At 33.5% G+C, this 136,686-nt stretch overlaps 9 protein-coding genes and 3 long non-coding RNA genes across 23 annotated transcripts; 4 read left to right on the top strand and 8 right to left on the bottom strand.

The window, feature by feature from the left end:
* Positions 1 to 60,539: 60,539 nt before the first annotated feature.
* On the bottom strand, positions 60,540 to 63,825 carry LOC112295631 (F-box protein At4g00755). Of its 2 annotated transcripts, XM_024547475.3 has the most exons (5): positions 63,688 to 63,825; positions 62,241 to 62,708; positions 61,972 to 62,126; positions 61,692 to 61,810; positions 60,540 to 61,258 (listed from the first exon to the last, which is right to left on the bottom strand). In XM_024547475.3, exons 2-5 carry the CDS (start codon positions 62,647 to 62,649, stop codon positions 60,754 to 60,756), a joined length of 1,188 nt encoding a protein of 395 aa, XP_024403243.1. In that variant the 5' UTR covers positions 62,650 to 62,708; positions 63,688 to 63,825; the 3' UTR covers positions 60,540 to 60,753. The 2 variants fall into 2 exon arrangements, with proteins under 2 accessions (XP_024403243.1, XP_024403252.1); XM_024547484.3 differs by lacking the exon at positions 63,688 to 63,825 and having other exon boundaries at positions 61,972 to 62,106; positions 62,263 to 62,787.
* Positions 63,826 to 77,857: 14,032 nt separating this feature from the next.
* LOC112277016 (membrane steroid-binding protein 2) lies at positions 77,858 to 80,717 on the bottom strand. Of its 3 annotated transcripts, none has more exons than XM_024508956.3 (3): positions 80,289 to 80,717; positions 79,355 to 79,724; positions 77,858 to 78,514 (listed from the first exon to the last, which is right to left on the bottom strand). In XM_024508956.3, the coding sequence occupies exons 2-3, from the start codon at positions 79,645 to 79,647 to the stop codon at positions 78,292 to 78,294; spliced, it is 516 nt and encodes a 171-aa protein (XP_024364724.1). In that variant the 5' UTR covers positions 79,648 to 79,724; positions 80,289 to 80,717; the 3' UTR covers positions 77,858 to 78,291. The 3 variants fall into 3 exon arrangements, with proteins under 3 accessions (XP_024364724.1, XP_024364742.1, XP_024364733.1); XM_024508974.3 differs by having other exon boundaries at positions 80,461 to 80,638; XM_024508965.3 differs by having other exon boundaries at positions 80,273 to 80,586.
* A 379-nt stretch (positions 80,718 to 81,096) lies between these two features.
* LOC112277011 (peter Pan-like protein) lies at positions 81,097 to 84,448 on the top strand. Its single transcript, XM_024508941.3, has 7 exons — positions 81,097 to 81,249; positions 81,495 to 81,662; positions 81,968 to 82,198; positions 82,400 to 82,492; positions 82,630 to 82,817; positions 82,990 to 83,489; positions 83,737 to 84,448. Exons 1-7 carry the CDS (start codon positions 81,232 to 81,234, stop codon positions 84,084 to 84,086), a joined length of 1,548 nt encoding a protein of 515 aa, XP_024364709.1. The 5' UTR covers positions 81,097 to 81,231; the 3' UTR covers positions 84,087 to 84,448.
* Positions 84,449 to 88,504: 4,056 nt separating this feature from the next.
* LOC112278901 (uncharacterized) lies at positions 88,505 to 91,828 on the bottom strand. The gene is made up of 5 exons (XR_016501806.1): positions 91,692 to 91,828; positions 91,003 to 91,038; positions 90,494 to 90,577; positions 89,896 to 90,093; positions 88,505 to 89,077 (listed from the first exon to the last, which is right to left on the bottom strand). It is a non-coding gene; the product is annotated as an uncharacterized LOC112278901 (long non-coding RNA).
* Positions 91,829 to 92,435: 607 nt separating this feature from the next.
* LOC149989785 (uncharacterized) lies at positions 92,436 to 95,603 on the bottom strand. 2 transcript variants are annotated; one of them, XM_090248286.1, is made up of 2 exons: positions 95,142 to 95,603; positions 92,436 to 95,054 (listed from the first exon to the last, which is right to left on the bottom strand). In XM_090248286.1, the coding sequence occupies exons 1-2, from the start codon at positions 95,281 to 95,283 to the stop codon at positions 94,891 to 94,893; spliced, it is 306 nt and encodes a 101-aa protein (XP_090104412.1). In that variant the 5' UTR covers positions 95,284 to 95,603; the 3' UTR covers positions 92,436 to 94,890. The 2 variants fall into 2 exon arrangements, with proteins under 2 accessions (XP_090104412.1, XP_090104413.1); XM_090248287.1 differs by having other exon boundaries at positions 92,436 to 95,045.
* On the top strand, positions 92,890 to 99,607 carry LOC112278899 (transcription factor E2FA). 3 transcript variants are annotated; one of them, XM_024512787.2, is made up of 14 exons: positions 92,890 to 93,030; positions 94,554 to 94,731; positions 95,598 to 95,657; positions 95,824 to 95,909; positions 96,170 to 96,258; positions 96,416 to 96,470; positions 96,903 to 96,955; positions 97,077 to 97,127; positions 97,326 to 97,374; positions 97,534 to 97,599; positions 97,809 to 97,885; positions 98,171 to 98,417; positions 98,566 to 98,632; positions 98,821 to 99,607. In XM_024512787.2, exons 2-14 carry the CDS (start codon positions 94,554 to 94,556, stop codon positions 98,943 to 98,945), a joined length of 1,203 nt encoding a protein of 400 aa, XP_024368555.1. In that variant the 5' UTR covers positions 92,890 to 93,030; the 3' UTR covers positions 98,946 to 99,607. The 3 variants fall into 3 exon arrangements, with proteins under 3 accessions (XP_024368555.1, XP_024368556.1, XP_024368554.1); XM_024512788.2 differs by lacking the exon at positions 92,890 to 93,030 and adding an exon at positions 93,256 to 93,397; XM_024512786.2 differs by lacking the exon at positions 92,890 to 93,030 and adding an exon at positions 93,975 to 94,133.
* Positions 99,608 to 100,404: 797 nt separating this feature from the next.
* Positions 100,405 to 102,230, bottom strand: LOC112278900 (uncharacterized). Its single transcript, XM_024512790.3, has 3 exons — positions 101,744 to 102,230; positions 101,341 to 101,556; positions 100,405 to 101,137 (listed from the first exon to the last, which is right to left on the bottom strand). The coding sequence occupies exons 1-3, from the start codon at positions 101,845 to 101,847 to the stop codon at positions 101,131 to 101,133; spliced, it is 327 nt and encodes a 108-aa protein (XP_024368558.1). The 5' UTR covers positions 101,848 to 102,230; the 3' UTR covers positions 100,405 to 101,130.
* A 5,645-nt stretch (positions 102,231 to 107,875) lies between these two features.
* Positions 107,876 to 110,856, bottom strand: LOC112274558 (uncharacterized). The gene is made up of 2 exons (XR_002967467.3): positions 108,744 to 110,856; positions 107,876 to 108,587 (listed from the first exon to the last, which is right to left on the bottom strand). It is a non-coding gene; the product is annotated as an uncharacterized LOC112274558 (long non-coding RNA).
* Positions 110,857 to 111,125: 269 nt separating this feature from the next.
* Positions 111,126 to 113,581, top strand: LOC112274238 (putative mannan endo-1,4-beta-mannosidase 9). The gene is made up of 5 exons (XM_024503533.3): positions 111,126 to 111,798; positions 111,881 to 112,078; positions 112,256 to 112,378; positions 112,708 to 112,931; positions 113,027 to 113,581. Exons 1-5 carry the CDS (start codon positions 111,358 to 111,360, stop codon positions 113,382 to 113,384), a joined length of 1,344 nt encoding a protein of 447 aa, XP_024359301.1. The 5' UTR covers positions 111,126 to 111,357; the 3' UTR covers positions 113,385 to 113,581.
* On the bottom strand, positions 112,571 to 114,854 carry LOC141045068 (uncharacterized). 2 transcript variants are annotated; one of them, XR_012216990.2, is made up of 2 exons: positions 113,518 to 114,854; positions 112,571 to 113,395 (listed from the first exon to the last, which is right to left on the bottom strand). It is a non-coding gene; the product is annotated as an uncharacterized LOC141045068 (long non-coding RNA). The 2 variants fall into 2 exon arrangements; XR_016501805.1 differs by having other exon boundaries at positions 113,639 to 114,852.
* A 999-nt stretch (positions 114,855 to 115,853) lies between these two features.
* On the bottom strand, positions 115,854 to 119,541 carry LOC112276350 (uncharacterized). 3 transcript variants are annotated; one of them, XM_073529969.2, is made up of 2 exons: positions 117,431 to 119,541; positions 115,854 to 116,855 (listed from the first exon to the last, which is right to left on the bottom strand). In XM_073529969.2, exon 2 carries the CDS (start codon positions 116,810 to 116,812, stop codon positions 116,399 to 116,401), a length of 414 nt encoding a protein of 137 aa, XP_073386070.1. In that variant the 5' UTR covers positions 116,813 to 116,855; positions 117,431 to 119,541; the 3' UTR covers positions 115,854 to 116,398. The 3 variants fall into 3 exon arrangements, with proteins under 3 accessions (XP_073386070.1, XP_073386067.1, XP_073386063.1); XM_073529966.2 differs by having other exon boundaries at positions 115,854 to 116,935; positions 117,431 to 119,538; XM_073529962.2 differs by having other exon boundaries at positions 115,854 to 116,935; positions 117,171 to 119,537.
* Positions 119,542 to 119,844: 303 nt separating this feature from the next.
* On the top strand, positions 119,845 to 130,822 carry LOC112276324 (kinesin-like protein KIN-14I). 3 transcript variants are annotated; one of them, XM_024507541.3, is made up of 25 exons: positions 119,845 to 120,750; positions 121,184 to 121,273; positions 121,481 to 121,541; positions 121,861 to 122,052; positions 122,281 to 122,349; positions 122,508 to 122,677; positions 122,993 to 123,317; positions 123,457 to 123,556; positions 123,927 to 124,105; positions 124,677 to 124,792; positions 125,104 to 125,206; positions 125,411 to 125,563; positions 125,751 to 125,897; positions 126,021 to 126,233; positions 126,377 to 126,541; positions 126,754 to 126,951; positions 127,218 to 127,355; positions 127,606 to 127,800; positions 127,988 to 128,114; positions 128,262 to 128,464; positions 128,744 to 128,926; positions 129,116 to 129,214; positions 129,326 to 129,523; positions 129,827 to 130,098; positions 130,306 to 130,822. In XM_024507541.3, the coding sequence occupies exons 1-25, from the start codon at positions 120,605 to 120,607 to the stop codon at positions 130,475 to 130,477; spliced, it is 4,014 nt and encodes a 1,337-aa protein (XP_024363309.1). In that variant the 5' UTR covers positions 119,845 to 120,604; the 3' UTR covers positions 130,478 to 130,822. The 3 variants fall into 3 exon arrangements, with proteins under 3 accessions (XP_024363309.1, XP_024363319.1, XP_024363342.1); XM_024507551.3 differs by having other exon boundaries at positions 119,847 to 120,750; positions 121,861 to 121,989; XM_024507574.2 differs by lacking the exons at positions 119,845 to 120,750; positions 121,184 to 121,273; positions 121,481 to 121,541; positions 121,861 to 122,052 and having other exon boundaries at positions 122,482 to 122,677.
* The last annotated feature ends 5,864 nt before the right edge of the window (positions 130,823 to 136,686 follow it).

Here is a 136,686-nt window from a genome sequence, read left to right as displayed (position 1 = left end):
AAGTAAAAATTATAATTATAAAAGAAGACTTTATATTGATTTTTTTTTTCAATTATAATAGATGACATATTGTAGGAAACTTGCACATTACCTAATGAAGGTCTTATTCTGTCCTTAAAATCCTCTATTTATTTTATAGTAAATATTATTTTAGGACGTAAACATCAAAAGTCTTTACCTTGTTAGATTCAAGAGCCTCAACTTCTTTTTTAAATAAAGAATTTTCTTTAAAAAAATAACATATTTTTAATAAAATAAAATAAAAAATTTATTTATATAAAAATCATAGAAGGAAATTTATTATTCTCTAAAGATGTTATTCATGAAAAATTTCTTATAGAAATACTAATCAATGGTCATAGTAGCTTTGTGATATTTAATATCATTAGATCTCTTTTTAATCCAACCATTTTAGATTTATTGTGGTTAAAAAAGTATAATCCTTGAATAATTTAGATTTCTTGTAGTCTTGACTTTTTTTAAAAATATAACTAAGAGTGTAGTTAATCAAGTAAAAATTCATAAATTTAGTACAATCAAATCTATATTTATAGGTATAAGAACTTTCTTGTATGGTACAAAAAAAGATTACATTGTGTCATTTATGCCACATTTTTTTCTAATAGTGGAAAGACTTTAAATGACATTCTCAACCAATATCAATATTTTAAAGATGTATTTGAAAAAAAAAAGTAAATTCTCTTCCAAAATATTGTTCCTATGATTGTTCCTATGACCTTTAAGAAAGAACTTGACCATTATTTTGACCAATCTACAGTTTATTACAAAATGAGTTGGCTGAACTCAAAGAGTATATTGAAGAAAATCTAGCCAAGAACTTCATATGCTATTCCAAATCTTTAGTAGGAGCTCTAATTTTATTTGTGAAGAAAAAAAATGGATCAATGGAGATGTGTGTCGATTATCAATAATTCAACAAAATCACCATTAAGAACAAGTACTTGTTATCTTTGATATTTAGATTTTTTGATTAATTAAATCAAACTAAGATCTATACAAAAATAGATCTACAAGGGATATATAATTTGATATGCATCAAAGAAAGAGATGAATAAAAGATTGTATTTCAAACCAAGTACAGACATTTTGAATATAATTTCATATCTTTTGAATTTACAAATGCACCAACAGCTTTTCAATATTTAATAAATGATGTCTTTTGAGAGTTTTTAGATAATTTTGTTATCTTTTATCTATATGATATCTTAATTTATTCTAAAAACACAGAAGAATATGAAATTCATATTCATCATATATTATAATAACTAAGAGATGCAAGACTCTATGCTAAGATAGAAAAGTATATATTTTACACTATATAATTTAACTTCTAAAGATATAAAATTTCAAATAATGGACTTATGATGGATCTTAAAAAAGTTCAAACTATTATGAATTGAAAGATTTCAAAAACTATAAGAAATATCTAATATTTTTTGGGATTTGCCAACTACTATTAGATTTTTATCCAAGAATTTTTTCAAGTTGTAGCTCCACTTAAATATTTGATTTGTAAAGACAAACGTGAATGGAATCAAGATAAGAGAGCAACATTTGAAGTTTTGAAGAAAGCCTTTGTTTTTGAACTAAACTTGTATTGCATTGACTTTTCTAAGTTATTTTTTACAAAAAAAAATACATCAAACTTTGCTTTTAGTATTATATTGTCACAAATAAAAATAGATGATAAACTTTATTCAATAGCTTTTTATTCCAAATTTTTTTCAACAATCGAGATCAATTATAAGATTTAAAACAAAGAATTTATTATAATTATGGATTTATTTTAAAAATGGCGCCATTATTGAGTATTTTATATTAGTATGTATTTTAAATCGTTGCTAAGTCCATTGAAGCATGTCTTTGGTAAGATTCAAATTTAAGATCACTTATTGATCAACAAAACAACAAAGTTTGTGAGGTATACTTTCTAGACAATCTTATCTTGCAATAAAAGAAAGAAATGCTACTTTTTATTAACAATGGATAATTTTCTTGAAGTTTAAGCATCTTCATTTTTAGGCAATAAAAACAATACTAATTATTGATTCAACGTTTATTAAGAAAGTTCAATAAAATATGTCTTTTAAGCTTCTTATTTATAATATTAAGAAAAATCCTTCAAAGTCTTATGATACTTCCAAGTTTGAATTCAAGAACAATCTAATATATTTTGAATAACACTTATATATATCAGAAGGTGAAGCTCAATTGTGTATTTTTTAAGCTTGTCATGACTTTCTAACAACATGACATTTTAGAATTTTTGGTGGCCTCAAATATAAAAGGCACTTAAAGATTTTTTACAATCCTATGATATTTGCTCAAGATAAAAAATTCCTCGTCATAAACCTTACAAATTTCTTTATCTATTATGTATTTTAGAACAATTATAGATTTTTATTTCTATTGATTTTATTATGGATCTTTCAGTCTCAAGCTCTTATGATTCTATATTTGTTACAATAGATTGTTTCATCAAGATGGCATATTTTGAATTATATATAAAATCTATTACAAGTGAAGAAACAACTAAGTTTTTCCGTAATAACATCTATTGCTATCATTGATTGCTTAAGAATATTATATCGGATATAAGAACTCAATTTATATCAAGATTTTAGAGCATCCTTTTCAAGATTTTAAAGCTAGACATGAAACTATCATCAACTTTTTATCCTGAAACTAATGGACAAACACAATGTGTAAATTAAGTTTTTAAGTAATATTTGAGGTGTACCATCAACTACCAATAAGATGATTAGACAACTTTTTTTCCATTGATAGAATTTATTTATAATAATATGGTATATTTTTCTACACAAAAAACATCTTTTTTTGCTAAGTATGGTTATGATCTATAATTTGATATTTTTGACTTTTCAAAAGTTAATAATCCTATGGCAAAAGATTTGACAAATCATTTATCTAAGCTACATACAACAATAAAGGTGCAATTAAAAGAGGCTCAAGAATAACAAAAGAACAATGCGGAAATCTATTGCAAGCAACAACTTCATTTCTACTTTGGTGATAAAGTATGGTTACTTTGTTGTAATATTAAAACTATTTGCATTTGTAGCTAGTTAGATTATTGTAGACTTAGATCATTTCCTATTTGTAAAGAAGTCAATCTAATAATAAATTTATTGATTATATCTATTGGAGTCTATGAAAATCCATCCTCTATTTCATGTATCTCTTTTAGAGTTATACGAGATAGTGAATATCTCAAGAAGAAGATAAATATCACCACTTTCTATAGAAGTAGATAATAATCAAGAATTTGATGTAGATGAAGATGACATAATAGGAATGAAGACCTTCAAGAGTAACATATTTTTTTTTGAATAAATGGCAAAATACAACATATTTGGTATTACAATCTAAGATGAGAGTTTCAATATTTGGTGATTTTATTAAAAATAAGAATAATTTCTAATAGTATTATAAATATTTTGTTTGAAAGAAGTTATAAAGGTATCAAAAATGATTAAATAATAGGATGGTCATCTTACTTTGGAATGAAACATTACTAATGGCTAAAAAGACCTATCAATTACCTTCAAAGAAAATAAAGAATAAAATATGTTATTGTGATGTAACATAATTAATGAAGGAAAGAGAGAAAAAAATCATACTATAATAGATCTTATTTTAAAATATTATAGTAAATTATCTTAGTAATATAGATATTGATAAAAAAGATAATAAAATTAAAAGATGTTAATATTGCCTTTTTATAAAATAGGCATCTATTTACTTTGTAAGAACATAATTAAGGCAAAAAATAGATTAGAAAATTAAATAATATAGGCATGTATAGGAAGAAATTAAGAGTAGATTTTACAAAATTTACCACAAAAAGCCAAGAATTGATATTTGGAGAGGATAAGTTGAGAATCAAGGTCAAAATCATAGCTTGAGGTACAAAATCACATACCTAAAATGACTCTAGGATTCTTTGGTAGTTTCAAGACTGAAATTTGAAAGCAAACTTAAGAAAAGATTTTTAAGCATTGATTTTCGATAAATTGAATCAATATTGAATTTTTGAGCAATTTTCAAAGTTAGTGATATTCTTAATTGATTTAGATTTTAAAAAATAAAAATATATTTTCAAATTTGAGGATTTCTTGAATTTTGTCGTATGTATACATATGAATTTTAGATAATGTATTGGTGTGCTAGTTATAAATGTGTATAAATTTTTTAAAGTCAATCAAATGATTAGATCAAAGTTGTGTAAAGGTTTTTGCAGATTGACATCTCAAAAATTGGAATTTGAAGGTCAGTGATTATTTCTAAGATTTTTAGCATTTTTTCAATTGAATTGAAGTGAAATATTTTTTTATAGATACTAGATTCAATTTTCAACATTTTAGGTGAAATTTAGAAGTAATTCAATAGTTTAAAAAGGAGATATTGGCATTGGAATTTCAATATTTAGATTGGAGTAGGAGGCCACCTAACACCCAATTAGAATTATCTTATATTTTTTTCAATTGGTATGTGCAATTGATTTCATCTTTTTTGTACTTGTTTGTGACTAAGACATTAAGAAATGTGCAAATTTTGAGTTGATATCAAGAATTTGATTATTAGTTGTTGAGATTCTATTTGTTGTAGGATTTTTTAAGAGTTTTTTTAAGATTTAGGATTTTAATAGGATTTAGTTTTTGATTTGGTCTAGAATTTGCTTAAAATTTGGTTTAAAATTTTTTTAGAATTTTTGTAGGATTTAGGTTTTCATTGGAATTTCACTAAGATTTGACCTAAGATTTGGTCATGGTTTGATTAGAGTTTTAATTTGGATTTGACATAAGATTTGAATTGAGATTTAGTTAAGATTCAATTTGGATTTTAATTACAATTATATTAGGATTTTTATTTTAGTATTTCTTTAGGATTCTTTGAATTTTTTTAAAATTTATTTTGAATTGTTCAAAGTTCAATCAAGATTATTAAGGTCTACTTAAGATTATTTAAGATTCTATTAGACTTAATAGGATTATTCTTGCATTTCTACTTATCTTCCACAACTATGCACTTGGTATATTGTCATATTACGTAATATTTGTATAGGATTTGATTTAGGATTTAAGATCGATCTTACTTGAGAATGTACTAAGCACTTGGTTGCAGAAGATAGAAGGAAAATTATAACAACAAGATCCTAAATTTTTTAATAGAATCTTGAATAAATTCTAATTAAACCTTAATAATATTAATCAAGCTTTAATCCTATATCAAATACTAGACCAATCTTAAATTCTAAATTAAATCTTAGATAAATCCTAACTCCTAAACCAAATCTTAGGCAAATCTTAAATTTTAAACTAAATCCTAGATAAATCCTATATTAAATCCTAAAAAAATCCTAAAGCTTAAATAAAATCTTAATCAAAATCTAACCAATTTAAATCAATCCTAAGGTAGATTAGAACTCTAATATCTATTGTTTAAATTATTGATCTTGCTTAAAAATTTATACACCTTTCAAACTATTAGTTTAAAATAAGTATAAAAAATTTGAAGATAATTGTATTTACCAAATAGAAGGTAAATTCTAAAATCTGCTCAGATGTTAGTCATCCTCCTACTCCAATCTAAATATTAAACTTCCAATACTAATATCTCTCATTTGAACTATTTTTTTTCTCTCAAAATTTACTTAAACTATTGAAAATCAAGTCTAGTCTAAATATATAAAAAATTAATTCAATTCAATTAAAAAATTACTAAAAATCTTAAAAATACTCACTGACCTTCAAACTCTAATTTTTAAGTCTATAACCTACAAAAACTTTCACTTACTTTGATCTAATCATTTGATTGACCTTAAATTTATAACACACATTATGCACAATTATATCCACCAATCTACAAAATTGTACTCATAGATTTACTACAGAACTTCTAAAATTCTCCAAAATATCAATCCTATTTTATTTTATATAAATTCAAGTCATCTGAAATAACCTTGACTTTGTAAAGCTCTTATAAAGTCATTAGAAATCCAAATCATCAAAAAATAATACTTACAGAAATCTTATCAAGTTTTTTTTCCAATTTTATTCTCTAATCTACCAAAAAATCCCAAAATTACCATAGATGCATAGTTTTATGTCTGAAGATCTTATTTCAACACAGATTGACAATCAATCTTCTTTGAATATCAATTCTTAGCTTCTTAAGATAAATTTTTTTAAAGTCTACTCTTAATTTCTTCTTACATATGCTTATATTATTTTATTTTCTAATCTATTTTATTTTGCTTTTTTTATGGTCCTATAAAGTAAGTAGAAGCTTATTTTGTCAAAAGGTAGTTTTACTACATTTTTACTATTTAGTTTTACTATCTTTTTACTATTATCTTTATTTTAAGAGAATTTTCTATAATATTTTAAAATAAGATCTTTTATAATGTAATATTTTCTTGTTTCTTTTATTAATTAGTTACCTTACATCATAGCATCCATCTTCCCTAAACCTATACATCCTCTGACATGCACCAAGTTTTTTCATTACATTGATATAGAATATTTTTCATCTTAGTCAAATTCTTAAATTTCAATTTTTTCTTGTTCCATCTCAATGTCTTTTAATGGATTTTATTCTTCATTAAAATAAATACGTTCACTTTTTTTTTTAAATAATTTAATTTGCTTATCCACTATATATATCTTTAATTTTGTACCATCTAGTTCTTGTAACAAGTATGTTCCATTGTCATATATTTGTTTGACAACATAAGTTCCAAACCATCTCCTTGCAAATTTCTTTGCTATGCTATGTTGGATGTCTTAACTACTATCATAAATCAACATCCAATTACTATTTTAAATTAGTTTTAGATATAATTGATGTTTTTTTTCAAATCTCTCATTTTTTTTTCCTTGCTTCTTTCAACTTTCTTATAGCTAAATCAATGTCCTTGAATCATCTTTCAAGTTTTCAAATTTGTAATTCTAATAATTCTTTTCTTGTTAAACTATCTTCTTGAGGTAATATATTCCATGTTGGTACAACCTCTTCTATTGGCATCACCAATTTTTGTTCATACTTCAATTCCAATAGCATGTATCTTATAACTTTACTATGAATAGTATGATCCACCTATCATGGAAATGGTAATAACTTAGGCCAATCATACATCTTGCCTTTGCATGCTTTAACCAATGCTTTAATAATTGGAAAATATCTACGTTCATTCTTGTTATTCCCTTTTGGATTATATGCGATTGTTAATGTAAGTTTAGTGTCCATCCTTCCAAAAAACTCTTATGCTTCATTTGCATCTAATTCTCTTCTAACTGCGATGATTTTATCAAGACAACCATACTGGCAAATAATTTCTTCTAATATAAATTGACATACTCCTTTTGTAGTCTTTGTTCAAAGCACTCTTCTTTCTACTTGATTTGCCAAATCTTCTTGAGTAAGTAGCAAATATTCCTTTTTTTCCAAATTTTATTGACATTGCAATTAAATCAACTACATATTTATAGAAAATTACTAATAGATATGTTGGATGCAATCTATCTCAATGACAAATGTTTCAATATATTTGACAAGTCTCATAAGATCCTACAAAATCTACGATATGCTTATACATATTCTTCTACCAATACTTTTTCTTTTACCTTAGTAAATGTTGTTCAAATGCCTCGATGTCCGATCTACTAACTTTTATGAAATTCTTTAATGATATTTTGTTGACTGCCATAGTCACATACAATCTGTTGTAGCCCTACATTCTTTTGTTTTGGATGCTTCTATAAAAATCTATCTTAAAGAAAATATCCATAAGTCTTTTTTTAAATTCTTTTAAACTCATAATCTATCCAATCTTTTTGCCACTTTAATGTACTTAAGTACTTACCAAAAATACTTCAAATAGTGTAGTGAAATACAATATATATATTTTTTTACACATGAAGTTAAATAAAAGTTGGTGCCAACATTTTATTTATCATCAATCATATCTAAAATAAGACTTGACTATCTTAAAAATTGAAGACCTGAACCAAGACTGAACGGAACTAAACAAAATAAGATATGAATAAAAAAATTGAGCAAACAGAAATAAAATAAAATAAAACTAATTAAAAAGATGTAAAACCAAATTTTACTAAGAAAAAGGGTCCGAAGCCATACTTGACCAGATGTCCCAAAAGGCCTTGATTGGTCCTATTTATACCTTGTCATATTATCCTAAACTTTCTAGAATGTTCTTTAGTGATAGGCCCTACTTAGATAACCACCTTAAATTCTTTTTTTAGAAGGTTCTATGGTAGACTCAACCTAAATGACTATCCTAAGCTTTTTTTAGAAAGTTCTATAGTAAGCTCTATCTAAATAATTGTCCTAAACTCTTTCTAGAATGTTCCTCAATGGATCCTACTTGGTCTACTAACTTAACCTCAATTCTAGAAACTTCCATAATTTTAACTATCTATACAATTATCTTATCTATATCCTATTACAATTAATCCTTCTCTATTAATGTTAAATATCTTCATTTTACTCTCAATGGTATTTTCAAATTGTCTCTTGGTAATAAATGAGGTTTTGTATAGATTTTCACGTTGTATTGTAAATAGGATAACCTTTCTCAAGAATTTTGTACTAAAGTTGTAGACGTCCACTGCCATTGCAAAGATAGCAATGTTCCAAAATATTGTGTATTTCATATTCTTATTGGCCATCAACTACAACTAGTGATAGTCGTGGTTGGTGTGAATTGAAAAAGTACTTTGGCTCAATATGGAATTCCTTCAGTTGCAAAATAAAAAATACTGGATAGATTTGAATATATGGATGAAGCTTGAAGTGATATGTGACATCAAAAATCATTACAAAAATATAGAAAGGTCAAAGCTATCGAGGTGCTAGTTTACAGATTTGGGTTGATGTAGCAAGTTGCAAGTTGGCATTGGAAAGTAACACTTAATCATCCTCCCAGAAGGTCTTGTATTGTCAATAGTTATCTACATATTACTTCTATTAATTTTGTACAATAAAGAAGTAGTATCGTACCTCTTGTAAGATCATTGTAAGCCATTGTATAAATTTTTGTGTTGTTGAATTGTTGGTATTGATAGGACGATAGAGATTTGCTGGAGTAATTGGATGCTAACCAATATTAAGAAAAAATGGTGAATGATTGGTACTTGCTTGAATACTATCATTGTAAGTAAACTCCAAGGGCATCAAATATTCATCTCAATCATTATGATGAACCACTACAAATGTCTATAGCATATCTTTTAAGGTTTGATTTGTATGTTCTATTTGCCCATTTGTTTGGAGATAGAAGACTGTAGACCTAGCAAGACATAAGTCTAATAGCTTGAATAAGGCTTGTCAAAAACTTCCCGTGAAACGTGGATCTAGATTTGAAACAATGACACAAAGTAATCCATGGTGACAAAAGATGGTATCAAAGAAGACTCGTGCAAGAATAGTCGCATTAATATTCAATCACACCAGGGCCAAAAGAAGTTGCTTTGAAAGTTAATCCACAAAGACAACAATTGTAGTATGATTATGACGCATCTACGACAAACATGTAATAAGATCTATAATCACCTATTCTCAATATGCCATGAGTAGCAAAATTAGCTCCAATAGTCTAGGAGATGCTACATTACATACTTTATTATGTTGATATGACTCACAAGAGCATACAAAGGCTCAAACATCATATTCCAAACTTGCCCAAAATCATGTCCTTGAGATCCGTTCTAGAGTCTTCTCTTGTTCCAAATATCTAGATATTGGGATGTCATGTCTCTCTTGAAGTATACGCATTTGGAGTTTAGCATTGTTGAGTATATAAATTTACTTCTTGAAATAGAACAAGCCATCATTAAGAGTAGAATCATGATATTGTATATTATCCACTTTTAGTAAATCACTAATCATCTTAAAATAAGCATCTCAATGTATAGCTTCCTTTTATTTTGCCTCTTTGGTTAGATCTGAAATAACACTACTAATAGTAGCGACTTTTTCATTATCTCCCAATTTGTCCTTCTAGTCTGGTCTTTGCAATAAGTTGTCGGGCACAATATGTTGGTGCCCTTCTTTGTATTCAAGCTGGATATCAAAAAACTACAATTGTTCTTTCCAACAATGATGCCTTGATTTCATATTTTCCAGATGCAAATCATATAGCAAGGATCGATGGTGAGTCCAAACAACCACTAGCTTTTCCAATAGATAGTGTTGCCATACCTTTGTCGCATGTATAATCACTAATTGCTCTTAATCATATGCAGAATAATTGTGCTCTCTCCGTGTGAGCTTACGTTGTTGTGTTGTAATACTATTATATGGTGAAAGATGATAATATGGATCTTATTATAGAAGAGCCAAGTTTAAAAGGTAAAGTAAAAAAATATGGATAAAAGATAGGAAGGTAGTAAAACTTTTAATAGTAATACTACTTTTTAAAAAAAGTAACTTCTACTTACTTTGTAGGGCCATAAATAAGGCAAAAAAAATTATATTGGAAAAATGAATGATATAAGCATCTTTGGAAGGAAATTAAGAGGAAATTTTAGCAAAATTTACTTAGAAAAATTAGATATTGATACCTGGAGAGGGCTGGATATGAACCAGCATCAAAATCAGACCTTGAGGCACAATATTGAGTCTCGACGATGACTTTAGAACTCTTTGGCAAATCGGAGAATGGAATTTGATAGAAGATTGGATAAGGTTTCTATAAAAATTGGTTTTGGATGATTTGGATTTGTATTGACTTTGTAAGAGCTTTGCAAAGTCAAGGTTTGTTTTGGATGACTTGGGTTTTGTGAAATAATATAGGATTTACGTTTTGAACAATTTCTAGAGTTTTATAATAGATCTATGGATGAAATTTTGTAGATTAATGGTTATAGTTGTTTTTAATATGTATTATAAATTTGAGCTTGATCTAATGGTTGAATTGAGGATTATTGAGGTCTAAGTGGATCAAGGTCTCAGAAAGTAGAATTTTAGGTCCAATGAGAGTTTTTAAGATTTCTTACAATCTTCTAGTTGGATAAGAGTGAAATTTATGTGAAAAGATATTAGACTTTTTTTTCTATGTGTACGAGAATTTTGAGATCAATCGAACGATGAAAAGGAGAGATATTGGCTCTTGGAGATTGGCATTAAGGTTGGAGAAGGAGGTCAATACCCAAACACGTTTTTGAGATTATCGTCTATTTAGTAATTTCGATCCTTTTCAAATTTTTTGTACTTTTTTTCAACTTAGTTTTTAAGAAGTGTGAAAAGTTTTAGTTAAAATCAACGGTTCATTGATTAGTTATTGAGGTTTGAATTTGATATGGAAATTACTAGGATTTAGAGTTTGATTAGGATTTGATTTAGGATTTGGTTAGGATTTGGTTTAGGGTTTAGAGTTTGGTTAGGATTTGATTTAGGATTTAAGATTTGATTTAGGGTTTAATTAGGATTTGGTTTAGGATTTGATTAGGATTTGGTTTAGGATTTGTTTAGAATTTGATTTAGGATTTAGGGTTTGGTTTAGGATTTAGGGTTTAAGGTTTGGTTAGGATTTGGTTTAGGATTTGGTTGAAGTTTGGTTTAGGATTTTTTTAGGGTTTGATTTAGGATTTAGGATTTTATTAGGATTTATTTAGGATTTTAGATTTAGTTAGTTTTGGCCTAAAGTTTGAATGAAGTCTAATAGGATTTTAATGAAGATTGAATTGAGATGTATTTGAGATATATTTGTGATCATTCTTATATTTCTTTAAGATTTCTTATTGTTTCTTTGAAATTTCTTTGAGGTTTCTTTGAATTTGATTAAAGTTTACTTAGTATTATTATGATCTAATTAGAGTTTAGTTAGTATTCTATTATAGTTAGGATTTTGTTGCTATAATTTCCATTCTACCTTTGACAGCCAGGTGTCCGAAGCATTCTCAAGCAAGCCTTCACATATTATGACAACATGATTTATACACCATTGATTGAAGGTCCCTACCAAAGTCTTGTTGAAGGATTGCTTCAATAGCAAAGTTAAAAGTATTAATATTAAACATACAAAGAAGATTAGGATGATATGGTTGCAATATTAGAGTAGTAATGAGTGCTTCTTTTAACATATCAAAGGCATTTTGCTGCTCTAGTTTCCATTCAAATAAAGTATCTTTCTCCAATAGATTTATCAATGAGACAGTAATGTGAGCAAATTGTTGAATAAAATAGTGATAGTATCTAGCAAGGCTAAAAAATGAGCAAACTTCAGAAGCATTCGTCAGGGTTGGTCAATCTTCCACTACTTTTACCTTATCTTGATCTATATGCACTCCTTCGAAGGACACCACATGCTCCAAAAAGGTGACTTTCGACTTCCAAAGTTTATATTTTGATTGCTTGCAATAAAAGCAACTATCTTATAGCCAGTACAACACTTCTCATATGTGTTGCTCATGCTCTTTAAGGAATTTATTATAAATAAGGATATCATCAATGAATATGACTATATACTTGTCCAAAAGGTCTCAAAATAATCTATCAATCTTAAGGTTACTTCTTCTTACATCTCACTCAATACGTTTTTTGATCATCTGTAAGATATATATTTTTTTCTTTAATTGTCTTATATTTACTTCCAAGTTGGTCGGCAATTTCAATTGAAATGTAATTTTTTGTAGAACCATAATCTATAAGTACTCAATATAGTTGTCCTCTTAGTAGTCCCATTAGATGCACCAATCAACTCTTTTCTAGTTATTTGAGGCTATGCCATTTGTCTCTGAGAGATAGTAGCTATTTCGAATATTGATCTTAGGTACCTTTACTACGGAGCCTTATTTCCCTTCTCTGACTCATTATTGATTTGATGAATTTTAAAACTATAAATCCTTCTTGTCTTACTAGTGCTTGAATTTTGACGTTTTAGACAACCTCTAATCTAATCGCCTAGCTCTCGAGAATAGAAGTACAATCTCTTTTGTACCAATATTTGTCATTTTTGTGGTGTCAATGATCCTTGTAGAGCATCAATTTCCATTGGTATTGGTTGTTATGCCATAGTATTAGATAGTGACATAGCAATTTGCGCTATAGGTCAAGCTCTACAATTACTGAAATCTATAGCATCGACCCTCTCTACAATCCAAATTGCCTCTTCAAATGTTTGTGGATCCCTTAGCTCTACTTCTTGTTGGACCTTAAGTTTCAAACCTCATAAGAATCAATCCGTCATCTTTGCCTTTAAAACATTGTCAATTTGGAGACATAGGGACTTGAAATGGGAGACATAATCTTGTACCAACCTAGCTTGTGTAAGATTTGCCAATTGATTGTATGTTATCTTCTCCACATTGATGGGCCAAAATTGATTCTTAAACTTGGTTTCAAACTCCTCTTAGTTACAAAATCCACCTTGAGCTCCATAGCTTTGAATTTAATGTTGCCACCAAATGGCTGCTGTATCTCTTAAATAATTAATTATATATATATAATTCTTTCAATGATATTTGTCCCAAACAATTAGAGATATTATTGCATGTTGAAGAGCCATTGACATACATCTTCTTATCTTAAAGTCTCAAAGTAAGTACTAAGCTTACTCAATTTCAACCTGGTGGATGTCGACTCTCTTGACTTCAAGGCTTTTATTTGTCCTTACAAAGTAGCTATCTGACCTAAGAAGTATTCTATTTGAGCCTCTAGCTAGGATTGATCTACCATATCTTTTATAGAGTAATTTCTCTATTAAAATCTATTATTGTAATGCCTTTTTACCTCTCAATTGATTTTTTAAGAGTAGCTCGTGGTAGCCTCAATATAGTACCTGGTGTGACTACAATAATTGACTTTGGACTAAATGATGTCTATTGACATGCTACCAAAAGTAAATAGTCTAACACTTGTTGTTGTATTATGTGAAGTCTTGCTTGAGAATGCTTCAAGCACTTGGTTGTGGAAGGTAGAATGAAAATTACAATAACAAAATCCTAACTCTAATATAATACTAAAAAAATTGTAATTAAATCATAACAATGCCAAGCAAGCTTTAATCAATTCAAAGAAATCTTATAGAAATTACAAAAAAATAATAAGAAATCTTAAAGAAATATTAGAATGATCACAAATATATTTCAAATAAATCTCAATTCAATCTTAATTTGATCTTAGTTAAAATCCTATTGGACTTTAATCAAACTTTAGGCCAAAAACTAACTAAATCTTAAATTCTAAATAAATCCTAAATAAATCCTAAATAAATCTTAATTCATGAATTAATTCCTAACTAAATCTTAATCCTAAATCAAATCCTAATCCTAAATTAAATCTTAATCAAATCCTAAATCCTAAACCAAATCTTAATCAAATCCTAACAAAATCTTAAATTCTAAACCAAATCCTAAATCTTAAATCAAATCCTAACCAAATCTTAAATCGTAAATTAAACTCTAATTAAATCCTAAATCCTAAATCCTAAATCAAATCCTAATCGAATCTTAAATCCTAGACTAAATCCTAATCAAATCCTAAATCTTAAATCAAATCCTAACCAAATCCTAAATCTTAAATTAAACCTTAATCAAATCCTAATCCTAAATCAAATCCTAATCAAATCCTAAATCCTAAACCAAACCTTAACCAATTCCAAATAATTCCTACAACTGATTTAAACCTCAATAACTAATGAATGAACAATTTCTTTTAATTCAAAATTTACACACTTCTTAATAATTAAGTTGAAAATAAGTACAAAAAAATTTGATAAAGATTAGAATTACCAAATAGACAATAACCTCAAAAATGTGCTTGGATATTGGCTAGCTTTCTTCTTTGACCTTGATGCCAATCTTCCATAGCCAATATCTCTTCTTTTTATTGTTCAATTGATTTCGAAATTTTTATATATGTAGTAAAACAAGTCTACTATTCTTAGACATAAAATTCACTCCAATTTAACTAGTAGATTACAAGAAAACTTGAAAACCTTCATTGGATCTAAAATTCAACTTTTTGAGACCAAATTTTACATTCTACTTAAATCTCAATAATCCTCAATTCAACCATTAGATCAAGCTAAAATTTACAAAATATATTAAGTACAACTATAACCATTAATCTACAAAATTTCACTTATAGATCGGTTACAAAACTCTCAAAATCAGCCAAAATATCAATCCTATTTTATTTCTTAAAAATCCAAGTCATACAAAACAAACTTGACTTTATAGAGCTCTTACAAAGTTATTACAAATCCAAATCACACAAAAACAATGCTCATAGAAATTCTATCTAGTCTACTATCAAATCCTACTCTTTGATCTGCATAAGAATCCTTGAATCGTTGTTGGAGCTCGGTTTTGTACCTTAGGATCTGATTTCGATCCTGGTTCATAACTGGCCCTTTTTGGATATTAATATCTAGTATTTTTAGGTAATTTTTATTAGAATTTACTCTTAACTTCTTCATAAAGATTCTTATATTGTTTATTTTTCTAATCTACTTTATTTTTCTTTATTTATGGCCCTACAAAGTAAGTAGAAGTCACTTTTCTAAAAAGGCAATATTACTACTAAAAGTTTTATTACCTTCCTATCTTTTATCTATATTTTTTTATTTTATCTTTTAACTTGGCTCTTCTATAATAAGATCCATATTATCATCTTTCACCATATAATTGTATTATAATACGATATTGCTCTAATATTAATGAAACACGACTAGACTATCTCAAAAATTCAAGATCCTTCTAATCTACAATAGCATACAGTTTTATCACAAAATAAGGCAAAAAAAAACATAAATCAAGACTGAAAAAAACTAAATAAAAAATGACATGAAAGACAAAACTGAGCAAATAGAAATAGAACAGAATAAAATTGAATAAAAAGATGCAAAACCAAATTTTACTAAGAGAATGGATCCGAAGCTATATCTGATCAGATGCCTCAAAAGGTTCTGGCCAATCCTATTTATATCTTATTCTATCACCTAGGACTTTTTAGAATGTCCATAAGTGGTAGGCTTTACCTAGATAACTACCTTAAAATCCTTTACTAGAAGGTTCTATGATAGGCTCCACTTAGATAACTACCTTAAGCCTTTTTTAGAAGGTTCTATAGTGGATTCCATCAAAATAACCACCTAAAGTCTTTTTAGAATGTTCCACAATAGATCCTACTTGGTTCATTAATTCAACCTCAATTCTAAAAACTTCCATAATCTATCATGTTCAAATGTCTCTTACAAAACTAAGAGTTTATAGTTCTTCAAAGAAAACACTTCCTATCCTTGTTGGTATAACTTTGAAGTACCTTCTAACACGTTCTGCATCATTTCTAGATGGTTTAGAGTTAGATCCTATTACAATGGATATGTCATTAAACTAGAAAGTCTTTGATGCTACATTGTTTATGATGTTAGTATGAGCTTCAAGATCTGGTATTTGCTCTATCATGTTTGCAATAAAGTTTTGATACAGGGCCCAACTGAATTTGACACCAACAATCTGAAGGACGCTCTTCAACTTAGTTACATCAAAAGAGTCTATATCTTATTGCTTGTGTCTGCCTTAAAACAATCTTAAGAATAGATAAACTAGTATAACAATCAATATGTCTAACAAGAAATTAATAATATACGCCTTTATACAGTCTTATATTAAAGAAGCATGTACAAGATAATTTCATTGTCAGTTACAAAAGCTCAATGAGAATAAAAGAGAGACATTCATTATAAGATACTCTCAAGTCCTAGTCTGTCTTGGGAAGGATGTAGGTGTTATAGCATCACAATCTATTGGACAACCAACTACTTAAATAGCTCTTAATTCATTTTATAGTATTGGTACTACAACCATAGAAGTACTTGAGGAAATACCTAGATTAGAGTCTATCTTGAATTGTTCGTTCAAGCAATCAACATTGACTATATGTATTATAAAAAGTATAAGTCCTTCAAATTTTTTGTATCTTATTATTCCAAATATAATGTCATTGTATTATATAGAAAATGATCTAGACTCTTAATAATATGCAATAGCAAAAAAATATGATTTCTATATAATTTATATTAGTTACAATGAAGGTGTAGTATTTAGAATGATTATTGATATTAAGAAGATGAAAGCTTACAAAATAAGCTTGAAATTAATAAGAGATAGGATTTTTGACTCAATGTATGGAAATAATATCATATATGTATTTATTTCTCTAAAGTTTGAGTATACTATGAATATAGCAGTGTAACATGCAACAAAAAGCAGAGACATAGAAATGTACGTATACAATCTAGTCAAATCTATAATATTTCTTATACAAATTTATAGCATTAAAGGTATAAAATATGCAATTATCAACAACAATGAAGTAAAGATAAAAGGTTTCAATCCAATGAGTACATTGAGACTTAAATTTGTAGACACTAATTTCACTATTTCTAACTCAGCTATGGATGTTTTCAACTCTCTAGGAATAGAAGCTACAAGGAACGTATTGGTATGAGAATTATCTTATCTATATCCTGTTACAATATCTTCTTTATCATCATATTGTGCTTGTGATAATATATTTACAATTGCATTATTTTTTTCAAAATATGCTTGAATTCTAAATTTATAGACTTAATATATGCTATCTACTTTAACATTACAATATCTAGTATTGAACAAGTAGAAATTATACCTAATAGTAGTAGACAATTTGTTTCAACAATCATAGTTGTATCAATCAAGTATTTTTTTATATTTTTTATTACAATTATTATGCCTCATAATTCTCTCTTGACTCGTGCATAAGTCCTTTGATAAGAATTTAAAACCTTTGCTCCAAATCTAACCACATATCTATTTCTCTTTTCATCATCTTGTCCTATTGTCTATCCAATATCTATTGGACTAGCATCAACTATCAATATCATCAGCCTCTTTGAATCATAATTAATCTTTCTCAAAGTTGGTGGTGAAGAAAGAAGTTTCTTCAATCTTTTCATTGCCTTCCTTTGCATAATATTCCATTGAAATTTAAATCCCTTTTATTAATAGATAATATAATGGTTTGCTATATGTATTAAGTTTGGAATCCAAATGTGGTAAAAAAATGTATGATCCTAGAAACCTCTGAACCTTTGATGTATTTAAACATTCTTTTATTCTTTGAATTACATCTATTTTCTTTATTGATGGCTTGCATCTATATGGCCTACACATATGTCTTCATGTCAAAAATTCTTTTATTTCAAATATTGATTTTGCTTCTATTAAGATTAAATGAACTTCTTTTAACCTTGTCAAAATATTTTCACAATCATCAATATAATCAACCACAAATTTTCTATATCCCTTTGAATCTAATATTCTATTATTTTTTTCTTTTTATCCTTTAATTGGTATATTATAAATTCTTTAAATTATTTATTTATTATTTTATCATCACCCTCAAAATTGAAATCCAATAATACTTGCAATATATCTATGATATCACCAAAGTTACTTTCTTCAAACATCCTTAGTATGCATTCATCTTCATCAAACACTCCATATTTCTTGAATTTATAGTCTATATTTTAGAAATTTTTCTTTTCTATTTCTTAAAAATTATTTATATTTTAAATAAAATACATCCAGCTTATTATAATAAAATAATGGCTTCATTTCTTTTAATAAGTAGTAAGCCATCATCCCTTCTACCATTGCAACCTTGCTTTATAATGGCATGTGGTGAAAATCCCTTACATGTTTATCTCTACACTCTTCAGTAACTTTTGGCAAAGGTTGCTTTCTCAAACTCTTATGGTTCCTCTCATAATTAGTACATATTGTCAAAAATTTTACCATTCTTATTCCATCTTGACTCTTAATCCAAGTATATGTCAATCTATTATCTATAATCTTTGTTTCCATGCAAGTACCCATGATATAAGGTTGTTCTAAAATAATAAGATAAATAAACATATCTTTTTTAAAGAAGTTTTGCTCATCATTAACATCTCTTATTGTAACCTTTATATTTGTACATGCTCCATAAAATTTTCTTTGTGAATTATTTGCCACTGTTATATTACATGTTATTTTTTTTGAGAATGCACTAGGCATCTAGCTGTAGAAGGTGGGATTGTATTTTACAAGTATCCAAGAATCCTAATATGTTTCATCCTTATAAGAAGAATGTAATTTTAACTTTAATTCAAAAGTGCTTAAATCTAATATAAAGTACTCAAAAACACTCTTTTTAGTAATCTCAACCATACATAAACTCCATTTGTTTTATTACTTTTATAATTAGGCAATTTTAAATTTTCTTTGTAACCTTAATCATAAACAATAAGCTTTAGAGAGGTGTAAATCTTAATCTAACCATTCACTTGGAGCAAAAGTTTTTAAACAAATGTGACTATAAATCTTCTATATGCTAAAAATGAATTTACTTCAATTCAACCTATAAATTATGAGAAAATATCCAAAAACCACACTGATATTATTTGGCCACCAACTTGAAAGTTGATACAAATATTCTAGTAATGATTTTTTCCTCTCTAAGTATTAACTTCAACTCAAAATTGGTATATAGCTTAATCTTCAAGTCTTCCAATACTATGTAAGATTATACTTTAATCTAACTAATAGATCTTCAAATATCATAGAAATTCTATGCAATTTCAAACTATCAATTTCTAATACCTTCTTATATCAAAAGTCAGATATCTCTCAATTTTTACCATATATTTGTATTACATCACAATAATATTAAAAGTTTATTTAGCATCAGAGAATTTAAAGAAAATCTCTTTTTTATTATAAAACATGATCCTTTTGTAATGGTTTCAACTTACTTAAATTTTATTACATGACTTTAAGTTCAAGGACTAACCTCAAACTATTTGACTATTCAATGGAAATAACAAATATGACAATAAACTACGTTCATTGAATAATTATATCTTTATTAACTATCTATTCATTTTTTGGATTTAAAAAATAACAATTGACAATATAAATTTTACTTATTGATTATTGTTTTTTTTAATATACATAATAATCAAAATTTTAATATAAAATAAAGAGAAATATGTGATTTTGGAAAGTTATTGAATTATATATGGATTTTATATATAGATACTATACAAGCAAAGTTTTCATTAGAATACTTCTGCATGAATTTGTAATTATAGTGGATACAAGAAGCACTATTATCTATGTTCTTTGCTCTACTTGTACTCATTGTGGTCATTATGAGGCATGCTATGTGCCCTATTTATCAAATTATGTAATAAAGTTTTTACTTGTATGTTATAAAAAGTGTGTGAATCATTTAAAAGTTTTTATTATAATATATTAGAATGAAAGAAAAATAATTTTATAATTTTGAGATATGAACTAGATATGAGATAAGGTTGAATTTTATATTATTACATAGTCTTTCAAAGGTCTATATAAGTAATTGTCAAGGATATAAATCTCAAAGAAAGAAATCCTCAATACACTCTTGTATTATTCAAAAGAACTAAAAAATTACTCAAAGATGATGTAGTATTGAACTAAAATGACTATTGCCAAAAATAAAAAGATTAGAAAGACTTAAAACAAGACTAAAGCCTAAAAATGATAAGAGTGAAGAAGGCTTCACTTTTGCCTCCATATATACTCTTTATTAGAAGCTATGTAGTCATATCCTACATGATCTCCAAAATGTGTTGACTTTGTAAGATACATATCTTAACTTGTAAGGTAAGTTTTTTATATGTGCACTACATAGTTAGCTTGTTTGACAAGCTAACAACACTTAATTAACTTGTTGACTAAGTTTCTAACCTACCAATCAACTACAAATACATATAAAGTCAAATCACTGTCTATAAAGCTTTTAAGGAGCTTCTCTAGAAGGTATTATGAAATTAATCTACTTTTATTTATTTTTACCTACTTCTATTTAATCATATAAGTGTTTATTAGAATATGTATGTATATTTATAATAATAATACCATAGGTGGATTCTATTTGTACATGGCACAATATCTTCAATTTAAGCTCATATTAGATGATTGCTTGTAATTCACAAGACTGTGTAACAAAAATATGCAATTTCAAGATTCATCAATGCAAATATTAGAGATTGTATGGTAAGATAAGTTCTAACAAAAGAATATTTAAAAATAATTTTTAAAATTTCGGTGATACTAATTAGCTACAATCTCAAATTCTTATATTTGACTATGAAACTATAAAGACTGGAGATTTCTATCTCCAACACATTGATGGCATTATGAAACTAGAATGTGATTTACTTAGTATTATTGACTAGCTTGTAAAAAGCATAGCAATAGAAGATTCTTTTTTACTTTGTTATAGTGGTTTAAACGAGGATGGAGGCTCCATGATGTTGAGGGCAATTCCAACTCTTTTAACCATGGTATTTATAAAATTAGATCTAAATCACAAATAAGGCTATTTATTGTGGCTTGATTTTAATACTATAGGATGAAACATAAGACAATAGTAAAAATGGTTGCTACCATAAAAAATAAAAATAAAAATAAATTATACATACATTTATACAATATTTATTTTTAAGCTTGTTTATTATTTTTTATGTATTAAGTCTTAGGATATTGTTGCTTTTTATGATTTGGATGCAATAATTTCTACAACTTTAAATTATCTAAAATTTAGGTGCAAAAAATTAGCTTGAATGTGCCTATTAATACTTATAATAAAAGATTTGGTATAGATTTAAATAATAGGAAAACATATGCCTATCTTCTAAATAAAGAATTTAATGCTTTCAAAGATATCATAAGTAAATTTTTCTGTATGTTTAGTTCTTTCTACTACTTTTTATCACCTTAAAAGCTATTAGATAATTTTGTTGCTGTACTAGAATTCTTGATTTACCTTTCACCAATAAAATATTTTTGTACCTCTTGAAGTGTCAAATTTTTTTAAAAAAAAAAAAAAAAAATTAGACTCACCTTTGATATTGAAAGTATCATGTTTGATTCACTTAAATGCTGATTATGGATTTCAAATGGTGGTTGAGAATTTAGATTGTTTAACAACTTGGATCATTGCAAGTTGTAGCTGATGTTGATCCAAATTATCTTAATATTTATTATTCAAACACAAGAAGATAAATGTTAACTTTCTTATAAAGAACCAAATATTTTTTAAGGTACCTTGAAATATTACATGCTCAATGATTGTATAATTTATTAAATGTATGTTTTTTTTTTGTATTATAATAGAATACTTATATTTATAGCAAACAATATAAATCAATTTAGTTCTTTAACATGTGTTGTGCTTGTCTAGTTATGTAAAGAATATTTTATTTATCAACTTGTTAATAATTGCCATCTTGAGTTTGAAATTTTGTATTGATTGTATGAGTGTTAATGTTATAGTAATACAAAGGAGCTAAGTAAGCATTTTCTTCTTATCAACTTTTTATTTGTAGAAAATCAAAAGTGCCAAAAAACTATCTATTCAAAGTTAATCATTGAAATTAAAAGTTTATTATTTCTTTCTATCTTTTTTAGCCTCAAACAAATCTCATTTCTTTCATTTCATACCATCTTAAGCATCATATACATATTGCTAAATGTACATTTTTTTTCTTTTTTTTTTTTTTTTTTTTTTAGAGAAATTAATGTAATTTTTTAAGTACATTGTATCATCTATGTTATTACTTGCTGATACTTTTCTTTGCTTAAAAGACACAAAAGTGCCAAAGATATATTATTTGAAAATCTTCACAAATTAAGATACTACTACATTACTTGGAACTAATTTCTTTGAGTCTATTGCTTGATATATCATTTTTAAAACTACAAGGACAAAGATGTATACTTTGTTTGATACCTCATTATCTAGGATCATTTTTCATTAGGTGATTGTTAGATAGTAAGTACAAAGGTAATTTTAGTCTTACATGTATCTCTTTACATGGAATTTAGAGAGCGTGGCAAATAGTTTGTTTGTCATCCAATCATATGACATCAATGTCTTATCCTTATTTCAGCATGTTACTTATTATTGTCCAAGAATTATTGTGAAAAATATATTGATTACATATGATAGGTTCAATCATTGAGTTGGATTTTTCAAAACAAATTGTTCAAACTTATGGAGCATTTTGCCTACTGAACCTCTACTATCAACACCATCATCTCTATTAAATGAACATAGTTGTGTCAAATCATCAACACCTTTTCTAGAAGATATGTATATCTTATAATAAGGTTTCTTATCGTCCTTTTCACTTATTTGAATGTTATTGCTTGAGTATCTATATTACCATAGAATAATTAAAAAATAAGCATTTCATCTTTAGTCTGAATTATAACCTCATTAATTATTAATTTGATGAAATTTCCATAAGTATAGTGGCATATTATATGCTTGAAAAGAAAAATGATTGATGATATTGAAGTTGATTTTATTTCAAAATGCATCTTGATGGTTTATTAGAAATCTAGCTTTTAGAATATTTTGCTTCTTTTTATTTTTATTAATAGTGGCAAAAAAATAGCATCTTTTTACTTTTCAATGTAGCTCATTATTTTTTGTAATTTTATTGTTAATTTTATATTTCATGTTTTATTAAACTTCTCATTTTTTTCATAATTAAATAAGATTTTTATAGCATCAAACTTATTATTGAAATAGATGGAAATTTTTCTACCATTTCAAATTAAACTTTCTTGTTTTGATCAAACATTGGTTTTATGCTTGTTATTATCCCTTCACAAATTATAATACATTATATTTGTTATTTATTCAAGTTGCATACTATATGAACAGCTTGAGTGTTATGCTATCTGATTCACTTTCAAATTGACTTTTTTAGATTTGTTATTTTCATTCTATTAAAGAAATATCATAATAATTATGGTGCTAAATCTCCAAATGCTGACAATATAGAAATCTTATTCTTGCTATAATTTTTCATAAGATATCAAGTTCATATAGAGACTTAAATTTAATCAAAAGTATTCTGTAGATAAGCATAGAAGAAATTAAAGAAGATGCAAGCCATGTTGAAGTGTAATTTATCATATTTTCAGGATCTTTACAACTATTTTTATTATCATCTACAAAGGCTTCTTCTTCTCTACACATCTTCTTATATGAATTTTGCTTGTTACTATCTCTATTGGTGTATTTTTCATTAAGACAAATGTTGTAGCTTTGATAAGTATTCATAGCGTTACTAAAAGAGCATGCTGTTAAATTGCCAAAAATCTTTAATGCATACGACTAAAGAAGCTAGAAAGGTGTGTTAGTATCAAAATAGTAAAGAATTGGTTTATTTTCCTTAGAAATATACTGTAGTATATACTCTTCTTTCTTTCTTTTGAACTCTAAAGATACTATCATTGTTCAATGAATATATTTTCATCCAATTAATTACCTTGTAATGTTAATATATTTATAAGAATCATTTGTTTTATTATGTTATATTATAATAAGACATGGATATATTTTGACAAGGCTAAGGTAGATGCCATTATTGAAATATTATTAATGTTGCTTATAATTATTACAAGTTTAGTATTCTGATGTATCTTTGAATATAAATATAGAGACTAAGTTAAGTACAACAACTTGAATAAGAAAAAAACAAAACATTGATTGGTGACCAACAACTATAGTCACTTATAATTTTATATTACACCCATTTATTAGGTAGATGGTGCCACAATTTTTAATTTCTCAAAGCTCATCTATTTTGGATGAATGAAAGTATGTCTTAAAACACCATTAAATAACTCTGTAACTTATGAATTTGACCAATGATTTTATTGATACATACTATGTAACTCCATACATTCTCTTTTGAGATGCATTTATTCTTATGTGTACTTTTCATAAGTATATTTTATTATAGATAAATATGTACTATGTTTTATTAGAATGGTAGTTATCTAAGCTTTTTGATAAATATACAATATCATAGATATGTTTTTATGGTATTCAAAAATTGAGGATCTTATTTTAATAGAATTGCTCTCAAAAATTAGAATTATGAGAACAATTCATAAAAAAAAGGTGTTTATTAAAGCAATAACTTACTTGATTACAATGTAGATTATAGAATTTTATGACCTCAACTTCTACAATAATGCAATATTTATTTGTTGGTTCAAGTGCAACATAAGAATAGATGATGTTGAAATAGTAAAGAACATATTACATCTAGGTTATAGAATTGCAACTTGTGGTATATAGAGTGACTCAAAATACTATTTTAATGTTGACATATTTTAAAAAGAATGGTATATTACAAATGAATTATAATAAATGATGATACGAGGTTTATATAGAAAATAAAGTATTCTTTTACAACTATTAAATGAGCCTAGGTTGAAAAGAATCCATTAAGTAATTGTAGAGCTATGACCAATTCAATTTAAAATAGTATTAAAATATTTTTTTGAATATGGTATCCAATTACATATCAATACTTTATAGGACCTCTTTTAGCCTTAATAATTACTTCGAACTTCCTAGGCATATTTTTTTATTACATTTTGGTACAAAACTACTTTAATATTATTTCATTTCATAGCAATTCTTTTCCATAATTTCCAAACTCTCTTTGGTTTTATCTTTCAGGTGTTGAGTTTGCATTTGAGGTGCTCCCAAAGATATTCATTGGAATTATGATCAAGAGATTGAACAAGCCAATCCATTACTTTAATTCCATAATAATCAAACGACTTTCATGTTAGTTTTGAGTTATGCTTGGAGTCATTATCTTGCAAAAAAATCACCTCCTCTTTAGAAATACTAGATTCTTTAATGCTAAAGAGTATGTTTTTTTCAAGAATTTCTACAAGTTGCTTGGCATCCATCTTCTTTTCAACCTCTACAATCTTCCAACACTATTCCATTTCATACAATCTCATACTATTATATTTCTACATCCATGCTTAATTGTTTCTTGGATCTTTTTGTCAAGGGAGGACTCACCTTTTTGTTTCTTCATCAACTTTCTGCAATCTAATCCAAATTTATTGACTTTGTCTCATTTGACCAAATAACCCTCTTTCAATCTTCTATAGTCCATTCTTTATACTTTAGAGCAAAATCCAAGCATTGTTTTCAATGGGAGATAGATAATAGTGGTTTTTTCTTCTTCACCATGACTTTCATATTCCATTTGTTAAAAAAAAATCAAATAATTTGAATTGATACATAATTACAGATAATATTATTAAGATTTTTAGCAACTTCAACAATACTTTTAGTCTTTTTAGTGTTGATTTGGCAAATGATTGCTCTTTCATTTACTATAATGAGTTTCTTTGGTATGCCTAATTTAAGATTCTTCCTATTAAAATTGAGCTTTTTTGCTAGCCTAAAGATAGTAGCTTTATTGCAACCAAGTTCAGAAGTAATTTGGCCATTAGATTTTTGAAAATGAAGAAGAGAAGAGGTGATGTTGTCTTAGAGAGAGCAAAAAATGGATCTCATAGTTGTTCAAAGAATTATCAAAGACACAAAAATCTAACAAAGAAATATGTTAAGATTAAAGACAAAGAATGAGATTAATAGCAAAAGTAATTCCAAAGACTCCTATTTATATTATAATGAAGGTTATAGAAGTCTATGGTACTTTCTATGGAAGTTTTTAGAAGTCTAAAGAAGCTTCTAGATATCTAAAGAGGCTTTTAGAAGCCTATGGAACTTTCAAAAAGATTAGAGAAGATTCTATAAGTATCTAAAAGGTTCTAAAAATTTATAGAAGATTCTAAAAGGTCCTAAAATGTGGTATACAAGCCATGTATCATTATTCACTATAATTCATCTGTTATACACTATTCTTTCCAAAATATGTCAACATTGAAATAATTTTTTGAGTCACTATATATATATATATATATATATATATATATATACATACAAGTAAATTCCATACTATTATATAAATTCAAATTAAGGTAATAAAAAATAAAATATTTAATTAAAAAAATAAAAAATATATATATTATTTAACTTTATTCAAAATTAATAAATTTATCTATTTTTATTACATTAGTCTATAAAAATATGTAAAACAATTAAATAAATAATTATTGATATCACTTATTATTTTTTATCTAAATTATAAATATAAATATGTTGAATAAATAATATTATATAATGTATATGCATAAAAATCCATATAAATATTAATATATATATTAGTAATTTAATATTTTATATATGAGGAATGGTGATTGTTCCTTTCGATAGACATCCGCATTGACCTTTTGTTGTTCTTGAGCCTCTTTTAACTATGCCTTCATCGTTGCATGTAGCTCTAATAAATGAATTGCCAAATCTTTCGCAGCAGGATTATCAACTTTTGAAAAGTCAAAAGTATCAAGTCGTGGATGATAACCATAATTAGCAAAGAAAATAGTTTATTTTGTAGAAGAATGTACCGTGTTATTGTAAGCAAACTCTGCCAATGGCAAAAGAGTTGTCCAATCATCTTGTTGGTAGTTAATGGTACATCTTAAATATTGTTCCAAAACTTGAATAATACGCTCCGTTTGTCCATCAGTTTGAGGATGGAATGCCAAAGATAGTTTTATATCCACTTTTAGAATCTTAAAAAGACTTCACCAAAATCTTGATACAAATTGAGTTCTCCTATCTGATATAATATCCTTGGATAATCCATGATAGCGATAGATATTGTCAAGAAAGAATTTAGCTGTTTCTTCACTTGTGGTAGATTTTGTACATGGTACAAAATGTGCCATCTTGGTAAAACGATCTACTATCACGAATATAGAATCATAAGAACCTGAGATTGGAAGATCCGTAATGAAGTCAATGGAAACAAAAGACCATGGTTGTTCTGGAATGGGTAATGGCTGAAGAAGTCCAAAAGGTCGATGATGAGGAGTTTTTGATCTTGAGCAAATATCACATGATTGTACAAAATATTTGACTGCCTTCCACATTTGAGGCCACCAAAAATCTCTAGATATCAGCTCTAAAGTCTTATTATATCCAAAATGTCCTGCTACTGGAAGGTCGTGACGAGTTTGAAGAACACGTAAACGTGCTTCTTCTTCTGGAACATATAGGCGTCCTTTGAAATAGAATAGATTGTTCTTGAATTCAAATTTAGAGGGATCATGAGATTTAGAAGAATTATTCTTGATATCATGAACAAGGGGGTCTGAAGACATACTTAACTAGACTTGCTTAAAAAAAGTTAAATCAACAATCAATGTTGATTTTATTACTCGAAGATGAAATTACTCCGGCTTCAAGAAAATCGTTCTTTGTTGCTCAAAAGTTGCATCTCCTTCTTTTGGTGCAAGATAAGAACGTCTAGACAAGGCATCGGACAAACCTTATTATTTTCCTGGCCGATAAGTGATGATGAACTCGAATCTCGATAAAGACATTCTCCAATAAGCTTGACGACAATTTAATACGCATGCTGAGATAAAATATTTGAAGTTCTTGTGATCCGTATATACAGTGACTAGACTAAAAGTGCCTTCTAGATAATGATGCCATTCTTGAAAAGAATCCACAATTGCAAGAAGTTCTTTGTCGTGGATCTCATAATTGATTTCTACTGCTGAGAATTTTCTTGAATGAAAGGCTATTGGATGAAATTTGTCATCTGTTCCCATTTGTGATAAAACCGCACCCAGAGCAAAGTCTGATGCATCTGTTTCCATAAAAAATGTTTTAGAAAAATCAACACGATACAAGATTAATGTAGAAATAAACGTTGTCTTCAAAGATTCAAAAGCAACTTTCGCTTCTCGATTCCATTGGAGTTTGTCTTTACAAGTCAAATGTGTAAGTGGAGCTGTAACTCGAGAGAAGTCTTTGATGAAGATCTGATAGTAGTTGGCAAATCTCAAAAAATATTGGACATCTCTTACCGTTTTTAGAATCTTCCAATCTATAATAGTTTGAAATTTCTTAGGATCAATCATAAGTCCATCATTTGAAATGATGTAACCTAAGAAATTGACTTAAGTAGTATAGAATACACACTTTTCTATCTTGGCATAGAGTCCTATATCTCTTAATTTTTGTAACACGTGACGAACATGAAGTTCATGTTCTTCTGGATTCTTAGAATAGATCAAGATGTCGTCTAGATAACAGACCACAAAATCGTCCAAAAACTCTCAAAAAACATCATTCATTAGATGTTGAAAAGCTGCTGGTGCATTTATAAGTCCAAAAGGCATGATGTTGTATTCAAAATGTCCATACCTAGTTCGAAGCGCAGTCTTCCATTCATCTCCTTCTTTGATGCGTATTAGATTGTATGCTCCCCAAAGATCTATTTTTGTATAGATCTTAACTTAATTCAATTGATCAAGAAGTCCAGATATTAAAGGTAGTAGATACCTGTTCTTGATGGTAATCTTATTGAGTCCTTGATAATCAACACACATCCACAATGATCCATCTTTTTTCTTCACAAATAGAATTGGAGCTCTTGTCGGAGATTTAGAATGGCATATGAAATTCTTGGCTAGATTTTCTTTGATATACTCCTTGATTTCAGTCAATTCATTTTGTGATAAACTATAGATTGGTCCGAATGGCGGTTGTGCTCCTTTTTGAAGGTTAATTGAGTAATCATAGGGACGATGTTTCGGGAGTATATCTGCATTTTTTTTTTTGAATACATCTTGAAATTCTTGATATTAGCCTGGAATGCTACTTGAAGTCTTTTCACCAGTATGAACAAGTGTGGCAAAAATAACATATGGTGATTCTTTCATAGTTGCATGCAAGAAAGCTTTTACACCTATAAATATAAGTTTAATTGAATTGGACTTATGACTCTCTACTTGATTAACTATATTGTTAGCTATACTTTTAGAGAAAGTAAGAGTTCGAAAAATCCAATCTATTTGAAGGTTGTATTTTTCTAACCATGATAAACCTAAAATGACTGGATTAGAGGGAGATCTAATGATATTAAATACTACAAAGCTATTATGATCATTGATTATTACTTCTATAAGAAGGGTTTTGTGAGTAATATCTCCAAAAGACAATGGACGACCATTTATGACTTCTACATGAACATGTTTAGTTTTCTTTACTAAAGATATGTTATGTCTTTTAATAAATTCTTCATCTAAAAAACACGCTGAGCCTCCTGAATCTAACAAGGCAGAGACTTTGTAATGTTTAGGTCCTAAAATAATATTTAATGTAAAATAAGGAGAGGGCTTTGAGTAGAAAATAGGACCTTTACTAGATGTTGTGCAAGGTTCCAATCGCACGGTCACTATTGTAGCTAGACAAACTCATTTTCCAACATATTGTCTTCTTTCACAGCCATACTCCTCATTTTGTGATTGCGTCATTTCTTTGGATAATGTTGAGCAGTGTGCTTTGATTCTCCACAATATAAACATAATCCTTCTTGACGACGACGAGTCTTTTCTTGCTCAATCAGACTTTGAAATGTACTGAATCAATTTGCATATCCTTTACTTCCGAATGTATGCGTTGAAGAGGTGTTGGTGTTGCCATTGAATTATAGTAACGTTGAGGTCCACTTGTATGGTTCTCAGATCGAAATTCAAAAAGGCGATTGTCGTACTTCACAGCAAAGTCAATTGCTTGACTCAATGTTTGAGGATCAGGTAAGTTAAGCATTAATTTTTTTACCTCATATTATAATCCATAGAAAAATTGGCTAATAAGTGCAGCATCATCCCACTTGATATCAGTTATAAGTTGTCAAAATTGTGAAGCATACAACATTACTGATCGATTGCTTTGTTGTAAAATACGGATCTTATTGGTTGCAACACGAATTGCATCATGTTCTCCATACATGAATCGAAACTCTACCAAAAAAGCCTCTAGATTATCCAATATTGGATCTCGTCATTCAAGAAAAGATGAAAACTACGATAGTGCTGAACCTGAAAGAAGCATACCAATGAATCTAACTTGCGATCCTGGAGTTGGATAGCTTTGAGGTTGAAGTTCAATCACAAGTTACACTTTTTTGATAAATCCTCGAAACTTGGATCTGGTGCCATCAAACTTCTCGAGTAGGATAATTCTTGGTTCTCTAACACTGGAAGGGCGTTCCACCATAAGAGAAAGGATATGATTTGGTACAGATGTTGAAGCTGCTCCAACCATTTCTATATCTTTACTTCCTGCCAATCTTATTACTCCTTGTGGTGGTAAATTGAGTTGATGCATCGCAAGCATTAACTCCGTCAATTGCTCTTGCATTTGTGCCATTGCATTCTTCATTTCAACAAGTTTTGTCATGATAACACTTAAAAAAGAGAAGATGTCTAATATTGCTCAAGACAAATAAAAGAGAAGACTTAAGAACAAAGAAAATACTAAGGACAATATCAGTTTAGAAGAAGGTAATCCGTAACTTCTAATATGCTTATATCTTATCAAGAAAAAAGGATAATCTACTCTTAATCAAGATTAGACAAAGCGCTGATATTGTAGGTGTACTCTTGTCAATCTGTCAAGGACAAGAATTCGATGAAAAAACAATTCAGATAAGTGAGCCTTCACTCAAAGAAAGGTAATAAAATATAATTAAATAAGTATGTATATTAAGAAAGAAACTGGAATGGCTATTGCCAAAAGACAAGAAAAACTAGAGATCCTTGAAACTAGACTGGAAGCAAGAAAGGAGTTGACAAGAGTGAAGAAGGCTTCACTCTTGTCTCTATATATACTATCTAACTAGGGGCTACATGGCGACATTCTATAGGACCTCCAATATGTGTTGACTTTATAGGACATATGCTTTGACTTACAAGGCAAGTTTTTCTATGTATGGGCCACATAGTTAGCTTGATCTTCAAGCTAACAACATGTGTGGCACATGGCCAACTTGTTGACTACGTTTTCTAATCCAAAAAGTTAATTAAAGATACCTATGAAGTCAAAGGAGCGTCTATAAAGCTTCTAGGAAGCTACCATATTAAATACTATAGAATTAACTTACTTTTACCTACTTATATATATAATTACTAGCTTATATGAGTATGTCCGTGACAACAAGTTCCATTTTAGCTCCAAAAGTAGAGCTGCTTTTCATTGCCTTGATTGAGAGCTTCCAAGTTTCATGCCTAATAATCTCATAATGCTACTCTTAATATTTTGCAACAACAACATACACATCTTAATCTTTGATTGATCAAAAGTTGAGTTACTACTTGACTTAAGTTTTTTTTTTGATGAAAATAATAAGATATGCAACCAATTAGAGATGGTTTAAGTATTTTCTAATTTATCCTATTGATTCATCCCTTAGGTATTTCATATAAGAGATATATACAAAGATGTTTGCACCACTTATAATACTTAACATAAATTGTAATATACATTCAAATTCATCAGATGAAGATAAATAAATTGAAATAAATTTATATTATATTACTAAAAATATATATCTTATTATTACAACAACGCTTTTTATTTTCTCCATTATTTTAAATTCTAGGCCAATTTGTATAACAAACATACACATTTATTCCAATAGTTACCTATATGATTAGATAGAAGTAGGTAAAAATAGAATAATTTTATGATATCTTTTAAAGAGGCTTCTTAGAAGCTTCATAGATATGGATTTGATTTTACACATGTTTGTAGTTGATTGGTAGGTTAGAAACTTAGTCAACAAGTTAATCACATGTCACATATGTTGATAGCTTGGAAAACAAACTAACTATGTGGTGCATCTATAGGAAACTTGCCTTGTAAGTTAAAATATATATCTTACAAAGTCAACACATATTAGAGGTCTTATAGAACATCGCTATGTAATTTGTAATTAGATAGTATATATGGAGGCAAGAGTGAGACCTTCTTCATTCTTATCAACGGTTTTGTAATCCTTACTCTTATTTTAAGACTTTTTAGTCTTCTTGTCTTTGATAAGAGTCATTTTAGTTCAATATATTACCATGTTTGAGTGATTTATTAGTCTTTTTAAGGGACATAAGAGTATATTAAGATTTTTTTTTTTTTTTTTTTTTTGAGATTTATATCCTTGATAGTTTGATAAGAGTATTAATTCATTATTTTATTTTATTTTAGAAATGAGTGGATTATATCATTTCTATTGTTATATTTTGAAGGTTGTAGACTACTCATCTTTAAATAAATAGTTAAATTTTCTAACATTGGTTTTTTCTTTAAAAAAGTATATTACCTTTTTTTTAGAGATTTTCATTTAACAATAGAGGTTACAAATTATACTCCTTTATTTTGACTTATAGATTTACCGAGTTATTTGAAATGGAAGGAAAAATTATAGATCCTATACTTGATAGAAGTAAAAAAAATATTTGCAATTATTGAAGTTTTTCACAAGCTTGTTAATATTCTTGGGCTCGAAATTTTATGCATCACCAATGCCAACCACGGAAGTACTATTCCTACATATAAGGAAGAATTTTAGAGTCTAGGCCAAGAAGTTATGTAATTAAAGGAAGCAAATAGATTAGTCTCACAACCTAATTCAAGAAATTTTACTTCTACAAGCATAAAAGAAGCAAGAATTAATATCCTCAAGAAGTTAGATAGAATAAGATCAAAATTTTGAAGATTTTTTCAACAACTTAAGCTCTATTTAAGATTGCATCCTTTCCAATACTATAATGGATTTATTCAAGTTGGATTCATAGGTGTATTTCTATTGGGAAGCACTCTCTTTTGATTTCTACCTTTGTTGAAAAAAGATTTATGATTGTTCTATGACTTGAATTTATTTTTGAAAGTATTTATGGCTATATTTGGAAAAAATGATCAAAAAAAGATAGCAAAGACTAAGCTTATATTGCTACAACAAATATTACATTGAGCCACCATATATACTATTGAATTCCAAAATCTTACTTATAATATGGATTAAAATAACAAAGCCATTGTCAATTAGTTTTAATATGGATTAAAAGATAATATTAAAGATTAATTGTTTGTAATATCAAGAAAAAATTCACTAGAACAATTTATTGCTCAAGCTATTGTATGGAACAATCAACTCTTTAAAAGAAACTAAGAAAAAAGATTTGATTGGAGAAGTACAAGTTAAGCTAAAGCAATGTTGTGTTACATATATTCTTGCTTTAGAATGCACTAGGTAAGTAATTGTGAAAAGTAAATGACAATACAACAATAATTCTACTAAGTCTAATAAAGCCTTAAATAAACTTCAACTAATTTCTAATAATCTAATCAAACTTTAATCTATCAAAATAAATTTAAAAGAAATCACCCAAAAAATACAAAAAATCTTAAAAAGATACTATAAATAAAAATCTTAATGTAATATTAATTCAAATCTTAGTTAAATTTGAACCAAGTTTTAGATCAAATCTTAATTAAAATCTTAATTAAATCTTAACTAACTCTTAGATCGAATCCTAATGAAAACTTAATTGAATCTTAATAAAATCCTATGTCAAATCCTAATGAAATCCTAATAAAATCCTAAAACCTAAATCCTAAAAAAATCTTAGAAAAGTTTTAAACCAAATCCTAACCAAATCCTAAATCAAATTCTAATTAAATCCTAGATCTTATACAAACTCTTAATAAATCTTATAGCAAAATAGAACCTCAACAACTAATGATCAAACTCTTGATATTAACTCAAAATTTGCATACTTTTTAATATCTTAATTAAAAAAAATTACAAGAAAGATGAAGTTGATTGTACCTACCAATTGAGAGAAATGTAAGATAATCCAATTGGATTTTGGGCGGCCTCTTACTCCAACCTAAATGTTGAACTTCTAGTACAAATATCTCCTTATTGAACTATTAAATTGCTCTTAAATTTCACTTGAATCTTGAAAATTGAATCTAATATTTATAAAAAAAAAATTTGAAGATCTTAGAAATAATCACCGACCTTCAAACTCCAATTTATGAGACCTCAACTCACAAAAATCTTCACTTACTTTGATCAAATAATTTGATTGACCTAAAACTTTGCACATACATTTACAACTAGCACACCAATACATAATCCAAAATTCATTTTTACCTACATCATAGAATTCAAGAAGCCTTCAAATTTTTGAATGTATTTTTATTTCTTAAAAATTAAATCAACTAAAACATCACTAACTTTGAAAATCCTTCAAAAACTCAATATTGATTCAATTGATATAAAATCAATGCCCAAGAATATTTTCTTTATTTTGCTCTCAAATTCTACTCTATAATCTACCAAATAACCTTAGAGTCACCATAGATGCCCACTTTTGTGCCTTGAGATTTGATTTTGTTCCAAATTGACAACTGGTCCTCTCCGGTTATCAATTCTTGGCTTCTTGAAGTAAATTTTACTAAAATCTATTCTTAATTCTTTTTTATACATGCATATATTATTTAATTTTTAATATACTTTATTTTTTCTTATTTATGGTTCTAAAAAGTAATACAATCCTATTTTATAAAAAGACAATATTAACACCTTTTAATTTTATTATCTTTTTTACTATTATTTATATTTCTAAAATAAGTTGCTATAATATTTTGAAATGAGAACTTTTATAATATAATGCTTTCTTCTCTCTTTCATTAGCCATGTTATATTACAACAATAATACCTTCTAAGTATTTAGAAGCTTACTTATTCAAGCTAGAGTCTATGCAAATTAATATAATATATTTTAAATGTTAAAAAAAAAAAAAAAAAAAAAAAAAAATATATTTTTGTTAAAAAGGTTTGTGCCTATATTGTGAAGAAAGTTTGTACTTATATTGTGAAGAATCCAAGTACATTTCTTAAAATTATTTAAAGAAGAAATATAATTACAAAATAAAGAGCATAGTTGTCAAAGAAGATGATTTGTGAAAAAACCAGTTTCTTCATCTACAATAAAGATTGTATAATTGATATCTTATATAACTTCTAAAAAATTTCCTATTCTCTCTTCACATCCTTTAGATTTAAGAATTTAAGAATTAGATTTAAGAATTTTTTTCTATTTTATAGACAAAGACTTTGTCAAAAAATAAGATATATTCTTCGTTATGAAAACCAAACTTATACATGTAGAAATAATAGATGGTCATTTTTTATCTTTTGAAGATGTTATATATAAAATTACTCTTTTAGATATAAAAACTAGTATTCATAATGATTTAATAATCTTTGATGTGATTAGATTTTTTTAATTTAACTATTTTATGATTATTTTCACTAAAAAAGTATAACCTTCAAATAGACTAGATTTCTTATAACCTTGATTTTTTCCATAGTTTAATTCAAGATTTTGCTAAGCAAGTAGAAATCTATAAGATTAATACATCCAAACTATTAATAATACCTATAATATATCATTTCTAATAAAAGACTAATGATGGATCTAAAAAAAGTTCAAACTATCATAGATTCAAAGATTCCAAAAATAATTAGAAATATATAATATTTTTTAAGATATGCCAATTATTACAAGATTTTTATTAAGAACTTTTTTCAAGTTATGGCTCTTCTTACTTTTTTGACATGTAAAGACAAACTTGAGTGGAACAATGAAGCTAAAGTATCTTTTCAAGTCTTGAAGATAATATTAATTTTTAGACTAATTTTGAATTGTATTAATTTTTCTAAGACATTCTTTATAAAAATAGACACATCAAACTTTTCTATGGATGTCATTTCATCACAAATAGGAGCAATTAACAAGCTCTATCCAATAGATTTTCATTCTAAGAAATTTTTAATAGCTAAGATTACCTATGAGATCCATGTCAAAGAGCTTCTTGCAATTGTTGATTCATTTCAAGAATAGCATCATTATCTAAAAAGTACCTTGAATTTAGTCTATATATATATATATATATATATATATATATCACAAGAACGTCAAGTATTTCATGTTAATACATATTTTGAATTGTTGTCAAGTTTATTGGAGCATGCCTTTATCAAGATTTGATTTTAACATCATTATTGGATCCAAAAACTAATAAAGTTTATCAAATGTTCTTATCATATACCAAAAAAAAGAGATACATCTTTTAATCAATAAAAAAAATAATTCTCTTGAAGTTGAAGTATTTTCATCTTTAAATGATAAAATAAAAATTGATTATTGATTCAACCTTTTTCAAGTAAATTCAATCAATATCAAAGATAAAAACTTGATGAAAACAAATAAATGAATAAAAAAAATTCAAAAATATATAAAAAATTAGAAATAAAGAAGTATATATATATTAAAAAGAAATTAAAATGGCTATTGCCAAAAGACAAGAAAATTATTGACTTCTTGAAACTAGAATAAAAGCAAAAAAGTAATTGATAAGTATGAAGAAGCCTTCAGTCTTGTATCCATATATATTATCTACCTAAGAGCTACATGGTGACATTCTATAGGACCTCCAAAATTTGTTGACTTTGTAAAACTTGTGTCTTAACTTGTAAGGCAAGTTTTCTATATAGGTGCCACAAAATTAACTTGTTTTGTAAGCTATCAATATATGAGGGATGTAATTAACTTATTGATCAAATTTCTAACCTATCAATTAATTATAAATACATGTAAAATCAAAATAACATCTATGAAGCTTCCATAAAGCTTTTCTAAAAGATGTCATGAAATTAACCTATTTTTACATACTTCTACTTATTCATATTATCTACATAATAGTTATAATAAATATATATCCATGATATTATCTCCCCTTTCTAAGGACAAGTTCCACAATGAGCAATGATCACATATCAAATAATTCTAAGATATGATAAATTATATTTATTATATTGTCAAATTATATGTATTATCACTTGAAAACACTATTGTGATGTAACATGTCTAATGAATGAAAGAAAAAAGAAAACATTATATTATAAAAGATCTTACTTTAAAATATTATAAAAAAAAAATTAGAATAAATATAATAGTCAAAAGGTAGTAAAATTAAAAGATACTATTACTGCCTTTTTACAAAATAAGCTTCTATTTATTTTATAGGACCATAAAAAAAGAAAAACAAAGTAGATTAAAAAATAATATGATATAGGCATACGTAAGAGGGAGTTAAGAATAGATTTTAGAAAAATTTACCTCAAGAAGCCAAGAATTGATATCCAAAGAAGATTGGTTGTTAACTTGAGTTGAAATCAGATCCTCATGTACAAAATCATGCACCTATGATAACTTCGGGATTTTTTAGTAGATTAGATAATAATACTGGAAAAAAAACTTGATAAGATTTCTATAAGCATTAGTTTTTGGTGATTTGGATTTCTAATGACTTTATAAGAGCTTTACAAAATCAAGGTTGTTTCAGATGACTTGGATTTATGTAAAATAAAATAGGATTGATATTTTGGATAATTTCAAAAGTTTTGTAATAAATCTAGAAGTGTAATTTTGTAGATTGGTAGATATAGTTGTGCTCAAGTGTCTTATGAATTTAAGGTCAATCAAATAATTAAATCAAAGTAAGTGAAAGTTTTTGTAAGTTGTAGACTTAGATATTGGAGTTTGAAGGTCAGTGAGTATTTTTAAGATCTTTAGTAATTTTTTGATTGAATTGAATTAATTTTTTTTATATTGAGACTAGACTTCATTTTCAATAGTTTAAGAGAATTTTGAGAGAAATCAATAGTTCAAATGAGAGATATTGGCATTGGAAGTTCAATATTTAGATTGGAGTAGGAGGTCGACCAACATCCGAGCAGATTTTAGGTATTTTTATATGCATTGAAGTATGAATATTTTTTAGAGGATACTAATTGAATTATCAAGAAATAATTCTTAGAATGGATTAAACGACCTAATAAGAATTTTTAAGCTATAAAATTATTAAGAAAATTTGAAAGATAATTATTTTTATTATCAAAAATGAAAAAGTTAACATTTGAACCAAACAAGGTTGAATTATTTTTTTTAGCTATTGATAGAAAATTATAAGAAAATTTAGAGGTTCTTCTTGAAGATAAGAAAGAGAATAAAGGATTGACAATAAAGTCGAGGGCTATTGAAGATGCTATTTGATTGTTTGCTAAAAAAAAAAAAAAAAAAAAAAAAAAATAGAGTTAGTATTCAACGAGTGGTACAAGTACCAAAGACTATAATTTCTACTACATGATTGGGCCTATTGTCCAACCTCCATTAGCTACACTAAAAAAAGAAGATATTGGCCTTAAAGAGATTATATGTGAGATGAAAGATCTTCAAATCAAACTTACAAGGCTTGAGGAGAAGACTTCTACAATAAGTTTAAAGGTTATTTTTAAACAAAAATATATGCAAAGATGTATTTGGTGTGATAATAATTTGTATTCTTAAAAAGATTGTGGTGAATTTGATGAGATGGTGCAACGAGACATTATTTATTGAAAAGATAAAAAAGTTACATTGAAGGATACTAGTAACCTTTTCCAACTAACTTTGATAAAGGAGGTATGAAAGCATTGGTTAAGGATTATTTGGTAACACATGGGATTATAGCAATAGAAGCTATAAGTTATGGAATAAGAGTAGATCATGATAGTAAATAAATTTTTTTTGGAAATATTCAACCAATTGGACTTTGGTCTTCTATCATTTCTACAATGCAAAAAGAGAAGATGCAACAAAAAGCTTTTTTAAAAACTGCTACAATAATTTATGGTACTACAAGCTGAAAGGATCTTATAGAAGCTTTATTAGCATATACATATACTGCTTAAAGCCATCATAAAGCTTTAATAGAAGAAAAGAGGAGAAGAAATTTTAATGATACAAGAGAAGGAAATTCTTCTAAGATGAAAATTCAAGGAAATAAGGCTCGTCAAGGGACTTCACAAGAATTGCTCACAAAGGATACTTCAATAATATTGAAAGAAAAAGCAAAGGAAACAAAAGATAAAGGTAAATTGACAACTTATAAACTACTCTTTGATATTGAAGTGACAACCAATTTAAAGGAAGTACTTGAGGAACATGTACTTAATGCTAAGATTGAGTTTATATTGAAGGAAATTTTAGAAATTTCCAAGAAAGAATTCCATGATGTTATTACTAATAATATTAAACAAAAGATGCAATTAATGGAAGAAGTAAGATTGAATCATGTTATTGATGCATGCATATATGAAGGTGAAAAAAATATATTTGATAATTGTTAGAAATAATTAAGAAGTGAGAAAAAGAGTCATAATCAAAGAGTATATTTTTATGATCAAAGTAATAAAGATAAAGACGTTTCAAGTCATTATACTCAAAAGCATCAGACTAAAACAACTACAGAGGTATTAATAAAGGTTGGAGATATGGATGAGCTAGTTGTTGCTTTAATTGACTATGGTTAAGAGATAAATCTTATGTCTAAGCATCTTTATATGAAACAAAAGTGGCGAATTGGTATGGAACATGGACGGACTATACAAGTAGCTAATAATACACAAGGTGAGCTATATAGTGCTTGCCTAGATATAAAAATTTGAATTGGTGACATTGCAATAGAGCAAACTTTTTTTGTTCAAGATGCAACTTCTTATCATCTTATTTTGAAATAACTATATATTATTGTAACTCAGATGGAAACAAAGGTACTTGATGATGGTTTAGTTTATAGACAAATTTGTAATAAGGATAGAAGGAGGGCAATATAATTTTTAACTGTGCCTCTAAATCATGAGCAAAATTGAGATAAATTGAGAAAAAATCTATTATCAAGGATTGTTGAAGAATTTAAGGATTTTTTGGAGGTACCACTATAAAGCAAGATTATAAAGGTATAGAAAGAGATGTATTTTTACAAGATGTATGTGCCTTTGATGCAAGATTTATTAGTATTTTTAAAAATATAAATATTATGTATAAGAAGATTAAAGACTTAAAAATATATATATATACGCTATTGAAAAAGACTTGTGTGGATTAAAAATATTAGAAGATGATAAAAAAAATACTAATATTTATGAAGAAAATAAATTGAAATATCTTTTAAAATTGATTGCATCTATTGGAATAGGTAATGAAGATAAAATTATACAAATTCTTTTAAGAGAAGTTTATGATATGATTGAATCTTTTCAAGCACTATAAATTATAATTGAGAAAAAATATGAGACAATAGATAAGAAGGTAAAATCCATTGTTGGACCTTTGCTAGAAGATTCTAAAGAACGGATAGAGGAAGTTTCAAGGAAAAAGAGCTTAATCGATCTAAAGAATATTAGGCACAAGTTTACTAAAGAAACTTTTGAGGAATTGAAGATTGATTTTGATGGTTCCTTGTTGCCAAAGAAAATTATTTACTTCAAAGAGATGTTGGTGAAACAAGTTAGATCATTTGCCTTTGAATCTCACAAAATTAGATATGTGGATCCAAATATTGTAATGCCTATGGTTATTTTTACTATACCACATGTACTTTGGAATTTAAAACCAATTTCAATACCAAGGACATATTTACCAAGCTTTGTAGAATTATTGAAAGAAAAGATGAAGATGAAGATGAAGATTTTGGAGCCATCTTTTATACCATATTTTAATTGATGGTTTACAATACCTAAGAAAAAATGGATTATTACAATTTATTTAAGATATTTAGCTAGTAAATATCATAACTATTAATTTTATTCTTAAATAGGCTATAATTTTTCTAAATGATGTTTTTATTAAAGGATATAAAGAAGAAGACAAGAATAACACTTTAGATAAGAAGGGGTATTATAAGTATATTCCTAATCATATATAAGATTGTAAAAAAATATTGACTCAGCTTGAAGAAGCTCATCTTACATTATCAGATGTAAAATCTATATTTGAAGTAAAAGAGGTTGTAATTATTCGACATATATGTGGATTTTATAGAAAAAGACTAGATCCAACCAAAGTTGATGTAATTGATAGAATAAAAGAAGATTATAGTTCTTTAATACAGATTTGTAGGTTTTTAGGTGCATGTGTATTTTGTTGTATTTGGATTCCATACTATACTCACATAGCAGATCCATTGTATGAACTCTTATGTAAGGGCAATCAATTTAAATGGAGAGAAAAATATATTAAAGTAGTGCAAAGATTAAAGAAATTATTAATATCACCTCCAATGTTGAAAAAAATTGATTATAAGTACAATAGACTAGTAATTCTTATAGTAGATACTAGACCAATTATCATTGGATGGGCTGTAAGTCAAGCTCATTTATATAGACATAGATTTGCAATACAATTTGGAACTAAGGTTTTAAGTACTTCCCAATATTGTCATATTAAAAATGCTTATAATATGTAAAAATAAGTTAAAATATATTTTACATTCATAAGTCTTAATGTGTCTTAGAATGATTAATAAATTAATTTAAAGAGAGTACATATAAGAAACTTTATTTAAAATTTTATTTATTTTTATTATAGTGTTTAAATTATATAAGATTTAGATATTTAGTATAGAGCTTTAAGAAAAGGTGAAGCCTAAAGATAAAAATCTAAACTATTAGGAGGCTTATGGAGAGGAATAAAATCAAGGCATGGTCTGATGAAGACAAAAGGTAAAGATCTTCATTTCTATTAATCGAAGGCCATGCCTAATAGATATTTAGCAAGCTATTTGTAACCATAATAAGGATTTTGACAACTTCAAAAGAAGCATTTAAGAATAAAAAGTAAGAGTTGTAAGGTGTAGAATTTGAACTACAATTTGTATGCAAAGTTTAGAGGATTTGGAATTAAGGTGATGAAGTTATAATCGTTTGAAGTTAAAGTGACTTTTTAAGATATATTGTTGTTATTTTGAGGATACAAGGAGTTTTATGATAGATATTAGAGATTGGAAGAAGCGACTATAAAGGTGATTTTAAGATCTATATTTCTTATGAAAGAATTTTTACATTAAGAATTTGTATGAAGAAATTATAGAGCATCAAAGACAACATATGTAATTCAAAGGCAGTAACTAAGTGTCAAGGATAAGAACATGATAAAAATAAATAAACAAGTGAGACTTCTCTCAAAGAAAGATGACAAAATAGAAATAACTTCATATGTATATTAAGAAAGAAACTGGAATGGCTATTGCCAAAAGCCAAGAAAACTAAAGATCCTTGAAACTAGACTCAAAGTAAGAAAGGAGTTGACAAGAGTGAAGAAGGCTTCACTCTTGTCTCTATATATACTATCTTACTATGAGCTACGTGGCGACATTCTATAGGACCTCCAATATGTGTTGACTTTGTAGGACACATGCCTTGACTTACAAGGCAAGTTTTTCTATGTGTGGGCCACATAATTAGCTTGGTCTTCAAGCTAATAACATGTGTGGCACATGGCTAACTTGTTGACCACGTTTTTAATCCCAAAAAGTCAATTAAAGATACCTATAAAGTCAAAACAGCATCTATGAAGCTTCTAGAAAGCTTCCATACTAAATACTATAGAATTAACTTACTTTTATCTACTTTTATTTACTTCTATCTATTTATACATGTAATTACTGGCTTACATGTGTATGTCCGTGATATTACCCCCCCTTTTAGGAACGAGTTCCACGAGGAGCAGTCATTATATGTTGAAGAAATCTATGATGCAACAAATTATATTTGGTACATACTCTGATCTTTGTTTTCTTCGAAGATGAATCATAGGGCCTCTCAACCATCAGTAGTGTTTTATACTAAGGCGGGAAGACCACCCAGTTATTTGATCATTGTTGAGGCCTTCATAACTTCTTTCGAATAAAATATTTGGAACACCATTAAGAGTTGTTCCTACCTCTAGTAAAATCACCAAACATCGGGAGTCCCTTCCAAGGTCATAATACCAAACGCATTGTATCTCACCATCTACTCGAGGAAGAACATGTCGTTCTTGAAGATCTTCATCTTGATTGTATTTTCTTAAAGGTTGTGACAATCATAATGTCTTGTCTAGCAAGTCAACAAACAAAGGCTCTTGAGTCGAATCCACTGATTGTTGGTTATCCATCTCTTCAGCATCATAACTACAAAGAAAGTACAAATAATAATTGAAAATAGAATGTTATCTTACCTAGATCTTGTTTTTTTATAAAAAAAGTTTTCATCTTGATTTTGATAGATGTCGTCGATGAAAAGTCTCCACCACCTTTGCTACATTTACAAGATTCTTTACTAGCTCCCATGTCCATTCACTAATATCATATCCATGCCAATAGACAAAATATTCCAATTTATTTTGGCACCGCCTTGAATCTAAGACTTCTTCCACTTCAAACTCTTCATTATTGTTTACTTTTATAGGAGGAGGTAGAACTTGTCTTCTTCTTGATATATCCATTGTCTTGTATGGTTTAAGAAGAGACATGTGGAATACTGGATAGATTTTTATTGACTTCGGTAGGTGTAAATGATATGCAACCGGATTGATTTTTACAGAAATAGAAAATGGTCCAAGCCTTCGATAGTCCAACTTGTCACAAAGACAAGTGGTTTTGATATTACGACAAAGTAACCATACCTTATCACCTATGTAAAATGATGGTTGTTCCTTTCGATAGACATCCATATTCACCTTTTGTTGTTCTTGAGCTTCTTTTAACTATGCCTTCATCGTTGGATGTAGTTTTGACAAATGAATTGCCAAATCTTTTGCAGCACAATTATCAACTTTTGAAAAGTCAAAAGTATCAAGTCATGGATGATAACCATAATTGGCAAAGAAAGGTGTTTGTTTTGTGGAAGAATGTACCGTATTATTGTAAGCAAACTCTGCCAATGGTAAAAGAGTTGTGCAATCATCTTATTGGTAATTAATAGTACATCTTAAAAACTACTCCAAAACTTGAATAATACGCTCCGTTTGTCGATCAGTTTGAGGATGGAATATCAAAGATAGTTTTATATCCACGTTAAGAATCTTGAAAAAAGTCCGCCAAAATCTTGATACAAATTGAGTTTCCCTATCTGATATAATATCTTTGGGTAATTCATGATAGCGATAGATATTGTCAAGAAAGAGCTTAGTTGTTTCTTCACCTATGATAGATTTTGTACATGGTACAAAATATGCCATCTTGGTAAAATGATCTACTATCACGAACATAGAGTCTTAAGAACTTGAGATTCGAAGATCCATGATGAAATCTATAAAAATAGAAGACCATGGTTGTTATGAAATGGATAATGGCTGAAGAAGTTCATAAGGTCAATGACAAGGAGTTTTTGATTTCAAGCAAACATCACAAGATTGTACAAAATCTTTGACTGCTTTCCACATTTGTACCCACTAAAAGTCCCTGGATATCACTTCCGAAGTTTTATTGTACCCAAAATGTACTGCTGTTGGAAAGTCATGACAAGCTTGAAGAATACGTAATCGAGCTTCACCTTCTAGAACATATAGACGTGCGTCAAAATATAATAGATTCTTCTTGAATTCAATTTTAAAAGTATCATGAGACTTTGAAGGATTTTTCTTAATATCACGAATTACAAGATCAGAAGACATACTTGACTGAACTTGCTTAATGAAAGTTGAATCAATAGTTAGTGTTGATTTCATTGCTCAAAGACAAAGATGCTCTAGCTTCAAGAGAATTATTCATTGTTGATCAAAAGCAGCATCTCCTTCCTTTGGTACAAGGTAAGGTCGTTTAAAGAGTGCATCTGACAAACCTTGTTGTTTTCCTGGTCGAAAATTGATCTTGAATTCAAATCTTGATAAAGACATACTCCAACGGGCTTAGCGACGATTCAAAACATGTGTTGGCATAAAATATTCAAGGTTCTTATGATTTGTATACACTAAGATTGGGCTAGAAGCACCTTCTAGATAATAGTGCCATTCTTGAAACGAATCCATGATTGCAAGAAGTTCTTTGTCATGGATCTCGTAGTTGATCTCGACTATTGAAATTTTTCTGGAATGAAATGCTATTGGATGAAATTTATCATCTGTTCCCATTTATGACAATACAGCAAAGTCTGATGCATCTGTTTCCATAAAAAATGGCTTAGAAAAATCGACGCAATACAAGATTGGTACAAAAACAAAGGTTTTCTTCAAAGCTTCAAATGCTACTTTTGCTTCTTGATTCCATTGAAGTTTGTCTTTGCAAGTCAAACGTGTAAGTGGAGCTGCAACTTGAGAGAAGTCTTTGATAAAGATTCGATAGTAGTTGGCAAATCTCAAAAAGCATTGGACATCTCTTACCATTTTTGGAATCTTCCAATCCATAATAATTTGAACTTTTTTAAGATCCATCATAAGTCCATCATTTGAAATGATGTATCCTAAGAAGTTGACTTGAGTAGTAAGAAATACATACTTTTCTATCTTCACATAGAATCCCGCATCTCTTAGTTTTTGTAATAGTTGGCAAACATGAAATTCATGTTCTTCTGAGTTCTTAGAATAGATTAAGATGTCGTCTAGGTAATAGACAAAAAAATCATCTAAAAACTCCCGAAAGACATCATTCATTAGATGTTGGAATGCTACTAGTCATTTTTAAGTCCAAAAGGCATGACATTGTATTCAAAATATCCATACCTTGTTTGAAACGTTGTTGTATTAGGTGAAGTCTTACTTGAGAATGCACCGAGCATTTGGCTGTGGAAGGTAAAAGAAAATTGCAACAAAAGGTCTTAACAATCCAATAGGATTATAGAAAATTTATAATTAAACATTAAAAATCATAATCAAACATTAAATAAGCTCAATTAAATTTTATTGAAGTTATAAAAGAAACACAAGGAAATCCTAAAGAAATATAAAAGAATATTAAAGAAAACTTAGTCAAACCCTAACAAAAATCTAATAGTATCTTAAATTCTAACCAAATCCTAATCTTAATTCAACCTTAATCAAATCCTAGACAAACTCTAAATCCTAAATCAAATCCTAATAAAACCTTAATCGAATTTTAAACCTTAAATCAATCCCTAATCAAATCCTAAGACAAACCTTAAATCCTAATCCAAATCCTAATCCAAACTCTAATCCAAATCCTAAATCCTAAATCAAATCCTAAATAAAATCTTAAATCCTAAATCCTAAACCAAATCCTAAACCATACCCTAATTCTAACAAATCCTAAATCCTAAATCAAATTCTAATCAAATCCTAACCCTAAACCCTAATCAAATCCTAATCCAAATCAAACCCTAATTACAGATTTGAAAATTAAATAACTAAAGATTGAACCATTCATTCTAATTCAAAATTTGTACGCTTCTTGGAGTTTAAGTTAGAAACCAGCATACAAATTTTGAAGAAAATCGCACTTACCAATTAGTTGATGACCTCAAAATTCTGCTCAGATGTTGGCTAGTCTCTCCTTCTCCAATCTTGATATCAACTTCCAGTGCTGATATCTCTCTTTTCCATCAATTGATTGCTTCCAAATTTTACTTGCATATAGGAAATCAAGTCTTCTACTGATAAAACCAAAAATCTCTCCAATCCAACTAGCAGATTGCTAAATATCTAAAAAAACCTTACTGGTCTTCAAAACCCTAAATCCCAAGACCTTAGTCCACAAAAACCTTCATATGTATCGATCTAGCCATTTAATTCACCTCAAATCTCTTATACATATTCACAACAAGCACATCAATAAGTTTCTAAATTTTAATCTATAAAAATACTACAAAAGACACGAAATCCAAACATTTGTAAACCGGTTTTATTTCTCAAAGATCTGAATTCACAGAGAACATCATTCGCTTTGAAAATCCCTAAAAAACCCAATACTGGTCCGAAAGACAGGAAATCACCTCTCAAAAATCCCTCCACAAGTCTTCTCTCTAATTCAGCTCTCTGATCTTCCAAAAAACCCTTGAGTCGCCATGAGAGCATAGTTTTGTGCCTCAGGGTCTGATTTCGACCTAGGTTCATAACTGGTCCTCTTCGGGTATTAACTTTTGTCTTCTTGAGGTAATTTTTACTAATTTGCACTCTTAACTCCTTCCTACATATGCCTATATCCTTAATTTTTCTAATCTACCTTGTTTTGCCTTATTTATGGCCTTACAAAGTAAATAGAAGCATAATTTGTAAGTAGGCAGCATTAGCACCTTTAATTTTTCTACCCTTTGACTAATATCTATTTTTCCAAGATAATTTGCTACAATATTTTTGAAGTGAGATCCTCAAAACATGATATTTTCTTCACCCTTTCACTTGTTATCTATGTTATATCATGACAACGCAGTCTTCCATTCATCTCTTTCTTTGATGTGTACCAAATTGTATGCTCTCTATAGATCTATTTTTGTATAGATCGTAGCTTGATTCAACTGATTAAGAAGTCTAGATATTAAAGGTAGTGGGTACCTATTTTTTATAGTGATTTTTTTGAGTCCTTGATAATCAACACACATCCACAATGATCCATCTTTTTTCTTCACAAATAAAATTGGAGCTCCTACTGGAGATTTCGAATGGCGTATGAAATTCTTGGCCAAATTCTCTTCAATATACTCCTTGAGTTTAGTCAACTCATTTTGAGATAAATTATAGATTGGTCCAAATGGTAGTTGAGCTCCTTCTTCAAGGTGAATTGAGCAATCATAGGAACAATGTTCTTGAAGAGTAACCGCATTCTTTTTCTCAAATACATCTTAAAAATCTTGATATTGACTTGGAATGCCACTTGAAGTCTTTCCACCAGTAGAAACAGGTGTGGCATAAATGACACAAGGTGATCCTTCTTTTACAGCATGAAAGAAAGCACTTGCACCTACAAATATAGGTTTAATTATACTAAACTTATGACTTTCTACTTAAGTAACTACACTCTTAATTGTACTTTTAGAAAAATTAAGACTACAAGAAGTTCAATCTATTTTAGGATTATATTTTTTTAGCCATGATAAACCTAAAATGACTAGATTAGAAAGAGATCTAATGATATTAAATATTATAAAGCTACTATGATCATTTGTTGCTACTTCTATAGGAAGGGTTTCATGAGTAACATCTCCTGAAGACAACGGACGACCATCTATGACTTCTACATGAACAAGTTTAGTTTTCTTTACTAAAATTATACTATATCTTTTAGCAAATTTTTCATCTAAGAAATATGATGAGGTTCCTGAATCTAGCAAGGTAAAGGCTTTGAGATGTTTAGGTCCTAGAATAACATTTATTATAAAACATGGAGAGGATTCTGAGGAGAGGATAGGACCTTCACTAGGCGTTGTACAAGGTTCAAGCCGCACAGTCCTTATTATAGTTGGATAAATTTGTTTTTTGACATGCTATCTTCTTTGATCACCGTACTCCTCATTTTATTGTTGCGTCATTTCTTTGGACAATGTTGAGTAGTGTGCTTAGATTCTCCACAATATAAGCACAATCCTTCCTGACAATGACGAGTCTTTTCTTGCTCAGTAAGAGGTTTGAAATGTACTGCATCAATTTGCATATCCTCTACTTCCAAAAATATGTATTGAAGAGATGTTGGTGTTGCTATTGAATTATAGTAATGTTGATGTCCACTTGTATGATTCTCAGATTGGAATTCAAAAAAGCAATTGTCGCACTTCACAGCAAAGTCAATTGCTTGACTCAATGTTTGAGGATCAAATAAGTTGAGCATTAATTTTTTTACCTCATATTGTAATCCATAGAAAAATTGGCTAATAAGTGCAGCATCATCCCACTTGATATTAATTGCAAGTTGTTGAAATTGTGAAGCATACAATGTTACTTATCGATTACTTTGTCGTAAAATATGGATCTTATTGCTTGCAACATGAATTGTTTAATGTTTTTCATACATGGATCAAAACTCCACCAAAAAAGGCTCTAGATTATTCAATATTAGATCTCGTCGTTCAAAAAAAGATGAAAACCATGATAATGCTGAATCTGAAAGAAGCGTACCAATGAATCTAACTTGTGATCCTAGAGTTGGATAGCTTTGAGGTTGAAGTTCAATCACAAGTTACACTTTTTTGATAAATCCTCGAAACTTAGATCTAGTGCCATCAAACTTCTCGAGTAGGGCAATTCTTGGTTCTCTAACACTGGAAGGACATTCTACCTTAGAAGAAGGAACATGATTTGGTGCACATGTTGAAGCAGCTCCAATCATTTCTATATCTTCACTTCCTACCAATCTTGTTGCTCCTTATGGTGGTAAATTGAGTTAATGCATCACAAGTATTAACTCCCTCAATTGGTCTTGCATTTGTACCATTGCACTCTTCATTTTAGCAAGTTCTATCTTGATAACACTTAGAAAAGAAAAGATGTCTAATATTGCTGAAGACAAATAGAAGAGAGGACTTGAAAACAAAGAAAATACTAAGGATAATATCAGTTTAGAAGAGGGTAATCTGCAACTTCTAATATGCTTATGTCTTATCAAGAAAAAGGGGTAATCCACTCTTAATCAAGATTAGACAAAGCTCTGATATTGTAGGTGTACTCTTGTCAATTTATCAAGGATAAGAACATGATAAAAATAAATAAACAAGTGAAACTTCTCTCAAAGAAAGATAACAAAATAGAAATAACTTCATGTGTATATTAAGAAAGAAACTGGAATGGCTATTGCCAAAAGCCAAGAAAACTAAAGATCCTTGAAACTAGACTGGAAGCAAGAAAAGAGTTGACAAGAGTGAAGAAGGCTTCACTCTTGCCTCTATATATACTATCTTACTACGGGCTATGTGGGGACATTCTATAGGACCTCCAATATGTGTTGACTTTGTAGGATACATGCCTTGATTTACAAGGCAAGTTTTTCTATGTGTAGGCCACATAATTAGCTTGGTCTTCAAGTTGACAACATGTGTGGCACATGGCCAACTTATTGACCACGTTTCTAATTCCAAAAAGTCAATTGTAGATACCTATAAAATCAAAGCAACGTCTATGAAGCTTCTAGGAAGGTTTCATACCAAATACTATAGAATTAACTTACTTTTATTTATTTTTACTTACTTCTACCTATTTATACATGTAATTATTGGCTTACATGTCCATGTCTATGACAATGAGCCGTTTTATTGATAATAATGGTTAGAGCCATATCTTAGTTTTTAGATGAATTTTTGATTCAAAACTTCTAGAAGTCTATGTTATTAGGTTAAAAAGCTATATATTAAAATTTTATGGTATTTAAATACTTATTTTGTGCAATATGAAGAAATTTACACAAGAATGTATATAAGCAAGGATTTAAAGCTGACATTAGGATTTTGGCAATATCTCAAGATCTACGATGAATTTGTACTTGAAATTTGTTGTGGTAGTTATTAAAAGTACATCATTACTTTACATAAAATTTGGATTTGTTTAGATAGTCTGATTGTAAGGTATGAGCTATTGAAGTTCAAGAAAAATTCACCTTAAAGATATACAAGGTTTTTATAATATTTTTATCACATTTTTGGTAATCTTGAATACTTAGGGCTTATATTTGATATAATTATTCCTATAAGAACAATTTTATATATAAACTTGGTATTTTTTTTTAATCTTATGGCTTGATTGAGTAATGAGTGACAGCTAAGAGTGTAGTACTTTCTTAAGGCAAATTCTCTCTATTATAACAATATTCATATTCACATGTGAAGAAAAAACTATGAAAATCTGTTTTAGTTATGAAAGCTAAAAAAGATTATTTAATAGGAGCAATGGTGGTCATTAAAATAAATTTTTTGCCTTTACTTGGAATAATTACTAATGGTATAACATCAAATATTATAATGTTAAAATGGATTGCTTATATCAAGTTACTAAAATTGAGATTTAGGCATATTGCAAGAAAAGACAATTCGGTAGCAAATATGTTATCTTGAGCAATATATAATAGAAAAGAAGAGATGATTGGGAATATTCATGATGTAAGTACAAAATTTTATTTGGTTGTACAATTAAACAAGAAAGATAAGCTATTTCATAAAGAAAATTATGAGGAAGAGTTATTTGATATTTGACATTATTTAAGTACATTAATCAAGCATATTAATTGGTTGGTTGAAAAATTTAAACAAATGAAGAAAAAAGCATATAGGTTTTTATTATAAGGAGGATTTCTATAGAAGAGGCCAAAATCAAATATTAGAATGTTATGACGAGTAGTAGGTACTAAAAAAGATCAACAAAAAATATTTAAGGAATTTCATGATAGTCTATGGATGAAGCATAGACAAATTTGGGCTATTTTTGCTAAATTGAAAAAACAAAATTGGTGGAAGAATATATATTAAGATATAGCTTTATTTGTAGAATCTTGTATAACTTGTCAGATGTATTCAAATATACCACATCAAGATGGTTTACATCTAATATTTCTTTTGGCTATTCATTTCAAATGGATTGTGGATTTGGTTATTATGCTAATGGAAGTATAGCAAATAAAATATTTGGTTTTGGCTCGTAAAGATTTATCAAACCAAGTAGAAGGCAGGGCACTAAGAACAAAGTCTACAAAGGTAATTTGTAAGTTTTTACTTGATAATGTTGTTTGTGACTTTGGATGTGTGAGAAAGATTATTACAAATCATAGAAAATTGATTTCAAATGAATCTTGTGAATTTTTTTAAAGGATATGGGATTAAATTATTATTTGACTACTGCTTATAATCTAAAGAAAAATGCAAAGAGTGAATGGTCCAAACCAAGATTTTGAAAACCTTTAATCTACTAATGCAAAGAGTAAATGGTTCATGATAATACCACATATTCATTAAGGGAGTTGGATGGTACAAGGTTGAAGATACCTATTCCTAGGAAGCAAGTAAAGATTTTTAAAAGATGAGATAGAGAAATCAATGTGGAGGATCATATTGAAGATATCAATATTTTTGAAGCAGATATATGTTTAGAAGTGGATTGTGAAAATAATAATAAAGGATTTGATGCAAAAAATAAAGAAATGGTGTGATGCCAATTATGAAATATGATTCATTTGGTGCATGCCAAAGCATAGGCAAGTTAAAAACAGGTAGATATTGTGATGTAATATAATTGTATAATAAAAATATAATCAAAAATTAATATTTAATTAATATTTAATTATCTTAATTTAATAATAATTCAAGATATTTAAACATAATTTTTTGTAAAAGCCTTTTAGTTTATTTTTTGTCTTAATAATTAGTAGATTAAAGGTTGGTTAATAATTTTATCTTTTAGGTTGTACAGACTCTTCTATTACTTTAGAAAGACCATAAATTGATAAAATTAGATTAGAAGAGATGAATAATTAGCATGGTTGATATTAAGATTAAGTTGAAAGTAAGATTGGGCTAAAAAATCCCTATAATAGATTAGATTGATATCAGGGGATTGACCATTTGTGAAATAGGATCAAAATCACACCTCTAACCATTAAATGATGACCTAGGATAAAATAGGATTTCATTCAAAGATTGAAAATTAGAATTTGAAAGCTAGCTTAAAGCCTATTTCAAAGACATAAGGCTTGTTTTTTTAGAGTTTGTTTGGACTTAGCAATTATTGTTCAAAATCAAGGTTTATATTGGTAACTTGAAATTTATGTAATACAATTAGGGCTAGTACTCTTAGCTAGTTTCTAAAATTGATGTCACATCTATAGTTCAAAATTTGATAGTACTTGGTTAATTGAATGTGCTAAGTGTATGTAAAAATTTATAAAATTCTAACAATGCGGTTGGAAGATATCTCGGTTTTGGTATAAGAACATATCAAAAGTTGGCAGTTTGGAGTTGGATAGAGTTTCTATGTTATCTAAATATCTAGTAGTTGGATCAAGGTGAAATCTTGTATGGTATTATAGGACTTAAAGATCAAGCTATATATCAATTTTGAGTTGAAGTTAATAGTTGGAAAAAGAAAAATCACTATTGGAATGTTTGCATCAACTTTCAAGTTGGCATCCAAGTAACATTAGTGTGGTTTTGGGATATTTTTTCATAATCTATAAATTGAATGAAATGAATTTATTTTTATTACATAGAAGATTTATAGATGTATTTGTATGAAAAATTTTGCTCTAATTGGATGGTTAGATTAGGAGCTACAACTCATTAAAGCTTATTGATTAGGAGTAAAGTTTGCAAAGAAAATTCAAAATTATCTAATTATAAAAGTAACAAGGAAAATAGAATTTATGTATAGTTGAAATTAGTAAGAAGAGTATTTTTGAGCACTTTGTATTGAATTTAAGCACTTTTGAATTAAATTTCAAATTACATTTTTCTTATAAGAGTGAAACATATTAGGATTCTTGGGTACTTATAAAAAATAATTCCACCTTCTACAACCAAATGCTCGATGCATTTCCAAAGAAGACAACATATAATATGACAACATTAAAGAAACTCCAGCTACTAAAGACCTATCTTTCATTAATTTTTTTTGCAATCGGCAATTTTTGAATATGGTTGAAAAAAGTACACACAATTATTGACGTTTCTGAACTTCAATTTATCATTTTACTAGAAAAATCACAATAAAAAATTTATCTAATTATTAACATGTATACATAGAAAGTGTCGCTCTTACTATAATTTTACATAGTATACTTTTCAATCAAAAAAGCTATTGTGAATCCATAAATATCTATAGATATTTTATCAATATAAACTATACTATTGTTTTGATGTAACACAATTAATAGATAAAAATAGTGAAGAATTTATTATATTATATAAGATCCTACTTCAAATATTGTAGCATATTATCTTAGAAAATAGATAATAGTCCAAAAAAAACTAAATTTAAAGGTGTAAATGATACCTTTTACAAAGTAAGCTTCTATTTATTTTATAAGGCCATAAATAAAGCAAAAAAATATAGATTAGAAAAATAAAAAATATGCACAAGTGCAAGAAGAAGTTAAGAGTTGATTTTAGCAAAAATTAACTCAAAAAAGAAAAATTTGATATCCAAAGAGGACTAATTATTAACTTGGGTCGAAATCAAATCCCAAGACACAAAATTGAGCACTTATAGTAATTTCAGGGTTTTTTTGAAGATCAAAGAGTGGAAATTAAGAGTAGACTTGATAAGATTTCTTTGAGCATTAATTTTGAATGATTTGAGTATATAATGAATTTTTAAAGCTTTACAAAGTTATGGTTTTTTTTAATGAGTCTAGAATTTGTAAAATAAAAAAGATATTATGTTTTGAAAAACTTCATGAATTTGGTAGTAGATCTATAGTTTGTTAGGTTTTGGTTAGGATTTGATTTAAGATTAAGATTAGATTAGGATTTAGGATTTGATTTAGAATTTTATTAAGATTTAGGATAAGATTAGGATTTAGGATTTGATTTAGGATTTTGTTAAGATTTAGGATTAGATTAGAATTTAGGATTTGATTTAGGATTTAGAATTTAGGATTTGCTTACGATTTAGGATTTAGAATTTGCTTAGGATTTAGGATTTTTTTAAGATTTAGGATTTAGGATTTAGGATTTGCTTAGGATTTAAGATTTTTTTAGGATTTAGAATTTAGGATTTAGAATTTATTTAGGATTTGGAATTTGGCCTAGGATTTTATTGAAGTCTATTTGGATTTTAATTAGGATTAAATTAGGAATTGGTTGATATTTATTTAAGATATATTTGTGATTATTTTAATATTTCTTTAAAATTTCTTAAGAATTCTTTTAAGGTTTATTGTAAATTTTTTTTGAATTCTTTTAAGATTTCTTATTATTTATTTTTTAATTTCTTTGGAATTTCTTTTAAATTTGATTAAAGCTTATTTAGCATTGTTAAGGTTTAATTAGAGTGTATTTAGTGTTCTATTAGAGTTAAGATTTTTTTGTTGTAATTTCTATTCTACTTTTCACAACTAGGTGCTTTCTCAAGCAAGACTCCACGTAATATGACACCGTCTAAGTAGGGACGTCAAATACTAAAATGGGACAAAAATCAGATTATTGGGATCTTTGAGGATATTAATATGGTCTCTAATGAAGACTCTCCTATGCAAAATGCACCATTGAATCAATGGACTAATGCAAAAAAAATATAAATAAATAAAATAAAAATCTACTCAATTTTAGGTAAATTTAACTACCATCAAGAATCGTTGTTTAGACCTTCAAAAGCTTTGTCTACTTTCCAAAAATTAATAAGCAATAAAGATCTAATATATCCATATCAAAAATAAAGCTTGTTCTGATCAATGGTATACTTCCTACTCACTATACTACCTCATGTTTTAATTCAAAGATAATCCATTGCATCAAAGCTTAAAATAAGAAAATTTTATGAATAACTTTTTTATTCCCTCCATAATCAAATTGAGTCCAAAAAAATCATGAAAAAACTGAATTTTTATCCTTAGTAAGTAAATTGTCATGAAGAGCCATCAAAGCATTCTCCAAAAGACCTTTTTCTTACTGCTCAAATTGACAATCCATGACACATCCATGACACATCCATATCCTTTAGATTCAACAAGCAGAAGCATAAGCGTTGTCATGTAGTAACACAACTATAGTGAAAAATAAAAATATAGATGTTATTATAAGAGAGCCTAGTAGAAAGATGTATTAGAAAAATAAGAATAAAAAATAGAAAGGTAGTAAAAGATTTAGTTTTAATGCTATCATTTTGTAGAAGGGACTTCTACTTACTTTGTAGAGGCATAAATGAGCCAAGTCAAAGTAAATGAGGTAAGAAATTAATACAAGCATATTTTTAAAAAAATAATAATAATAGGATAAAACAAAACTTACCTCAAATTATTAAAAATTGATATTTAGAGAAGACCGATTGTCAGACTAGATTGAAATCAAATCTTGAGGCATTAATTTGCATCCATATAGCAATTTTAGGATTTTTTGGTAGATCAAACAGTAGGTTTTGAGAGCAAACTTAAGAAGATATTTTTAAGTATTGGTTTTATATCAATTGAATAAATATTGAATTTTTGAGGGATTTTCAAAATTAGTGATGTTTTCAATTGGTTTAAATTTTGAGAAATAAAAATATGTTTATAAATTTGAAGGTTTCTTGAATTCTATTGTGTGCATACAGGTAAATTTTGGACTGTGTGTTGGTGTATTGATTGTAATGTGTGTGCAAATTTTAAAATCAATTGAAAGATTAGATCAAAGTGTATGAAGATTTTTGTTGGTTGAGGTCTTAGAAATTGGAATTTGAGGGTCAATGAGTATTTCTAAGATCTTTAGGAATTTTTCAATTAGATTGAAGTGAATTTTTTTTATATAGATATTAGACTCAATTTTCAATGTTTAGTTGAAATTTGAAAGCAATTCAATGATTCAAGAAGGAGATATTGGTATTGAAAGTTCAACATTCAAGTTGGAATAAGAGACCATTCAATACATGATTGGATTATCTTACATTTCTTTTAATTAATAAGTGTGATCAATTTCATCTTTCTTATATTTGTATTTAACTAAGATATTAAGACGTATACAAATATTGAGTTGATATTAATGATTCAATTATTAATTGTTGAGGTTCTATTTTACTATAAGGTTTGATTTAGGATTTGTCTATGGTTTAGTTAGAACTTAAGATTTCATCTAGAATTTTGTTGGGATTAGGATTTACTTGGAATTTGGTTTAGAACTTAACTAGAGATTGATTAGGATTTGTTTAGGATTTTTTTAAGATTTAGGATTTTATTAGGATTTGTTCAGGATTTTTCTAAGATTTAGGATTTTATTAGGATTTGATCTTAAATTTAGTTAAGATTCAATTAAGGTATCAATTAAGGTTTGATCTAGGAATTGGTTATAATTCAATTAGGATTTTTATTTTTAGTATTTCTTTAGAATTATTTTTTCTTTAAAATTTTCTATTTATAATATTTCTTTAAGACTATTATTATTTCTTTAAAGGTTTAATTTTATATTTCTTAAAAATTTCTTGTTATTTTTTTTAGATTAAATCATTTCTTTGTGTTTCTTTTATAACTTTTTTTTTAATTTATTTTGAATTGGTCAAAGTTTGATTAGAATTATTGAGGTTTACTAAAAGTTTATTTAAGATTCTATTGGACTTGGTAGAATTATTATTGTATTTCAACTTACCTTTCACAATTAAGTGGTTGGTGCATTCTCAAGCAAGAACATATATAATAAGATAGCATAGAGCCACAATTGGACTAAATCTTAACAAAATTTGATCTATTTATATCTCCATTTTTATTTCTATCTCCACTAGGATTCACAAAAATATCCATTGCTACATTTTTTTAATTCTCCCACAATCAAAATGATCCCCAACACCACCAAAACTATCAAATCTCAAGTAAAATCATGACAAAATTCCATCATAATTTTATTCTATTATAGTACGACAACAATAATCTCTCTAAATTAATGTTCTTTTTTTAATAATTCTTACAACCTAGGATTGCCCAAGTTAGGAGGCTTCAAAAAATAACATGAAAAAAATACAAATATTGACTCTAGTCAATCCCAAAGTTTGAAAAAATCTCAATACAATTCTTACAATAAATTTGATTCCAAAAATTAAAATAAATTATAGAAAAATGCCTTAATATGGCATCAGAGCTAGTGCAACACAAGCTAATTAAGCTTTGCCAAAACAAAATCAGTGACTCTGAAAGCCAACAATTAAAGATGGAGACGATGATGGGCCTTGTTTTGGGACATAGAAATAAACGCATGATGCATTTAATAATCGACACAAAGGATCTAAAGCCATGAAAACAAATTCCTATATAGAATTGTCACATGGGTTCTAAGTTGGTGAGAACATGCCTATGGATGAATAAAACTCTTCCTTGAACTTTGTTGATATTTTGCCATCCATTCAATATTGATGGAGAATAAAGTTTGTCAAAATTTGAGAGGTTTTTTCCTATCTTCTTCTTTGTGTGGAGTACGAAGCTTTAATGTTGGATTTTGTTGTACAAATTTAAGGTGTTTTTCTTAACAAACTCCACATACGTTTGTTAGCTTTAAATAATTGAATAAATAACAACCAATGAGTCAATCAATCAATCATTGTAGTTAGTTCCTTTAGTTTCTAATTTTTTATTTATTTATTAAATAAAATATAAACATATACATATACATATGCATATCCTCTTGCAAATATCTTAGAGTCTCCACACAGTTTGGCGCCAATGCTTATGCCAGCTTGATGAATGGCGTAGCAGAATAGGCATGCGCCAAGGCAGTCCCTGTGTGGTTTTTATTGATTAGTGCAATTGGGCGTCTTGAAAAATGATAAAGCTCGGCGTGGGGCCCTAAAGAGTACATAAAAGGCGGCTAGGTAGCATTGAGCCTGGTAGTTCCTAACAACCCCGCTAAGTGGTTAGGTTTTCTAGGCTTGAGGCCATGTGGCAACTCCACATTGGCTACCAATTAGGTCCTTTGCAAGGACGGGCCTGGTCCCACCAAGGCGTTTGCACAGCAGGTTAGCGACCAAATGCCTAAATTGCACATGGTTGCTCCTACCCTCAAGCGAGCCTTGACGGAGAATTTTTTGAAGGCGGGAGAATGTCGCTGTCCAATGGCGTGAGCATTGGTGCTACCTGTGGCCATGCTCTTTGATATCTTTGCAATTCATACAAACCAATGCAAAAATCTAAAAATATAGAACAAATGTCTGAGATATCATATGTATTATAATTTTCTTGTTTAGTTACTGATCAAATCTGTTAACAAAAATTAAGTGGCTGTGGAGATTTCAAGTTTTTGTTTGTTTTTTTTTTCACACATGATATAGTAATATCTGGGTTCCCAAATATTAATGTGCACTTTTCTGTACTGCCCAAATGTATGCAAAAGAGTTTAAGACTTCATGCAGACTGACATAGGATGAACAGACACTAACGTCCCCGTGCCACCAGAACTTTAGCTGGCGGAGCGACCGGACGAACCTCCGACCTTGGCTAATCGATGAACGTGCCTTGGAAATTACGCCAGAGGAGCATCACCCTCAGAACCTCTGGTTGCTGTTCACAGTCTGTTTCCGGCTTTTGTGGAAACAAGCACCCGATGTGTTTGATCTTGGCACGATTCGCCCATCTGGAATCCACTTAAAATAGTATAAAAGCACGTTTCACAGCAGCTGCAGTCTGGTAATGTGGATTCTGATCATTAGAGGTGCTTGCGAGTCGTATGGATTGAGAACAATGAAGTTACGGTAAAAGTTGCGGACTGCAGAGGTGATACGGCAACGATATCAAGCTGTGAGATGAGGTTGAGCCGATACTAAAGCAAAGTGCCAAGGGGTCTCCGTGTTGTGATCGTTGAGTGATATGACCGCTCGTGTGCTTTCACTTCCGAAGAGACAGATCAATATTTCTCATGAAGTCTTGGAGTTCTTCACACAGAATGGATTGTAAGAGCACCACAAGAACGTCAATCACGAAGACGAATAATTCACTTCGATATCATGTGTATTTCAATAAGTTAACTGTCTAACCACTCCTTCCAGTAAAATAAACCTCTACCTCTCCATCTAAAAGCGTACTGAACAACTTGGTAATCAACTCAACAAAATCGAAGGCGAGAACAAGCATTACATTTCCATTTGGACTAACTTGCAGACATTTACACTCCCTTTCTTTGAAGCTCACAGAAATCTTAAATTTCTGGCTAATTTTCTCGGTCCTCAAGCAAACTCTCACGAGAATAATTGCCGAAAATTAATCCAAATGTAATCCTGTTAAATGATAGCAAGGCTTTACATGCTCAAATGACTCCTAACAATCCAGAATTACCATACAACGGGCCAAACAAATCTTCATAACGATTGGCTTCCGCTACTTCTTCCATGTCGGCTTCTTTATTTTGCTGGAGGAAGACCTCAAAATTTTCATGCGACAAGGGGAAGCTGGCCACGTAGGTTCTCAAGCCTCTGCGATTCTGTCTCCCTCGGGCGCCCGAACATTTTTGACAAAATTCCCAGAGTAAGTAGAGTTCTTTTGAGATGAAATCTGCCGCATGATATCCAGCATCAAATTTCTCTTCGGAGTTAATTCAGGCTCAGCATCAGGAAGACCTCCCTCATACTTTCTAAACTGAGATTCCCCACCTTCGATGCTGCCTGAGGATGATGTGCCACTATTATTAATCAACGGGACACTGACAGGGCTCGGCTGACGAGGAATTTGATCCAAGACATCCAGCATCAAATTGCGTTTAGAAGTCGACTTAAGATTCGGTTGGGACGACGTTCCCTGGAACTTCCTAAATTGGGTCGGATTCCCTTTACCGCTGCTGAGATACGGTACGTTATCAGGCTCAAGCAGCTTGTCGTGCCCACAATACTCTAGTGTAAATTTACGCTGCTCTTCAAAGGGGTGGAGTTTGAAACCAGACAGTGGCCTTCCTACCACGCTTACATGTTGTATGCTGAGGACACATGCAGCCAAGTTGTAATCCCCATGTGATAAGAAAGAAAATGCAGGCAAAGACAGAGTTGCGGAAAATAAAGTAAAAATTCAAAAATCAAAAATTCAAAAAACGCAGACGAGAAAACCTTCACACATATATTCGCTATACAACCTTTCAGAAAACTTTAGTGCATTGCCGAGTCCCAGAAAAACCTTTGCCATCACCCACCCACAAAGTCCACAATTTGTTCATGAAGTTTGCTTTTACCAGATGCTTCTCTTCCGAAGATATTCAATGGGGTGAGCTTCACACAAATTCTCTAAAAAGTACCCGAAAATTGCATGCTTTGTTGAAACGACACACTTCGTCAATTCGTCAAGCACATACACAGACGAGGTTTCTTAGACACATACATAACTTGACGTGGTGAAGAATTCGGGGGCACAAGTACCAGATGTAGTAAAGATTGTCCATCTGCTGAGTCTGCACACGACCTAGAAGTTCCACTTGCATAACACCTCCAATGCACAGAATAGGCCGTGGTAACTTGAAAACTTGCAAGGAATCCACCTTCACACCATGACCAAGCACATCAACAAAGTTGAGCCACAATATTTTCAATGCCATTCGTACCAAGTAAGTCTAAGAAAAACAAAATATTACGGATACGTGATTCCTACCCAGCGAAACATAAACCCTGTGCTACCTGAGAACAAAAGACGAGAAAAAACCTGTTCCATGGCGAATTCTGGTGACTCGTATGTGCACACGTAGGGAACCTCTATTGCAGAAGCACTCTCAGGTGTTGGTGATGATTTAATGGCATGGCCATGACGAATGCGAACGTTCTTGGCCGAGTATATGGGCTGGCCAAATTGAAAAAACGCTGCAACAAATTGGCCATCTTCAACATAACAAAGAAAGAGGTGGAACTAGACAACAAAACTCGACACATGGAACAATACCCATGAAACAGATCGGAGGTTTCAGCAATATGTACCTCGGAAGGGGTGAATGCGAACCTCATAGATCACACAAAGATCCGATACCAGGTTGTAGGTGAGAGTCTCCGGCCAATTCACATCCCCCTGCCCCGAACTCGACCAATACGATGGTGTTTGCTGATCGGAGAGGACGCCTTCGGTGTACAAGGTCTGGTCGATACTCTCCTCGGGATAGTTGTCTGTGCTAGAAGCCTTCACCGCTTCACGAATGCAACTTCTCTCAATCAGGGGCTCCCGCTTGAGTTCTCGTAAGAGGTGTCGGTACTTGCGCTCTTCCATGTCAAGAATTTCGCTGGAGCCATCTACCTGTGTATCAGGAGAAGACTTTGTCATTATGAACTTCTCGAATGACTTCACCTCGGGGAATTCGTCCAAGCAGCACTCCTTCCACGACTGGAGATCCATCTCATCCACTCGATTTCCTCAACCTTGGCGAGGAACTCAAACCCCTAGTCGCTAACAACCTTCATTGAAACCACCATGAGCCAAATCAATCAGACCGATTACGTCATCAATTTGCAGGATCTGCAGTGTGCGACATCAAGTTGAGCAACAAACTGAAAACGGAGAAAATCTTCAGCCAAAGTGCAGTCCAATGTGACTGCGGACCAGCCTTGGACTACAAGATTCTCAGTACGTCATTCCTGACGCTCCACCAGAGTAGTCCAGTTGAATGGGTCTCAGATATTTAATTATTACACGGCATGAATAGTGCAAAACCTTGAAATACTGCGGATTTTCAAGGCCGTGATCAACTTTTGATATGCAGTCACATCTTGCATCACAGTATAAAAGCATTTTCTGCTTAATCTTGTGATACCACGTGGTTCACAAGGGTTGCCAACTCGATCTCAACTCCTACAGTAAAGTGGACTTATCACAATCGAAACCCTACTAGTAAAGAATGCGATAGTGAGCATCATGTATTCATGTCAGGAAACGTGGAAGTGAGCCTGTTGGATGAACAAAGTGATGACTGCGCGACGGACCCTACCGACCCAATTCGCGCATATGAAACAACATGCTTCTGGTCCAAGCTTGCTTCCGTTTCCATCCTCACACATGATATTATGTATCCAAGTTACTCAAACTTAGTGCGCTAGGTACGTCGTCTCATCGGAGTCAGAGTGTCATGTGTTGGTCGGAATGGCAGCAATCACAGTCGCTGTAGAAGCTTTCATCTTAGTGGACTTGGTGTTCACAGGTGCTCCACTTTCCCGAGCATTTACAATGTTTTGTGTTAAACTCTTGCAAATGTATTCCCTGCGTTAAGGAGAGAGATCGTATTTTCGACTTTCTGTTGAATTGGCTTTCTGTTGTCGACATTCTAAATGCATGAAGCTAGACAAAATGCTTCACATAATCGAAAGTTTCACAATACTGCAGTTGATGCACAATCACCTGTAACCTATAAGACGGATCTAGATAGTTAAAGGTGCGCACCTCTAAAGAGCAAATTTAGTCCCTATTAAGAATGCCGCCGTCTTCGAGGTTTTAGCTTTCTTGCGCTTGTGGAATGTTGGTTGTGCAAAAAGCCCACTTACATGCGCAACTTCAAGTTGAAAGGTTGGTGTAATCCGATAACTTTTCAACGCGAACCTCAAGCATGCAACATTCGTTCATCACAGGAAGTGGTCTTTTGATCGTATCAATTATGGAGCGAATCTTTGGGAAGAGACAAGCTCTAATTGCAGACTGGTTGCTGAGAGGTTTCAACTCTGCTGCTGCAGAGTCGTGGTAGGTGAGCTTTTCGCCTTCACGCATACTGGACCACTGAGCTGGTGAAATGGCTACATCTCTGCTCTTATGGGCTTCCTTATAGAACAGAATAATCGTTAACCATTTTGGTAGGTGTTACAGTTTTAGGTGTAACAGGCTTTCATCTATCTGAGAGAACGTCGCGACGTTCTAGTCTCACCTCCCTCGACTGAATAACTCATGTACCTCACAGAACACATTGAAAATTACTCGATAATATTTTTAGTACGCACTTCATCTATAATTCTATTATGGTATCAGAGCGTAACTCTATTAATTTTGATATAGAAGTTACAAAAAATCAATAAACAATCACAAGGAAAGGAAGCTATATCAAAGACATTTTTTACAGAAATTGGAGCACCAATAAACTTACCTTCTCTTCAATGTGGCTACAACTAGCCTGTCAACCAAAGAATGGCCAAAATTTGATGACTCTTGATGTACAGTTTGGAAACAAAAAATCCAAATGAAGTTTGAAATGGAAGAACTATGGGAGTTAGTATTTGGCAAAGAAAACAAACTAGTACCTATTCCAAAAAACTATGCAGCAACATTAATACCACCAACAAATTAAGCTACAATCACCACATAGAAAAAGAGAGATTATGAAGCACTAATAGCCATATGGGATTGTGTAGATAATTCCATATACTTCCACGTAGGAGCTTGCAAAATAGCCAATGAATCTTAGCTTGTACTTGAAAATACATATTCTACAAGTGACATTGTCACTTAAGCTTATCTACAAAAAATGAAAGTGGAAGAATTAGTAACACATTACTTACATAATTTTAAAATATTATTACAACAATGTCATTCCATTGGAATAATAATTCTAAATCAAATGGAAATCTTCATACTAATGAGGTCAATGCTATTTTAATATAGCACAATTATCCAAATTCTTTATACTATTCAAATGAAAATCCTACCAAAATTGATTTCTATTTTATTTCAATGAGAAACCACAATGAATATCTCTTCTTCCAAATCACAAGCACTCTTTATTGAATTTAAAGGCAAGTGGTAAATACATTCTATTACAAAACAAGTACAAAAAGATTATAAAAATTCAAAGAATAAGCCAAAACCAACAACTTTATGTCCTCATTACAAAAAGATGGGACATTGGGGATCAAAGTGTTTTATAAAAAACAATAAATTTAAACCTTTTGCAAATATGGCAACCACAATTTATAATAATAGAAATCAAAATGGAAGTCAAAAATTATAAAGGAAATTCTTCTATCATTTTATACTCATGTTTATTTTACACAAGCATATTTTTCAAAAAAAATCTCCACAATCAAGAACAATAAAAGATATAAAATTATTCATTGATACTAGAGCAACATATCACTTAGCTTACAAAAAAAACCAATTTATTAATTTTGAACAATTATCACCGGAAAAAAATAAAGTTCATCTTGGAGATGATATTATTATTCTTATTTATAGATAAGATAATATTGAAATTTCTATGGTCAATCAACAAACTATTTGGGTCACTAATATAGTCTACATTCCAAGTTTGTATAAAAATTTGTTTTGCATTAGTGACTATGATATACAAGAAAGTGGCATATTAATAATATATATATATATGTATCAATTTCTTGTATAAGATCCTTTTACAATCATCTCATTTTTGCTTCAAAATAATTTAAATCTCTTTATAGATACAATATTATAAATTAATAATATTTAAATTAATCTTATTATCAATCAGATTGACAAAATTCACCTACCTTACTATACACAATTTGAATCTAGTACCCTTATTCTTAAACTATGGCCACATTCCATAGGATTGTTATCAAATTTTGATGTAAAAGGCATCCAACTAAAACATTATCTTCTTCTTATATATGGGCATTTGGAGTTTTTATACTAAAAAGTATTTTGAATCATCGACAACCATCAACACTTGGCTTTGTTAAATGGAGCCACAAAACGGCACAAATTAGTTTAATAAAGCTCTTGGTCTAGCACACATCTCTTCCAACCTATGACATTGTAGGTTAGATCATATCAATATAAAATACTTGAAATAATTAGTCACTAATAATATTATTATTAGATTATAAATTAAATGGATCCTCCAATAATTATATCCAACATGTCTTCATAGGAAGTAAATTGTGAAAAAATTTCTTAAAGCTACTACAAATTAAACTAAACAATCTCTTTAAGTGGTTCATTCTGATTTAAGTAGCTACATTACAATATCAAGGTTCTCTAGGTTTGAAAACTATATTATCTTTATTGATAATTACTTCCATTATTTTGTGCTTTGGCCTCTTCGTCGCAAGAGTGAAAGCTTCTATGTATTCAAAAATTTCATATATAGGCTAAAACTCAAATAGGTTACAAATTCTAAATCTGTTACTCTAATCAAGAAGGAAAATACTTCTCTTATAATTTTGATCAATACTTAGAAATTCATTGTATTCAATGCTAATTCACCACAATTTATATTCCCTGTCAGAATGACATTGCTAAAAGAAAAAATTACACTCTTCTTAATGCTACTTATTATATGTTTTATGACGCCATATTATCAAAACCATACTAGGGAGAAGCTATCATATGCATTACATATCTTTACAATTGTTGTCATATAAAAGTAATTTTGCATGACACTATTTCTTTTGAACTATAGTATAAAAGAAAATCAGATATTACTCACTTTTATGTCTTTGATAGCCATTGTTTTATAAATAATAAGAATCTAGGATATTTATAAAATATATATTAAATATTATATGCTAAGCTTATTGTTAATATATTATATGTTAACAATAAAACTCAAGAGTGTATGTTACTTGGTTACAACTCTTTCAATAAAGTATATAAGATTCAACAAATCAAAAATGGTAAAATTATTATTTTATTAAATATTGTATTTTAAGAAGAGCCTACTTCTCATCTTCTTCTTGCTTTCCATCCCATGAATCTCACTAACTCCAAAATCCAAGAAGATCCTTATTTTTATCAACCCATAAGTTCCTCAATTCTAAAGCCTTTAGTTAATACTTTTGATCTTACTCTCTTGATATGTAATTTACTTGATTTCCTACTGACTGAATCTAATTATCACCTTGACATTTTCTTTGGATGTCTTGAAGTCCTACCTATTGATGTTTCATCTAAACATCTTATATTTCATCTTGCTATAGGTTCTCCAAATCAACACATCCTATTGCACTTTATGCCTAGTAATTTTGGTCTACTCCAATCACCATTTCTACACAATATTAATCATGTGGCTACTATGTCTTTGTCTTAGCCATCTCCTTAAGAGGGTATAAATTCCATCTAATGTATATAGGACCTTCAATCAAGACTTGAGCTAATGTTGCATCTCGATAAGTATACTCAGTCTTCTTGACCAATCATAGCTACTTATGATTCTAATTCTAATGCTCTGCTTCCAACTCTCGCATTAATTGCCTTGATTCTTATTCGTATGTCATCTAGCCAAAATAAGAATATATTACCACTAAAAGATCTTGCTAAGCATTATGTGTTGAATTTATTAAAATCTTGTTCCAAATTGAGTAAATCTATCCACCTCCATTGAACTCTCCTAATATTTTTATAATGCCATTAGAACCAATCAACTATATTCAAGCTATCAACTTCTCAAAGGAATTTCAATAGAAGCTAGCTATTACATAAGAACTTAATTCTCATACATTCAATGCTATGTAGACTTTTATCAAGCTTCCTACTCATCTCAAGTCTATCACTTATAAATGGATATTCAAAATCAAGCTCAAAAGTTTTAAGGCAGTGAATCACTTCAAAGTACGTCTTGAAGCATATGAATTATACCAAATTTCAAGCTTAGACTACACTAAAACCTTCTTAGTAGTTATTTGCAAACAATCAATTCAACTCATCCTTACTTTGGTAATTCAACTTGATCCCAAAAGGAGTCATTTTTCTATAACTTGGTATGGTGTGTCAACTTCACAAAATCATTTATGAATTAAAACAATCACTTAAAGAATGATTCAAGGTGATTAACACATTTATTGCCATTCTTAGATTTGTAAATTTGACAGTTGATGGCAATGTATATTATCTTTATCATGGTTCAAAGTTTGTCATTCTCATCTTAAATATGGATGATATCCTTATTACGAGCAACAATCTATTATTACTTCATAAGATAAAAACTCAACTTCACTCATGCTTCTTATTCTTTGAATTGGGAGAGATTCATCATATCCTAACTCTTAAAATAATTCAAGACCTTATTCAAGATTAGCTCCGAGTATCTCAAAAATTATACATTATTCAAAAGTTGATGGAATTTGGATTTTCAGATTCATGCCCTATGACAACTCTCATTGCATTAGGCATCAAGTTGTCTTCTATGAATTATCCAACTACCCCAAATGAGTGTCATTAGTATGCATAGTTGTCAAGGACATGAACTAAAAGATGATGTATAAATAAATGAAATCTGTGTCAAAGAAAGAATGACAAAATAGAAATAAGGAAGTACGTATATTAAAAAAAAATGGAATGACTTATTGCCAAAAGATAAGAAATCTTGAGACTCTTGAAACTAGACTAGAAGCAAGAAAGGAGTTGACAAGAGTGAAGAAGGCTTCACTCTTGTCTCTATATATACTATCTAATTAGAGACTACATGGTAATGTTCTATAGGACCTCCAATATGTATTGACTTTGTAGGACACATGCTTTGACTTACAAGGCAAGTTTTTCTACATGTAGGCCACATAATTAGCTTGGTCTTCAAGATAACAACATGTGTGGCACATGGCCAACTTGTTGACAATTTTTCTAATCCAAAAAGTCAATTAAAGACACCTATAAAGTCAAAGCAGCATCTATGAAGCTTTTAGGAAGCTTCCATATTAAATATTATAGAATTAACTTACTTTTATCTACTTTTACTTACTTCTATCTATTTACACAGGTAATTACTGACTTACATGCATATGTCTTTGACATTACCTCCCTTCTCTCCTTTCTAGAGACGAGTTCCATGAGGAGCGGTCATAATATGTTGAAGAAATTTATAATGCAATAAATTATATTTGCCACATATTGAGATCTTTATTTTCTTCGAAGATGGTTGATAGGGCCTCTCAACCATTGATAGTCTCCCATACCAATGCAGAAAGACCACCCTATTATCTGATCATTGTTGGGGCCTTCATAACTTTCTTCAAATAAAATATTTGGAATACCATCAGGAGTTGTTCCTACCTCTAATAAAATTACCAAACATTGGAAGTCTCTTCCAAGGTCGTGATATCAAATGCGTTGTAACTCACCATCTATTTAAGGAAAAATATGTCATTTTTGAAGATCTTCATCTCGATTACGTCGTCTTGAAGGTTGTGACAATCGCAATATCTTATTTGGTAGGTCAACAAATGAAGGTTCTTCAGCCAAATCCACTAGTTGTTGATTTTCCATCTCCTCAGTGTCACAACTACAAAGAAGCAACAAACAAAGATTGAAAGTAGAATGTTATCTTGCCTAGATCTTGTTTCTTTTATAAAGAAGGTTTTTATCTAGCTTTTGTTTGATGTTCTCAATGAAAAGCCTCCATTGCCTTTATTGTATTTACAAGATTCTTTATTGGCTCCCATGCACATGCACTAATATCATATCCGTGCCAATAGACAAGATATTCTAATTTATTTTGGCGTCGCCTTGAATCTAAGACTTCTTTTACTTTGAACTCTTCATTATTGTCCACTTCTATAGGAGGAGGTGGAGCTTATCTTCTTCTTGGTATGTCTACTATCTTGTATGGTTCAAGAAAAGACATGTAGAATACTAGATGGATTTTCATTGTCTCCAACAAGTAGAAACGATATGCAACTAGATTGATTTGTAGAGAAATAGAAAATGGTCTAAGCCTTCGATAGTCCAACTTGTCACAAAGACGAGTAGTCTTGATATTGCGATAAAGTAATCATATCTTGTCACCTATGTAGAATGGTGGTTGTTCCTTTTGATAGACATCGACATTGATCTTTTGTTGTTTTTGATTTTCTTTTAATTGTGCCTTTATTGTTGCATGTAGCTCTAACAAATGATTTGCCAAATCTTTTGCCATAAGATTATCAGCTTTTGAAAAGTCAAAAGTATTAAGTTATAGATGATAACCATAATTGGCAAAAAAAAGGTGTTTATTTTATAAAAGAATATATTGTGTTATTATAAACAAACTCTGCTAATGGCAAAAGAGTTGTTCAATCATCTTGTTGGTAGTTGATGGTACATCTTAAAAACTATTTCAAAACTTGATTAATACACTCCATTTGTCCATCAGTTTAAAGATAGAATGCCAAAAATAATTTAGTGTCCACTTTTAGAATCTTAAAAAGAGTCCGTCAAAATCTTGATATAAACTTAGTTCTCCTATCTAATATAATATCCTTAGATAATCCATAATAGCGATAGATATTGTTAAGAAAGAGCTTAGCTGTTTCTTTACGTGTGATAGATTTTCTACATGGTATAAAATATGCCATCTTGGTATAAAAATCTACTATCATGAATATAGTGTGATAAGAACTTGAGATTAGAAGATTCGTGATGAAATCCATAGAAACAGAAGACCATAGTTGTTTTGGAATATGTAATGGTTAAAGAAGTCCGTAAGGTCGATGATGAGGAGTTTTTGATCTTGAACAAATGTCACATGACTAAACAAATTCTTTTACATCTTTCCACATTTGTAGCCATGAGAAATCTTTGGATATAAGCTCCAAAGTCTTATTGTATCCAAAATATCCTGCTGCTGGAAAGTCATGACGTGCTTGAAGAATACGTAGTCGTACTTCTTCTTTTGGAACATATAATTATTCTTTGAAATAGAGTAGCTTATTTTTGAACTCAAACATAGAAGTAGCTTGAGGCTTAAAAGAAGGATTTTTGATATTAAGAACAAAGGATCAAAAGACATACTTGATTGGATTTATTTCACAAGGATTGAATCAATAATCAATGTTGATTTCATTACTCAAAGATGAAAATGCTCTGGCTTCAAGAGAATTGTTCTTTGTTGATGAAAAGATGCATCTTCTTTTTTAATATGTACTAGATTGTATGGTCCTCGTAGATCTATTTTTGTGTAGATCTTACATTGATTTAGTTGATCGAGAAGTCCAGATATCAAAGGTAGAGGATACCTATTCTTGATGGTGATCTTATTGAGTTCTCGATAATCAACACACATCCGTAATGATCCATCTTTCTTCTTCACAAATAAGATTGGAGCTCTTGTTGGTAATTTAGAATGGTGTATGAAATTCTTGGCCAAATTTTCTTCAATATATTCCTTGAATTCAACCAATTCATTTTGTGATAAACTATAGATTGGTCCAAATGGTTGTTGTGCTCCTTCTTGAAGATCAATTGAGCAGTCATAGGGATGATGTTCTGAAATAGTATCTACATTTTTCTTCTCAAATATATCTTAAAATTCTTGATATTGGCTGAGAATGCCACTTGAAGTCTCCGCATCATTAGAAACAGGTGTGACATAAATGACACAAGATGCCCTTCTTTTGTAGCATGCAAGAAAGCTCTTGCTCCTACAAATATAGGTTTAATTGTACTAGACTTATGACTTTCTATTGGATTGAATTCACTCTTAATTATGCTTTTAGAGAACTCAACAGTACGAGAAATCCAATCTATATAAGGATTATATTTTTTTAACCATGATAAACCTAAAATGATTGGGTTAAAGGGAGATCTAATTATATTAAAGATTATGCAACTACTACCATTTATTGCTACATCTATAAGAAGTGTTTTATGAGTAATATCTCCAGAAAACAACGGACGACCATTTATGACTTCTACATGAACAAGTTTGGTTTTCTGTACTAATGGTATTTTATGACTTTTAACAAATTCTACGTCTAAGAAACAAGCTAAGGCTCTTGAATCTATCAAGGTGATGGCTTTATAATTATTAAGTCCTAAACGTACATCTATTATAAAACAAGAAGAGGGTCCTAAGGAGAGGATAGGACCTTCATTAGAAATTATATAAGATTCCAACTGCATGGTCTTTACTATAATTGGACAAATTCGTTTTTCAACACATTGTCTTCTTTGACAGATGTGTTCTTCATTTTTTGATTTCATCACTTCTTTGAACAATATTGAGTAGTGTATTTAGATTCTCTATAATATAAGTACAATACTTCTTGACAACGATGAGTCTTTTCTTAGTCGATAAGAGGTTTAAAACGTATCACATCAATTTACATATCCTCTACTTTTGAATGTATGTGTTGAGGTGATGTTGGTATTGCCATAGAATTATAATAATGTTGAGCTCATTTGTGCAACCCTCAGATTGAAATTCAAAAAGTCAATTGTTGCATTCCACAGCAAAGTTAATTGCTTGACTTAATGTTTGAGGATCAAGTAAGTTGAGCATCAATTTTTTTTACCACATATTGTAATCCATAGAAAAATTGGCTAATAAGTGCAACGTCATCTCACTTGATATCAGTTGCAAGTTGTCAAAATTGTGAAGCATATAATATTACAGATCGATTGTCTTGTCGCAAAATATGGATCTTGTTGGATGCAACACAAGTTGCATCATGTTTTGCATACATGGACCAAAATTTTGTCAAAAATGCCTCCAAATTATCTAACATTGATTCTCGTCGTTTAAAAAAAGATGAAAACCATGATAGTGCTGAACCTGAAAGAAGTGTAGCAATGAATCTAACTTATGATTCTAGAGTTGGATAGCTTTGAGGTTGAAGTTCAATCACAAGTTATACTTGATTGATAAATCCTCGAAATTTGGATCTTGTACCATCAAACTTCTCAAGCAAAGCAACTCTTGGTTCTCTAATACTTGAAGGATGTTTCACTGTGGGTAGAAGGACATGATTTGGTACAAATATTGAAGCAACTCTAATCATCTCTATATCCTCACTTCCTGCCATTCTTGTTGATCCTTATGGTAGTAAGCTAAGTTAATACATCGCAAGCATCAATTCCCTCAATTACTCTTGCATTTGTGCCATTGCACTCTTCATTTCAACAAGCTCTGCCATAATAATACTCAAAAAAATATCTAATACCACTCAAGATAAGTAGATGAAAATAACTTGAGGACAAAGAAAATACTAAGAATAATATTAATTTAGAAGAAGGTAATCCGCAACTTCTAATATGCTTATGTCTCATTATAACAAAGAAATAATCCATTCTTAATCGAGACAAGACAAAGCTCTGATATTGTAAGTGCACTCTCGTCAATCTGTCAAGGACATGAACTAAAAAATGATGTATAAACTAATGAAATCTATGTCAAAGAAAAAGTGGAAAAATAGAATAAAGAAGTATGTATATTAAAAGAAACTAGAATGGTTTATTGCCAAAAGATAAGAAAACTTGAGACTCTTGAAACTAGACTAAAAGCAAGAAAAGAGTTGACAAAAATGAAGAGGGCTTCACTCTTGTCTTTATATATACTATCTAACTAGGGGCTACGTGGCAATGTTCTATAGGACCTCCAATATATGTTGACTTTGTAGGATACATGCTTTGATTTACAAGGCAAGTTTTTCTATGTATGGGCCACATAGTTAACTTGGTCTTCAAGCTAACAATATGTGTGGCACATGGCAAACTTATTGACCATGTTTCTAATCCAAAAAGTCAATTGAAGACACTTATAAAGTCAAAGCAATGTCTACAAAGCTTCTAAGAAGCTTGTATAGAATATATTATAGAATTAACTTACTTTTACCTACTTTTACTTACTTTTACTTACTTTTACTTACTTCTACCTATTTATACAGGTAATTATTGGCTTACATGCATATGTCCCTAACAATAGTTTCATTATGTTAATATGATGGAATCCTTAAATTAAGCCACAATTTACATGTGGCTTAACTTTTCTTTTGCAGTAAGTGTTTTAAACTAGTACATACATGATCCAAGCCTAATTCATGTGAGAGCTTATAAACATGTTTTTTGTTATATAAGAAGCACAATTCGATATCATTTTAAATATCACCATCTTTTGAGGTCCCTTGAGTTCCTGCATGGCTTTTCTAATATTGAATAGGTTAGAGACCTTAATGAACGATGCTCAACCTTGGAATATTAATTTCTACTTTCAAATTGTGTTCTCAATTAGAATTCCACCTGCCAATGTTTGACAGCTATTTCCAATACAAAAAGCAAAGTATATAATTAAGGCTATAACTACCTCGGAGTTGATATGGACACAGCATTTATTCCATGATTTATTATAGCACAAAACTCTAAACATTCTTATGGTGATCAACAAAATAATTAATTAATTTTTACACTCGACAATACAACAAAATTTTATTCCAAAATAAAACATATTATTATAGAATACCACTTCATTCAACAATTATTGATACTCAAGAAATTCTACTTTCCATATTATTCTATGCATTACATGTGACTTGATTTATTTACCAAATTGTTGTTTAGACCAAAGCTTATCCAATATCTACCACTCATAGGCTTGCTTGGAGGAGAAATCCTAGCTCCACCATGATATAGTTAAGATGGTGTATTAAAATAGAATAATTATTAATTATTTTTATATGTGTGATAGTTTTAGGTTTAACAAACTTTCATCCATCTTAGAGGTCACAATGTTCTAATTTTACCTTCTTTATCTAAATAACTTGTGTACTTCAATGAATACATTAAAAATTACTCAATAATATTTTAAATATGCACTTCATTTGAAATTCTATTAGTTTTGGAACAAATCTTGTAATACAACATACACCTTGCTTATTATTTTTTTAGATCTTTTCTCTTTACTTTACAAATACAGCAAGGGCTTTTGATTCAATTAGATTTGATTATTAGATGTGGATTTACAATCACACAATATTTGGCATATTAATATAAGATTTTTAAAAGAACCTTGTAGCAATGGTTTTTAAGATCTAACTAATAAAGGACTAGATGTCTGTCATCTTTGCTTACAAGCAATGAGCTATAAGAAAGTAGATAGCAAAGCATATTAAAACAAAGATCATGATTTGTATCTTATAAGGTAGATAAGACGTTGATGTAAAAACTTGCTCCAACTATAAAAGATAGCAAAGTAGGTCAAAGATTGTTTAATGAAAAATATTGAGGGAATTGTAAATTTGTAATTTATAGAAGAATATTATAGTATACTAAAAAGTGAGATGTATATTAAATAGAATTATATATTCAATATATGAGAGAGACATAAGTTGCAAACCTTGATGAGAAAGTGAGGCATTATTAACAATAAAAATGCATCAAGAGATAAATAACCAAAGATCAAGAAAAAATAAAATAAAAATAAAAATAAAAAAGATTTGTGATATTCTTGAATTAGACTAGTTGATTTAGCCAAGAATTATTTTATCATCAATTATAATTTCATAATAATTCCTAATATCCTTACTATCTTTTTTTCTATTATGGGAGTAGAAAAATCAATATAATCACGTTGTAGTACACTTCTAAAGATTTCCAAGATGGATTCACATTCTATATTCTAATATAAGGTTCTAGGGTTATGTATAGATAAAGTTTTATTTTTTAAACCTAAAATAAAAAGAAAAAATAAAATAAAATAAAAAATAAAAAATAAAATAGATAAAAATACAAGATAAAATTTCTACTTGCAAAAGCTTAGAAACATAGTTGGGAATCCAAATAAGAACTTGAATGGGAACTGAAGGAGAGCTTCAAGTCCACTCTAGTTGATGGCAATAGCCCTCTTTATTTGAAAATTCACCAAAAATTCATCGAAACTTTAATTTTAATGATCTTTAGTGTACTTCTTTAAAAATAATTGTAACAAATAAATCTTTGAAGGATCAGGTATTCTTCCTCAAAAATAGGTGACTAACATTGCTAAGATTTCAAACCTTGTCTTATTCAAAAATTATTTAAAACTTTATCTAAGTTTTGATTTTGGTGATCTTTAGCTTGTTAAAGAGTTAATAACGAAGAGCATCTATATAAAACATTTCATCTTTAAATTTTGAAAACTAAAAGACTGATTCAAGAAAATCTGAAGGCTTTCAAATTCCTTCTTTATTTAGATTATTGGAAGCAATTACCTATAATAAGATATTTTTCAATCCAAATTGGATATCATCTGTATCACAAAACAAAATATCTTACTTGTAGAGACTTTATATTTTTTAATACACTCTAAGATTTTAAACCTTTAAAGATTCTAACTCTAGCATTAAAAGTAAAATAGGAAAAAAAAATAAAAAAATGAAAAAAAAATAAAAATAAAAATAATCCAGAGAGAAGAAAGAAAGATAAGGTCAATTCCTATCTCTCAACTTCTAGACTCTAATTCAACCACAAGACTCCAATTTAATGCATGGCAACATCCAATTGCCTTTACCTTATTAGCCACTATTGCCTTCCTATTTCCTACTAATCTAAACTTCAAAATAACAAACCAACTTCATCGTCATGTTCTAAAAGACTAATTTAGCTAAGAAGAACCCTTATCTTTCTTGAAAAATATCAAAATGGCCATAAATCCTATTTTAATAGCCCAAAATTGTACAAGTCAGATCACCTTGAAGCATGCCTTTTTTGACCAATTCGATGTTGCCAATGAATTTGTAGATCTTTAATTATTTGAATATGTATCTTCTTGTGCTTTAAACAACCTTTTAAATAGATGTCATAGCTCAAATATCAAGCTATAGAAGCTTAGATGGTGAAGTACTTCAAATGGCATAACACCAATTTAGGTTCAAATTTGTCGAATCCATTTGAGCAATACTACAACCACTTGGCTTAGTAATGTTAATAAAAACTAAGCATGAGCTTACCAATTGACATCACTTACCATCCTTGAGCATGTGACAAGATATAAAGACTCCAAAATTTATGCTTATTATCACAATCCTCTCTTACACTATTTTATTCATCCATTCTCTATTTCTTTTGCCTATCATTTTTTACTATTTTATTTTATTTTTATTTCTTTATTATTATCTAACTTTCGGAATATTTCATATTATTTTTATATATTATGCTGCTTTCCAATATAACAATGTTTCAGATGATCTTAAAAAAATTATGTAGAAGTAACAACAACAAAGTAGTAGTTGTTATTCAATTGGTTTTTGGGACCCATGCTAAGGTGGGCAATTTTTTATAACTGACATTATTTACTTGCCACTACACTATCTTGCTTTAGTTCAACCATTTACCCTTAAAATCCACTTCCATAAATCCACTTCCATAGGAGTACTGATCATTCTAAGACAACAAGTTGAATGAATGGTAGTTGTGAAGAATAATCTTCAAAAGTGGCTGCCAAGCAAACATATATATTCAACCCTAAGTAATAATGGAAATGCAGTAATGGAAATTACTATATTGTTATAATCAACCAAGGGACATCAAATACTTGTCTCAAAAACTTGGGTCAAACATTCCACCTGAGTATCTTTCACAACAATCGGACACACAGACTGCAGGGCCTCTTCCACACATGAAACAAAGTAGCACCGAAAATAAATCATTATCGTTTATTCGAGCTTCACTTGGAGGTGTAAATGACAACAGATTTTTCGGATCACCACTTCTTAACTCAACTGCCATATTGAACAAGCAAAAGGCAATCCAACCGTAGATGCAGACGTTTCCAAATTTTTCACTCCACCGGATACAAACCAAGAATTCAATTTTTGACTCGGTTCTGCATGGCAAATCCAGGCAATGTTGCAACAGATTCAATGGCAGGCTAACTCAACAGTCCCAGAAATCATCGGTGTAAAGCAATTCATAAACTAGTACAACATCCTGAGTAAGTAATGCTTAAAATTTGGGTGTCAGTGCGGTGATGGAAAAATAACTGGGAGATTCCTAGCAGCTGATTACGCCCCTTCAAGTGTCTAAGAAACTTGAGCAGCTGGTCACACTGATCACATAAAATACTTATTGAAAGTGCAATAGACTTAGATAGAACGGCAACTATTAATATCTCCTGAAGCCTACGACCCGAGAACAGTTTGATTTGCCTTGACGGAAACACTACGCTCATTAACTCTGCAGTGGAACAAATTATTTTCTTTTTCAAACTGTAGAATTGCATGTACAAATGGGAAGTCAAATTCCAGTTTCCGATGGTCCCCAATTCCACAAGCTCAAAAACAATTTACTACTCCACTAAGCCTTTACTGTCTCCGAACCAGCGTCAGGAGCCGCAGTTTCTCTGCCGCCGGATACAGTTGGAATCTACTCACTCTTATCCAAAACAGGGCTTTGCTTGACAGTGCCCACTCTCACATATTTGCTCATGAACTTGTACTCCCAATCAGTCAGAGCTTCAGCCTCGTAGGCACTTAACCCTTCAGTGTCGCCAGTCAAATCCTTCTCCTCGAAGGACATTTTGGCCAAGGCCCTGCTAGCATCTTTTCCAGCAAAGAGTGCGTATGGCCCACCGGGGCCGTAGAACGCCCTGTAACAAGGTCCAAGGGAAATTCTACGGTAAATCTGAGAATGTAATCAGCTGTGAATCTCACGCATAGAATTCGAGAAAAAAGACCCCTAAACAGTATCCAGAAGCAGAAACCACCCTTGTGAAGCACAAACCTTTTAGAGAGTAATGCACCAGAACAGAGAAAAAAATCCGCAGGGTAATGGATTGGACCTTAGTACTAAATTACGCTACAAGCCTGCACTGTTGAAAATCGAATAGGAACCCAAATGAAAGTAACAATGAAATTCTAACGAAAGAATGGTCCATTTCTCTAATCAGAGGAACATTGAGTAAAATCATTGTGATAGAGCACACGAAAACTTATTCATGTACAAACAGGAGTCAGTTATCTATTAGCCGCAGAGAGTCCGCAAATACAAAATGTCAATAACAGCAATAAAACCTCAAAAATAAAAAGTGGAAATATAAACTTGCTACAGCTTGCAGGAGTAGCAAACAATTTCAGAAAATGTAGGTTGATCCTGAAGTAGTAGTGCATTCGTTACGGTATGGCTAAATATAAAAATTTCGAGTACCACAACCATAACTGAAAAATGTTGAGTTCAGCAGAATATCCTCTTGAATCACTTGGAAACCTTTGCATTCTACGACAAATCAAATTTCTCCAATACACATTGTGAGGGATGCATTTTGCTTGTCCTGTTGGAGCGCTTGAAGTTCACAATCATTTCCCATCCAATCAGTACACTCAAGGCAGACGTGAAAAATTGCAGACAGAGTGGAGTTAAATCATTGAGTCTTTGCGGAGAACATAGGTCAGAAAAAGATGAATAATCTCTCAACATAGCAGAAACATACCTTGATCGAGAAACATCATAAATCTGACCCTTGATAGCCATTAACAAAGGCTTGTCAGGATCAGTACCATCATAGGCTCGAAGATCCTCCGCAGTAATCTCCCCGAACTGTCTGGGAGGCGGCAGTGGCTTCAGGGGGGCATACGTAGCAGGCGCAGGTGCGAAGAGACCTGATATTAAAAAGTATATACCGCAAACCAGTGCAGCAATCGTGAAGAATGTGATGGGTGACAAGCCCGTGTACTGTGGGATATAGAATGATATGGCATTTAAAAAAGCACTCAAAAACTCCATCCCTATATCCTGAGCAGCTGCTTGAGGTGATCAGGGTGCCTGACAAGCTTCCTCGATTCCTAAAGAGGTCCACCACACTGCATCAACACACAGCATCACGTGACAATTCAATCCCAGAGTTCGAGAAAAGACAACAGTCCTCTCGCACCAGCACGCGCAAGGGTTGCAGGGTGTACTGTCACAGGAAACATCAAAATGAATGAAATGCAACATTCCCCGAAAACATAACAACCCACAGCCAAAACCCAGCTCACACAGTCACAATTGATCTGTCACGAAAGTCGATAGCGACGAGCATAAAACCAACACCATTCTACACAGCAACCTCCTCGTCACAAAGAACGAATCCTGGACCAAGACCTCTATTGATAGAAAACCAGGAACACCAAACTGCCGGAGCTGCCCCAGCCCCCTTCAAACCTCTCCGCAACACTCTGTATCAAAAATCCGGCGACCCCACAAACCAAAGCCATCGCCACCACCGCCCGAACTAACAAAGCCTGGCTAACTCGAAACAAACGCAAACCAACATCCCCAACCTCACACTCCAGAACAATAAAAGATTTTCCTAAAACACACAGGCACACACTCTCAATGCATGGTTAGCCAGCAACGAAGAGAGCACCTTCGTAACTACTGACCTTGCCGAAAGATAGGGCGAGCAGTGTAGCAGGAACGAAGGGATCCGTCCGAGTGGGCCACAAAGACAACCTAGACGCAGATGTGTGTGAAATTCCTTCAGCAGCACGATGGTGCTCATGAAGCTGCTGTTGCTGCTGCTGCTACCAAGGCTCAGTCTCTTATGCTTCTTACCATTCTGGATCTCGGCACCGGACAACATCCGGCACTTTCCCGCGGCGCCAAGAGACGGATACGTCCCGGATGGCGATGAATCTCAAGCTCTCTCACTCAGCACAGCCATTTCCCATATGCAAACACAAATCCTCGTCCACCTCTCCACACACGATCTCATGCTTTAGAAGTCTTCACAGCGAGTTGGGTCATGTGGGTACCATCAGTCACGTCAAGTGAACACACAATCGGTTCACTAAGGAACAGTTGCAATTTTGTGAAGATTGTGCATCATTTTTCGGTCGAAATTAGCTTAAGGAAGGTGATAATTTTTCTGATACATAACAAACTGGGTGTTTTTTTTTTTTTTTTTTTTTTTTTTTTTCTATTTTTCTTTGTACAAAAGGTGCTGACATGTCACGCTACTCACTGGAGGACCCTAAAGCTCCCTGAGATTTGCTGGCGCCAAATCTTAACCCACTTCGGCCTCGGAAGTCACGAACCTCGAGAATATTCCCCCTTTGCAAGGTCTCGTGCCTCACCTGAAAACCAATCCTCATCCAGAGCTAGGTCCGGTTCCGGTCCTAAGATGGCGGCACGGTCCGGGAGCGGTTTTGTGGAGGTTCTTTCAAAGCCCCCCCTCTCAAAGCCCTAAACCGCCACCGAAGACGAGGCAGAGCTGTATCTGCAGCTCCGAGGGTTTGGGGGTTTTGGCAGATTTTTGTGTCACTCGGCTTGTCTCAAGCGTCTGAATTGAGCGCTGTTGGTGTTTCTTTGCGGTGACTGAGCAGTATGGGTCGTACCAGGAGGGTGAGTGCTTTTTTCCAGTTCCAATTGTGACTTGAATGGCAAATTCTGGTGTTGGAATGCCTGTTTTGTGACTGTTACTCGTCTTATTGTTGGCATTTGAGTCTTTGGTAGGGATTGGGAGTTTTTTTGTCGTGTTCAGGTCATGGTATGCCCTCCCTTGAATTTAGACTACGAGTTTTGATACCTAGGGTTTATGAACGAGACGTCATGGGGTTTGTGGGTTTTGCTGGTTTTGTGACGTGCAGAAGAAGAAGAGAACCCAGGACCCGACGCAGGATAATGCAGGAGCTCTTCCAGGTGATAAAATCCCGAAGAGTTTCGTGTTTTCGCGTGGGAAATTACCGGCACTGTTGCGGAACTTGGAGAAGGACTTGCGTAAGGTCATGATGCCGCATACGGCGCTCAATCTCAGAGTATGGTCCATGCCCCTCACCATGAGACAATTTATAGTAATTTCTTTGACTTGAGCGGGCTTCAACAGTTCAGAAAGATTCAATCGTCGACGGAGCTGCCTGGTTTGAGCATTTTTTGTGCGCTCAAATGTTCAACCACCTAGTTGGAGAATGAGTTGAAGGAGCAGCTATGCTCAAAATAATCAAGAATTAAATTTAAATTTTAAATACTTGGGTTTCTTGCCTCGTTTGGATTATGGCACTGATTGCTTTTAAGGGGAAGAATGTTTTGTCTGAAACAAGGTTGGTACTGTGTTGTATATCAGGAGTCCAAGAGAAATTCAATGAAAGATTTTGTGCATGTGGCTGCTCCTCTTGGAGTGACACATTTCATGATTTTGTCCAACACGAAGACATCTCCATATCTTCGACTGGCTCGAAGTCCGCATGGACCTACGCTCACATTCAAAATACATGCGTATTCACTGGCTGCTGATGTCGCCAGAGCACAGACCAGGCCCCGAGCACCTCCAGCAATATTCAAGAGTCCCCCCCTGGTATGCACTTATCTGCCCATAGAAGCGAAGTATAAGCGAATCAAACTTTATTATCCGAATACGGTTCCATGATTTCCGTTTTGTGAATTGGCGACCTTATAGCAGTGCTTGCATCCACGCGCAATCACTACGCTTGGAATTCATTGTCAATCTTGCATTTTTCTTGTGCCATACTGAATGCCGAACCATGCGTTGATGTAGGTTGTGATGAACGGGTTAACGACCGGTGAAGAACATTTAAAGCTGATTGCTGTTGTTTTCCAAAACATAGTTCCTCCCATCAATGTGAATACGGTAAGATCCAGTATCCTATTGGTACCCGAGTCTTTGTGTCTTCTCTGTGCTACCATGGATGTAGAGTCATTTATCGAAGTTAATCTAGAATATAGTTGACTTGCAAATTTTCTGAAGTATCTCGTATTCTGTTTTAGGTGAAATTGAGTAATTGCCAAAGGGTTTTGCTTCTTAATTACGACAAGACGACCAAGTGCATCGATTTCCGCCACTATTCCGTTTCAGCGCAACCAGTGGGTGTGTCTCGGAACATAAGGAAGCTTGTCCAGCGCAAGAAGCTCCCTGATCTCAGCAAACTGAGTGACGTTAGCGAGTTTGTAAATAAGTGAGTTGTCGTCGACCTTCTTTTTCGCAAAATTTTATGCCTGAATCTTTTTGAGTGGGGCTGGGATGAGGTTTCAGCTTGGATTCCCTCTGCTCAAGAATATTTTAAAGGCTCTCTTCTTCGAAATCGTAGGCTTACGGTATGTTGGTATTTAACTGCGTGTAATTCACAGAACTGGTTATGGATCGGAGAGTGAAGCTGAAGATGAGGCATCGAAGGTGGAGCTGGCGGATGATTTTGGCAAAGGCAATCACGCCTCACAGCGGAGCGCTGTGAAACTGCACGAAATCGGACCACGGATGACATTGCAACTGGTTAAAGTTGAGGAAGGTCTTTGTGATGGTGCTGTTATGTTCCACGAGTACGTAAAGAAAACGGAAGAAGAGATCTTAGCTTTAAGAAACTCTAAAGAGCAACGTGAAGCACTCCGTAAACAACGAAGAGCAGAGCAGGAAGCTAACGTTAAGAGGAAGGAAGAGGAACGGAATTCTAAGAAAAAGAGGAAATTCGTGGAGAGTACTGACAAGCCGGAGGAAGACTACGACGTCGTAGCAGATGATGAAGCTGAAATGAGTCCTGACGAAGGTCCAGTTGGCGGTGGTGGAGTGGAAAATGATGATATGGAAGACGCTGACTGGTATAGGAAGGAAGTAGGGGAGGAACCTGATGAAGGTAAGTTCAAATTGGTTTCTTTTTCTTTCTTTTTCTCTTAGTTTTAATCTTTTTACCTCGCAGTTTTTCGAATTCTCCAAACTGCTCCTTGCAGAATCTTTGCTCCTTTGGTGCCTTGAGAATTTATGAGATGGTTACATCCACGTTCGTCGATTAAGCTTCACCTGTTGGAACTTCATTGATCTCCGGGTCACACCCCACACATGATCGACATGAGAAAATGATTTCTTTTCCTTAATGAATGCAGGCTTTTTGGCTGGTCAGACACACAACAGAAGACCACCTAGCAAATATAATTCCAATTTCTCCAAGCGCCGAGAGAAAGGAGAGGATCGGAAAGAGAGGCCGATCAGAACAGATAAGGGATCCAACAGAAGCAGCGAGAAAAGAGTTGACAGGAAACCTGGTGGTAATTTTGGAAAATCATTTGGAAGAGGATCAGGATCAAGTAAGAAGTTCTCGGATAAGAGTGATAAGCTCAGAGGGAAGTCTCGCTCGCGTAATCAAAAAGGTGAGGGCCAAGACAAGTTTAGCCGTAATAGATCTTCAGGACGTGGCGACAAGGACGGACGCCCTAGCAAGAAGAGAAAGCATTAGAAGTCCGACTGTACTGGTTCAGATTTCCCCAGCTGCACACTGTATCGATTTTTGGGTTTTCCATGTTAGTGATAGAATAATGAACAAACTAGCATTGGCACATATCCTTTGATGGAAGTGTACAACCTCTTCTTAGCTCTAGGCAACGCCTCGAACATTAGATCATAGCTTAATGGACATCGTCGCTATTTTCTCCCCGTGGTAGAGGTGTGGAGCATATGTTGCATAGAGTCCTGCCGTCTGGTCCCTTGGGAATATTTACTTCGTTTCCTACTTCTACAACTCGTTGCAAATTATTACCAACTTACCAGAAAAGATATGAATTATTGAGCTTGGGGATTTCCCAACTGACGTGGATCAAAGTCTTGCTTTTTAGACATTGGCGCCATTAATCTTTTGGTCAATGACTTCGAGTTAAAATCGGAGTCATTTTTTAAAAATTAAAGTCCAGTTTAAGCATTTCTTAAATACAGCAACTCTTGCCATAAGCGCCGAGATTTGAGGAGGTTAGTCATCAGTGAAATGATTGGTATGGAAGCGCCTTTTTCCTTTTTAAACTCTTGTCTCGACCACTGGGTGCAGTCTTACTCGTTTGAAAACTCATGAGCACAACGGTTTGTTGGTCCAACCTGTACATGTTCACATCTAGCCGATTGTTGTTATCACACGTCTGTATAATCTATGGTTTACTTTCCAACAACTATTTCTGAAATAGCAGAGAACATGCGTACAGTTTGTTCAACCATGACTTCTTCACAATTATCATTCAAAACATAATTCGGGTGAGTGAAATCACTTTTCATGCGTTACAAGTTCTTCAAATATGATACTACTTCACCAGTACATCTCCCTAGTAAACTATCTAAACAAACAAATGACTTTTATACCATTGTTCGAAGTGGTAGTACATCTACAATTGTATAAATGAATTCATATACTTGAATGTGTATATGTATACATTCAGAAAATTAGCTTTGTTTCACTTAAAGTATTATTATCTTCTCAAATAAAATGAAATTTTGATACTGTCAAAACTAGATAAAATGGTCAGAAGAACAAAACTTGGTTTTGATGTTGGTTTGAGCAGTGTAAAGTAGAAGTGTTACATTCCGAATTTTGAGTCTTCAGCTACTTGAAATAATTAAATTGGGATAGAGTAATGTTAGTATCGTCTACAATTATTAATATGAAGAGTCCAATGTCTCTAACCTCATTTACCAAAATAATATCTTGACTTTTAATCATGTCCAAATTCATTAATATCTAGTACATCAAATCACAACATGCAGAGGTCTTACATAACATCAATTTCCGAAAGTGATTATTTTATTTATTCTTATTACTGATATACATTAATCAAAATAAATAATTATTATATATGTTTAATTTTTAGTATTTAGAAAAAAAAACCAATAAAAAGCAAAAAAAAAAAGCAAAAAAAAGCAAAACAAACTCCATCTGAGGTAACATGTTAAGTAAACGCTTGTGTTCAAAATTTTCAAAAATATTTTCAATCCAAATGAAATTGCTGTAGATTTTTAAATAATTAATTAATCAAGCCCTAGAAAATATATCTATATATATATATACTTGCATAATTGAAGCAAAATTGTTTGTAAATTTGTTTTTTCAATCATAGTTTTTAATACCCATATGCAAATACTGATTTTACAATCTCATATTTATGATATTATTTGTTTACACATACTGAAAACACTGCATTATTTTAGAGTGTGGGTGTTTATTACATTTTACATTTTGCAAGTTCTGTAGAGATCCCAAAAACATCACAATACTGTAGTTAGTGTTAGTGCCTTGTTGACAACCATTTTTGCATACTTGGAAGCTAATAGGTTGGTCGTGCTAAAAGTAGCATATTATTAAGTATTAAATAACAATAAGAAACTCCAATAAAATGATGTCTCCACCTTCATACTGCCACATCATAAATGACCTTGAAATCATCAAGAGAATTCATGAAACTTTCGTTACTGTTTTATTAATGGAGTGATGACACAACTAAGTGTCTTTAGGTCATGTGATCAAATAATGGGACCCCAAAACTTTAAACATGAGCAGAATCACACTCTTGACCATGACTTAGTTAAGTTGAGATATTGAAAGAAGACAGCTTCATGATATGACTAATAGTAATAAAGAACATTGAAATGTTTCTTAAGTATTAATTATTTGAGTGTGTGCATGCATATATATATATATATATATATATTAATACTAGACATAATGTTATTTTATTAAAATTTTATGGTATTATTTGATTAGATTATAACACTTACGAGTAAAATTACTGTAATTTATAATATCAGTATATATTATTATTTAATTCTTAATTATTATCACAGTATGTTAATCTAAAGATTGCTATTCTGTGCAGGAATTGATGTCAAATCCAAGTCAAAGAATGAATGCTTTTGAACAGAATGTCAGAAACTAATACATGGATGACATGATAAACTTAACGAAAACTATTAGAGAATGTTGAACTTAAAGTAATAATAAACATGATATTGCAGTTCGTTTTTATAATTAAGTTCAAATGTAGATTTTTATGCATTAATTCTTTTTGGTAATAATATCTTATTGAGTAACATATAAACCAAGCCATCATCCTTTTTCTCTCATGCGTGTATTATACATTTATGCTCAAATGTGAAACATATCCTTTTCTTTTTCTTTTTTTTAATTTACATGAATCTGATTGTCATTTTGGGCATCACAATTTCTTGTAATAAAAGTCCATGTGTTATACTCAAAACACCATGTTCCATTGTTGATACGAACTATATTCCTAATTACTAATTACTACAAATCTGATTTATGATTCTTACAAAGACTATGATTAGACACATGTAATTTTTGTTTTAATACTGTGCATTTCATGTCATGTCCAACCCAAAATTAAAGCAACAGTTCTCATATCACAATGTGTCAATAATTCTCCAACAACACTAATAAAACATTCCATAATCACCCAAAATTAGACATTTATAAACACCCATCTCTCTATGTATTTATTCAACTGCCTTGAATTCTATCTATAAAGCATATTTGGCAATTGAACTATCACATAAAAAGCATTCCTTACAGCATGTGGAGCGAGCAATATGGTGTGCAATAACTGAAATTTGCAAAAAAAATAAAATTAGAAAATTAAGATCCAATCATTGGTGTGTATTGGTTAATATTGGCTAAGATTTAGTGGTCTGCTGTAAGTTAAAGCTGTTCTATACATGGTGGACAAGAAAACGAGATGAATACTTAACCACTCACTTAAGTATAAATGAACAAACAAATAAATAAAATAACATATAGAAAGAAGATAAAGTTGATTTCAAAGGCAAGAAAAAAAAGTTATTAGGAAATTGCTTTTATGAATGTTGAGATTAGCAAATAATGATTTTGTGATATAGATAGGAGTTTTATAGAATGAGCGTTGTTATGCCTTTGGATATTCAAGCACCAATAGTGCAAGCTTGTGCACTATTCAAGTGTTCAAAGGGACATTGGATAAAGAATAATAAGAATTACATCATTTGATCCTTTCCCCATTACCAGAAGATATACATATATATATATATATATGAAAGGCCCATTATGTTAAGCTTAATTTTAGGGCTAGCTTAACCTAAATGGCATAGAGAGAGAGGGGACCCTGCCCTTTTCAAGGTGGACGGAAATAGGATATGGGTCATGGTATTGGGTGCCCGTGAACTCCTCAGGGACCTAATAACAGCCCATCACTCGGGGATAGGAGACACGGTGACCGACACTTATCTTTGACCCTATTTCCGTCCCTACGTTCTAACCCTAGAGGAATTTGTCTTTATAGCGACGCATTTTTAGAAATAGAGGTATTTGTATGTACAGACGAATTAATTAATTAACAGAGAAAGTGGGTGATCACCTTTCTTTATTAACAATAATTTTTGTGGTTTTGAAGTTGCACATGTCAACAACTTACCATTCTTTATGAAATTGAGTGGACTTTTTCATGGTTTATGAAACTAATACAGTATTGATATTATTTTGTTGAAATTAGTTGAGGTTTGTAGCTTATACTTTATTTATTTTTTATTTTTTTCCGATTGTTGATAGGAGCATTTAGGCACTTTACACAATAACTATCTTGAGTGAATTGTACAAACTAATTCAAAAGTATAAGCATGATGCATTCAAATCGTGTTAGCGCGGGTGTGTGTATGTGTATATATAATTTGAATATTTGACTTAACATCCTTTCATTTTTATTTGTATAAAGATTGCAAATCATTAATACTGACTGTAATTTTATAGATAATAACAAGAAAACTTACATAAGAAGTAAAGTATTCATTTATACTAGTGTTTTGCTTGAGTAATAAAGTACGGTTATGAGTTTGAAGCAATGACACAAACTGACAATAGTACTACAACTAAACAAGAATGTAGGTGAATAAATACTATAGTTGTAGATTATATATATACTCATCAAAGCATGTACATTGGACATGAGTAGCTGAGAATACACAACCCAACACGTGATTTTTTCATGACAAATCCTCAAAATAATTTAGTGAGCGTTTCACAGAACTGAGGGTTGTAGTTTCTATCCCCCCAAATCAAAACCCTAATTCTTCATTTGCTGAGGGCCAACTCCTCATGCATCAATGCTCCAATGGCCCCAGATTGTCCATCCCTGGGAGACAGTCTGGAATGAGAGAAGGCAGGGTTTGAGTATGAATGGAGACATTATAAAAATATTGGTAAAATCTGGTTTTTTTTTTTTATTGATATTAGGGTTTTGCAGAGTTCAAGTCATAAGTTGGTGTGGATCCATGTCCCTTTAATGCCATAGTTCAATTCCTTAAAAGCCATGCTGCCCCAGGGTTAGTGGCCTCCCCTAAACCCCAGCCAAGGGTTGGCCACCACTCCCATGGGAAATGATTGATGCCATATCCTCATGACCTCATTAAGCTCCCACACTGCACACACTATATTAAAGAGGGCTTGATTAGATGATTGGATTAGGCTAATCAGAAGTCACCTCCTCACTAACCCACAACTAACTCATTCAAAATGGGAGTAAAAAAAAGAAAGCAAAAGATTGGAAAAAAAGAGGAAGGAAGTTGAAGCCAAATGTTAACCCAGTGTGTTCCATGCATGTTCCCAGCACTCATCACCATGCGCCCATCTGGATTCCTACCACTAGAAAAAAAATAGAAAAAGGAAAGTTGACACTCTTTATTTTTATAAGAATAGTTAATTAGCAGCATTGAAATTAGTAGTATCCATGTGAAAATATGAAAAAAGGATTGTGCCAAGGATGGCCTACCACCAGAAGGTCCTGTGGTCAAAGTAGGAATTAGGTGGGTTCTGGTTCACATGTGAGGGAGAGATGAGGTCCCATTGAGTTAAATTAGGGTTTTGGTTTGTGGGTGCATATGTGTATTGCATGTATTAATGTGTGTGTGTAGCGTTTTTATTCGCATGGGTGGGGAAGTTAGGTGGGTTTTGGTTCATGTGTGAGGAAGGGACAAGGTTCTAATGGGTCAAATTAGGGTTTTGGTTTGTGGGTGTGTATATATTTATGTATTAATGTGTGAGTGTAGTGTGTTTTTGTTCACATGGAGGGGAGGCAGGGGGGGGACAAGGAGTCCAGGAGGAAGTGGAGTTGTCACACTGGAGGTTGTTGCTAATATCACTTATTAATCCTTCTCTTTCTCTACCTCTTTCCCCATCCCTGGCCCCTCACTGATATATAATATGTGCATAATTAAAATGGGTCTGGTAGAGGGGGCAGAAAAGGTACTTGGAGACTTGCTATCCATCCCATCATGATTCCATGGGGGTTCCCTTTAACCACACTAATTAATACATACAGACACTGCCTTTCCTTTTTCCCCTTTTTATTTTTCTTGTCTTTCCTTCTTTTCCCTTCATGAGAGAATTGCTATTTCCAGGCATTTCTAGTAGTCAGCAATGGAAGTTATTGAAGTCACCCAAAGCCCTAATAACAAGAAGCAAGAATAATCATTATTAGGGTTAGGGCCGTCTTCTTCTCTATTTTGTTTGCATTAGTTTGGTTTTTTGGGTTCATTTTTCCTTTATAAAATGATTAGTTTGCAAGAACCACTATTTTGTGTACACTGCAAAGGGCATCATGGTTGACCTGTAAGTCCTTTGGATATCAGACAACCGTAAAATGATTAGTATTACTGTGCTGGTTATTTACATATTTTTATAAAAAGGAGTGTGATGTGGATGCTGAAGTGTGTGATAGAAGGCACTCAAATCTTTTTTAGTCCCCATGAAAAAAAGAAAGGGATTTTCTCACACATACAGAGGTGTAGTATATATATATATATATATGTGTGTGTGTGTATAGTTTCTGGGGGAGAGAGGGGTACTTGGAGATCCATGGGAGCACAGGGGGTAGTGGTTCTATCTTTGGCCTCTCAAGTCACTGAAACTGGGCTTTGAATTTACTGCCCCTTCAACATCAAAGACAAAACCAAAGGACCATGTATTCTATTTCAATTGAAGGCATGTAAGTACCTACTTTCTCACTCTCTCTCATCCCCTCCCCCCTCTTCCCTCCCCATCTAATTAATTTTTAAATAAATTAAGAAAATAGTTGACATTCATGCATTCTGACTGACTTGTTAGGGACCTTGAATACAACATTGTCAATGCAATTTTTTACACTAAACCTAATTTAATGTGTCTAAAATTTGATTGAAAAATAGCTGTAGTGTAGTGTATAGACCTAAAGGACAGTCTCCTTTCCCCCTATGCATTGTGCTGCTTCATATATATATATATATAGATGTATTTTTTTGGGTGAATTTTCCCTGAGAGTTGGCACCCAATGTTTGAACAATGCAAAAAACTGGTACTTCAAGCACAGCCAACTTACAGATAAAGGAGAGCAAGTGATGGAAATCTTATTGACCTGCACAGCTTCAATTAAATGATCAATAAGAAACGTTCAATTAATTTTTGATAAAGATATGATAAAAATTGTACAGAAGTTGTGATACAACTACAATTGTGGGCCAGGATGGAGAGCCAACAACAAGCTCACATTAAAGAGCCATGAGGCAAGAGGAGGGGAAATAGAGAGGGAGCAGTAGCAGGGCTTAGGGAAGTGGCAGAGCTATGCTCAGCTAGAAAGCAGCAGAAGCAGCAAACACACACACATACACACACAGAGAACCTGGCACACAGGCCTGTCGAGCACTGCAGCTTCATTTGATTTTGGGGGTGGGGATTGATTGATGAGAGGGGGAGGGGAGCTCATGTGGCGGTACCACCACTTTGCACACAACTCTCTGCCAAACCCTAACTTCCTTCAATGACTTTGGTGACTCAGCCCAAGTGCCAACCACCCCAAGAATGTTATGGTGGTAGATTGAAGAAAAGAAAAAAAGCGAATTAAAGAAAACCTCCCACAAGACTCTAAACCCTATAACCCTTCACACCCATTTTTTTGAAGCAGAAAGAGAATGATTTGCAAGGTAGTAGGGCATGGGAGTTATTTGTCTATTTAACTTGAGAAGCTTGTAACTACAGGGAGAGAGGATGTAAAGTTGGTTGTAAATGTACCATGATGTGTGGTCCAGTGTGGGTAGTTAAAAGAGGTGGCAGCAAATCCTCACCGGTCCACAGCAGCATGTGGAGAATTGAAAGCATATTGTGGATATCCAACGTCTGGGGAATAACGAGCTTTCAATTCACAGGTTAACTATGTGGCGAAACGCACACAGGCCCACACACACACACACAGAGAAAGAAAGAGAATGAGAGAGAGAAAGAGAACGAGAGAGAGAGAGCAAAGTCCTCAATTCAATTCAATTCACTTCGCTGGGGGTTTTGATGGGTTCTGTTTGTTGTATTCACATGTCGACGGCAGTAAATGGATGCAGCAGCTGGAAGAGTGAGTGAATGAGAGAGTCAGTGATGGGCTAGGGTTCGGAATAGGAAGTCCGAGTGGATGCTCATGTAATCCCTCCACGAGTCCAGTGCAGAACTGGGGCACAGAAATGGGGGAATGCTCGTCATCAGCGCCTGCCAGTTGTTGACAAACCCCCCGGCCAGCACAGAATTACGGGTTACTGCATTGCTGGAGGGGCAAGGCAGGCCACGCTGCGAAACAAGCAGGGGCGCGCCGATAACCAACCGATGCGTGCGAGACGAGGGCGGGCATCAGCCACACCGCGCCGGACCGAGGGAAAGGGAAGAATTGTGGGTGGGTATCAAGCGAGAGAGAGCGAGAGAGAGGGGGAGTATCAATCCATGGAAGGACTTGAAGTGTGATTGATATACGAAAGTGCATTTGGAGCCGGACTATTTCCCCGCCAAGGCCTTAATTGCCCCGAGCAGGTCATCGCCTCTCGCAGCACTTCCCTCCCTTTCCTCTCGCGAAACAGCACCACAATCCCTTTCTTCGGTGCCTGCTGCACTCGCCGGATTCTGTTTTCTGTTCCATCTGCTCATTCCTTCCCTCGCTCTCCATCCCGACTCCTGTCTGTCTGTGAGACTGGGTTACGTTTTGTTGTGTTCTCGTCTCGTGGGGATTCTGTTGGCTGTTTCTGTTGTTCCGTTCATGTTGTTACGGGACACCGAATCTTCGGGTGCCTTTGGTCTCGAGTGGTGGTGGCATCGAAACAGCAACCGAGTTGATACCATCATCAGCGACAAGGGCAACAGCATCTGCCTCTGCCATCCATACCGAGACTTCATCATGCTTGCGGTTGGAATCGAATAGAGTGGTGGAACGACAGCGCGGTGGGGTCGGTTTTTTTACCTGGAGATTAATAGTTTTCATCTGCAGGTAGTTGATTGTTGAAGAACAGCACAGAACAGAGGTCAAAATAAAAGAAACGATTGCATGTAGGTGTCCCCCCTCAGGAATCGGGATGCTTCATCTGTGAACAACCTTCAGGTTGGATATCCTCATTCGAGCACACTTGGGGTTGGATTGCGTCGGATGTGTTTGTGTGGGTTTGGGGAGAGAGCGAGAGAGAGAGAAGAGATGGGCTTATTGAGGTGGGCATGTTCTTTGGGTGCGTAAATGGGAGGGGAATTATGGAGTAGTGGGAGAAATTATAATGTTGCATTTGTAGGAGGGACTTGGTGATGTGAGTTTACTTAGGATGAGACCAGGTTTGCCACAGTGGCGACGACGACGACGACGATGATGGTATAAGAGGTGGAGGTGCTGTGTTACGTAGTGAGAGAGAGGTCCTTTTCGCGCCTTAGGGGTTCCAGGAGTGGGGAAGGTTCTGTCGCGGCGTGTCAGTTGCTTCTTGGTACCCCCTAGATCCTTCATATAACATTTACTCTTCTATCGGTGGTCGTGGTTGTGTTCTGTGTGCGATCTTCACAGAATCAACGGGTCGAATGACTTACTTTTTGAGTTCCATTTTCCCGGATTTATCCGAGTTCATGTTTTACGCTTAGGCTAATATGGGAATTTTTTCTCTCGAAGTAGAGATTTGCGAGGATTCTTGAGGTTTCACATTTGCTGCCCTGTACACTTTGGGCATGTGCTTATCAATTCGGTGCTCTTTTTGACGCTTAGTATCATGCCCTATTTACTGGTTGCGCTATGATAGACCTCATGCCCCTGGCTCTCCAGGTCATGACTTTGACTTTTTTCACCATACTGAATTTGGACACCATGTGCTCCAGCTCTTCCCTTCTATCCTAATCCGGGCGTAATATCGGTGATTAAAATTGAAATTTCGCGGATTGGCGCTTTGAAGTGTTGATTAGCACGTCCGCGTAGGGTGTCTTTATTTATTTATTTATTTATTTACTTATTTATTAGCTTTGATCTTAGGTCGACCATCTCACATTTGATGCAAAATGTGAGAGGGAAGACGTATGGAAATTCTTCGGCCCGACGCGCTAAAAATTGCGTCATATCCCGGGTTCGGGAGCGATGTAACAATGCCCCATCAACAGGCCCCTACATGGATGGTCATGCAGTCAGGGAAGCCCAAGATTGATCCCATGGAGATCAACGACCTCCTGTATGCCAATGTAGGTGTTGACGATGTTCCTCTCACTCTCGCCAATGGTTTTGAGGTATCTCGTATCGCTGTGGGATCCCTGTTCTCGTATCACTGTGAACGATGGCGACGTTGAAAGAGCAATTCCGGTCCAGTGCACATACTGGAGCAGGGCTCTTTCTTGGCATTTGACGGTATCTTGGTCTTTCATTTGAGTATCGGAAGGTTCCAAGTGCATACACGAGACTTATTTTGCCGCAGGGATCTAAACCTTAGGGCGTTTTCTTTTCTCCAATCCAACTCCGTGCACGAGCATGTAGGTCGGGTGCCAAGGACGTTTGTGGAGTCTGCAGTGCCTCGACTAGGTGTTAACATCATCAGTATCTCCCCTGTGTACATGTGAATAGCGAACAACTACCCTAACATGGTATGTTCGTTCTTGTCGCAACAGATGAAGAGGAGGAATGAGTGTGAAGAACACCACGTTGAGATGAACGGCTGGAATGGATACGCGAATTCAGATCTTAGCCCTGCACCCACTCCCACAGGTCCTAGAGGGAGAGCCAGCCGGCCCAAGACAGTGAAGCAGACGAAGAACGGCCCCCAGACCCCAGGACCCTCAGGCATTGGTAGGAGCATGATTATGCAGAGTTGCCTTACTGCTTTTCAATTCTGTTGTAGTGCATGCCTCAGTTACTATGGCGCATCCTCGTGTGATGAAGTGGTTATATTTGTAGCGAATAAGTTTGCGGGTCCGAATCCTTAATCTCACACTAATCCACTGGAGATCAACCGTCGAGAGTGCACATGGTGTTGTGAGAACGTGCCACCTTCTCCGCTTGATCGGTAGCTACGTATGGGATAGAAGTTTCCATTAGCATTCGGATTCTCTCCTGGGGTTTACAGCACATTCCTGATAGCTTGTGATTCTTTGGTCGATTTCCTGCAATCGCTGGGACATTGTGACGCATTATCAGTGTGCTGCACGTAGTCATTAATCATTTCAGAGATAGGCGCGAGAAAGGTAGAACTGGAGTACCTGACCGTAGTAAATCGCTTGTGTTGAATTGAGCTGCAATAGGAGCGATCTTCGTGATCCCACTGGGGCAAAATGTGAACACGCACTCTCTTCTGTTGGGCTTATGAACAGCTAGGGACATCCCTTTTGCGTCAGTTACCATATGGGGTTATCCTATGCTCGGCCTCATGTTCAAGCGAATGGTGTGCAGAGTTTGGAACCACCTGCGATCCTGGGGTTGATAATAGATATAAAAATAGTCACCCCATGTTCAAGCCTGTGGAGTGCAGAGTAATGTTTTGGCTTATGTCAATTTGGCTGCGTGCAGACGTTGAGGTCGACAGTCCAAAGAAATCGTTTATGTAGATCGTGGTCTGTGGTAGAACTTGATGCGAAACTCAAGTTGTCTAACTCTGAACTATACATATCGGCAAACGCTGCTCTAACCACTTCCGATTTCGCTGCAACAATGTGCAGGTTCTCCAACAAGTAGTGCACCCACTCCAACCAGTACCTGTCGCTATGACAGCTCACTTGGTAATGCAATCTTGCCTACAATTTATCATAATGTTTTTGGAGATGTAATGAGTTCTTGTACTAATTTTCAGTTTGTATGCATTTTCAAGCGAGCATCGTGCCTTCGAAAGTAATAGTAGTTTGTGAAAGGCTGACTTGTTGCCGATTTTGTGTCGTGGTTACCCAGGTCTATTGACGAAGAAGTTTATTGACCTTATTAAGCAAGCAGAGGATGGCGTGTTGGATCTTAACAAGGCTGCAGATACTTTACATGTCAGTGTTGAATTCAATCCTCTCTTGCTTCAAGATGGCCTCCGGAATTCAATTGTTGTGGTGAATCGTGGATTACATGACTGTTGATTTGTTCATCAGAGCTTGATAGTGAACACAGATGACTTGAATGTCATGTAATACTTTTTTTTTTTTTGTTTTTTTGTTTTTTTGTTTTTTTCTTATATCAAATCAAATAAACCGCTACCTGTGTCTTTAGTAGTCGTTGATATCTGACGGTATGCAATCCTGGGTTCCATCAGGTACAAAAGAGAAGGATATACGACATCACCAATGTATTGGAGGGAATTGGGTTGATTGAGAAGAAACTGAAGAATCGGATCAGATGGAAGTGAGCACGTTCATTTACTCCTTGTTGGAATTGCTGTACACTTTCAGGGTTTTGGAGTTGCATAGAAAGTCGGCAACCAGAGTTTTGTTGCAATTGAGTGTATGTTCTGCTTCTGAAGAGTTGGTGTGAACAATTTCTACTGATTGTCGGTGCTCAGGGGACTTGGTATGGTGCGAACCACTGAAGGCAAGGATGACGCAGTGGGATTGCAGGTGCTCTTATTCGCCTTCACATTCCAGCCCATATTTCCTAGATGCATTCCTAGCCACATTCTTGTTAATGTCACATCTGTCACATGGCTACATACTCGCCAAATTATTTCTTATGTGCCAATGGATGTCAAGTTTGAGTTCAGATATTGAGCTAGATATGGTGGTCTTGGTTAAGGAATGTGTTAGCTACTTTGTTTATTTATCAGAATCGTCTGTTTGTCTGTTGTTCAAGAGTCTTGCGAATCCAATGAATGAACCTTATTCCTCATGTGAGATAACGGTTTGAGGATGTTGTCGAAAATGCTGAGGACAGCACACCAGCATCTATTTCATCGCTCTGGTTTCAGTGTAATATGCCAAAAGTCAATCTTGTCCAATGCGGGAAGATTCATTTGGTTCAATGACTTAGATTGGTTTTGGGTCTTGATTCAGGTTGAGGTGGAGGATCTGCGCAATGAAGAGAAAAAGCTTGATGAGAGTATTAGGTGAATTTTATTATCCTTCGTGAAGTTTTCTAGGTTATGTCCCTCATTTGTAACTGAAATTTTCGAACCTTGTTGTGGAGCACATACTGACGGGTGCCAGCTTATATGTTGTGGTTTGCAGTGAAATGAGGGAGCGGTTGAGGAGCTTAAGTGAAGATGATCACAACAAACAGTGAGACATCTCCTTCTGCGTCATGCATGGTGGATGAATTAGAGTAGCAACTGTGCCTTTCTTTAAGAGTAGTTATGCAAGTCGAGAATCTCCTGCTTAGATCTGTACATAGGTGCACATGAAGAGTCTGTTAAGCCTTAGCTTTACAAATTGCTTAGAGATAACTATTCTTTGTTAAGAATTTGGCTTTCTTTGCAGATGGCTTTATGTCACTGAAGACGACATAAAAAATTTGCCTTGTTTTCAGGTGAGCACAGAGATTCTACCTTGGTGCCATTCTGGTGTTGAATACATGATTTGGTGCAACTTTGCGATCCTTCTAGGACTTATGTGCTATCCCCCTTTTTCTGAAAGATCCGATATTATTGAAGGGTGCTAATAGCTTAGGTGTTCTCGGTGTTTGCAGAATGAAACGCTTATTGCTATCAAGGCTCCTCTTGGGACAACTTTAGAAGTGCCAGATCCAGATGAGGTACCTTGTCTGTAGGTTAGAAAGCATATTTTGCTACACGATACTTGATTATGATGTCCCTCGTTCTTGCCTAAAATTCACCCAGTTGTTTGCTTATTTGGCTTCTTTCACATGCTTTTTCGTTTTTCTACACGTCTCTCAGAATATACCGCTCCATAGAACCATCATTAAGGTAGAACTTCTGACTGAATGAAATTGTTTTCTGACAGGCCGTTGAGTACCCTCATAGGCGCTTCCAGATTCTGCTTCGCAGCACAATGGGGCCTATTGATGTGTACCTTGTCAGGTTCGTACGCTCCTTCATTCATAACAATAGTTTTATGATTTTCTTAAGTGTTTTGTGTGGTTCTTGTATGGTTTCTTTCTAATTGGTTCATGAATGTGATAGGAGAAGAGATTATCAGCAATTTGATGAAGTTTTTCGATTCTATCTTCAACGCGTGTATAGTTCGCGAATTGTACATGTTGGTTTATGCTCGTGATGTGGGTTATTTTGGATGATTTGATGGTAGCCTCTTTCATCTTCGAGGGCGTACGGAGGCATTAGCTTATGTTAGCGTTTCTTATGCAGCCGTTTTGAAGGCCGTACGGAGGTGCCCATGGAACCCCTACCTGGTAGCCAGGAGGCTGGTCCATCCACCACTGCCAATGCCATGGATCATCAAGGAAATATGGCTATGGTGCCGGAAGTAGGTTATGGCTTATCAGATTTGGTTCCTCCTGCGAATCATGAAGCAGCATCCCAGACCTCTGAACCTACCAGTTCTCATCCCGACTTTGTGGGCGGGATCATGAGAATAGCACCTGCTGAAGGCAACGTAAGTTGCTTGCTATCATTTCATGAATGCTACTTTATAAACCAAATTTACAGCAGGGTATAATTTTCAAAATTGTATTCGATCAGTACCTTAAATTAGCTCACCAATTGACATTTTGCTCTTGGATGACGTTTTTATCGTATTACAGACGGATTCGGACTACTGGTTGCTATCTGACGCTGGTGTTGGTATCTCGGATATGTGGAGAAGTGATCGTATCCTTTTTAAAACAGCTCTTATGTTTTGAGTTGCCTCGTTCAATTGTTTATTGATTTCTTTCCAATCTTATCTGCTCTATATGCTCATGGAGCCCTTTTTCCCTGCTCGTTTTGACTAGCTATCGTGATACCCATCTTGCTGTGTGCTTTTTTGTCTGTTGCACCTTGACCTCTCATTACTACAGCTTCCAATGCAATGTGGGATGAGGTAGTGAGACTTAATACGGAGTTCGGCATTGAGAACATAGGATCTCCACGTCCTCACACTCCGCCTTCTAGCAATGCTCTGGAAGTTGATCCAGTTAGTTGAGCAAGGTTTTTCGTTTCATCTACCAGGCCAAGCCTTATATCAGAATACTGGTCTGAAAGGGACTTGCGTGGATGGCTGCGACCTTGCTTGCTTGTGGGTTTCCTTACTCAAACTGCGAAGGTGTGACGGTTGTCTTGCTTGAATATTGCTTCCCACAAATCTGTAAACTAAGATGGGATCCCACAGTTACGACTTGTGCGTAAAATCTTCATGGCTTGGATATGTGCCAAAACTGGTGCTTGTGCGTGTTTGGCGTCTGCTCAATGAGCTGATAAAAAAGTTTTCCAAACTGCCCAAGCCACCGTGACCATGATGCCGAAGATGTTGAATTTGGACCATCTTTCCTGGAATTGGAGTACGTAAATGGTCCTGTTAGACAGAAAAGACTATGGCATGTTGCATGCATACTCTTTGGTATAAGCCAAAAGAGTTTATTCTTAGTAAGATGCTTCCAACCTGCTACAGGGGATTCTGCATCCTGCTTACAGATCCCGAAGAGGCAAGGCTGCATGTGTGTACTGCGTTCATGAAGAGGCAAGTCTGCATTTAGGCTCCAAGGATTTTCTCCATGCTTGCCCATCCATTCATGTGTCGTTACTTTCATGGTAATTGAAGGTTTAAGATCAGTGCTACTACGCACTTGGTCTGGCTTTGGCTAAGAACATGATTGACGCGTGGTTCTCCACTTGTGTTCCACTTTGTTGCAAGTAAATTGTCAGCAATGGATGTTTGCATACGCATTTCCGTCTTCACTTTTGGTCGAAATTGGAAAATTGGATTGTGTGCTGGCACGTGATCATGACAAGCGCCGTCTTTCACTCTGCACGTTTCTTTAATGTCCATTAAGTATATTACTGTTTGAACGTAGGATTCCACGCAACTTTTGCTGAGAATCCCAGTTAAGGTTCGTAACCATGGTGCTTTCTATTCGTTAGACTGATTGAAAGTGGGATTCGATTGCTTAGGAATCTTTCGTGCTAGCCTCTGGCTGCATGCCTGCACCGTTCATGCGTAGGAGATGGTAAACTCATTGTAACCTGCATGGTCCTCTCTCTGGGCAGATAGAACCTGCACACTCAGCAATGGATGTTTGCATACGCATTTCCGTCTTCACTTTTGGTCGAAATTGGAAAATTGGATTGTGTGCTGGCACATGATCATGACAAGCGCCGTCTTTCACTGTGCACGTTTCTTTAATGTCCATTAAGTATATTACTGTTTGAACGTAGGATTCCACGCAACTTTTGCCGAGAATCTCAGTTAAGGTTCGTAACCATGGTGCTTTCTATTCGTTAGACTGATTGAAAGTGGGATTCGATTGCTTAGGAATCTTTCGTGCTAGCCTCTGGCTGCATGCCTGCACCGTTCATGCGTAGGAGATGGTAAACTCATTGTAACTTGCATGGTCCTCTCTCTCTGGGCAGATAGAACCTGCACACTCTGTCAAAAAACAGAGTACTACTGAACGCCTTTTTTATTCTAGTAATATGACATGTCCATGCGCATGCAGATTGTTGACAACTTGCAAACCCTGAATGAGATGGGAAAAAGTAACCAAATTTAACAAGTCAAGTAGTAGTCAATCTGAATCTCTTAATATACGCCCTGCAACTTTATGACGGAGAAAGTAGTATAGAGGTTTATCACTCTTTGAACAGGTTTATCCTGAAACTATTCCATCCCTTGAAGTGAAGAGCTTGTAACCGACGAAGCTAAATGAACGTAAAATTGCAATGTTTCTCCTGCAAGCTACTCAGAGCTTGAAATTTGTGCGACCATCATCAGCGGCACACTAAAACTTGAAGGTGACATTCACCCCCTCTGTATCCAGGTTCTTCTCAGAAAGTCGATCTGCCTCTCGGTCTCAAGCACAAACATCGATGTCGCAAGATTATCAGAGATGTAAGGTTTCATCGGATATTTGCACAAACATCTGAAGCCCGCCCAGCTGCAAGATTGGGACCAATTGGATCTTAGAACCTCTCGTCTGTGAGAGAGCTTCCGAGTATGAAGATCAGGTTCACGTTAATCTCGGTCTGGGTGATCGGAACGGGTACAGTTTCATCAAAAACAAGTGAAAGATTAATCAAATTAACCTCAATTACTAAAACGCGTGCACCATTTATTCAACGTGAACCTGAATCATAGTTGTCAGGTTCTCCGTAACATCGCTTCTGGGTTTCATTCATAACCTGCAGCACACGAAAACTGTTACTGAAGGAATTTGAGCGATGCGCATGTCATCCGGAGGATATCTTTGTCTGTGAAGTTTGAGATTGACCACTGGATCGAAAACGTAAGAAATTGGAATCGAAAAGCATATAAAGCTGTGGACAATTTCCGGCGCAGGGCTTGGAAACCAATGGTGGAGGAGCCATGGATGGATGAAGCGTACCAGAGGCGTGTGAAGACAGAAATCCGAGCAAGAGTGAAGCCGTCAATTCCAGAGGAATCAATGCACGGGCGTCTCTTTTCCTGCCCTCTGTGGCTTGCAGAAAAGAGAGACTGCGCGAGGGCAGTTCCTTGCTTGCAACGTTCGCCATCTTTCTCAACTCGTGGGTTCGTTCGCAAGTAAAATACGATCTCTGAAAATGGGTCTCGTAGGCTGGGTCTGCAACAATGGATTGCCGCAGAGAGGCACGAGAGAGTCAGCCGAAACTCGTGAGAACGCAGCTTCTGCCCTGAGAGAATCCCACCCTCGAGAGCTCACCAGGCCCAATTTCAAACTCTTGCTAGTCAGGGAAGAAAAGCGCAAGAATCTGATGACGTGAGCCTTGAGTGGTATACAAATTTCTTACCCGAAGCGACCACCCAATTCGCGCAGAATCACAAGCCTGTCAATCTGAAGCTCATGAGGATTTTGGGATTTTCCGCTGCAGCTCCGCATGATCTCGCCGACCATGGCTCACTTCTCGCTCCCATTCGAAGGGGATGTCCCTTCTCGCGGGCATCGGTTCCCATGTCACTCATGGCCGCGCTTCCGAATTGTTCGGTGATTCGGTTGATGGTCACCGACACACTCTCCTTGTTGCGTTTTATGAAATTTCATCAACGAAATTAGTAATTTTGAATATTGAAAACGGCACACAAATTGTGAAGTATATGTGAGGGATATTGCATGAGAATTCATTTTTTGATGTTTAGTTTGTTTAGATTGCTTTTAATGAATTAAGGGAGATTAGAGATAGAAATATGGTGGGGTATTTGTACGCCAATTCTTTGCATTATACATCTTTTTTGCAGTAAAATTTTCATGTAAAATTTACTGATTATTGTATTAAATGTTAATAAAACATAAAAAATAAGTAAATTATATATATATATATATATATATATATATATTTGAAAAATCAATTCATGTTGTATCATTATTGAAAAAAATTATTATTTTTACAAAACATAAAGAGATGATCATTGCATAAAATTGAATTTCTTTGGCATACAGTTTTAAACTTATATATATTAGAATAAAAAAAGAAAAAAAGAAAAAAACATCTTATTCTTTCTACATATGTAATAGTTATGAATTTGAAAGGTTCAATCATTTTAATGATTTTTATTATAGGATACTTCATAATATTAGTATTAATTTCAATATTCAAAAAAATTGAAATATAAATGTTGTCTTGTCAATATTTAATTAAACAGCGAGTGCTTTTGAAATTTATCATTACAGTTAGTTTAATTTTTTAATATATATAAGTAATTTTTTTGTTTGTTTGATACAGCGAAAAAATTAACTAACACTGTTAAATCTATTTGTTAAATTCTAATTGCCCAAGCGCTTCATACATTATTTGGAAAATCTCTTTTTGAATTGCTTTTGCAATAAATTTATTCTAATGTTGTCTTACAAGTGCATGTTTTGTTACATGATTATCTTAATATTAAAAGCAAAAAGATAGACAAATTTTGCAATCTTTCAAGATATTCTTTCTCAAAGTAAATTTAATCAATCAATTGCAATGAAAAGAGAATATAGCAATGGTTGTATAGTATATAAAAAACATAAGTCAACCTATCAAAATGCATGTTAAGATGAAGTTAGTATACAAATTTGTTAATGTAAATGAGCTAAATAAAAATCATTTATTTTCCACCACAAAGATCTATTTTGGCAAATAAATTAAATTTGCAATTAGCAACAGTTGTATATTGAAAGAAATACGAATAGTTTTTAGGATCAAAGTTGACATGGCAAATGAGCAGATATTGAATTCATAGACATGTAGATAGCATCTCCAATGCCAATTTTGCCCTTCAAATTTACATTGATATGAATATTTATATTAGAATTTGTAAAGATTAGAAGAAAAATCCATAGTAAGCTAATCAATGATTTTTTATATAAATAAACATAAAATTATTTTACATCTATTTAAGATCAATATTATAAGATTTTGATTTATTACAAAAATTATTAAAAAAACATGATATGTAAATGTAATATTATTTTTATTGATTCATTTCGACTATAATACCAATTTCTTTTTGTTTTTTTGTTTTTGGTTTTAATGCTATTTAATTGAATATGAAATATAATTAATAAAAAATATGTTACATAATGCTGTAGTGGTCTTTAAAATTAAGTGTGATGTATATGCTAAAAGTTATAAAATATTGCACATTGAAGAACCTAAATAAAATACAATTAATTTTTTAATTTTTTATAATAATCCAAATTATATTTTTTATTAATATTTTTTCTTCATAAAAAAAATTTAAACATTTATTTATAAAAATAAAATATAAAATGTCAGCATGAGAACATTAACATAATATATGTATTTCAATTAATTTAAAAATCAAAAAATTATTGTAGTCATTCTTCTAGTATTGCTATATTTTTACTTTTAAATGGAAAAAAAACATGTTCCTTATTTAATTTTTTCAATTTTATTTTAAGTAATATTTTATTTTTTTATTGTCTATATTTTAATATTAAAAATAATATTATGGTATCATAAAATAAAGATAGAAGCTCAATCAATTAAACACATTTAAATATAAGTTCAAACATATCTTATTTTACAATTTTATAAGTCAAAATTAGATTTTTTTATTTAAAAAAATAAAAATAAGTATATATAATAAGTAAAATCTCAATTCAATATTATTATATTATTAAAAGAATTTTTTGAGAAAATTATTAATGTTTTTTTAACTACAATAAAAATATTGACATATTTCTCTCTCATTGTTAAATTAATACAACAACATCTAAATTTTGATCAATTAAGTTTACTTTAAGTATAAATCTCTTTTAAATATTACAACTTTGTCCATCAATTGATATAAAAGTTCAAAATAGCAACACTACAAAATCCCTATAAGAAATAGAAGATATTCTTTTATGAAAGAGTGTAGACAGATTTGCAAATTTAGATAAGTTTTTATTTATTTTTTATAGAAACACATAAATAGTTACAATCAAACACATCATCATCATAATATATATATATATATATATATATATATATTTACACATATATTATAGAAATATATAGATATAAATTCAAATAAACAAGTAACTAAACAAATAATTTTCTTACTTTTGGAAGGTATTGAGTTGGCATTTTACAATCACCAAAACTAAATATAAGAAATGCACAAAAACCCTCATACAAATAAAATAATTTTGAAGGAATAAATTCTTAGTTGGTACATTATTCCATCCTTGCATAAATTCATCCAATTATGGTACTAATCTGTGTTTTGTCCAACCTACTATCTATGGCCAATATGTAAGACAAAACACATATTGATATACACAATGTATGGAGATAATGATTAAATGGTTGGGATTTTTGATTATATTAGGTTTGTCTTAAGTTCAATTTTAACCACTTCAATAGACATCAATTCATGCTTTGTAAATTTTTTGTTATATATATATATATATATATGTATATGTAAAGAATTGTTAAATTAATCAAGACATTTACAAAATCCACCTCTCTATCATCATTGGTTTGAAGATCTAACATTTTTATTTTATTTTATTTTATTTTATATTGATTTTCAATCAATGTAAATCTGGCTGTGGGGAATGTTTTGATAATAGTTAAGATAGGTGGATAAATTTAGTAAATGCTTAGATAAATTTAATAATTATATAATTATATATAGAAATATTAAAATGATTAATTTTTTTGTTAAATTTGATCCACATGTCTAAACCATCATTGTATCTCCTCTGTCCTCCATCTTTGTTTCTTACATTCTCCAATCATATCCTGATTTTCCTACCTATTTTTAGTCCAGTATAGTGAGTAATTGTTGTTGTCTTTCTAGCTCCCAATTTTGATATTTTATTCAAATCTAGCTGTGAATGTTTTCATACTTTGCATCTCACCAAAATTGCTCTGTGCTATGGCTTGATCCTATAAAGAAATGAAAGCTCAATGGTAGTGGATTATTAAAAGCAAAGACCATGCATTGAAAGCATTTCAACTGAATAAAGCCCTCAGCAAAATTTGAGTGCTATTGCTATATTGTCCGTTACATAAGATTCCTACAATGCTTTAATTGCAAGAAATATTGAGTAGTGATGAGCAACTTGGTTCTTGCACTTCATAAGATTTATTATAAATTTGTTGCTACGAAATTAAATTCTTCAAGGTTCACAACATATTTTATGCATTTGCTTGACACCCAAGTTTACATTATTACAATAGTTCAACAATCCAAGAAATATTTCTTATACGTCCTTATTATTTCTAGAAGTGCTTAACTACTTGAAAAATATTCCAAATGCTCTCTGTTGAATGTCATGACACTTGTACTCAAATCCAATCCTACATGACAAAGAATATTTGTATAAATATATCTCTTATCTTATATAATGAAATCAATTGTTAGCTACCATTAGTGAAAGAGAAGGAGGGGGGGGGGTGAGGCCAAGATCACAAGGATGAACACAATTCATTGGATGCAATTATCATCAAGAATAATTGAATGATAGAACTTGATGAACAAGAGAGAGAGAGAGAGAGAACAAAAGACAAGGAAGAGAAGGAGAGCCTCTAGTTCCAAAAAAATGCTTATATGAAATCACAGAAAAGAAAATTGCACCATGTGGGCTCCATCATGCACTATTGGCGACTTGGAAATGCTTTCCTCAAGATCAGATTAGAGCACCAAATCCTTCACAGAAACTTAGTGACTCATGACCTCAAGTTTCAAGCACAGTTACATTGGCCCAATGCATACCCTAATTAATTACTATCTAAGTTGACATACAAGTGCAAGAATTTTTGAGAAGTTGAATAGTTTGTAAGCCTCACGGTCTCTTGCTCTCTCTTTTTCAGGGCCTAAAATTGCATGAAGGATATAATATTCTTGTGTAAATTCTATAATTAATTTGATTGGAGTCTAGGGAATTATATGATATGCCAATCAATATGTGATGCTTTTTTTCACTCTTCCTCTTTTATGTATAGGATAGTGTTGTTGAATCCATACTAATATAGGTCCCTTGTTCTTCAAATAGTCTTAATTAGCATGTCTAAGAGCTGGCTTTTGTATATGAAGCTATGTAAAAAGACCACTCTCCTCCAACATGGATTGTAGATTGGATTGAATAATTTTATTGGAATGCCAAGTGTGGTAACATATAATTTGTTCTTTATTCAGCTAGATTTGAATCAAATATTAAAATTGGGAGTTAGAGAGATAACAATAATTGCTCACTACGGAGGACTGAGAACAAGGAAGTGGTCGGGACATAGTTTGAGAATGTGGAGAACACAAGGAATGAAGATGGAGTCAGAGCGGGTGGAATACTAGTTTAGACATGTGGATTAATTTGACAAAAACTTGAATCAATTTAACATTTCTCTCTCTCTCTCTCTCTCTCTATATATATATATATATATATATATTCATCTGAATCCTTCTCCTAAGCTATTCCCACTTTGCCTTAGCATTTTCCTTAGTCGCAAGGCTTCTACTCTCTTTGGCTTTGAGCCATATATTACAAATATAACAAAGTGTGTGCAGCTGGGCAAGGTCTCTACTCCCCTTGGACTTGAGCCATATATTACAAATCTTACAAAGTGTGTGCAGGTGGCAAGGATAAATATGAAAAGAAAGAAAGAAAGAAAGAAAGAAAGAAAGAAAAGAAATCGTTAAAATTGCCCGCATCCATTACCACGATACGAGGAAAGCACACCTACCGAACGGGGCATGGGATGAATGAATGTGCACACATGCTCCCACTTGTCGGCGTTGTTTTCTCAAACTCAAGGTCAACGCCGACCAAGATATCTCAGGTCAACGCTGATTATGATATCCTGGGTCAACGCCCTGGGGATCATTTCCTGTTCCGAGCTCAACCGGTCCACCGACAGATCAGCAGCAATGCTAGTTTTACTCACTGTGGTATTTCCAACTTGTGAAACGCTCCAGCACCATGAGTCCGATGCTGCAGACGTCGCAGTGCTCGGAAACCTATTGCATGGGATCAGTTACTGAATCAGCTTGGCCATGCCTAAGTTGTGGCAGCAGTTTCGTCTGACACGGCTCGATGAGCTAGATTTCCCGATGAACCTTCGATCCAAGTGCTTCTAAAGACTCATCGGAAACTGTCAGTGATCAAGTTCGCACGTCGAGAATTTTGTATAATTGCAGTTGAGATTAACGATGATGGGTATTCGGATCATGTGAACGATATGCGAGTGTTACATTTGGATAGTATTCTGACACGATAAGCCACCACGTAATTGACAAAAGCAATTGTTCGAAAGTGAAAAAGGGATCCTTAAACCTTCACTCAAGCTCAGACGCCGTAAGTAGTCCAGTCTGCTCATGTATGCCTCTCCAACTCAGTGTCTCTCACCTGTCCTGATGTGAGCAAGTCAACAAGCCGCATTCCATCAACTTTGGTCATCTTGATTGATGTGATCATATTCGATGTTTCTGCAATAAACTTCCAGGAAGCGACAGGGTTCCACATGTAATATTTGCATCCTGATTCTAATCGGGAGTAAAATACAACAACTCTACATCAAGGTATTTCCTTGCCAAAATTAGCAATTTGTACAGTAGCCATCACGAGCGAAAATTTCTGTGAATATGTTCGGCATCCTCTTTTTCCTAATTTTGAATTTTAATGAAAACTGAACTTAAGTAAAGTGGGTGGTAGCTGAGGAAAAGTATGGCCACTGATAAGCAAATCTCGACTTGGAAAATCAATCCTTCTTAATGTTGAGGCGTCGTCGATGCTGTGAGGTGCTATATTCCAGATGGATTTACCCCAGATCTGAGAGGATTCAGAGGCCAGCCTAATGAGATCTGAGATGTTTTGTATTACAAATCTCCTTCCGCTTAAAAGATCATGCTTGCCGACTACTCAGAATGTTGATTCATGACGGTGGAACGGAGGGGCAACGCGATGGGGTGTAAAAAAAAAGCTTACAATTTCTACAAGTTTCGTGTGGTTGCACAGATCGGAAGGGATGGTGCCCTCAAGTCTCATGCACGAGAGCCACAACATCTCCACTGTCTTGTAATTTCCAACGGCTGAAAATATCTTCGCCCGGATTAGGTTGCTCAACTCCAGCTCACTCATGGAAGTCAAACGGGTGATGTTAACTTGGAATCCACCAGGCAAATGGTTCCCACTCGCGTCCAAAGACTTGACTGCACCACGTCGAACAAGATCGAGAAGGAATTTGTTTTTGAATAAGATTCAGACGTACGACCTGCGACCGATTGCTAAATCCAAGATAGATGCTACTTTCGTAATTTTTTATTTTATTTATTTTTTTTAAATTTTTTTATAGCTAGATTCAGTACCTGAAGAGATGTGTAAAGCTTCTATGAGGTCGTGGTGTTGTTGGTTGGGCACCGAGGTAATCTCCACAACAACCTTATCGGAAAGTAGGTAATTGTTCACAGAATTGTTTGAAGTCGTAAAATTGTCTTGAGGACTTAGGTGCCAGTTACAATAACACTCACTGCAGCAAGATTTCCGTGTACATTGATTAGGGCTGTCGAACGAGCCAATTTTTTTGATATGACTGCAACTTCACCTCTTGCGCAATTATGCTTTTCTTGCTGCGGCTGGCGGATAATTAATTTGTAATTTCATTTTTGCTTCCACATTACCCTAGTAAGGCTAAATTGTGATCTACACAGAAAACCAAAGGCAGAGGAACATCTAATTTGCGTGTACTGATGATAGAAGCAACAGAAACAGAACCACTAGAAACGAAACAATTCCGATGGCTATCAACAGAGGTATCGTGGAAGAACATTATAATCTCTCTCTAGGATCACTAAACCTCCACAATCATAAAATAGAGGGACTTCTTCAGAGGTCGATTTGGTTTGCAACTGCTGCCTCTCCGTGGCCTGTGAGATGTTTAGTGTACGAATTATAACCACCAAGATCAGGACGACCAAGGTCACGATTAGGCAGATAATAACTCACATGAATGGCACCATCAACAATACCGTTTCTTTGCAATAATTGGCAATGATTTAGCTATGCAACCCAATTTAGAAACTAAAAGTCAAGTACATCCCCAAACCAAACCCAAAGAATTCAACTCTGAATATTGTCGCATATCTCAACCACGAGCCTTAAAATTTTGAACTCCCCATTTTTCACACCCCACAAACTCCTCCCTCCTCACAGTTTCGCACCAAACACTAACAAACAGAAACGCTACGCACCCGTTCACCACTGTTTGAACAGCGCAACCGTTTGCAGAGAAATCACTCTCACTTCACAAGCAAGGATTTCAAAATTCAGAATCTGTCTAAGCCAGTTGTCTTTCTAAAACGATTAATTTCTCATCTTCTTCTCATGAATAAAAATTCCACAATGCAACTCGAATTCATCCAAGTACTTGACGCAAGCGCGAAAACATAATGCACAGTTGAATTTGCAGATTGACACGATGCATGGGCCTACGCAGACAAAAAAAACCCTCCAGGCAGAATCGGTTAGAAACTGTGTGAAAGTCACAATTTCAATGGAAGAGAAATGCAAAAACTGAAGAGTTGGTCTCGATTTCATAGAAGGAACATCCTCACTTTCACGTTTGCATGTTCGCAATATTCTCCAAGATTTCAAGGAGTGAGTGAAAAGACACAGTTGCGTATTTTCACACTGATCAGAATAACCTTTCCACTGGCCCTTCCAGTGAGAGGTCTTTTGTAGATCAAGGTGGGATTTCTCGAATTTGTTTAGCTGGATACAGCTTCTTCCTCCAGATTAGTCCCTCCGCGGCGAGGTGGTAGACGTCTCTCGTCGTTTTCCTGAAATGATAGCCAACTTCAGACTGTCTCTTCACTGAGACACAACAATCCCGTTTCAGCAACAAAGGGATATAACATTGCATAAGTGATCTACCATTGTAACTGAGAGATTGCTCAGAACTACGCTAAGGAGAAGAGGTGGAGTAAACGTGAGTTTCTGGCTGAGAAATAGTTCCAATGGTCTAGCACAAACACGGAAAAGCTGAAGGTCACTCTTCGAACCAGTTCCTCAAAAGAACTGTGGCTAGTAGGTACAGTTGCGGCTTGTGAAGTTGTGCGTAGGATATTGCTTCAAGCTAGCCTTTTCCACAGCTTGCCATGGACTAGGACGGTGCTAAGGTGCACACAAGTTTCGCATGACCCATTCCTGGAAATCATACAGGCATACCACCTACATGTCAAAGCTGGAAGCGTCTGCTAGTGGACTTTCTGAATCTCTTTTGCCCCGAGTCTTGATAACTACGTCCTTGGGATGATTCCAATTGGAATCATTCTCATTGAGCTTTAGCAACTAGATAATTTATCCCGTCTCATCACTTAATCATGAACAGCAGTTTCCCTTGCCGTCTGAAGCGTTGCACAGTCTGCAAGTCTTACATGCATTCGAGAACCAGATTTTCTGCTTCAATTGAAGGGTTCGGGCCTACAGATTCTGAATATTTTCCGGCAGAGTGACTTTTTTAGTACTCAGCTTGTGAGATACACCACTATGATCCCCACGACGACGAGAGATGCATGAATTCCACCGAATCACGTCGCTGCTTATCCTGGCATCCGGGGTTTCCGGTGATGTTCATGATCTTCCACACAACTCCCAGTGGTCACTTTGACGTATAGAGCATGACAACTGGGAGTTGTGTGGAAGATTAGTTGTCATGCTATATACGTCATGACAACTGATTAGTAACTCTTGGCGCTTCGATCATTCCGCAGGTTATACTCCCCCATCATGCTCTCAAATTCCCAGTCGGCTCCCCAATTCCCGCGCTTCTCGCGACCATTGTTTCACACACTGCAAAACTTACCTATCTCCTCTAATTCTTCTTCCTCCCCTGAGGTCAAAATTTCAGACTAGACGCTTGACTTCACTGCAAACGAAGAGGTTGGACCACTGAGAAGCGATAGATTAAGAATTGATGAGTTCATGATGAAAATTCTGTGCTGGAGATTCCCTGCAAGAATTTTCTCGGTTTCGATTTTACTGTTGGTTTCATTGTTGCTTCCCTTGCCGCCGAAAAAAGTTGGCGCACTTCGTCCAAAGAATGAATTCAGCTTCACTCACCACGTGCATAACACACGACATGCCCGTAGACATGTGAAGGCTGTCAGTAGTGATTCCGATTTCGTGAATACAAGAGGCCATCAGTTCACCGTGAATGGGAAAGCACTGTACGTGAACGGCGCCAACATCTACTGGCTGATGTCCATGGGCACGGAAGAGTCCACCAGGTCTGTTGTCACCGATGTGCTCACTGAAGCAGCAGCGGTGGGCGTGACGGTTGTGCGAACCTGGGCCTTTGCCGATGGGTCCGACTATCATCCCCTCCAAAAAACACCGGGAATGTTCGACGAGTCTACTTTCCAGGTATACTACGCAACTTGAAAATTGTGGATTTTGACTCCATTGCAAAGTTGAGGAGGATGAGAATAACGAGTTTCTTGCACAGGGATTGGACTTCGCGATCTCCGAGGCGAAAAAGCATGGCATTTGGTTGATTCTCAGCTTAGTCAATAACTACGCAGATTATGGAGGCAAGCCTCAGTATGTCGAGTGGGCTAACACGTATGCGGGAACGAATCTCACATCCGAAGATGATTTCTTTTCGGATGCAACCATCCGAGCGTGGTTCAAGGATTACATCAGGGTAACACAGCATCTTGACGTGATAATCAGAGTATCTTTTGGCCAGCTTGAAAATTATTCTTATTTATTTAGGTTGTTGTTGTTGTTGTTGTTGTTGTTGTTGTTTTTATTTATTTGTTTTGTTTTGTTTTTTTCTTCCTGAACTTTGTTTGGATTTTGATGATACCTTTGCGAGCAGACAATAGTGACGAGGGTGAACACCATCGGGGGAGTGGCGTACCGAGACGAGCCTGCCATTTTTGCATGGGAGCTCATGAACGAGCCACGCTGCGGTAGCGATCCTACCGGAAACGTCTTCCAGGCATGATATACTTAGCTCGTTCTGAGATGGAAACAATTTCACAGTTGAACGATGTCGTAACAAGGAGACATTCACTGCAATGCCAGTTTTTTTCCAGTTCGTCACAATTGAGCAAATCCTAAACCTAAACATGTCCTTTCGTTTTAGTGGGATTGGTGCCTGCAAACAACATTTCCGAGGATCGGATGAACGTCATTTCAATGAAAACTTCGATTAACATATGTAATGGAGTTAGTTTAAATTTCCTCGAATCCATTCGGTGCTTGAAAAGCATGTACTGTTAAGAGTTGCAGCTGTTCTATGAAGCAAGTCAGGGGTGCTCTGTGCAGGCCTGGTTAGAGGAGATGGCGCTATACGTGAAGAGTTTGGATACGAATCACATGCTGGAGGTTGGCCTAGAAGGCTTCTACAGCTCGGCTGTGTCGCTGGAGTCGGTTGATCGAGAAAGCTCCAATCCTGGCACCTTCGCGACTCAATACGGTGTCGACTTCATTCGAAACCAGCAAATCTCGGCGCTGGATTTCGCAAGTGTCCACTCTTACCCGGACAACTGGTACGCACCACCCTTATCATCGCTTCATCACGTTCAGCGACCTCATGCATTCTTCAAAACAGTGCAAGTAATTGAGGGAAAAGATTGGGGTGCAGGACTCCTTCACTAACTGAGGCCGAGAAGCGGAAATTCATGGTCAAATGGATACAAACTCACATCAACGACAGCGAAACCACGTTGCAGAAACCGGTGCTGTTTGCAGAGTTCGGCAAATCCAGCAGGACGTCGGGGTACAAGGAAACCGTGCGGATAGACGCCATGAGATCCATGTTCAATGCTGTCTATGATTCGGCGGCGAAACAGGGTGCGGCAGCGGGCGCGATGGTTTGGATGCTTGTCACGAACTCCACGAAAAACACCCTCGCAGATGGGTTCGAGATAGATTTGTCATCAGACTTAGCCATAGCTTCTCTCATGCAGAACCAGGCCTCTCGCATGTCCTCGCTCTCATAAACTTCACAACCCTGAACAACGCGCCACACCACCAACAAGTTGATTTCAGAAATAAAACAGAAGGAAAGAACTGAAGCAAGTAAAAGATCATATCGCTGGAATACCTACCAACCAGAAGAGTTCTACATAATACCTGTTTAGAGCAACTTTGGCATAAATTTGCGCAACTCCCTAAATAAAAAAATATATCCTCTCAAGTCGTGTTCCAGATTTAAAACGCTGTACTGCCTGAGAGAATTGCGATGTTAATGGACCTGTCTTTTTAACCATGCGTCAGCGGATGTGGGCACAAGCAAGATCTATCCTGGTTGAATATCGACACCCTTCCTCAGTCTCCCTGTTTCTCCCATCTCAATCACTCTGATCACCTGGTCTCGGTCACGGACCCCTCCACAAAAACCTGAGTGGACGCGTATATTGTCTCCCAGTTGTGCCGTTGAACCAGGTAGCTCTGCAGCATTGCCAGGTAGTGCGCAGAGTTAGCCAGCTCTAGCTCCAGCGACACCCCACCCCATCCCACCCCCATCACGTCTGCGGCCTCTCCTCCCATGATGCCCGGATCGTGTGAGGAGCTAGTACTACGATCTGCAAGTCCCATGAAATGTCACGCTTGCAGGAAGGGTCATGTCCTCTGCCATTTCGCATACGCTCAGTGCGGTACCTGAGATATCTGCCGCCAGATGATGCTATCTGGGCAGGACATGGAGCAGTTTCTGAAAGGCCTGGCTCTCAACTGACTCTCGTCTCGTACTCTCTCTCTCTCGCAATCTGCCGCTTCGTTTTGCCCCTTTCTAAGTCGACTGGGTTGTTAGGCCTTCATCAGAAACTGGGGCTCAGAGTTTGTTGCGAGCTGGTCGCACTGGGGTCTTTCCTTCAGGGAAGCTCATCCCCTCTTCCCCTCTCCCTTAAGAAAGCTCATGGTTATATATACTAAAACACGTGTTTACACACACACACATATATATATATATATATATATATATGACCTGGTTTCTTAAGTGGAAGGCAAGCATCACAACTACAACGTAAACGCTGGGAGCAGGTGCTGAAGGATGAGGGATGTGGACAGACAGGAGGATGGAGCGTGACGGTCATTACAGTCTGTGGTTACAGAGCCCAGTTTTGCAGGCTTTAGCAAGAGCACTTCCATAGCCTTATTTCAATGCCCATCATCTCATCTGTGTATCCATCCTCTACAGATTCCGAGGGAAAGGATAAGCTAAATAAATAAATGCATATAATATATTATATACTTGAACACAAGTACTACATGTTTAATCTAATTACTATATATATTTTTATTACTTTTTGTCTGAAGAGTTTTTGTATTGAAAATCATCAGTGCATTTACACCATAAACTCAATAGCAGTAATTGTTTTGATGAGTTTGCTTTTCTTTCTTTGATAACTTAGCTAATAAGTTAATGCTTACATGCACAAATTCAATAGAAAGAATTTTACTTTGACTTTTTTTTCTTAATGCTGAAATTAAATTGGAGTAAAATAATATCATTTAATCATAGCTTTTTTTAAATGTTACATTTTTATATATCTTTTATCATTAATTATTATCATTATTTAAACTTGCAATATAACATAAATATTGCAGTGGTTGAAAGTTGTGATTTTAAAAAAAATATATGTATATATATTTATATATATAGGTCCTTTTAATGTAGGACATTTTATCAAAATATAGGTCGTTGTCTACATATTTTATTCTTCTAATATAGGAAAATTAGAATGCCTATGAATAATTAATGAGTTTTAAATACAAGGCTGCCCTTCTTGTGCAGCTCTAGCATGCATAAAAATTGAAACCTTCAATTATGTCTTTTGTTAGTGAATAACTTTGTATCCTAAGTTGGTTAATGTGGAACAAGTAGAATCATGTCCTATATGAGGACTTGTGCATATTGCAAGTATAAACATATATACATTCATATTTATAAAACTATATGATTTTTTTTTTTTTTTTTTTTTTTTTTTATCAATAGAAGATCAATCAATCAAATTTAAACATAAATATGAATATATTTATTCCAACTCAATTTCTATAAAATTTAAAAGGTAAAAGATCCAATGCAACCAGGTTTGCTAGAAGTCAAATTCATGCATGCAATATTATGAATTACCAACAAACAAATAAAAATAAAAATAAAATTGCCATAACTTCAAAATAAAAGCACGACATAAGCAAGAATTTCAGCATATCCATTGCAACTCCTCTAATATTGAGAAAACTCATAAAACTGTGTTCACCTCCTGTACAATACATTCAACATAGTCCATCACTTCAACTTTCTACAGCAAAAATATTGTAAAGAAAAAGACAGCATAATCTCCATTCTCTAAGCATTTTCCACCATCAAAACCTCAACCTATCAAAAGTTTCAGTACTTGGGTGCTCTAGGATCTAATCACCTTCCAGCGAATCTCGAAACATGAATACATGGCCTGGTCAGTAGATCGAAGAAACAGCTTCAGATTGCTTGGCGCTGCAATTGTGAGCTGTGAGTGATGTTTTCTTTGGCCAACAAGCCAATCTAGACAGTTCTGATACAAAGTGTGAGAAGGCTGAGGTGGGGAGAGCAATCCGAGGCGTCCCTTCTTATGCAGAGTGTCAAACTTCTACAGCCAGGCTTCGAGGTCTGTGTGTCTCCCACATGTGCAACGCGGAGAGCAAGCAGAGGACACAGAACTCAATGGACGATCCAACATGATCCAGTTTCTCAGAAGATTTAAATAGCCTCAGAAGGTTTAAATAGATTCCTCATCAAAAAGGGCCGCGAATTCTGAGGCTCTTGCGCAGATTCTCACAATCTACGATGCTAGATAGTAAAAGAGACTGTATTAGTGGCTGCACTGCAGCAATTTTAGAAACTCGGGGCTAATTCTGCTGCGTGGGGATTGTGGATGAGGTTGTTCGTCAGCAGTCCTCGAGTCAGGATTCCCCGAACACCAGAAAGATGGAACAAGTTGGATTGTGACGCAAATTCGACGCCGTGCCTAACTTATTGGCGTGAAGAATGTGCGGGATACTGCAACTCGCCCATCATGCGGGTCCTCTTCATGACTCTAGCCACGTCGTAGTTGTCGTCGTGCACCGCCATCATGCAGCCCATGTAGGCTCTGAGCCATTTCATCGGCGCAATGAAGCTCAAGATTTGGAGTCTCTGATGTAGGCGCTTGTGCCCGTCCCTGGTTGTGATCTCAGGCTGCGATGTGTCTTGTGACGCTGCAAACGCGGTGGTTTCGTTTGAGGGTTCGTGAGTAGAATTCTCAGGGATGTCCGACAGGTTCGTGTTGCGTCTCAGCCTGTGTTCTCGGCACCGGTCCCTGCGAAGACCCAGCTTGGCTTGTGCAAGAATGGTGTCGATCTCAGAGAAGTCTTGGTCGTCACCTTGGTCATGCACCTTGGTCGCCATGCTCGACAGCTCAAATGCGATTGCTCAGAAGGATATTGTCGAGCTGAAACGATGCCAGAGAAAAGTCAAAGGAAAATCAGGCCATTTTCTGTTGGAGAGCTGGTCATACGATTGTTGCGAAACCTGTGAGGACATTAGGATATGGAAGTGAGCATTGCGGCGAATGGAGGCGCTGCTCGTACAACCAGGCCCTACTTTCTTAAACCCCTTCCTAGTGCTTAAGAATTGGAGCAAATCTCTACAACACTACCAAACATTTCATATCAATCACTTCAAAAGCGTGAGTAAGCTCTCGAGGGGCGTCAAGAAAGAAGAGAAAAACTGCAGAAAAGCAATCAAAGTGCCGTGGGCAGCTTACGATAAACTATTGCATTTCGAGACCTAAGGTGCATCATTCAAGTCTCAGTTGCTGCGTCTCAGTTGCCGCGTCTACATCGAATAGTACATTTTAACAAGGCGGGACAGATTCCCTTCCCATCTTCAAACTCGAATGCCTGCACCCTCGCTAGCACAAATTCCAATATGACTGCACAATTTGCACTCATCAGACTCGACAGTCTATCTCCTATTTGAGCCACTATCACAGGACAACGTAGAATAATCTGGACAGCAGCTTACAGCATTGTTACCGCCATAGCTTGCTTGAACAAAAGCCTTTGGGTACGAAGCCGGTGCCCACACTCACAGGATTTGGCATGAATCAGAGAGTTGGGGAGGTAATGAATCCTTATCAGACAAAGCGCCAGCCAGGAGGTTGAAGTCGCAGTTACCAGAGCCTACATGGCAAAGCTGCCGAAGATAATCAATCCAGTGCGTGTCCAAGTTTCCATCATCCAATGCAGAGTTACAGCCTCCGAGATTTGCACAGAACCTGCCTTTTGGTTGGGATGAACCTTTCTGAAGAGAAAACTCTCTTCTTCTTCTTCTTCTTCTTCCCTCTCTTTTCTTTCCTTCTTTTTCCTTCTCCTTTTCTTCCTCTTTTCCTCCCAGTTGCAAACGTACTTTGTGTTTCCATTTCAGACCCAATTAGAATTTCAAACTGTGCGCAATGAACAAGTACGACAGATTAGTAGTTTCTCAACTCACAAGTTTCTGATTTCTTGCAGCTTGCTGTCTCCTGTAATTAACGGAACTTAACACTCGCAATTTACTGTTGATACTAGCCAATGAGGAAAACTGAGCACCGGGTGACTTGATTTGAGATGATCATTCCTACTGCGGGCGTTCAATCTTAGTGAAGAACTTTCTAAGAGGGACAATCCATCTCTAATGCTCGAGATATCAATGCAAAGGCATGGTTTGATGTGCAACAATATCGGCATTGGGTTTGAAAAAGTGTTTTTTTTGTACACACATCCTTGCAGTCAGGCTCACGCTATTGCTTTGTAATGTGTCGTGTATCGTGAATCATATAGATCATGTGTGGTCCACGCTTCCGACCCGCCTTGAACTCCCCTTTGGCTGAGTCAATCTGATCAAATTCTTCAAGTGTCTTAAATCGGTGAGACATGATGCAGTTGTTCCGACCTTTCGCTGTCGCCCACAACAATCCATGAAGGATTTAAACATGTGGGGACCGAGATTGGCACCGGTATTCATCTCGATATAAATTTCTTTAGCAGCTTGTAGTGACAACTTTCAACCAAGGATCCTCAATCAATTAGATGCATCCGTATTCTTAGTGTTCTCAGCAATCTCAGCGTTCTCAGCATTCTTAACAATCTCAAACCATTGGAATCCCAGTAAGCCGCAACGATTGAAGGACGCGAAAATGCCTAGAAAATTGAAGACAGGATTTGACCGCTGAGGTGTAGAACACCAGGTGGAAAGTGTCGGAGGAGGTCCATGAACCTGTCCCTCCTGCGATGACTTGTTGACACCCTCACGCACCGCAGCTTTCTCCGACTCCTCCTTCCGGACGCGAAGCTGCGTCTCGCTTCTTCAACGCCGTTTCCCTGTTCTGTTGTTCGTTTCTCATTTGGGTGGAAAACACATGTACAGGTTGGTGAAGTGATTCCCACATTAACTTGTTTTTGTAGGTTATGGTTTTCGAAACAGAATCAAGATCCGAAAAATTCTCTGAAATGTCCCCACCTTCAGGCAATGTCACCGCGTCCGATTCAACAGATGCTTGAGCTACACATTTGTGTTCCATCTGGCTTCGCTGGAGGACCATATCCATCAGAAGATTTTGAGATGCCCGAGCATTAGAAGAACATTATGGTGTCATGTTAGTGCCTCCAACTCACAAACTCTAATGGTACAATCAGTATGAACTCAGCGAGGCCCACAGCTATCAAACCCTGTAGTTGTGAAGTGAAATGCGATTCTAAACTCAAAGAAAACTGCTGAGTGGAAACTGCTAGCAGTGTAAGACAAATTGGTTAACGAACTCATTAACGATGCTCGTAAACGTGCCTAAGCTCTTCAATCATTCATCACCACACATTACCCAAAGTGAGCGTTACAGTAGCTGAACTGGTGTAACCACGCAGTCGAACTTGTTAACTACTTGTAGAAAACTCGAGATTCGATGCTCCCCACCAGCTCTCAGCAGCATACATCCGTCGCAATTACATTTCAACTTACCATAGCCAAATTCTAGTCAAGGAAAGAGGACACAAACGGGTCAGAGATACCAGTCATATTTAACATTACAGTTACTTTTTAAGTTTCAGAACAAGCTCCATTGACGCCAACAGATGAATTGGTGAGATCCAATTCCATCAATGGAGTTTCGCTGTTCCAGATTGCAGATACTCAGGACATTTCTCCAGCGCAGTAGACCATTGTCCTAGAGAGCCAGCAGGATGGGTTTGAGTCAAAGTGGCACCCGAATATAGTCAGAGGTTGAGTGAAGGGGTGCCCAAGTTGACATCCGGGTTTGGAGCAGGGTATTGGGTGCCGTAGTAAGTTTATATTTTCATACAGAAAGAAAACATTGCAAATTTGGGCAAAGTAAACAGAAGATTGAAAAAAATAGACTGTGCCTTGTAAAACCATTCATGTTCAGTGGGCAGGGTGGGAATGAGAAAGAGCTATGCTGCGCCGAACACCCAAACCAACAAATCATCCCCAGAACATCTCACCTCGAACTCTTGGAGTGGCCTTTTTAAATCATGGCAGGCCAAGTCATTATTTCGATCCTGCTTTTTTGTATTCGCTTGTACAAGCATTCGAAGCGCATGTTTTTTTTTTAAGCGGCTATATGCGCATTGCAGGAACTTTTGGTAGAGTTTGGTGATTCTTCTGAGGTGGAAGGGAGATTAGAGAGTTGTGGCAGAGGAGGGGCCAGGGTTGGTGGTTCGTGAAAGTTCTTGGTAGATTTAGGATATTGACCACCGCAACAGACTTCTTTAGGGTGGGGTGTGTGGCGTTCTGTTTGATAAGGAGGTCAATCGTTTTGAATCATGAAGTTATTCCTGGGGTGGGTGGAATTGGTAGAGCAATTTAGGATTTACTGGATCCTGTGTGCAACAGAGTGAGTTTGGTTAGGGTTTGGAAGCCCGGATTGAATCCTTGGGAAACTCTTCTGGCGATTGTATTTGGGAGCAGCTGCGCTTGCGAGTGTGTTAAGGGTGGGTGGACATGGGGATGTGAAGAATTGTAGGGTACTGGAGAGGGAGAATTGCGAGGATGGAGTTTATGGAGGATGAAGGGCGTGGAGTGGAGTTCTGGTGTGATATCGAGAAAATGCATGTGTGGAACGGAAGAGTAGGGTAAAATAGCAGCAGGGAAATTGAGGGTGTGTAGGACGGGCGGGGGGGGGGGGGACTCGACGGAGGTGAATCAATGGCGTCGGATGGAGCGAGTTCAATGGGGCAGTATGTTGGAAGAAAGTTCTCTAATTCGAATACTAACACTCCCGTGCGCCTTAAAGTTTCAGCAACTATCATGAATTGTGACGATCAAGATGGCGATGAGGATTATATGGGCTCGTAAGTTGTCTCAATGTTTATCAGATTAAGATCTAAGAACATAGAAACATGTTATTGCACCTCCAAGATTATTTTTTACGAGGAAGAGTATGGAGATGAGGGTTGAGGACGGGGATGAGGGTGAGACTGGCTTTCTATATTTTCCAGAATCTTATTGATTAGTCAGATATACTGATTCTTAAAAGTTGTAGCAGTTCAATTAGTGCTTTATACAGGAACTTTCTCCGCGTTGCAGTTTTGTTTCTTTCTTCTGTGTGTCGTGATGGTTCGTTGAGAATTTTTTTAATGAATTCATTTTCAATGCGAAACGTGCAGATATTTCAACTAAGGAATCAAACTGAATCTTCTCAAATATCTGTTCTCGAATTTATTTCTACATTAGCACTTGCCAGCCGAACTTTGATTTTTTACATTAACTGGGCTTTGAGCGCAGGAGGCCACAAAGTCGTGAGAGCTCACACAGTAGAGAAAATTGTCAGATCCAGAACGAGGGCTGCGATAACGAGAATGCTGTTAATGAGGGGTGACCTTTCTTATCCCTCCATTATTTTTTTCCACGAGCTCGTTCGCTTCGACTTCTCGTCTCTGGTGAATGTAGTCTGTCACTACGTGACAGACTCCTTGTTTTTGCGGAACTGAACGAAGTTCAATGTCACCCATGTAATTCAATCACCCCCATATAGTATCTGCTTGATAGCTGGTAACAAAGTTTTGATGCGTTATTGTGTAGGTCGCCAGCCGCCGTGTCGAATGACCTGTTGGCTTCTGGGACAGTACTGGAAAAATATCAGGTATGTTTCGTTGAATATGCCCGTGGGATGCGTTCATTCTGGCTGCCTTCGTTAATGGCACCTCTACATCAGATAGATTATACTTCTGAAGGGCGTTCATGCCATTCTTTCCTCACACTATGATGTACTGGCTTTCTCTTTTCTACTTACTCCTCAAGCTCGAGTCTTTTCTTCTTCTCGGATCGGAAATAGGGAACTTTAGCTTCGATTGCTTATTGAAAATTGTAGAGTAATTCTCGCATGAAACTCCAAATCATTTTTGGCCTTTACTAAGATGTGCACATTCTTGGCTGATATGACCTTTTTGCACTTGCCGCAGGTTGAAGCATTTTTGAAGTCAATGCAAAGACTCATTCAGGCTGGGGGAAGACGACTATTTGTTGGCAAGAGGTTGACTGTTACTGGTCGAGAAAGGTTCACGCTTGAAGACATGCTATCATTCCAGAGTGTAAGCTACTATGTCAGACGTGTGTTCGGGATATTTTCAACAACAATGGCTTCTTTATTTCATGTACTTTTATCTCATTTCTTGTTCCCACAGCAGTTCGAAATGCACTTATGAAGATCCCCTCAAGGTTATCAATGTGATTGTCTTCCAGCTTAAACGTTTCCAAGGCAAGGATTTCAGCATTTTGAAAGAACAATTTGTTTTGGTTCATGCTGTAAAAGTGCGTGAGACTTGTGCTTTAATATCATAGAGGATGCCTATGTTTGAATACAATTTATGGTGGTGTGGCAGGATCTAATCCCCACTTCCCTGATGCGACTAAATAGTGATTCAATGACCCGGGCCGTAAAGCTTTTCCAAGTATATAATTCTTCCTTCTACTGCCTTGATTATTATTTGTGCGGAAGTTGTATGAGTTGAACTGGTATATTCGACGTATAGAGCGTATGAATACGATTATGTTTAGGTTGGCCAAAGTCTTATAGCTTGCAGTGGGTGGTGAATATGCTGATTTGCAGGTTGTTCTAAAATACACAGGAGCAGATCTCGCTGCCGGGTCCCCTTTTCCCACATTACAAGAGCAAATCGATATGGTGTTGAAGCTGTACAACCACACTTTGAAACGGGCTGATCTTCGTGATGAACTGTTTGCTCAGCTTTTGAAACAGACCCGCAACAACCCAGATAGGTGAAATAATCTATGTCTACGTTTCAGTGAATTAAAGAGAATAGTTTGCTGCGAGACCATGTATGAAAATTCAAGGCTCCGGGTTCTAGAAGACTGTAGAGTGATTGGGATAATGGAAGTTTCGTCAATGAAGAAAGTTCAACTTTGGAGACTGACACTTTATGATCAGCAGCTTGAGGACCTTGAATTTAATCCATAGTAGTATCATGACAGTGCTCACTATGACAAATTTGAGTTTGTTTTGGGTTTTTTATCAGTGGAATTCATGGTAAGGAAGTATTAGTCTGAATTGCTTCACGTATTTTATACTGACAGGCCAGTGTTAATGAAGACATGGGAGCTGTTGTTCCTGTGTGCTTCTGCAATGCCTCCTGGTAAGGAGTATGGTGTACACCTCTCAGAATACGTGCATGGGATAGCCATTGCCCCTGGAGACTATGAAATCCAAAGGCTTGCTATGAATACATGGAATGCTCTAAAGCGCTCTGTGAAAGGAGGACCTCGAAGGACGACTCCGGCTGAGGAAGAGATAGAAGCTCTTTTCGAGGGTAGAAAGTTGATCACCACAGCATATTTCTTAGATGACACATTTGAGGAAATCACTTACGATGTATCTACAACTGTTGCTGATGCAGTTGAGGTATCCAATTTCCTCGATTTCAACATCGTGGTCGTAGCGATGTCAACTTGTTATAGTAGTTCAATTCAAATAGATGCTCTTGCTAACGACTAAATAAGGGATGTTATGACTTATGAGATGATGGATGGTTTGAATGCAGGAATTTGCAAGCATTATAAAGCTGACATCTTTCAGCACTTTTGGTCTCTTCGAGTGCCGGAAGTCTGTGATTGGCTCGAAAGCTAGTGATTTTGGAAATGGTATTGTATGACCTCACTCTAGAATTTTTGGCATTCGTGTATCTTGAAGGAGCACTGTGTATTTTACTTGAACTCATCACTGCGCGTTCAGCTTGTGTTGAATTGTCGAGGAACATTTTTATAGCGTATATTGCTTCTTAGTTGTTACGTTATTGTGTTGTTATGTTCCCCTTTTGGCATAGAGCACTATGGTAAGTCAAAATTCACACCTCACTGCCATTTTGATACATCTAAATGTGAAAATGGACAATTTTAAGCGCATGTGTTCGTGTTTTTTTTTAGCTTTAAATTTTGGGATTTTAGTAGCACTGAATTAGCCTTTGTGTATGTGTGTTCTGATTGCTACAGCTTTTGTATCTATGGTATGCAGAGGAACACATTAGCCTTGATGATAACAAGTACATTGGCGATATTGTTGCGGAGTTTAAGGCTACTAAAGAGAAATCCAAGGGGGAATTGCAATGTAGGTTGCTATTCAAGAAACGTCTTTTTCGAGAATCTGATGAAACTATCACAGAGCCCATGTTTGTACAATTATGCTATGTACAGGTGCATCATCTCTACACCTCTTTCTAAGTTTCTTAAATTTCATAACGGGTTGAAAAGCGAGTCTTTTGCCAAGTTCAAGACCTAAACCAACATCAGGTGCCTGAATTATGTTTTGAGACATTATTGTTAATCATAAAGAGAGCCTCTCTCTTTTTAATCACAATTTAGGTGTGATGTTGGATAGAGGAATGGTGGAGTTACGAGTTGATTTAACTTTGTCTCATATCTTACTTCTAACTCGGATTAGTGAGATTGTTCTCTATTATTATTCGCGTACTTATTCTATGTGCTTCTATGACATCGATCTCTTAATGCACGTCTAGATCCTTGATAATTTCATATTGGTACGGAGGTGTCCCATGGAAGTCGTACTTGTGTGTATAGAACACTGGCTGGTTGGGCTATCCTGGGCAGCATTACTAATTGCACTAGTATACTAACATACCACTGTGACTCCATGTATTTTTTTCAACTATGTGTGCAGCTTGATTACAGCAAAACTGCTCCAGTATGAGTTAAACAAGAAGAAGTTTTCGTTTCTCATCTCTTACTTTCTTTTGTGGATACGCAGTCACAACATGATTACATGCTCGGAAACTATCCAGTTGTAAAAGATGATGCAGCTCAATTGGCAGCTCTGCAGATATTGGTCGACATTGGTCCAGTTTCAAATCCAGAACGCACTATGTAGGTTTGCTGTTAGTCTTTGCCTCATTTTTACCACTTCTGTGATTCAATTGTATTACTCAAAGTTCTCAGTCCCTGTTGCTAGTTTCGATTGTTCTGAGTTTCAAGTCTGATCATACACTCGATTGTGAAACATGCCTTCAAATAATTGATATTATGGGACATCTACTAAGTGCCGTAGTGAAGAACTTGTTCATGTAGCATTTAAACCTAGCCATGTCCCATCATTATGTGAGTCCCTAAGATTGTCTGGACCCTAGCAGCAACGATGAAGACAATCCTCTTCACCTGATAATCATATCGTTTGGCAGAGATTGGCCAGCATTGTTGGATGGTTCTCTGCCTAAGCAAATAGCTATAACTAGGGCCAAGCGGGACTGGGAGTCCAACATCCTGAACCGGTATCGAGCTATGGTAAGACTCTAGTCCTTCGCAAGATTATCACTGAGTACTAGCACACTTTTGCAAATGTTTCAAGTCTAATTTGTCTCCGGCTATAATTTGAAGGTTGTGAAAAGGAATACATTTGTAGAGTTCGTGCATGAGGGATGATTAGGTTTATCAGGCACGAATCAAATTGTAATAGTGCTATAATACGATAGAGGTGGTTACGTGCAGGCACATCTAACAAAAGGTGAAGCAAGGCAACAACTGCTTCGCATTCTTCGCTCGCTGCCTTATGGGAATTCTGTGTTCTTTAGCATCCTCAAAATTCAGGATCCTATAGGATTGCTGCCAGGGCGAATCATTCTTGGCATCAACAAGCGTGGGGTGTGTTGGAATGCAATAATTTTAGAATGCAATATCTATCGAAGATTCCTGATGCAGTTTATTTGCTAATGGTTCTGCATCGACATGCTCTGAATCCTAGTTTTTTCAGAATTCCAACTTGCATAGAGACCAGTTTTTTTTATGATGTCATTGTCGGCGCTTTAAATTTACTAGAGTTGCAATGCAGGTACACTTTTTCCGGCCAGTGCCCATGGAGTACTTACATTCAGCTGAGCTGCGTGACATAATGCAGTTTGGCAGCAGCAACACAGCTGTCTTTTTCAAAATGCGTGTAGCGGGTGTGCTCCACATTTTTCAATTTGAGACTAAACAGGTTTGTCTCTTCCTAGTACTTAGTGGATTATGCATTTAAACCGATTAAGTTGGTTTGCTTGTATATTGAATGTGTTTTTCTTTTTCTTTTGGTGTTTTTTTTTTTTTTTTTTTTGGTGAGCAGGGGGAAGACATATGCATGGCGCTTCAGACACATATAAATGATGTCATGTTGCGGCGATATTCTAGAACAAGAAATATCCCCAATGGACAGATAACAAATGGAGTGGATGCGGGTGGAACACAAATTAGCAAACCTGCAGGTCTTGAAATTTATGAAAAGCACGTACAGGAGATGTCAAAGCTGCTAGAGGAATCACAAAGGAAGATCGATCAGGCAAGTGCTCAAAAATCTGACAAATGTGATCCTTTAGGTTTGTCTAATGACATACATATCCGCACAATGCTGAAGCTTATGAATTGGAATTTAGGACAAGGACCTCGAGTGATGATTACCTATTTTGTTATATTGTCCGACAGCTTTTGGAGGCGGTTAGAGCGAAAGAGAAAAGAGAAACGCAGGTGATGGAAGAGCTAGCAGACCTGCAAGATGCTCTTCGTGCTGAGGAACAAAGTCGTTGCGAGATTGCAGAAGAGCGAGAGCGGTTGACGAAGCAGCTGGCGGAGATGGATGCTGGGTTACAGGTTCTTTCTGTACCTTGATTTGTCAGGGTTGAAGGTTTTGAGTTTTAGAGCTCACTTTGTGAAGGATTCTTGAATGTGAACACTTGATGTAGAATAGAATTCCATAACCTTTCTGATAGATTCCTCTGGGATGTTTCCATTCGGATTCTTCTTTGCTTTTTAATTATTTAAGTTATTTAGTTGTGAGAGATTGGACACTAACATGTTTGCAGGCAGCGCTTACGGAGAGAGCTGCGCTAATGGCATCTGTGCCAGGCAATCAACCTGGCTATGATGCTGCAAGTGACTTGAGCGATTACGAATCTGTTTCGAGGAGGACTCCAACTCCTCGTTCAAGAAGAGAAAGAGAGCCCTCACTTGCCACTGGAAAAGACAGAAAGGATGAACAGATTCGCATTGTAGAAAACCAGGTTTGGATACATCGTTGGTGTTTCCTTCAGTCCTGTCATGTATCATAGACCATGTAATGAGCGATATGGGAATATGTATAACTTGTATGACTAATTTATCTTATATTATGTGTAAATGATCGCTATTAAACTTAAATTCGTCGTGCGAGTTTTCCTTCTTTTCATTAGTTTCTGAAACTGGCACATCGACCTATTTACTATGTTGTATTTCGAACCAAGCTTGATTCGTGCACTGATCAATTTTATCGATGTGTCTATTAATCCAGATTAGAGAAATTCGGACGGAATTGAGACTTAAGACTGAAGATTTAAGAAAACAAGAGGATAAGGCAAAGAATCTGCTCAAAGAGAAACAGCTTCTTGAGCAGAAGATTGCCCGTCTGGAAAAGAATAAGACTGATGAGGTACTTGTTTCTATTTTTTTGGAAGAATAGTAGGATAGTGGTAACTTTCTCTCCGATTCTCCTCTTAGAAATAATCTTAGCAGTCTTGGGGGTTATTGTTTTGGATTCAGTATCAACTTTCGCTATCACAGCGCTCAGTCTCTGCTATTGTGCACTAGGGTTAATCCCATTAAAGTAGCAATGTACATCGTGTCTCTGCACGACTACCCATTGCTTGAACTGCAACTGTTTTGTCTGATGTTATCTACAGACGAGAGGGCTGGAACATCAGTTTGAACAGGAGAGAGATGAGCTTAGGGCGAGAGTAGGGGAAAGTGAGAAGAAGTTGCAAGAGCGCACCCAGGAGCTTAGTCGTGCAGAGCAAGCGCTGGCTTCCCGCAGTGGTGAATTTGAGACTGTAGCAGCCAATGTGAAGGAGCTAGAGGAGCTTCGGGAGATGAAGGAGGTAAAGTGATCATACACCTGCATTTTGTTAGGCTGCACGATTTCTGACTTGTGTTATGGTGTGGCTGTGAAGAACATTGTCAATGTCTTCAATAATGTTTTGTTAAATTCATATGAATGTGGAAGTCGACCGGGAAATTTGTGAAACTTGACATGCATGTGGCTTATTATGGACGTGGTGCATGCAGGACATTGATAGGAAGAATCTGCAAACTGCAGCTATTCTGAAGAGGCAAGCAGATCAGATAGTAGAACTACAGGCTTTATATAAAGAGGAGCAAACTTTGAGAAAGCGGTACTTCAATATGATGGAAGGTATGCCCTGTGCATCTCCTTTCCATCTGACCTTATTTTGTGGCCTATGATAGGGTTTTCTAGATCATCAGGTACGTTAGCTAGATCTTTAAATATTTCTGCTCTCTTGAAGAATATCAATTAGATTTGACATCTGTTTATTTACAGATATGAAGGGTAAGATAAGGGTTTATGCCCGTTGGAGGCCCTTGAGTGAGAAGGAGGTCAAAGGAGGTGAGCAATCGGTGTTGACTTCTTGTGATGAGTTCTCTATTGAGCATCCATGGAAAGATGATAAGATCAAGCAACACCAGTTTGATCACATCTTTGATGAATTTGCTACTCAGGAGCAGGTTTTTGAGGACACCAAGGTATTCTCTCAAGTCCCACCCAACTTCTTTTCGTAACGTGATTATACAATTAGAATTGAGTACTTCTGTGTTGTTTAAGTATTCTTTTACTAGGATTTAGCTTTCATTCATGACGTTTGAGCTACTTCGTATTGAATATTTCTGGGCGTGAGGATCTTACTTTCATACGAAAGACATAAAACTGCAGTTGCTGTTCCTCATTTTGTCAGGTCGTAGAATGGAAAAATTAGTGTTTTTTATATTATATTTTGTATCGATCATATCGCTTTGCTTGTGCAGTACTTGGTCCAGTCGGCCATCGATGGATACAACGTGTGCATTTTTGCATTTGGGCAAACAGGCTCAGGCAAAACTTACACAATATACGGAACAGAAGCCAACCCTGGGCTCACACCCCGAATTACTCTGGAACTTTTCAGCTGCATCAAACGTGATGCCAATAAGTTCCAGTTCTCTTTGCAGGTTTTCACTGAATTCCTTTGATTCGTTCCATGAAAAGTGTTAACAGTGAAATTGTGTCAGGATAATAAATTTTTATGCTGATTTCTTTCAGGAAAGGAGTTTACAACTTGGATCCTAACCTTCCTCTCTTCTTGATATGCTTTTGAGAAACTTGATTTACATGACAATACATCGGTTTATGAATGACAGGTGTACATGTTAGAACTTTATCAGGACACTCTTATTGACTTGCTTCTATCCAAAAATGGTACCAAACCAAAGAAGCTCGAAATCAAAAAGGATTCCAAGGTAAGCCTCCTCCTGACAAGATCAGTCTTTGACGATTGACCAAATAAATAGATTTGTGTTGTGCTTTGGTCATGTTTCAATTATAAAGTGATATATGGTCATATTGAGCAGGGTATGGTGGTAGTTGAAAACGCAACTCTCATCCCAGTAGCGACACGGGAGGAGCTGGAATCTGTTGTGGCTAAGGGCTTGGAGAAGCGCCACACATCTGGCACTCAAATGAATGCTGAGAGTTCACGGTCACATCTTATATTATCAATAATCGTCGAGAGCACCAACCTGCAAAGCCAAGTGTTAATGAAGGGCAAGGTGAGTTGCTACGCTTGGTTTTCTGCGACATATTGGTCTTGTTCACAGAGTATTTTCTTCTCTTCTAACATTGATTATTTGCAGTCCTAGTTCAGGCCACTCATGCTTTCCTTTTAACAATGGGTGCTGGCATAACCATGTTGAATTAGACTTCATCATCTGATAAATTTTTTGAACCAGTTTTTTGAACCTTAAATTTGGTTCAGTTTAAGGTTGAAGTTTCGTTTAGACCATAATTTTAATTGAAGTCGGTCGACACCAAAGGTGAATGTAGATTAAAAGTACTCTGTGGATGTTTTGCAGCTGAGTCTTGTTGATCTGGCCGGGTCAGAGAGAGTGAAGAAGTCAGGCTCTAGTGGGGAACAGCTTAAGGAAGCTCAAAGCATCAATAAATCCTTGTCAGCACTCGGAGATGTTATCAGTGCCCTAGCTACAGACGAGCAACATATCCCTTATCGAAACCATAAACTGACGATGCTTATGAGCGATTCACTCGGTGGAAATGCCAAAGCTCTTATGTTTGTAAATGTTTCTCCGGCTGGTTCCAACGTTGATGAGACTCATAACTCCCTCTGGTAATCCCCCTGGACTAACTTTTATGCACAATGTCAGGATTTCTTGCCAATTCCAATCTTGCAAGTGGAGTCCTTGCTAAATTCTATCTTGAACAGTCCTCGGAACATTAGTAAATGCAAATTGATGTCTCCCAACTCTGCATCCCAACATTTTTAAAACGACAGTTAATCTTCTTTTTACACTAATGGCGGCTTTATGTGGGACAGTTATGCCATTCGTGTAAGGTCCATCATGAACGACCCCAGCAAGAACTTTACGACTAAAGAAATATTGCGTCTCAAGAGACAAGTACAATTTTGGAAAGAGCGAGCTGGAGTCCCAGGGGGTGAGGAGTTGGAAGAGATTGTGAACGAGCGTCCCTCGAAATCAGCTGAATGAGGTGTACAAATATACGTTCAACTTAGTGTGTTAACAGTAGACGAATGAACTTAAGCTGTTGTGTGAATATCGCCCTAATTGAAGGGCATTTTGGTTTCCTATTTAATTTTCAGGGTACTTTCTGCTAGCTCATTACGAGCAAGAATTATACAATTTATTGATCAACTTTAGGTGCGCTGATCTATCCTTTCCATAGGGATCAATCAAGACCTCCAGCAGGTAATTTACACTTGTAGTGACTTGTCCTGCCCATTTCATACAGAGCGGTCTGAAATCAGACTCCATTGTACTAAAAGCTCGAGCCATACGTAAAAAATTCATCACCAACTTATCATCTTCCCTTTCTGTCCAGATTTCCCTCGCTTTGGCAATCGATGTCTTTTGCTAGCGTAAATTGAAGTTATGTATTGTTTGTACATTAAAGTTTTCTGTCTGTTTTGCTTCCTTGATGGATCAAAATTATCCTGTTGGTTTCTGATGTATTGAAGATTTTGCAATTGAAGTGTTGTTGACAGAAAATATTTGTTTGTCACGGTTTTTGACTACCTTCTCAGCAGCTCCTTGGTATGTTTTTTATTGGTTTCTTTTCTTCTAAAGCTGAAAAATTGCATGTGAATCATTTAGTATGACAGCTACCAGGGTCACAGTCACCTGCCTTGTGGGTTAACTATGTTTATAATCTAGATTGCCACTGAATGCACATGTTGGCCCTCTGCCTTCGGCATTTTCATAGTCTGAGATCAAGGGAGTTCTTTTTCCCTTCAGCACTACAAATTTCCAGATGCTGGCTAGTTGATACTCACAAGATATAAAAAAGAAGCATATTCTAGAAGCAACGTGTGCTTTTGCCACCTGTCACTAAATATAGAGATTAGATCTAATGTTGAAAGTAGCACAATTTTCGTAACTGGTGCATGCTTGAGCAATTCATCATAATCATATGTAAAATAATGTTGCGTTAAATTTAGGATCTGTATTCAAGTTGGTCTACGATACTTTAAAGTGCTTTAGTTTCTGACTTTGTGTTTTCTTCAAATATAAAAGAATTGAAATTTAAACTGATTTTTTTATTTTTATTGGAAAATAGCTTTAATATTTCACAAATGATCATAAGAATTTTATTCAGTTAATTCTCCAATGTAAATATAAAAATTCTATAGAAATTTAGAATCTCAATTTATATTGCAAATTTTTTTATTTATTTGATGCACATTTAAATAAATAGTAATATTTAATTACAATGTAAAAGAAAATACTAGTGCATGAGAAAATATTCAATAAATAGAGGATATTACTATTACTACCACCCTTCTATTATTGCCACTACAATTTACCATCTACTTAACACATTTCTTTACTTTTTAAAAAAAATATGAAACTTATGTTAAATTTTTTAATATATATGTATTTTAAAATTATATATAAATAAATATAATAAAAATAAAATTTAATTAAAAAAATAATAAGAATAAGTTGTGATGGCATTAACAATGCCCTAAATAAAGTCCTAGTAAATGAAATACTTTTAACTTATAAAAAAAAATCTATAACATGTAATGTATAACATTGAAGCAAACTTTTGATCTTAGCTTTAGCTATTTCATAATATAATTCAATTAAGGTCAATAAACTATTTAAAAATATTTTGTTTTATGATTGCAGATTATGCATGTAATAAAATATAGTTAATGCAACTATAGAAAGAAAGAAAAAAAGAAAACAAACCTATCTTAATAGAGTACAATAATTTACCTACAAGGTATAGATTTTGTCTAGACACTAAACACAAGATCAAAGTTTGCTCTATTTCAGAACAAGCTAAGCAAAACCAAATAAAAATGAGTGACAAAACTAAGTCTAAGTATGACTATATCAATTAATCAACTAGTAATGAAGAACATTGGAATCTTAAGCATATCAAAGCTAATCAAGGTGCAACAATCTAGACTCAACTTTAAGACAATAAGGGCTTCATATTAGTGAATAAGAACATAAGATAAAATCCAAAAAACATGATAATAGTCAACAAAGTAAATGTGGAAGAAACAATACATAGTAGATAGGCCGCCAAACAGGCCAATTAACAATAGACATTAGAAATGAGTTACAAGTTTGTAGAATTAAGTACTTTGATATTTTTTCAAAACTAAAAATTAAAATTAAGGATTTAGCATTCATCCATATGATGTTGATTAATCACCTCTTGTGCAACAAAAACAACAAATCAGATCTTCTAAAATACACAAGTATTAGTTGTTGAGTTACAACATAAAATGTAGAAGATTTGGTACCTTCTCCAAGTCTACTCTTGAGAAAACAATTCTTTGCAACAAATATGCACCATCAATTTCAAACAATAAGCTACTTATACACACTCTACATAAGTCTTTCTTTCTATTTTGAACGATTAATCCAAAAAATTTGAAACTAGAGGTCTTGTCCACAATTGGTAAGATTATTGCCAAAGACGTTATTGTACAAAAGGATCACAATCCTTTTAATGAAAATAGTATCTTTCAATCTCTTTCTATTAGTTGTCACATATTTCTTGCAACTTCTTGACCACCACTAGATCCTTAGATCTTCTATGTGACAAAAATTACACATACAACATCAACCTTACAAATCAATCATACTTTGCCATCCATCTCATCTAACCAAAACAATGATATGATATCATATAGGAACAGCAATTTCCTTTTAAGAAAAAAATGATACCAAATTGGATACTTAATAAAAGCATTAACCAAAGAAAAAATTAACTAGCTCTAATAAAAAGGAAAACAAACAATAAATGTAATCTAAGCTTATAGTGGAATGTCTATGCAAAGAATTGGATTAGGTCAATATAACCAAGCAAAAATTTAAATTAGCAAAGCTTGACATGGACATGACTACAAAAAAGAGCATTGTGCAAAGGATATCTATACAAAGACAAGTTCTTCAATACCTACTCTTTCATTTTTCATGCCTTAATTGTTCTTAGGTAGAACTTTCTTAAAAAATGATCCATTATACTCAAAACCAACTTTCTATAATCCTTTATAAAAATAAGGAATAGATTTATATGGTGGAATAAAAAATTGTCTCTAATTGACATACACATTACTTTTATAAAAGCATAAAAATTATAAGAAGGTCAAAAATAATTTTAAAACATTAAATTCTTAAAAAATAATAGAAATGGTAATTTTTTACATTAACATTCTATAAAAATGTTGCATTTTTTATACATATTTGTAATTATACAACCATTTTTGGTATGTTTTTTAGCTACTATATGTATTATGATTTAATGTATTAAATTTTGATTTTTTAATAAATATTGCATACTATGTAAAATTCATTTTGAAATAAAAAAACTATTTAAAAATTTATTTTTTTATCAAAAAAAAAAATTCAAATCTTATTTTATACAATAATTCATGTGATTTGGTTTTATACCAAAAATAAATCAGATAAACCCACAATTATTTTTTGAAAGATTTTGCATTGAATATTAATAAATATATTTAATTATTAAATAAAAAAACAAACATATCAAAACAAAAAAAATGAAAATTGACAATAAGAAATTATATTTAATTATAATTTGATAACCGTATATTTATAATTAATGAGTAAAAAAATTTAAAAAATATAACATAAATAAGACATAAAAAAATAAGATAATTACTATAGGAATTCAAATATAAAATCAATCAAAATAAGTAAAGATTTAAAAATAAAAAATAAAATCAAATAAGAAAGTATTTTTTAGCTACAAAAAAGTTTGCAATACTAATGTAGCAAAATGGTTGTAAATATACAAGATTTAATATATAAATATATGTATATATAAATATATGTATATATATATATATATATATATATATATATAGATATATATGTATATATTTCTTCTTATTAGATTACTTTAGCATTGATCTATCAAAATATTAACATTGTAGCAATATAAGCTTAAAATATTTTTCAATTATAAATTTCAGACCATGTATTTAGCACAGTAGGTTACTTCTTTTTCTTTTTCTTTTTCTTTTTTTTGTTGTTGCTACAAAAATATAGGAATAAAATAAATAAAAAAATTATTATATTAAAATATTTTATTAATAAAAATAGAACATTCCTATAGGATTACTATATAAAGATCTGTCATTTAAATTTTAACTATATCTTTATGAATCACCAAGCCCTAATAAATAAAAAAAAACTCCTAACTTATCCTAGTCTTTGTCAATGGTGGACTGACCTTTGATCTTAAATCTTATTCGACAAAAATTGAAGAACTAATGACATACTTAACTAAACTTGAGCATAAGCTATTATAAAAAAACTTTCTATTACTTAATCTTGTTGCCAAAAAATAGAATTTTCTAATAATTAAATATTTTTTTATTTATATAAAATGATATTTGGACCAAATCGTACTCTTAAAAAGAAGCCATAATTATTTAGCTTTTATAACAAAAATTGTGGGTATAGATATATTGAGAAGATGAAATAGTTTTTATATTTGTTGTACTTTATATTCTTTCAAAATACCTAACACCATATTATATAAAATTTAAAAGTGCTATAAAATTCAAAGAATTTTAGAATTGGACTACTTCTATCCTAAATAAATTAAAAAAAAATCCTTAGAAATGAAGTCTTTAAAAAGCATTCTCATGAAAACAAGCTATTTTTGTACAAAATTTCTTTTTTTACTTTAATAAATATTTAAAGATTTGGTCATTCCTAAAAATATCATTATTTATAATAATGTGTGAGGGACAAGAACTTGATGAGAGTAAATAAACAAGTATAATAAAATCAAAATAAAGATGTATGTATATTAAAAGGAAACTAAAATGAGTATTGCCAAAAGACAAAGAAATTAGAGACTCTTGAATTTAGACTAGAAGCAAGAAAGGAATTGAAAAGAATAAAGAAGAGTTCACTCTTGTCTCTATATATATTATCTAACTAGGAGCTACATGGTGATGTTCTATAAGGTTTCTAATATGTGTTGACTTTGTATGACACATGCTTTACCTTATAAGGTAAGTTTTTTATGTATGCACTATATAATTAGCTTGTTCTTCAAGCTACCAACATGTGTGGCACATGGCTAACTTGTTGGCCACGTTTCTAATCTAAAAAGTCAATTATAGATAGCTACGAAGTCAAAGCAACATCTATGAAGCTTTTAAGAAGCTTGTATAGAAGATATTATGGAATTAATCTACTTTTATCTGCTTTTATTTAATCGTATAGATAATTATTGGTTTACATGTCTATGTCTATGACATTATCTCCTTTACTAGGAACAAGCTCTAAGTGGAGCATCATCATATGTTGAAAAAATCCAAGATGGAATAAATTATATTTGCTACATATTCTAAACTTTATTCTCTTTGAAGATGGTTCATAGGGTCTTTCAACCATCAATAGTATCTTATACAAGGGCGTGAAGACCACTAAGTTATTTGATTGTTGTTGAAGCATTTGTAACTTCTTTCAAATATCAGATTTGAAATATTATTAGGAGTTGTTTCTATTTGAAGTAAAATCACCAAACATTGGAAGTTCTTTTTAAGGTTGTAATATCAAACATATTGTATCCTACCATCTATTCAAAGTAGAACATGTCGTTCTTTAGATCTTCATCTCAAATGCATCATCTTGAAGGTTGTGACAATTGTAATGTCTCATCCGACAGGTCAATAAATAAAGGTTTTTGAGCTAAATCCACTAGTTGTTGGTTCTCCATTTCATTAATGTCACAAATATAAAGAAGCTATAATAAAAATAGAAAGTAGAATGTTATCTTACTTAGCTCTTATTTTATTTTTTTTATAGAAAAGGACTTTATTTTGGTTTTGATGGATGTTGTTGATGAAAAGCTTCCACCTTCTTCGTTGCATTTCTAAGATTCTTTGCTGGCTTCCATGTACATTTATTAATATCATATCTATGCCATTAAACAAGATATTCTAATCTATTTTTATAACACCTTGAATCTAAGACTTCTACCACTTTAAATTCTTTATTATTATCAATTTCTATAAGAAGAAGTGGCACTTATCTTCTTCTTAGTATATTCACTATCTTGTATGGTTCAAAAAGAGGCACGTGGAATATATGATGGATCTTCATTGGTTTTGGTAGGTATAATTAATATGCAACTGAATTGATTTCTTCAAAAATAAAAAAATAAATCCAAACCT

This window comes from Physcomitrium patens, chromosome 2 (assembly GCF_059467195.1).
Source record: "Physcomitrium patens ecotype Gransden chromosome 2, ASM5946719v1, whole genome shotgun sequence".
Lineage (NCBI taxonomy): Eukaryota > Viridiplantae > Streptophyta > Bryopsida > Funariales > Funariaceae > Physcomitrium > Physcomitrium patens.
This window is presented reverse-complemented; position numbering and strand designations above follow the sequence as displayed.

Bases quoted from the DNA above. Each gene is read 5' to 3' on its own strand.
- LOC112276324 (XM_024507541.3), top strand. From the start codon at position 120,605: ATGGCGTCGGATGGAGCGAGTTCAATGGGGCAGTATGTTGGAAGAAAG. The intron at 129,524-129,826 runs GTGAGTTGCTAC...GATGTTTTGCAG, and splicing joins AAGTGTTAATGAAGGGCAAG to CTGAGTCTTGTTGATCTGGC. The intron at 130,099-130,305 runs GTAATCCCCCTG...TATGTGGGACAG, and splicing joins GAGACTCATAACTCCCTCTG to TTATGCCATTCGTGTAAGGT.
- LOC112274238 (XM_024503533.3), top strand. From the start codon at position 111,358: ATGATGAAAATTCTGTGCTGGAGATTCCCTGCAAGAATTTTCTCGGTT. The intron at 112,379-112,707 runs GCATGATATACT...TGCTCTGTGCAG, and splicing joins CTACCGGAAACGTCTTCCAG to GCCTGGTTAGAGGAGATGGC. The intron at 112,932-113,026 runs GTACGCACCACC...ATTGGGGTGCAG, and splicing joins CACTCTTACCCGGACAACTG to GACTCCTTCACTAACTGAGG.
- LOC112276350 (XM_073529969.2), bottom strand. From the start codon at position 116,812: ATGGCGACCAAGGTGCATGACCAAGGTGACGACCAAGACTTCTCTGAG.
- LOC149989785 (XM_090248286.1), bottom strand. From the start codon at position 95,283: ATGGTAACTGACGCAAAAGGGATGTCCCTAGCTGTTCATAAGCCCAAC. The intron at 95,055-95,141 runs GTACTCCAGTTC...ACAATGTCCCAG, and splicing joins AAGCGATTTACTACGGTCAG to CGATTGCAGGAAATCGACCA.
- LOC112295631 (XM_024547475.3), bottom strand. From the start codon at position 62,649: ATGGATCTCCAGTCGTGGAAGGAGTGCTGCTTGGACGAATTCCCCGAG. The intron at 61,811-61,971 runs GTTTTTTCTCGT...CATGGTGTGAAG, and splicing joins CAGAATTCGCCATGGAACAG to GTGGATTCCTTGCAAGTTTT. The intron at 61,259-61,691 runs GTACTTGTGCCC...ATGTGTCCTCAG, and splicing joins GACAATCTTTACTACATCTG to CATACAACATGTAAGCGTGG.
- LOC112278899 (XM_024512786.2), top strand. From the start codon at position 93,975: ATGGAAATTCTTCGGCCCGACGCGCTAAAAATTGCGTCATATCCCGGG. The intron at 95,658-95,823 runs GTAATGCAATCT...GTGGTTACCCAG, and splicing joins TCGCTATGACAGCTCACTTG to GTCTATTGACGAAGAAGTTT. The intron at 95,910-96,169 runs GTCAGTGTTGAA...GGGTTCCATCAG, and splicing joins AGGCTGCAGATACTTTACAT to GTACAAAAGAGAAGGATATA.
- LOC112278900 (XM_024512790.3), bottom strand. From the start codon at position 101,847: ATGGTCGGCGAGATCATGCGGAGCTGCAGCGGAAAATCCCAAAATCCT. The intron at 101,557-101,743 runs GTAAGAAATTTG...CCATTGTTGCAG, and splicing joins GAATTGGGTGGTCGCTTCGG to ACCCAGCCTACGAGACCCAT.
- LOC112277016 (XM_024508956.3), bottom strand. From the start codon at position 79,647: ATGGAGTTTTTGAGTGCTTTTTTAAATGCCATATCATTCTATATCCCA. The intron at 78,515-79,354 runs GTATGTTTCTGC...ACCTTGTTACAG, and splicing joins TATGATGTTTCTCGATCAAG to GGCGTTCTACGGCCCCGGTG.
- LOC112277011 (XM_024508941.3), top strand. The intron at 82,493-82,629 runs GTAAGATCCAGT...ATTCTGTTTTAG, and splicing joins CTCCCATCAATGTGAATACG to GTGAAATTGAGTAATTGCCA. The intron at 83,490-83,736 runs GTAAGTTCAAAT...TAATGAATGCAG, and splicing joins AGGGGAGGAACCTGATGAAG to GCTTTTTGGCTGGTCAGACA.